Here is a 144,179-nt window from a genome sequence, read left to right as displayed (position 1 = left end):
CTTTGCGATTAGAAATAACCTAAATTGGAACGCTCACATAGATAATGTTCTGGGTAGAGCAAACCAAAGACTGCGATTCATTGACAGAAGGTCAATGGAAATGAGCGTTGAGCGTCATTGGCTGGGTGGCCCCTTGCACGGCAGATCCAGCCACCTTAGTGCAGGGCTTATTACATTCTACGCCACATTGGGCGACCTCTGCGCCGGATGGGGATGAAATGAAGATAACACAACACCCAATCCCTGAGTGGAGAAAGTCTCTGACCCAGCCGAGAATTGAACCCGGGCCCCTTGGACGGCTATCCGTCAGGCTGACCACTCAACTATCGGGGCGGACGCTTAGAAAGTGAAACAGGTCTACTAAAGAGACTGCTTGTGCCGCCCTGATCCGCCCTAATCTGGAGTATTGCTATGCGGTGTAGGATCCATAGTGGGTGGAACTGACGGATGACATCGAAAAAGTACAAAGAAGGGCAGCTCGTTTTGTATTATCGCGAACTAGGGGAGATAGTGCCACAGACATGATTCGTGAATTGGAGTGGCAATCATCAAAACAAAGGCGTTTTTCGTTGCGACAGGGTCTTCTCATGATATTTCAATCACCAGTTTTCTCCGCCTATTGAGAAAACATTTTGTTGTCACACACCTACTTAGTGAGATATAATCCTTACGATAAAATAAGAGAAATCAGAGTTGGCGCAGAAAAAAGTAAGTGCTGGTTTCTCCCACAAGCCATTCGAGAGTGGAACGGTAGAGAGACAGCTTGAAGGTGGTTCATTGAACCCTCTGCCAGGCACTTTAATGTAAATAGCAGAGTAATCACGTAGATGTAGATAGCTGTAGATGTGTGTGACTATGTAGTCTGGAATAGCAAACATGACGCCACATCGAGCAGCAGATGTAATTTCAGTGGCAGACCAAGATTAGAGTATTTAGAACAGGTTATCAAGGGCTTGAGTCGTTTATTAATTACGTAGAGAAAGGAATCAGGTAACATGAACTAGTAATTGAACGAGGGTTATCTAAATAGTCGAAAATCGGGTACTTTGAAACTATATTTGACAATTTCAGTTGCAGGACAGAGCAAAAGTGAACAGAACAACATCGAGATCTGCTATAAAATGTTAATTTAGAATGAATGATTGGGGAGGTTTCGAGGAGCAGGTAGATACAATTGTACGAAACATTATCATTTCAGATAGAACCAGCAAAAAACATTATGGTAACAGTAGTCTACCTGGTAGCTAGACTGCTGTGAAGTAATTCATACGGTTGGTTCTGTGACTACAGCTAATCTCTGTAGACTAATTAATTGTAATAGCAGAAGAGGTGAGCATCGAAAAAGAATGAAACTAAAAGAAAATTGACAGGTCACTAAAAATTTCTAGCACCTGCAAGTTACCTGTGAGAAGTATGCATCAAAAGAAAATGGAACACAGTAATGTGATACAAGAACGGGATGAGGGAAATAAGAGAGGAAGTCTATTAGGGTCACCGCCCAAGCACTATCGAGTGAGCTCGACGGTAATTCGTATCGAAATTAAAAATAGTCGCTTCCGATGGAATCTACGCACGAGCGCTTGCATACAGTTTTAGGGACGCGAGCGGTGAAGTATGGGGCGGGCAATCTCATACGGGCGGGAAACACAGAAAGCCGCGGCTTTTCAGCTGACTGATTGAACGGACGGCCGTGGTCGGCACCAATCGCTGCGCACTTCCCGTGTCGCCGTCCAATCGAACGGCGCCAGGAAACACGCCGCTGATTGGCAGTTCTGCTGCGCGGCCCGGTGCGATAAAAGGCAGTGCTGCTGCTTGCAGCAAAAACCTCCGCGAGGCAGTGTGGGTGGGGAACGGCAGAAAAGCGGATAAACACGCTCCAAATGGAGCGCGGAAACTGGCGCGACCGCACTAACAAGCGGTCGCCCGCGCGCCGTGGTCAGCGCCAGGCGGCTGACCGACCTGCCTCTCTCTCAGTACCACACTGGTTGCTCCTCCTCGTGCAAAATCCACTGTGCAGAGTGAAACATTGTTGGCTTATCCTCTATCAGCTCCAGCACTGGTTGTAGCACCACAGAAATAACATTAAACCCTTGATCTGAATTGCCTCTTAATAAATTTTTGAATTTAACTTTTAGGTCAGAAGGCTGAAATTGATATTTAGGACGAGAAGACCCTCGTCCAATGACTTATTAACTCGACATAGCGTGTTGTAGATCTTGCCCTAGTGGGAAATAACTAGATCGCGTGACAGGCTACAGCAGCAGCTCGGTTCATAATAGTGCACGTTTCTACTATTCAATAACTGATGCAATAAATTTTTTATCGATCAATTTCGGTTGAAAGAAAATCCGGAATGTGATGTAGGACATTGTGGAATATCCCCACTTCAGCTTCTATAGGTTCATGAAGTTCTGATAGTTGGCGGCACTGTACGTAGCTTTTGTAACGGTGGTGCGTTCCAAGCAGGACATCCCAGATATTCATAGGCGCCTGTAGAATGTCTATGTAGATATGGCAGTGAACGAAAGCACGGTGAGTCGTTGGGCTAGGCGTCTGTCGTTGTCGTAACAAGGTCACGTAAACGTGTCCGATTTCCTTCTTGCTTGCCGGCCGCGCACATCTGTTACTCATGGAATATTGGACCATGCAGAATATCATTCGAACTGATCAACGGATCACAATCAAACACCTCGATGCTCAATGGGACGTTCATAGTGTTAGTTCTGACACACTAGACCACCTGTTGAGGCACTTAAAGATGTGCATCCACTGGGTTCCTCACCGCCTACCAGAGTGACATAAAGAATATCGAAGGACCATTTGTGCAATATTGCTTGTCCGTTAAGAGTTGATCGTGACAATTTTTCGTTGAACACCATCACAGGCGATGAAATATGGATTCATCACTTTGAGCCCGAAACAAAACGCCAATTCATGGAGTGGCACAACACCACCTCTGCTGCATAGAAACCGTTCAAAGCCGCACGCTCAGCCAGTAAAGACATGGCGACAGTCTTCTGACACCCTGAAGGGGTTATTCTGTTTGGTGTTGTCCCACACGATATAACGATCAACTTAGAACAATATTGTGCTGCTCTCAGGAAACTGAAGAAACAACTTCAACGTATTCTTCGCCACAAAATTGCAAATGAAATTCTCCTTCTTCATGACAATACATGGCTTCACACAAGTCTGCACAACCGAGAGGAGCTGACAAAACTTCCTTGGGCTGTTCTCCCACATCTGCCTTACAGCTCGTATCTCTCACCTTCCGACTTCCATCTCTTCGGCCCCGTGGGAAGCAGTACGTGAGTGATGGGGAGGTTACTGATGCGACAGGCGTTGCCTCTGACGTCGACCTGTAGAGCGGTGCCATCTGAGGATACAGGCCCTCCCAGGAAGGTGGCGTAAGGCAGTCGCATTTAACAGAGATTATGTGGCAAAATAGGGTTTTGTAGCCGAAATACTGGGGAATAACACGGTGTATCCTGAATAAAATTACCTGCCTTCAGAAGAAAATGTGTGGCATTCCTTATTGAACAACCTCGTTGCTCACAGTGTAATCTCGGAAAGTGACCACGGTAAATGCCTTTGAGAGCAGGTGAACAGTGGTTAGTGTTAGCGTCCTTAAGTTTATTGATAAAGATATGGAGAAATGAATGAGAGTGTAGAAAGAAAAACTGGCGGAACTTGCAAGCAGTACGTTAAAAATGAGTAAGTGGATATGTTCAAATTACGGTTGCAGGGACATGATACTCAGCGGATTAGGGTTGTAGTGCCAACCCCTAAAGAGAAGAAACTTAGTGCAAACACCGAATAGAATATGGGCGATGTGCTTAATTGTACAAATAATCGGTAATTTGTGGAATATTACGAATAACACAACGAAATACTAACTTACATTGCTTACATTGGTGAGTCTACACATTAAAGAAACAACGGGGACAGCTGCAGCACTCCATGATTAGAAGAACTGAGTGCCTGGATATAGAAATCAATCCCTACACAGAGTGCCAGGCTCTCTGGACCGAGGATGGAAGGTCTGGGAGCGGGGCCGACTGCCGCGGACACCAAAGAGAACACCCAGAACTGCAGCGGGCCGAAAACGGAACGGCTACGCTCCATGAGATGGCAATGAGCTGGAGAGGACCACAGGCAGAACACCTCACAGACAGAACTCCAACTGCACCAGGCCGAGGATGGAACACCCAGGAGCGGGTATGGTGGGCGCGGGCCACAGAAGGAACGCCAAGAACCGCAGCGGATGGGAAACGGAACGTCAGCGCTCCAGCAGGGAGCAACGAGCGGGCGAGGACCACAGGGGAAACGCCTGCAAACGCCGGTGAAGGGGGAAGGCCACAGACATAAATACTGGACCAGATCTATTCGAGGAGCAGTCTCATGTCGCACCTGATGAAGGTTACAAGCTGCGTTACCGAAATATCGTGCAAGAACGACGCTGAAATCCGGCAGAACACCTGACAACCCAACATGTCGTTAGATCGCTGGGAAAACCTGAAGAGTTACATCAGAAGACTACGGGGAGGAGATGTACCAGAATATCATGAAGTTGGGCAAGCTTTGACAGAGGAAAGGGAGGATGATGAGTTCTCTTAGTTTTTTTGCTGAGATTTCACGATGGAGAAGTGGCACCAGTATTTACCAGAATAAAACATCACATAAAATCCATTTTTCCCGACGACATGCAGCTTTACTGTATGATTAAATGATGATGGCGTCCTCTTGGGTAAAATATTCCGAAGGTAAAATAGTCCCCCATTCCGATCTCCGGGCGGAGACTACTCAGGAGGACGTCGTTATCAGGAGAAAAAAAAACTGGCTTTCTACGGATCGGAGCATGGAATGTCAGATCCCTTAATCGAGCAGGTAGGTTAGAAAATTTAAAAAGGGAAATGGATAGGTTAAAGTTAGATATAGTGGGAATCAGTAAAGTTCGGTGGCAGGAGGAACAAGACTTTTGGTGAGGTGAATACAGTGTTATAAATACAAAATCAAATAGGGGTAATGCAGGAGTAGGTTTAATAATGAATAAAAAATAGGAGTGCGGGTAAGCTACTACAAACAGCATAATAAACGCATTATTGTGGCCAAGATAGACACGAAGCCCATGGCTACTATAGTACTACAAGTTTATATGCCAACTAGCTCTGCAAATGATGAAGAAATTGATGAAATGTATGATGAGATAAAAGAAATTATTCAGGTAGTGAAGGGAGATGAAAATTTAATAGTCATGGATAACTGGAATTCGTCAGTAGGAAAAGGGAGAGAAGGAAACATAGTGGGTGAATATGGATTGGGGCTAAGAAATGAAAGAGGAAGCCGTCTGGTAGAATTTTGCACAGAGCATAACTTAATCATACCTAACACTTTGTTGAAGAATCATAAAAGAAGGTTGTATACCTAGATACATAGAAGAATCCTGGAGATACTAAAAGGTATCAGATAGATTATATAATGGTAAGACAGAGATTTAGGAATCAGGTTTTAAATTGTAGGACATGTCCAGGGGCAGATGTGGACTCTGACCTCAACCTATTGGTTATGACCTGTAGATTAAAACTGAAGAAACTGCAAAAAGGTGGGAATTTAAGGACATGGGAACTGGATTAGCTGAAAGAACCAGAGGTTGTACAGCGTTTCAAGGAGAGCATAAGGGAACAATTGACAGAAATGGGGGAAAGAAACACAGTAGAAGAAGAATGGGCAGCTTTGAGGGATGAAGTAGTGAAGGCAGCAGAGGATAAAGTAGGGAAAAAGACGAGGGCTGCTAGAAATCCATGGGTAACAGAAGAAATATTGAATTTAATTGATGAAAAGAGAAAATATAAAAATGCAGTAAATTAAGCAGGCAAAAAGGAATACAAACGTCTCAAAAATGAGATCGACAGGAAGTGCAAAATAGCTAAGCAGAGATGGCTAGAGGACAAATGTAAGCATGTAGAAGCTTATCTCACTAGGGGTAAGATAGATACTGCCTACAGGAAAATTAAAGAGACCTTTGGAGAGAAGAGAACCACTTGTATGAATATCAAGAGCTCAGATAGCAACCCAGTTCTAAGCAAAGAAGGGAAGGCAGAAAGGTGGAAGGAGTATACAGAGGGTTTATACAAAGGCGATGTACTTGAGGACAATATTATGGAAATGGAAGAGGATGTAGATGAAGACGAAATGGGAGATAAGATACTGCGTGAAGAGTTTGACAGAGCACTGAAACACCTGAGTCGAAACAAGGCCCCGGGAGTAGACAACATTCCATTAGAACTACTGACCGCCTTGGGAGAGCCATTCATGACAAAACTCTACCAGCTTGTGAGCAAGATGTATGAGGCAGGCGAAATACCCTCAGACTTCAAGAAGAATATAATAATTCCAATCCCAAAGAAAGCAGATGTTGACAGATGTGAAAATTACCGAACGATGAGTTTAATAAGTCACAGCTGCAAAATACTAACGCGAATTCTTTACAGACGAATGGAAAAACTGGTAGATGCGGACCTCGGGGAGGATCAGTTTGGATTCCGTCGAAATGTTGGAACACGTGAGGCAATACTGACCTTACGACTTATCTTAGAAGAAAGATTAAGAAAAGGCAAACCTACGTTTCTAGCATTTGTAGACTTAGAGAAAGCTTTTGAAATGTTGACTGGAATAATCTCTTTCAAATGCTGAAGGTGGCAGGGGTAAAATACAGGGAGCGAAAGGCTATTTACAATTTGTACAGAAACCAGATGGCAGTTATAAGAGTCGAGGAACATGAAAGGGAAGCAGTGGTTGGGAATGGAGTGAGACAGGGTTGTAGCCTCTCCCCGATGTTATTCAATCTGTATATTGAGCAAGCAGTAAAGGAAACAAAAGAAACATTAGGAGTAGGTATTAAAATTCATGGAGAAGAAGTAAAAACTTTGAGGTTCGCCGATGACATTGTAATTCTGTCAGAGACAGCAAAGGACCAGGAAGAGCAGTTGAACGGAATGGACAGTGTCTTGAAAGGAGGATATAAGATGAACATCAACAAAAGCAAAACGAGGATAATGGAATGTTGTCAAATTATATCGGGTGATGCTGAGGGAATTAGGTTAGGAAATAAGACACTTAAAGTAGTAAAGGAGTTTTGCTATTTGGGGAGAAAAATAACTGACGATGGTCGAAGTAGAGAGGATATAAAATGTAGACTGGCAATGGCAAGGAAAGCGTTTCTGAAGAAGAGAAATTTGTTAACATCGAATATAGATTTATGTATCAGGAAGTCGTTTCTGAAAGTATTTGTATGGAGTGTAGCCATGTATGGAAGTGAAACATGGACGATAACTAGTTTGGACAAGAAGAGAATAGAAGCTTTCGAAATGTGGTGCTACAGAAGAATGCTGAAGATAAGATGGATAGATCACGTAACTAATGAGGAGTTATAGAATAGGAATGGGGGAGAATAGAAGTTTGTGGCCCAACTTGACTAGAAGAAGGGATCGGTTGGTAGGACACATCCTGAGGCATCAAGGGATCACAAATTTGGCATTGGAGGGCAGCGTGGATGGTAAAAATCGTAGAGGGAGACCAAGAGATGACTACACTAAGCAGATTCAGAAGGATGTAGGTTGCAGTAGGTACTGGGAGATGAAGAAGCTTGCACAGGACAGAGTAGCATGAAGAGCTGCATCAAACCAGTCTCAAGACTTAAGACAACAACAACAACAACAACAACAACTCCAGAGCGGCGAACAAGATAAAACGCAGAGAGATCATGGCACTGGTGAGAGAGAAGATCCGAGATATGCGTCACAGATTAGATGTTGTAGCATGGGAGCTGTTACACCTTCGTCTGTACTTGACAGCCTCCTTAACAGAGGAAGACTGGAACTGGGTAGATCGCGCCTCCTGGACTTCAGCAGAGTGTGCCAGAAGGAATGCCTCGTCTTGAAAATCTACAAAGTTTGGATGCATGAGCAAGAAAACACAGCCGATGGAGAAGACTCGCACTGTGACGAACCTAAGTGGCACACAATTTGATGATAAAACCTTAAACGTACTAAGCAATGGTCTCAACTTTGCAGTGACCCCTAGTAACGTGCCCATTTCATATCTCATCAGTGCAATAGCGCACGTTGCATCCACACTTCCACCTAATGTAGCAGTGTACGTCCGCTGAGAGACTTAACAGGGCTCTCGCCAACGCCAGGCAACCAAAATCGAACATCACAACTGGGGAGAGACATGGACTAAAGAAGCTCCGGGAAGTATTGTAGTACTGCCAGCAGACAAAGGAAGTTCTACAGTCATTGTGCAGTGGGTGGATTACGATGAGAAAGTACGCCAACTTCTGAGGGCCCTGCATATAGAACCTTGGAGTGTGACCCCACTGACAAGGCGGACAAAGAAGTTTAGGGCTCTTCGGAAGGACACGGGGATCTCCAACAAGGTCATCAGAAAACTATGGGCTGAAGAACCAGTACCACCTAGACTATATGGTTTGCCTAAAATACACAAGGAGTGCATGCTTCTAGGCCCAATAGTCAGTAATATTGGGGCACCTATGTATGCAACGGCCAAGTACTTGAAAGATCTGCAGTCTCTGTATGGGGAAAATGTGTTCACCACATCCAAAACTCAGAAGGCATTCTGCAACGCCTCAAGCACCTATGCATCACAGATTTGGACATCATGGTTAGTTTTGATGTGGTATCACTGCTCACTAGGGTCCCATTGAAAGTCTCACGAGAAGTGATTGTGGAAAAATTTGACGGTGCTGTGTTGGACCTGTTAAGGCATAATCCACATATTTCCTGTATGGGAACCAATATTACGAGCATAGTGAAGGTGTAGCTGTGGGCGGCCCACTGTCTGCTGTGGTTGACAACATGTTTATGCAGAGATTTGAGGAAAGGGCATTAGAGACAGTCAGATATAAACCCACATGCTTCTTCAGGTATGTGGATGACACCTTCATGATCTGGCCCCATGTGAAGCTCAGTGAGTTCCTTGAACATCTTAACCCATGCCACCCAAATATCAAGTCCACCATAGAAATGGAGAAGAATGCCCAGCTGCCATTTTTTGTTTTACTATTTAAAAGGGAAGCAGATGAATCAATTGGCCAGAGTGTGTATCGAAGACTCACACACACTGATTTATATCAGCAGGCCTGCAGCTGTCAGCACCGTGTGCAGAAGACAGAGTTTTTAAGACATTGGTCCATGGCGCACGGCCAGCTGCTGTGGCCGAGCGGTTCTAGGCGCATGTCTGGAACCGCGGCGCTGCTGCGGTTGCAGGCTCGAATCCTGTCTTGGGCAGGGATGTGTGTGGTGCAGACTGTCAAGAACTGGACCATACCATGAATTATGATGAAACCAAGATTCTAGCACAGATACCCAGATTTTGGGACAGTGTTATAAGGGAATCGGTAGAGATAAAAGTAACTGACAATCTCATGAACTGCGACTTGGGTTACCAGCGAAGCAGAGTCTGGGATCCTGTTCTGGAATTGTTAAAGGAGCAACAGCGGATAGCTGCAGCACTGAATGAATAGAAGAACTGAAGGCGTGGATATACAAAACGATCCCCAGACAGAGTTCCAGGATCTCTGAACCTAGGATGGAAAGTCTGGTGGCGGGACCGACGGGCGCGGAGCGCAGAGGGAACACCGAGAATAGCAGCAAACCGAAAACGGAACGTCGACGTTCCGGAAGATGGTAGTGAGTGGGAAAGGACCGCAGGGAGAACGCCTAACTACCCAGACAGAACTTGAACTTCACCAGACCGAAGATGGGACCCCCTAGAGCAGGTCTGGTGGGCGCGGACTGCAGAGGGAATGTCTGCAATCGCTGGTGGAGGGGGAATGCCACAGACATAAATACTGTACCATGTCTACACGAGGAGCAGTCTCAGGTCACACCTGATGGAGGCTACGAAATATCGTGCAAGAACGATGCTGATATCCAGCAGAACACCCTACAGTCCAAGATGTCATTACATCACCAGGAAAGTTTCAAGAGTTACATTATCGGCATTTGCTCAGCAACTAGTTGATGCACCTTTGGAACGCGATACAGCAGCGATTCTGCGAGGTATGGATCGGAAAAGTCCTTGGCTAGTTCTCAGATGTGTGACACCGGATGTCTACGCATAGGTCTACAAATTTCCGTGATTTGTGGGCGGGGAGCTGGCATCCCGAAAGAGACCTAGTCTTGTTCCATTGGGTAGAGATCAGGCCAAACTGGAGGCAGAGACTGCAATGCTATGAAAATCACTGTAGCACGACTACTCCCTTGCGATACCAACAGTTATGCTTCTGGAGGGTGCCATTGTCGGTAGGGAAGACGTCAAATATGAAGTGATGCAAATGGTCCACAGTAATGCTGTCACAGCGCCGTCGATTGCTGTCAAAGGCTCCATGGGTCCTAGATGGACGCCCACCATAGCATTATCTTGCCATCACTGACCTACATCTGTGGCTCAATAATACCTGTTGAGAACAGCTGTTGGCCTGGATGACGATCTATTTGGACACAACCATCGACCCAGTGCAGCAGGAAACGCGTTTCATCCGACTAGGCGACATGTTTCCATCGATCAATGGTCAAACCTCGATGAGCCCGTGCCCAAGGCGATCATGAATGACGGTCTCACTAGGCCAATATGGTCTGCTATGGGAGGGGGGGAGGGGCAACAATAACCAATATCCACTGAACGATGTGCTCCAATCGACTTATGCCTTTACCAGAATTGCACTCTGGCGTCAAATCTACCACAGGTAGCCCCTAATCCTACTTTACAAAGCGAGAAAGCCCACACCTCCCAATTCTGGGATGAGGCTTTGATAACAAATACCATTTCACCAGCTCATGGTTTCATCGTTTTTCAACCACTTTCCATAGTTGCTCACAACAATAGCAGGCGAACAGCCGATTACCTTCGCCTATTAGAAAGGGATCGATCTGAGATTCCGACCCCTAACAATCTGCTCTTTGTCAAAGCTACTTATGTCAGTCGGTTTCCCCATTTCCAGCCAGTGTCACTCTAATCATTCCACTTCTGTCTCTGTTTTATTTTCTCACCATGTCACGTGAACACGCACCCGGCAACATCCAATCTTGTGATGCCCAATGGTCAGGATGGTTTGGGCCATCAGAGTATTCCAAATCGGTTGTTCAAATGATTCAAAAGGCTCTGAGCACTGTGGGACTTAACACCTGTGGTCATCAGTCCCCTAGAACTAAGAACAACTTAAACCAAACTGACCTAAGGACATCACACACATCCATGAACGAGGCAGGATTCGAACCGGCGACCGCAGCAGTCACTCGGTTCCGGACTGAGCGCCTAGAACCGAGAGACCACCGCGGCTGGCAAATCGGTTGTGTTATGCCTATTGTCTAGGGGTAATATCTTTCACTATTAATCAAAACGGCGTTTGTCCCGGGTTCGAACACAGCTGTTCTTCAAATTATGAAGAAAAATTGTCATCAATGGCAGCTGAAGACTTTCGTCATAAGATGTTACCCGTGTTCTGCTAACATGACTGTCAAAGAGGTCAGAATAGAGAACAGAGGTTCAGGGCACTCTCTCGCCATTGGGGTGGAAAACTACTCCTGACAGGGAGAATAATCAGTAGTGATCAATGGCCCGAGGATGAAGAAGGCATATGCAATAAAGAAACATAATATGAGACTCAAGACACGTGACCTGTCATTGTAAAACTATCATGATAATTCCTCCATTGACAAAATATTCGGATCTTCGGGAGGGGCTACCAAGAGCGAGACCACTACGAAAAAAAGACTGAATAACCAACGATAAGGTAACGTTCTACAAATTGTGGCTGGAATGTCAAGTTTGAACGCATTAGGGAAATTACAAAATCTGAAAAGGAAACTGCAGAGGCTCAATCTATTAGGCTGGTGTTGTTGTTGTTGTAGTCTTCAGTCCTAAGACTGGTTTGATGCAGCTCTCCATGCTACTCTATCCAGTGCAAGCTTCTTCATCTCCCAGTACCTACTGCAACCTACATCCTTCTGAATCTGCTTAGTGTAGTCATCTCTTGGTCTCCCTCTACGATTTTTACCATCCACGCTGCCCTCCAATTCTAAATTGGTGATCCCTTGATGCCTCAGAACATGTCCTACCAACCGATCCCTTCTTCTAGTCAAGTTGTGCCACAAGCTCCTCTTCTCCCCAATTCTATTCGATACCTCATCATTAGTTATGTGATCTACCCATCGAACCTTCAGCATTCTTCTGTAGCACCACATTTCGAAAGCTTCTATTCTGTTCTTGTCCAAACTATTTATCGTCCATGTTTCACTTCCATACATGGCTACACTCCATAGAAATACTTTCAGAAATGACTTCTTGACACTTAAATCTATACTTGATGTTAACAAATTTCTCTTCTTCAAAAACGCTTTCCTTTCCATTGCCAGTATACATTTTATATCCTCTCTACTTCGGCCATCATCAGTTATTTTTCTCCCCAAATAGCAAAACTCCTTTACTACTTTAAGTGTCTCATTTCCTAATCTAATTCCCTCAGTATCACTCGACTTAATTCGACTAAATTCCATTATCCTCGTTTTGCTTTTGTTAAAGATTCATCTTATATCCTCATTTCCAGAAATTGTCCATTCCTTTCAACTGCTCTTCCAAGTCCTTTGCTGTCCCTGACAGAATTACAACGTCATCCGCGAACCTCAAAGTTTTTATATCTTCTCCGTGGATTTTAATACCTACTCCGAATTTTTCTTTTGTTTCCTTCACTGCTTGCTCAATATACAGATAGAATAACATTGGGGAGAGATTACAACCCTGTCTGACTCCCTTCCCAACCACTGCTTCCCTTTCATATCGCTTGACTCTTATCACTGCCATCTGGTTTCTGTACAAATTTTAAATAGCCTTTCGCTCCCTGTATTTTACCCCTGCCACCTTCAGAATTTGAAAGAGAGTATTCCAGTCAACATTGTCAAAAGCTTTCTCTAAGTCTACAAATGCTAGAAACGGTTTGCCCTTCCTTAATCTAGCTTCTAAGATAAGTCGTAGGGCCTCATGTGTTCCGATATTTCTACGGAATCCAAACTGATCTTCCCTGAGGTCGGCATCTACTAGTTTTTCAATTCGTCTGTAAATAATTCATGTTGGTATTTTGCAGCTGTGACTTATTAAACTGATAGTTCGGTAAATTTCACATCTGTCAACACCTGTTTTCTTTGGGATTGGAAGTATTATATTCTTCTTGAAGTCTGAGGGTATTTCGCCTGCCTCATACATCTTGCTCACAAGCTGGTAGAGTTTTGTCAGGACTGGCTCTCCCAAGGCCGTCAGTAGTTCCAATGGTATGTTGTCTACTTCGGGGGCTTTGTTTCGACTCAGATCCTTAAGTGCTCTGTCAAACTCTTCACGCAGTATCGCAGCTCCCATTTCGTCTGCATCTACATCCTCTTCCCTTTTTATAGCATTGCTCTCAAGTACATCGCCCTTGTATAGACCCTCTATATACTCCTTCCACCTTTCTGCTTCTCCATACTTTGCTTAGAACTGGGTTTCCATCTGAGCTCTTGATATTCATACAAGTGGTTCTCTTTTCTCCACAGATCTCTTTAATTTTCCTGTAGGCAGTATCTATCCTACCCCTAGTGAGATAAGCCTCTACATCCTTACATTTGTCCTCTAGCCATCCCTGCTTAGCCATTTTGCACTTCCTGTCAATCTCATTCTTGAGACGTTTGTATTCCTTTTTGCCTGCTTCATTTACTGCATTTTTATATTTTCTTTTTTCATCAATTAAATTCAACATTTCGTCTGTTACCCAAGGATTTCTACCAGCCCTCGTCTTTTTCCTACTTGATCCTCTGCTGCCTTTACTACTTCATCCTTCAAAGCTACCCATTCTTCTTCTACTGTATTCCTTTCCCCCATTCCTGTCAATTGCTCCCTTATGCTCTCCCTGAAACTCTGTACAACCTCTGCTTCTTTTAGTCTGTGCAGCTCCCATCTCCTTAAATATCCACCTTCTTGCAGTTTCTTCAGTTTTAATCTACAGTTCGTTACCAATAGGTTGTGGTCACAGTCCACATTGCCGCTAGAAATGTCCTACAATTTAAAACCTGGTTCCTAAAGTTCTGTCTTACCATTATATAATCTATCTGATACCTTGTATTATCTCCAAGATTCTTCCAGATATACAAACTTCTTTTATGATTCTTCAACAAAGTGTTAGCTATGATTAAGTTATGCTCTTTGCAAAATTCTACCAGGCTGCTTCCTCTTTCATTTTTTATCCACAGTCCATATTATCCTACTACGTATCCTTATCTCCCTTTTCCTACTCTTGAATTCCAGTCACTCATGACTATTGAATTTTCGTCTCCTTTCACTATCTGAATATTTTTTTTTATTTCATCATACATTTCTTCATTTTCTTCGTCATGTGCAGAGCTAGTTGGCATATAAACTTGTACTACTGTAGCAGCCGTGGGGTTCGTGTCTATCTTGGCCACAATAATGTGTTCACTATGCTTTTTGTAGTAACTTACCCGCAATCCTATTTTCCTGTTCATTATTAAACCTACCCCTGCATTACATCTATTTGATTTTGTGTTTATAACCGTGTAGTCACCTGACCAGTAGTCTTTTTCTTCATGCCACCGAACTTCCCTAATTCCCACTATATCTAACTTAAACCTATCAATTTCCCTTTTTAAATTTTCTAATCTATCTGCCCGATTATGGGATCTGACATTCCACGCTCCGATCCGTAGAACGCCAGTTTTCTTTCTTCTGATAACGACATCCTCTTGAGTAGTCCCCGCCCGGAGATCCGAATGGGGGACTATTTTACCTCCGGAATATTTTACCCAAGAGGACGCCATCATCATTATTTAATCATGCAGTAAAGCTGCATGCCCTCGGGAAAAATTACGGCCGTAGTTTCCCCTTGATTTCAGCACAGCAAGGCCGTTTTGGTTATTGTTACAAGGCCAGATCAGTCACTCATCCAGACTTTTTCGCCTGTTGGTGTACCCTCGTGTATAAGTTCGTAGCGTTTTTGTTTTACTTTTTGGTACTCCGGTTGCTATGGATTCATTTATCCTTTGCCATTTTTTATTTGTAGTTCACTGTTGCTAGTTGAGTTTGCATATCGTCATTTGGAGATAGTGGGTCGAGCCGTGGACGCTAGAAAACTGAGTGCCAAGTAGAGAAATCGGAACATTTCCGACATATTCTTGTGTTCGAGTTCAACAGAGGAGTGATAGCAGCAGAGGCAGGGAGAATGTCATTGAGGATTGAATACGGTAAATTCAGACCCACCAAAAAGAAACGCAAAATACATCTATTTCAACAGCAAATAAAAGCACCAAATAAATTAGTAAGAGAGAGTACTGATCTCCCATACTATAGAAAAAAACAAGATCAGAACACCATTGCAGAAGCAACGAAGAAAGCACGCTAAATTGAAAAGAACGCAAAATCGCCAAGATAGGCGAAGTTTTACATAACCTCGAAATGTAGCACGAACTTCTGTGCGAGATGCTTTTAACAGTTTCTGCAACGAAACTGCGTCTCGTAATCGGGCAGAAAACTCAAAGTGATTCTGGTCGTATGTAAAGTACACCAATGGTAAGACTCAGTCAGTGCCTTCACTGCACAATAACCGTAGTCTTACTGATGACAGTGCCGCCGAAGCAGAGTTGCTGAACACGGTTTTCCGAAATTCATTCACAAAAGAAGACGAAGTAAATATTTCCAGAATTCTAATCAAGAACAACTGCCAACACGAGGAACACGGAGGTAGCGGAGCCCCTTAAAAAACTTAAGAAAGGCGAGACTTCCGGTCCAGATTTGTCCCACTTAGGTTTCTTTTAGAGTGTACTGATACAATAGCTCCGTACTTAGCTACAATGTACAAGCGCTTGCTCTTCGAAAGACCCGGACCCAAAGACTCAAAAGTAGTACAGGTCACACCAATACTGAAGAAAGGAGAGGGAGTGAACCACTGAATTACAGACTCATTTCATTAAGGTCGATTTGCAGTAAGATTTTGGCACATAGACTGGGCTCGAAGATTATGGATCACCTCGAAGAAAACCATTTATTAACAAATAGCCATCTCGGATTCAGATAATATCGTTCTTGTGAAACGCAATTAGCTCTTTACTCTCACGAAGTAATGACTGCTATCGACAGGGAACTTCAAACTGATTCCATATTTTTAGATTTTCACCAGATTTTTCACACTTTTCCTCGCAAGTAACTTCTAATTAAATAGCGTGCCTACGGAGTCCCGTCTTTGTTATGAGCCTGGAGTCGTGATTTTCTGTCAGAAAGGTCACATTACGTAATAAATGACGCCAAGTCATCGACTAAAACGTAAATAATAAATGTCGTTCCTCAAGGAAGTGTTACAGGTCCTCTGTTGTTCCTGATCTACATGAAGGACTCAGTAGACTATCTGAGCAACCCTCTTAGATTATCTGCAGATGCTGCTATCATTTACCGTCCTGTAAACACACCAGGTGATCAAAAACAATTGCAAAATGTTTTATAGACGATATCTGTTTGGTGCAAAAAGTCTCAATTGACTCTATATGACAAAAAGTGTGAAGAGAACAGTTTTATTTTGGTGGGGGGGGGGGGGGGGGAGATCGTGAGTGCCTCCACTCCACTGGCTGTTGCTTTGATTTTGGAGTGACGTGGCAGTCCAAAAGTTTCATCACTAGTCACAACTTAGTTTAAAAAATATCTCCCTCATCACTGTGGCACGCAAGAAATATCAAATCACTGCCAAATGACTTCAATTTGTAGACATCCTTAAGCATATTTGAAATCCAACAGGAACACAGTTTGCGAAAATTTAAATGACTCGTGACAATCTTACACAAAACAGTTTTTGAAAGTTGTCAAAACTCATCACAGAGCATTATTATTGTGAACAGCCTGTTATGAATTTTCTCATTCACCTTGTCAACCAAACCATCTCTGATAACAGGTACCCACTCTACATTTTTCATGAGCATTGATTCATCCATCAGTGTTTCATCACGCTTAATTTTTCATCAGTCCATCAGTCACTATATTTTTACCATAAATCTGTACTAGTTTTCAGCGAATTTCAGATGCGTCAACATTCTTTGCCTTCAAACACCATTTTAGAGAATGCACTTTACGGTGGATGGACTTATAGAGCCTCTTAAACAGTTTCAACTATCACTAACAAATGTAAAAAAAAGACGCAGTTGGATTTTAATGTCGTCAGATAATGAACCAGAGAGACAAGTGAGAATGTGCATAACACCTCCACTAGTGTTGCACTGGCGGTAGAATGAAATGATACTTACTTCCTGGACATGCCTCATACATTAACATGAAGATAAATGAGAGTTATGTAGCTGTGTTGGGTATATTCTTATCTTTGATTTTTCCACTTAGGTCATTAGTGTTTTGTAAGCTTCTGTTGTTTGTATGTGTGTAGAGTTTTGAACAAAAGTTTGCATGTGTCTGATATGCTGGTGGAGTTCTTAAACTTATCACATGTCTCATTGGCGAACTGGGCTTGTGAATTTTGGGTAAATTACTGAGTGAGGCTGCTCTGGGGTTCTTCTGGATTGCTGTTTTTATTTGGGTTTGCGAAATGCTGAATCTGATGTAGTGTGCCTCCCTGGAATCTTTGGGTTGGGTCACTTTTTAGCCTTGTTATTTGGTTTCCTGTTACGAACTTCAGTGTTTTCTCAGTACAGTCCCTTTCATAAACGATGGCTGATGTTCACTTCTTGTCTGCGTTTGTGACAGCTGCATTATGTATCTTCAATTTGTTGAGTATGTCATTCGCTATTTTCTCCTCTGCTGTTTTCTTGTTATCATTTATGGTATTTCTTGTCCCTTCTGCTATCAGTTCTCTGGTTAGCCCATCACTAAAGTCTCTTATATCTTTCCTGTCCGCCTGTTTTATTACATGTTCAGTTTTTGTAATGATGTCTTCTACTGTTCTTTGTGTTACATGCAGTCAGTGTTTCATATGGTACTCGTATGGTACAACTTATATTTCATTAACTTCACTTAGTAAACTTATGATGATTCGTGATGATGAAGTGTTGGCACATTATGTTACAAAAGTTCAGAGTCTTTGTGTTTCTCATGAACCTAAAATTTATTACAGGACTGTACTCCGGTGATGCAAGCCGAAGTGTTCTGCATCCAATTTCATCATTCTGTCACACAATTTAGGTCGTAGAAGTTGTGTATGTAAATCTGAATCTGTGTGATTACTGAAATTCTCGACTTACTTTCCAGACACACCTTGTAAACCAGTTACCTCATGTCCTTTACTTTAATCTGAAGTCTACATATATGATTTAATTGCATTTGCTGTTACTCATTTGTATTTTTATAATTAATTTATTGAATGTTTAGGTGTATTTCTAGTGCAGATTTTGTCTGACACCATTTTCTGCACACATGTTGCAAGGCACCAACTTTTGTCCAATAATGATCGTAAATAGTACAGGCGATGAGGTGATTCTGATGTTACACAGTTTTTTCACATTAATAGTGATAAATACCCCCTTCTTTAGACCAACATTTTCGTGTGTGAAAGTAAGGTCAGTCGTGGATTGCTGAATCTAGAAACTGTGTAGCTGATTTTCTATGGTGTTTGTTCATGTTCTACGAAATAACTTTCACAGCGCATCGGACTGATATGTTCAGCGTTCAGTCATAGTTCTTGTATGTTTACTTCTTACAGACGACCTCATTATTTAAATAACTTGTGGAAGGATTAACAGCATTTCGTCGCTTCCAAATATAAGTGCAGTAGTTGCAAACATGGACCAAGATAGTTACTGTACATTGTTCAACTGTAAGCTGGTCACTATTACATTCTTGTAATTTTCTTTACAATTTTACAAGTGATTTCTCACAATGATTGATGTTCAATTATACAAGCCGTCTTTTTCTTTTGGCTGTGCGATTTTTTGTAAGTGTGAACTACTGAGTTAATTTATTATTAGGTCTCAAATGCTGGGTTACGAAGTTGTTTACTGGGTTATGAATATTTTTACAACAAGGCTTAGTTTCAATATCGCAGGATTTAGAGAAACTACTTGCATCGATAGTCCAGTCTGCTAAAATAGTAATTCGCTATCAATCTTTCTTCTTAACGCCAATAATGACGTTTCATCAAAAATTTGATGAACTACCCCACTTTCATAAACTCGATTCAAAAACTTATACAGTTGTTCCATAACCTGTCTTGATGTCTCACTTGCATTTCGTTGTTCCACGAAATTTTTTCCAAGATAGGGAAAAGCTTGCTGAAATTCAGAGATATGAACTGAGTCTCCCCTCTGATCTTATTGTACTGCTGCCGCACTTTGAATCGCCTTAATTTTTTTTTGTTTTACTACAATTCTGGTGGCTATTACCAGTTTTCACTATTTTCATGGCCGGATGAGTTTACTATTTCTTAGGTGAAGGAACCAGCATTTAGAGCATTCGAGGTGTGAAGCACTGTGATACTGCTTCAGATCGCCAAAAGGCGTCGTCGAATCTGACGCAGGCCACCAGACCATACACACTCATATTTTATTAACTAGTTATCAACACCAATAAAAATTACAGTTTTGATTCTTTCTCTGTTTCTATGAAGGGAGTTAGTTGAAAATCTTTATCGGAAGCACTTTTTTATTTTTTCTACGTCAGGATATGTGATATGTTATTCTACTTTAGTTTTAGAATTGGGTAGTGTAGTTCGTGGATGTTTTCGCTCTGTGTTAAGTTTTTTCACTCTTTATTTACGAGCTGCAGGGTATTATAGCCCCATTATAGATTCTCTTCTCTGTCAGTACTGAACTGAAATTTTACTGAACAAGGTATGTGTGCACATCCAAACCGAACAGCAAGTAGCCTAGAATTGAGAGTAATGAGATAAGGGCAGGAAAGTCGTCTTCTGTTCCTAGACTATAGCGTCCAATAAATACCACAGCTGTTGACTCCCCCTAAGGGTCGTTTTGGAAAAGGAAAACATTTATTCTTTTTGCGACACTGTAATAGACAGTGAATTTATTTACTGCTTATCTAATGGAAAATTTTCGTGTCGTGTAAAGGCACCAGTGCGTGATCGAAATTTTACTGTGGACGAAAGGTACAGAGCAAAAAAACTGAGTGTTGTTGACTTTGTACTTCACGAAAAGTAATACCTGGAGTCACGTAGATACTGCTATTTCAATATTAAAGGACAAATATTTCATTATTTCCTTTTTATAAATCTCTCCGTTTTAATCTAAAAGCAAGAAACTCAGATCCATTTACTGATTTTAGCTCAAGTAAACAAGATTTCTGGGCATTAAACACTTAGATGAGTCCTAAGTTCCTGTTGCCAGATTTACTCAGCTAGCAAATACATTTAAATACAGTGTCAGTCTCAGGTAATGCAGATGTAATAGAACTGTGTGCTCTTGCGACGTAAAGCGTCAGACGTAGCTGAAGGGTTTCTTTGTGACAGGAGATTAGTTCTTGGTGGATGCGGAATACGAGATCAGAGCGTTTCCCGTTTCTAATAACTTGCAGAGTACTTGAACCCTCCTTAGTTAATAGGAGTCGTGTTCTCCTCTGACGTTAATCAGACTCGAGACGGACATGTTCCTCAGGGGAAAGACACATTGATTTCATTAGCTCTGGAGCCCAGGAACTGCGTTACATCGTCATCTGGGTCTGATCAAAGGCATTCCATTAGGCGTTAAGATCTTATATAAGAAGTTAAACTAAGACGCGTTTCCATGTACAACCATTTGAAATAAAAATTCTGAGACTAAAAATCTTAAGAATTAAAACAGAGTAAAAACAAAAATTACCCATTGTTCACTATTATCATCCTCCTCTTCATCATCATCATCATCATCATCTTCACTTCAAGCATTAGGCCTGTTTTTTAGTTTGCCTGTTGCAGCATCAATCGCTTCCTCCGACTTCCTTAACTTCTTTTCACAACAAGTTTAAAACATCCTGATCTGGAAATGTAATCTTACTACACTCATTCTTTCGAGTTGTTAATTCCAATTTCGTATTTTACTGAGGATATTATATATATCCAGTTCTTCCCAGTTCGAAATCCGTCGACTCTTGAGCGTCTCTTTACTGCTCATGAAACCTCATCTCTATTGCCTGTAAGCGACTTTCTCCACGTTTACTTAAAGTTCTCGGTTCGCCTTCGTAAACAAGTACTGGAATTGGCATTATCTTACAAAATTTCAGCTTTGTTTCTTTCCTCGTTTTACTGTTCCAAAACTTTGCTTATTTCTTTTCTCTCTCTTTGTCATAGTCATATGTGGCCTGACAACCTAAATACTTAAGATGTTTGGCCTGTTCTATTGTGCTAGTGTTGATCAAAATTTTCATCCGTTCAGGATATTTTCCTTTAATAGCCATTGACTTTGTCTTCTTTTCTGGAGTCCTCAAATGGTACTCTTCACAATCCTTATCTAATAAATGTTTTCCCTTCTGTGGGTCATCTTAATTCTCCGCCAACAATGTAGCGTCGTCTGCATATGAAAGACAATTCACGTGGGGATTATTGTTAATTCCCCTGTTGAAAATCTCCTTTCGTTTACGAATTCGTCTTCTAAATAAATGTTAAAAAGTGTGGGTGAAATGCTGCACCCTTGTCTTACTCATTTGCTTGTGGCCATAGAGTGGGTTATAGTGCCATTTATGTCTAAAATTACCATCATGTGTTTGTACAGACTTTTTAAAACGGTAATTAGGTTTTGTGGATATCCTCTTTTCCTCATAATTATTCACAGTTTCTTTCTATTAACATTGCCGAATGCTGAATGGGCTTGCCTCTAACACTTTTTTAGATTATTTGTTTAATTATAAATAATGCATCAACAGCCACTGCCAATAATGTTATTCAGGGTGTCCCATTTATCTTGACCACCCTAAATAACTGTTTGTCCAGACGAAAATTACAAAATGTTCAAGCAAATGTTCTTTTGGCGTCAGAGGGACATCAATCAGCATGATTGCTTCGTTGTAGCTTTGTTATTTAAGAAGATATAAAACAGCGGTACGACTTTTTTAAATGGCACCCTGTATTTTTTAACTCGGTAATTCGTTTTCTCTCCTAAAGACCTATTCAAAAATGTATCACAGTGTATCATTCAATGAGGCACAACGTTATTAATTAGATAACACAACATTGACTTTGAGCCCGGGATCACAAACTCGCCCACTTGCTGGAGTTGTCAGAAAACAAATGAAAACCAAATAAAAACATAACAAAAAACTGACTTTGACTTTCGTATACCATTGCCCACAAGTAGAACATTCAAAGGTGCTCAGAATAGTGACCCAGGGAACCGATACACTGGTGCACTCGTTGAATGAAAATTATTTACTGATTCCAGTGATGCCTGCCGAAGAGAATTACAAGCAAGCAAGATACGTTCCTGCATGTCCTCTGGGGTTGTTGGAATATCGCAAGAGACAACGTCTTTAATGAATCCCCAAAGAAAAATGTCCAGAGGATTTTAATCAGGAGACCTAGCAGGAAAAGTAGCTGTTCATCCTAGACCAATCAATCTGGCAGGATATCTTCGGTTCAGAACACGATGTGCACGCAAGGCATTATGTGCTAGAATTCCATCGTTTTGATACCACAAAAACATTCTGGTTCTTAGCAGGACTTTATCCAGAAGAGGAGGAAGAATTCGTCTGAAGAAGTTGGCATACGCTGTGTCGTTTAGTCTACCATTCATGAAATAAGGGCCAATAATTGTACCAAGCATACCACACCAGACGTTAACCCTCCGTTGATGTTTATGTTCCACTTCTCTAAGCCATCGTGGGTTGTCGCTGTACCAATAATGCATGTTCCTTGTATTTTCCTGTCCTTTGTTTGAGAAGGAACATTCATCGATAGATAGAACATTGGAGAAGACGTTAGGGTTGGCGAGGATTTGCCGCTGTGCCCAGTGACGGAACTGTACTTTATTCTGGGAATCATTCCAATGCAATTCTTGATGAAGGTGTACATGGTAAGGATGGAACCGTTGACGCGTAAAAATACGATGTACACTGGTTTTAGGAATGCCAATCACGTATTCAAGCTGTTATGTGCTCACATGTGGATTCATAGCAACGGAAGCGAGAAGCGAGAACAGTAATTTCGGCAGCTTCGTCTGTGCGAGTGCTAGGACGATTGCGTTGTTCTCGTTTCCTGATGTGTCGCAACAAGACGATAAAACATCCGTCGGGAAGGTGGGTTCTTGTCAGGATATCGCTCTATGTACAGTTCCGCTGCTTGCGTAACATTTCGCCTACCTTCAACAACAACAACAACAATAAAAGAAACGTTATGTCTATGCAGTTTGTAGGAAGGACAGCCTTTAGTGTATGCCTACTCTACACAACAGTATTTAAAACGACTAAACTATTGAACTAAGTGTAGCCATACATAAGAAAACAGTATTGAAATTACTGTTCTGCTAATTTACATTCCCTATAGATGAGTAGCATTTCGAAGGTTGGTGTACGTCCTACTCGCACAACTCTTCTACTGAAGATGGTTGACGGAGTGATGGTTTAGCATTGTACTGATGTTTACATTTATGCTCTGTCAATGTCAGAACGTGGATGTGTTCCATTACCCCGAGTACATGCACTAAGCGCTGGGAACGTCAACGTCAGTGTTGTGTTATGTAATTAATAACGTAGTGTTTGAGTGAATGATACACTGTGATACATTTTTGAATAGGTCTTTAGGAGAGGAAATGAATTACTGAATAAAAAATACAGGGTGTCATTTAAAAATGTCGTACCGCTGTTCATATCTTTGTAAGAAACAAAGCTGCCACGAAGGCAATCATGCTGATTGATGTCCCCCTGACGGCAAAAGAACATTCACTTGAAACATTTTGTAATTTGCATCTGGACTAACAGTTATTTAGGGTGGTCAGTATAAATGGGGCAGCTTCTTTAAAAATATGTGTGAAATCGTATGGCATTTAACTGCTAAGGTCATCAGTCCCTATGTTTACACACTACTTAACCTAAATTATCCTAAGAACAAACACACACACCCATGCCCGAGGGAGAACTCGAACCTCCGCCGGGACCAGCCGCACAGTCCATGACTGCAGCGCCTCAGACCGCTCGGCTAGGGCACCTTCTTTACTAGGACCAAACTGCGCCATTACTGGTTTCGAAGTAATGAATCAGCATTTTTATGTGAAAACTCTTAAGACTATTTAAATAGGAAAAAGCTATTAACTTACTGCGTCGTCATTCTTCATGTCTATGTATCTGTTGCTCAACATAGTCACCCTGGCGACGATCCTACTTCTACAAACGTTAGATCAGTTTGTTGATAGTGCCACTGTATAATGTTTGGCTCTAGTGATGAAGCCGCAACTTGACATCTGCTTGCAGCGCTTCATCACTATGAAAGTGAAGTCGTTGGAGGTTTTCTTTAAGTTTTGGAAACATGAAAATCGGATGGGGTGAAGTGGGGAATGGATGGAGGACGATCGACGACAGTGAGCGCAAGGCGATGGATTACTGAAGGTGTCGCAGCGCTCGTGTGTGTCCTGGCATTGTCACTGCAAAGCAGAGGTGCTCCACGTGTTGACGAATTCAACACGCACCAACATAGTTACATTACACACCACCATATTACACAATACAACTCGGAGTCCTCTAGCGTCAGAGGGCTGGAAAAATGTAGACATGAAGAATAAAGATATAAAATGTTAATGACGTTTGTTTTATTTAAGAAGCTTTAAGTATTTTCACATAAAAATGTGGAGGTGTTACTTTTTTTCAGCTGACTTCGTTGTGTATTGGTCTTCAAGTTACTCAACTCTCATGGAGATTAATTTTAATTCTGACATTTTAACGACGCTTTGTTCTATTTTTGAGAAAAGGGAAATACTGTTGATGAAGCACAGTTATTGGCAGATAGGCATCAAATGAGGAAGCGTTTTAAAAGGATCCATATAATGACATACGTCCAAAACAAGAGCCAATCATTGTAACATATTTAGTCTATAAGTCTAATTTCTCTCAGTCCAGTTTCATCAAAGAAAAAATCTACAGTACTATATACATTGAGTTTTTGGATTATGTTTGTATCAAGCCGTTTATCTTAAGCGTTACCTTAATATTTTTAAATATTTCATCACCCTTCCCTTTTTAAAAGAAGGCTGTTAAAACTTCAAAGCATATACTTGTATTATTTGTAGAAGGGACGAAATCCACGTCTCATAACGCGGAAGTGGAAGATTAATCACGAATTTTACAGAAAAAAAGGACTAAAAATACAACTTTATGAGACGAAATACATTGATGTAAATAGCCAGAATATATTTTCGTCAAATTTAGAAGACCTATTGCCAAATTATTGAGACAGAACTCATTTATTCTGTTTTCTGTTGTAGAAAAAAAGTAAGATGTATGGTCACCGATTTTTCCGAATACTGCTAAGCGGATTTTCAACTGCATGGAAAGCATACCCTCACATAACTACCCCTTCACTTTGTCATAGAGGAGGGATCACAATCAAATTTTTGTTGGGAATCTTTTTGTTCCGTAACAACCGAATCATTCCAAAGTTTCTCAAGAGAAAAGCATTAGGAAATTGAGTTATTTGGTCAAGCGTATTAATAGATATCTACTGATATGTCAATATTTGTGCAGAAAACGAAAGGGAAAACCGTAGAAACTTGTTGGATTGTCCTTAAAATTCTTCTATCATTGACTTTCACTTACCAGTTTAGCATTTTACTGTTAATAACACTGTGCTACAGAGAGTGCTAACATTGCCTAGAAGTGTCCATTCATTAGTTTCATAATAAAGACAATATACACTCCTGGAAATGGAAAAAAGAACACATTGACACCGGTGTGTCAGACCCACCATACTTGCTCCGGACACTGCGAGAGGGCTGTACAAGCAATGATCACACGCACGGCACAGCAGACACACCAGGAACCGCGGTGTTGGCCGTCGAATGGCGCTAGCTGCGCAGCATTTGTGCACCGCCGCCGTCAGTGTCAGCCAGTTTGCCGTGGCATACGGAGCTCCATCGCAGTCTTTAACACTGGTAGCATGCCGCGACAGCGTGGACGTGAACCGTATGCGCAGTTGACGGACTTTGAGCGAGGGCGTATAGTGGGCATGCGGGAGGCCGGGTGGACGTACCGCCGAATTACTCAACACGTGGGGCGTGAGTTCTCCACAGTACTTCGATGTTGTCGCCAGTGGTCGGCGGAAGGTGCACGTGCCCGTCGACCTGGGACCGGACCGCAGCGACGCACGGATGCACGCCTAGACCGTAGGATCATACGCAGTGCCATAGGGGACCGCACCGCCACTTCCCAGCAAATTAGGGACACTGTTGCTCCTGGGGTATCGGCGAGGACCATTCGCAACCGTCTCCATGAAGCTGGGCTACGGTCCCGCACACCGTTAGGCCGTCTTCCGCTCACGCCCCAACATCGTGCAGCCCGCCTCCAGTGGTGTCGCGACAGGCGTGAATGGAGGGACGAATGGAGACGTGTCGTCTTCAGCGATGAGAGTCGCTTCTGCCTTGGTGCCAATGATGGTCGTATGCGTGTTGGGCGCCGTGCAGGTGAGCGCCACAATCAGGACTGCATACGACCAAGGCACACAGGGCCAACATCCGGCATCATGGTGTGGGGAGCGATCTCCTACACTGGCCGTACACCTCTGGTGATCGTCAAGGGGACACTGAATAGTGCACGGTACATCCAAACCGTCATCGAACCCATCGTTCTACCATTCCTAGACCGGCAAGGGAACTTTCTGTTCCTACAGGACAATGCACGTCCGCATGTATCCCGTGCCAACCAACGTGCTCTAGAAGGTGTAAGTCAACTACCCTGGCCAGCAAGATCTCCGGATCTGTCCCCCATTGAGCATGTTTGGGACTGGATGAAGCGTCGTCTCACGCGATCTGCACGTCCAGCACGAACGCTGGTCCAACTGAGGCGCCAGGTGGAAATGGCATGGCAAGCCGTTCCACAGGACTACATCCAGCATCTCTACGATCGTCTCCACGGGAGAATAGCAACCTGCGTTGCTGCGAAAGGTGGATACACACTGTACTAGTGCCGACATTGTGCATGCTCTGTTGCCTGTGTCTATGTGCTTGTGGTTCTGTCAGTGTGATCATGTGATGTATCTGACCCCAGGAATGTGTCAATAAAGTTTCCCCTTCCTGGGACACTGAATTCACGGTGTTCTTATTTCAATTTCCAGGAGTGTAGAATAAAAAGATTATTAGAAACCTGTGTTTAATCCATAGGGGGTGTAGGGGGGGAGCGGAGAATGTTTGCATGGTGTATACGGCAGAACGGTTGCATACCTGCCAGGAGGAGACAAATAACGATGAATGTCGATGACACACAATGAGGTGACCAAAGTCATGGGGTACCTCCTAATATCATGTCTGATCTCCTTTTGCACGGCAAAGTGCAGCAGTTCGACGTGGCATGGACTCAACAAGTCTTTGGAAATTACCTGTAGAAGTAATGAACCATGCCGATTCTGTAGCCGTCCATAACTGCGAAACTGTTTCAGCATAGAATTTTTTGCACTAACTGACCTCTCTATTGCGTGCCATAAATAGTGTATGGGATTCATATGGGGCGACCTCGGTGAGCGAACCATTCGCTCGAATGTCCAGAATGTTCTGTAAACCGTTCACGAACAATGGTAACTCAGTGACATGGCACATTGTTATCCGTAAAAATCCCATCTCTTTTTTTGGGAACATGAGGTCCATGAATGGGTGCAAATGGTCTCCAAGCAGCCCAACATCCAGAAGACCCAGTCCACATAGTTCTGAATCCATCATCAGCTTGGACAGTGCCTTGTTGACAACGTGGGTCCGTGGCTTCGTGAGGTCTGCACCACACTCGAACCCTACCATCAGCTCTTACCAACTGAAACCAGGACTCATCCGACAAGGCCACGGTTTTCCAGTCGTCCAGACGTTATGGCCACGAGCCCAGGAGAACCCTTCAGTTGATGTCGTGCTGCTCGCGTCGGTCGTCTGCTGGCATAGTCCAATAACGGCAGATTTCGCCGCACTGTGGTAACGGATACGTTCGTTATACGTCCTATATTCATTTCTGTGGTTGTTTCACGCCAAGTTGCTTGTCTGTTAGCACTGACAACCCTACGCAAACACCGCTGCTCTCGGTCATTAAATGAAGGCCGTCCGCCACTACGTTGTCCTTGGTGAGAGGTAAAGCTTGAAATTTGGTTTCCTCGGCTCACTCTTGACACTGTGGATCTCGGAATATTGAACTGCCTAACCATTTCCGAAATTGAACGTCTAGCTCCAACTACCAATCCACTTTATATGTCTGTTAATTCCTGTCGTGCAGCCACAATCATGTCGGCAACCTTTTCATATGAATCACCTGTGCACATATGACAGCTCCGCCAATGCACTGTCGTTTTATATTTCGTGTACGCGATACTGCCGCCATCTGTATATGTGCGTATCACTACCCCGTGACTTCTATCACCTCAGTGTGAAATCAAAACAAATACTTACAAACCGTTAAAATTAGGTTTCTGAAACATATTGTGAACTTATTAGTTTTTCATCCCTCTTTGCAACATCATGTATAGCTTATTTTCGAACGACTTGCTGCATATTTATGAGAGTGGCACTGCTTGTAATGAGAGTGAATATTTAGCGATTGTTTTTTTCTTTTCTGTAATCAAGTCCAGCTTCTTTTAGTATAGGCTAGCCATTGGTCAGGATGGTTAGGTTTTGAATTGGTTGATCTGTGTAGCGAAGAATAAATGACAATACAGAGACAGTTAACCAAACTACGAGTTTACTGCGTCCTACATTTACAGAGAAGCAAAGCTGACAGTTTGTCATGAAAATGTCAAACGAATTATGGATGGTGATGCTGCTATCATAGGTCAACACCATACTGACAGTTTACATTATAACGCTTAACTGCTTGCTGCTGGTGATACAGACACTGATGAGGATTAAAGGGAATCATCTCCTTCTGATGAAATGTTACCCATATTTCTATGTGTGGTAAATCAACACATTTTGAAATTCGTAGGTCATAGAGCATTCCAGAGCGATTGAGACTCATGTCGTCGAGGCCAACATCACGCCCGTACAAAGAAAGAGCATGTTGTCTATCAATTTACTTACATTCCGATCACAGGTTCTAACAGCTGATGAAATTATTAAGCGAATGACCACACGCACTTTAAGTAAGAACATAATACGTAAATTTCTCACAGTAAATTAATTACACTCAAAATTTGAAACCACTAAGATATTGTGGAAGGATGGGAAAATGAGACAGTGATCTCAGAATAATAATAAAAATCCCAATGAGCAGTGTGTGGCTCGAGTTCGTGCCATATCTCATTTGACATCCTGTTTTTATTGTACTACCACCTCGTTATGTTAATTTCAATTACTGGTGTCACTGAGTTGCCGCCTTGCCTGCCCGTGAGAGGCAGCAGCGGCGCTTATCGATATAAGCCCTGGCGTATTACCTTTGCTGACTGCTATTACTTCGCAGTTGTCGCGTGTTTGGAGTTAGTTCAAATCTGTCAGTGAGTTGGGAGGCGCAAGCAGTGCAGTTCTGACCTGGCAATGTTTGACTTAGGACGCGGCATAAGCTCAGTCGAGGCGCGGCTGCAGTGAGGTCCGGACAGCCAAGACTCACCTGACGGATGCTGATACATATAACTTGAGTGTGGACCACCTTGGTTGATCGTCGGTCGGTCGTCTTGTCGGACGACGTGTATGTTGGCCGACGATCGCTTATGGGTTGCCTGCGTGTGCCGACTCGTGATTCGTCCGTGTCGCTGCACAGTCGCTGCGTGCTGTCTCCGTGCTTATGTGTGGCAGTCGGTCGGTTGGCGTCGAGCAGCGAGGAAATCTCCGCGAGGCTTAATTTGGCCGGGCCCGCTGGTGGTTTCTACACAGTGTCCGAGCGTGTGGGGCTGTTCCCATTGCTACGAGGTCTGTGGCTCACTGACCCTGGACACTAAAGTTGAGTTTGGATTTAATGTACCAGCAAGTCAAGACTGTTCACACTGAGCCGTTTGGTTCTCGTTGTTGGCTGTTGGGACATTTCCGCGAGCAACAACGTGTGTGGTCGAGTTGGCGAAGGTTTAGCCACCATCCGGTGGAATCTAACTGTATTTGGTCATTTGCAGTTGAAGTGTACCAGCGGAATTTTTTGCCTTGTGACCGTTAACGTTCTGGTTACCTGCCCTGGCTGTTAACGTAAATTTACGCAGTGTCCTTTCCTCACCGTGTTGTCGCTGTCCAGCACGGTGTGTAGTGTGACAGCTTAATGTATGTTTGGTTGTGGGCGTCCATGCCTTTTACGTTTGCATTGAACTCCCGGTTTTGTGGTGGTTGAGTGGAGCGCAAATTACCTTGTTGGTAGGTCCGTTGACTGTCAATTGATTTGGGTGTCGTCGGATCGAGAATGGTTGAGCCGACTGCCTGCCTCACCTAAGCGAATGTTAGTATTTCAAGTGCTGGCCGACCCCCGAAACTACTGAGCGCCGTTAGCTGCATTGCCTTTTCTTATTTTCTGTTGCGTGTATTTGTATGGGTCATAGCCGATGGTTTTGAATTAAAGTTGAATTGTTTTTAGTAGTGTTTTATGTCATGGGCCTTAAGCCGCTTTTAAATTGAAGTTCCTTGCTTTTCAAGTGTTAGATTGTTTGGGCCTTCAGCCTGATTAAAATATTGTTTAAAGAAAAAGCCTTGGGCCTTCTGCCTACAAAAAATTATTTTAGTTATGTTTTGAGTCATGGGCGTCGGCTGTTTTAAAAGTAAAAATTTCTTGCTTGTCAGGTGCTAGATTGTTTGAGCGTTTTGCCTGATTAATGTATTGTTCAAAAATAAAGCCTTGGGACTTCTGCCTACTCAAAAATTATTTTAGTTGTGTTTTTACTCATAGACCTTCAGCAGTTTTAATATTAAAATTCTTTGCTTGTCAAGTGTTAGATTTTTTGGGTCCTTCAGCCTAATTTGGCGTCTGAATTTTGAGTTAATGGCTTTTAGCGGGTTTTGTTAAAAAAAAAGATTCAAGTGGTTGTGCCCTTAAGGCATAAGATAGTGTGGCGTATTCAGCTGATAACTAAATTCAAGAATTTGTACCGGTACTGTAATATTTGGTCAAATAAAGTTTCATGTGTACGAGTGTAACTGACAGCCGTTCACTTTTGGTCTCTTTCCACAGTTCCAACTACCTGCCCTGTGCTGTTGCTTTGGCAGGGCGTGTCACTGAATATTGTATCGATCGTTAGGGAAAAAAAAACATTTCCTTTGCAATTTTATTCGTGCCACACACAGTCGCGAAAGTTCACGTTTGTCTGCGTGTACTAACGTTGTCGCTGTTTGGAGAGGGGCAGCCTAATATTCGGAAAGTCCTCGCTCCGTCACAGTGTAGTCACTCTGTTGTAGAGACGTAACGGGCGCTATGTTTTTACCCAAGGACGCTCACCGCCCAGATCACATCGCAGCCAGGGACGCTGAGGCGCGTATCATTCGTGGCTAATTCGCTTGTCGTTCATTTGCAGCTGGTTAGTCGCTCTTTGTTGGCGTGAACATTGGCGCAGCAATCTGCTGTCATGGTAAACAACAGGATGCACTGACCTCCATTACCTTGTGCGTTGTCGGCCGGTATCTGTTCGGCCGCACTTTCAAATACGCGCCCGGCCAGTTAACGCTGCCACGTTTCCTACAGCCATGACCGCGGCACGAGGGCGCTGCCACCAGCGATTACGCCGCTGCCAGTGATATCCAAGCACCCCTAACCCTGAACTCCAGCGGCGGATATGATTAAGTTCAAACATTCTTGCGCCGGAACCCATTTCGTGTGTTTGCCAGTCCAGTTAAATAACATTCACAGACTTTCATAACGGGTACGGCTCTGAACAGATATTTTATTGAAAAATGACAAATTTATAAATCTTACGTATCTGCATACGAGGCGTGTTTTTTTAAGTAAGTACCGTTTTGAAATTAAAAAAGACGTGCTAAGATATCTCGATAATTTGATTTTTATGTGAAAACCTGTACCTTAATCTACGCACTGACGCCATTACAGTCTGATTCTTCCTTGTTTACGTTGTGTGCTGAGCGTTTAAGATGCCTCCGATAATCGTGAGTCCCGCCGACTATGAAGCACGGGCTGTTATAAGATTTCTTAGTGCTAAAGGCCTAAAGGCGATCGATATTCATCGTGAGATCTGTGGAGTTTACGGAGAAAACATTGAGTGATGGAATGGTAAGAAAGTGGGTGAGAGCGTTTAAAGATGGCCGCACAAATGTATATGATGCACAACGGAGTGGGCCTCCTTCGGTATTTAATGAGTTTGGTGCAGGAAGTGGACAATAAGGTGAGAGGATACAGACGCTTTACGATTTCCTCCTTGCAGGATGACTTTCTTAATGTTTCTCGTAGTGTTCTGCATCTACATCTATATCCGTACTCCGCAAGCCACCTGACAGTGTGTGCTGGAGGGTACCTTGAGTACTTCTATCGCTTCTCCCTTCTATTCCAGTCTCGTATTGTTCGTGGAAAGGATTGTCGGTATGCCTGTGTGGGCTCTAATCTCTCTGATTTTATCCTCATGGTCTCTTCGCGAGATATACGTAGGAGGGAGCAATATACTGCTTGACTCTTCGGTGAAGGTATGTTCTCGAAACTTCAACAAAAGCCCGTATCGAGCTATTGCGCCTCTCTCCTGCATTGTCTTCCACTGGAGTTTGTGTCATCTCCGTAACGCTTTCGCCATCACTAAATGATCCTGTAACGAAGCGCGCTTCTCTCCGTTGGATCTTCTCTCTCTCTTCTATCAACCCTATCTGATACGGATTCTTGCCGGTCGTGGTGGCCAAGCGGTTCTAGACGCTTCAGTCTGGAACCGCGTGACCGCTACGGTCGCAGGTTCGAATCCTGCCTCGGGCATGAATGTGTGTGATGTCCTAATGGTAGTTAGGTTTAGGGAATTCTAAGTTCTAGGGGACTGATGACATCAGCAGTTAAGTCCCATAGTGTTCAGAGTCATTTGCACCACACTGCTGAGCGGTATTCAAGCAGTGGGCGAACAAGCGTACTGCAACCTACTTCCTTTGTTCTTGGATTGAATTTCCTTAAGATTTTTCCAATGAATCTCAGTATGGCATCTGCTTTACCGTCAATCAACTTTATATCATTCCATTTTAAATCACTCCTACTGCGTACTCCCAGATAATTTATGGAATTAACTGCTTCCAGTTGCTGACCTGCTATATTGTAGCTAAATGAGAAGTGACTTTTCTTTCTATGTATTCGCAGCACATTACACTTGTCTACAGTGAGATTCAATTGCCATGTCCTGCACCATGTGCAATTCGCTGCAGATCTTCCTGCATTTCAGTACAATTTTCCATTGTTAAAACATCTCGAAATACCACAGCATCATCCGCAAAAAGCCTTAGTGAACTTCCGATGTAATCCACAAGGTCATTTATGTATATTGTGAGTAGCAACGGTCCTACGACACTCCCCTGCGTCACACCTGAAATCACTCCTACCTCGGAAGACTTCTCTCCATTGTATGGCATTGTAACAGAGCACTTGAATTACTGAAAATTGTGCGCACCTTGGGTACCGAAAATGTTGACGGATGTGCACAAAACCAAACGCTTAGACTGTGCATTGTTACGGGCGATGAAACATGGGTCGCCTACGTCACACCAGAATCAAAGCAACAGTCCATGGAAGTTGAGCAAGGACATCGTTTTGCTGTAAGACAATGCCCGTCCGCATGTGGCGAATCAGACCAAAGATTTCATCACATCTTTTCAATGGGAAACTAGATCATCCTCCGTACATTCCCGATGCGACCAGTGACTACCGTCTGTTCCTGCACTTGAAGAAACACTTGGGCGGTCAGCGTCTTCAGGACGATGACGAAGTCAAAACAGTGGTATGCAGTGGTTAACAAGTCAGGCGGCAAACGTCTATGAGAAGGATATTCAAAAACAAGTACAACGTTATGTCAAGTGCCTCAATATTGACGGAAATTATGTAGAGAAGTAGGTTAAGGTACAGGCTTTCATGTAAAAATAAAATTGAGGTACCTTAGCACTTCTCTTTTTAACCTGAACCATGGACCTTGCCGTTGGTGGAGTGGCCTGCGTGCCTCAGCGATACAGATAGCCGTACCGTGGGTACAACCACAACGGAGGGGTATCTGTTGAGAGGCCAGACAAACATGTGGCTCCTCAAGAGGGGCAGCAGCCTTTTCAGTAGTTGCAAGGGCAACAGTCTGGATGATTGAATGATCTGGCCTTGTAACAATAACCAAAACGGCCTTGCTGTGTTGGTACTGCGAACGGCTGAAAGCAAGGGGAAACTACGGCCGTAATTTTTCCCGAAGGCATCCAGCTTTGCTGTATGATTAAATGATGGTGGCATCCTCTTGGGTAAAATATTCCGGAGGTAAAATAGTCCCCCATTCGGATCTCCGGGCGGAGACTACTCAAGAGGATGTCTTTATCAGCAGAAAGAATCGGAGCGTGGAATGTCAGATCCCTTAATCGGGCAGGTAGGTTAGAAAATTTAAAAAGGGAAATGGATAGGTTAAAGTTAGATATAGTGGGAATTAGTGAAGTTCGGTGGCAGGAGGAACAAGACTTTTGGTCAGGTGAATACAGGGTTATAAACACAAAATCAAATAGGGGTAATGCAGGAGTAGGTTTAATAATGAATAGGAAAATAGGAATGCGGGTAAGCTACTACAAACAGCATAGTGAACGCATTATTGTGGCCAAGATAGATACGAAGCCCACACCTACTACAGTAGTACAAGTTTATATGCCAACTAGATCTGCAGATGACGAAGAAATCGAGTAAATGTATGAGGACATAAAAGAAATTATTCAGGTAGTGAAGGGAGATGAAAATTAAATAGTCATGGGCGACTGGAATTCGAGTGTAGGAAAAGTGAGAGAAGGAAACGTAATAGGTGAATATGGATTGGGGCTAAGAAATGAAAGAGGAAACCGCCTCGTATAATTTTGCACAGAGCACAACTTAGTCATAGCTAACACTTGGTTTAAGAACCATGAAAGAAGGTTGTATACATGGAAGAACCCTGGAGATACTAAAAGGTATCAGATAGATTATGTAATGGTAAGACAGAGATTTAGGAACCAGGTTTTAAATTGTAAGATATTTCCAGGGGCAGATGTGGACTCTGACCACAGTCTATTGGTTATGACCTGTAGATTAAAACTGAAGAAACTGCAAAGAGGTGGGAATGGGATCTGGACAAACTGAAAGAACCAGTGGTTGTACAGAGTTTCAGGGAGAGCATAAGGGAACAATTGACAGGAATGGGGGAAAGAAATATAGTAGAAGAAGAATGGGCAGCTCTGAGGGATAAAGTAGTGAAGGCAGCAGAGGATCAAGTAGGTAAAAAGACGAGGACTAGTAGAAATCCTTGGGTAACAGAAGAAATATTGAACTTAATTGATGAAAGGAGAAAATATAAAAATGCAGTAAATGAAGCAGGCAAAAAGGAATACAAACGACTCAAAAATTAGATCGACAGGAAGTGCAAAATGGCTAAGCAGGGATGGCTAGAGGACAAATGTAAGGATGTAGAGGCTTATCTCAATAGGGGTAAGATAGATACTGCCTTAGGAAAATTAAAGAGACCTTTGGAGATAAGAGAACCACTTGTATGAACATCAAGAGCTCAGATGGAAACCCAGTTCTAAGCAAAGAAGGGAAAGCAGAAAGGTGGAAGCAGTATAGAGAGGATCTATACAAGGGTGATGTACTTGAGGACAATATTATGGAAATGGAAGAGGATGTAGATGAAGATGAAATGGGAGATACGATATTGCGTGAAGAGTTTGACAGAGCACTGAAAGATCTAAGTCGAAACAAGGCCCCAGGAGTAGACAACATTCCATTAGAAATACTGACAGCCTTGGGAGAGCCAGTCCTGACAAAACTCTACCATCTGGTGAGCAAGATGTATGAGACAGGCGAAATACCCTCAGACTTCAAGAAGAATATAATAATTCCAATCCCAAAGAAAGCAGGTGTTTACAGATGTGAAAATTACCGAACTATCAGTTTAATAAGTTACAGCTGCAAAATACTAACACGAATTCTTTACAGACGAATGGAAAAACTAGTAGAAGTCGACCTCGGGGAAGATCAGTTTGGATTTCGTAGAAATATGGGAACACATGAGGCAATACTGACCCTACGACTTATCTTAGAGGGAAGATTAAGGAAAGGCAAACCTACGTTCCTAGCATTTGTAGACTCTGAGAAAGCTCTTGGCAATGTTGACTGGAATACTCTCTTTCAAATTCTGAAGGTGGCAGGGGTAAAATACAGGGAGCGAAAGGCTATTTACAATTTGTACAGAAACCAGATGGCATTTATTAGAGTCGAGGGACATGAAAGAGTAGCAGTGGTTGGGAAGGGAATGAGACAGGGTTGTAGCCTCTCCCCGATGTTATTCAATCTGTATATTGAGCAAGCGGTAAAGGAAACAAAAGAAAACTTCGGAGTAGGTATTAAAATCCATGGAGAAGCAATAAAAACTTTGAGGTTCGCCGACGACATTGTAATTCTGTCAGAGACAGCAAAGGACTTGGAAGAGCAGTTGAATGGAATTGACAGTGTCTTGAAACGAAGATATAAGATGAACATCAACAGAAGCAAAACGAGGATAATGGAATGTAGTCGAATTAAGTCGGGTGATGCTGAGGGAATTACATTAGGAAATGAGACACTTAAAGTAGTAAAGGAGTTTTGCTATTGGGGGAGCAAAATAACTGATGATGGTCGAAGTAGAGAGGATATAAAATGTAGAGTGGCAATGGCAAGGAAAACGTTTCTGAAGAAGAGAAACCTGCTACGGTCGCAGGTTCGAATCCTGCCTCGGGCATGGGTGTGTGTGATGTCCTTAGGTTAGTTAGGTTTAAGTAGTTCTAAGTTCTAGGGGACTTATGACCTAAGATGTTGAGTCCTATAGTGCTCACAGCTACTTGAACCATTTTTTTTGTACTAACCAATTGAAAAACATACTGCTGATAATGGCTGTAATGTATATTTTACAAATAAGTAAATACTGATGTAATGTTTCTCAGTACACCGTCCTCAATCATCGATAGAAATTTCTGCACTGATATCCCTAACACCTTGTATATTAATCAGGTTTTTAACACACTGAGATCTTTACAGACATCAGCCTGGATGGTGCCAGATGCTTGGAAAATAATTACTACTTTACCTTTTTCAAGCCGATTTCAAAATGTTCTTTTCACATACAGCTCTTATGTAATTGTATGAATTAGTTTTATTTTTAGTCATGTCATTATATTAGGACAGCAAACTCGGTACCCAAAAATACCACACTCACATGGGCGAAGCAAAAAATCTACATTGTAATGTTCATCGGATACATTTTATGCCAGTGATTAAAAACATCTTGCATGAACCATTTGTAGAAAATATATCACATACATTGGCTGGATGAAGGAGTTTGTAAGGGGCTTCCCACGATTTGCTTGCTGCTTTAAGTACCTTTCTAAGAATTTTGCTTTTATTCAGTGAAAAAAATTAAAAATACAATAAATAAATAAATAAAACTGGAATTTTGTTGGACTTGAAGTTGATGAGGAAACATTAATCTGAGAATAGAATGAATGTTGTAAAGTAAGCTGCATGGACTGCTTTGAAGTCTGTTACGAAACACTTTCTGAGGAATACAAAACATCTAAATTACCAGGATACTTTCAAACTCACGTTGGAAAATTTTGAGAAGTTGGATTTTAATATGATTATGAAAGCCTACTTTAATCATCTTGTGGTGTTGCGGTTCTTCTTCTTACGTCCGTGCTTGCTATGAAAATAGGACGAGGAATTCCGCCTTATGCAAGACCCCTTTTCAGTTTTGTTTTACCCAGATGTTTCAGCACTTTTTGTGTTATCTTCAGTGGGTTATTTTGTCTTTTCTTACTCAAATATTGTTGTTACATAATGACATTTAGCGAAACGGTTGGCACATAATGTTTACAATTGTGAATGAATAATTGTTTAAAATATTATACATCATTTGTTCATAGTTCACAGTTGAGATATGTATTAACGACCTGATTCACAGTGTGTTGTTTATAACATTATGTCTAAAGTTCTAGTTATAGCTTGAGTGGCAAAAGAGTTGATGTATGCATAAGTTTAGACGCCTTACATGATGCTATTGTATATCCAATTATTATGCCAAAAGTTCTAGTTATAGCTTAATTGGCAAAAGAGTGAATGTATGCATTACTTTACATACTTTAAATGGTGCTATTGGATATCCAATAGCATCATGTAAGGTATGTAAACTAATACATACATCCACTCTTTTGCCAATTTAGCTGTAACTAGAACTTTAGACATAATTTTATAAACAACACACTGTGCATCAGGTTGTTAACAGAAACCTGAACTGAGAACTATGAACAAATGATGTGTAATATTTTTACAACAATTATACATTCGCAGTTGGAAATATTGTGCATCAAATGTAATGCTAAATATCAATATGTAATAACAGTTTTACAGTAAGAAGATAGAAAATAACACACTGAATATAACACAAAAAGTGGTGAAACATGTCTGGGTAAAACAAAACTGAAAAGGTGGCTTGCATAAGGCGGAATTCCTCGTCCTAAAGCCAACGTTGTTCACTGACGTGTTGATATCCTCTCTGAAATTGTGGGACATTAAAGTCAAGACAAATAATTGCTCTTTCACCTGAACATTAAGAGGGTGGAAAAGAGACATCACAGTACACGAAAATAAAATATAATGGCTTGCTATTTTTGGGTACTGAAGATGAAGAGTAGCGATAAGGGCGCTGTGAGGAAGTGAGGAAATCAGGAAAGTGAAAATATGAAAACTGAATGTAACTGAGTACTAAAAAAGGTTATTGTAGCTGGTATTCAGTCATAATTTTTTTAAGAACACCATATTTACGCCAGTGACTGTTAATAGTTTTTATTACACTATTGCTATTTCGGCCTTAGGTAATTTTCAAGTGCTGATATTATGGCTTTTCTTTCTTCTTTCCTCTTCTTCTTCTTCTTCTTCTTGCGCCTTTGTCCTGCAATTGTCGCAAGGTCTGCTTAGTTACAACAGATCTGGCAAGGTTAATTTAAAGGGGTGGCCAGATGCCCTCCCTGCCAACATCCCATAACCCCCAAGACGGAATCAGTGTACCCCAGCTGTCTTCATCTAGTGTAAACCATGACAGAGTGCGGAAGTGTTACAAATGTGTGTTTATCGTGGAACTGAGGCGTAATGTGGAGACTAGCCCGTATTCGCCTAGGGGGATGTGGTAAACCGTCTAAAAACCACATCCAGGCTGACCGACACACTGGCCCACGTCGTTAATTCGCCGGGCGGATTCGATCCGAGGCCGGCGTGCCTACCTGAGTGCAGGAAGTAGCGCATTAGCGCTCTCGACTAACGTTGCTGATATTATGGCTTTAAGCCATGTCAATGTAACGTAAGTTGACACATTTGTATGTCGTTGTCAATAATTTTAAATACATTCATGACGTTGTTAACAGTGCAAGCACACGTATTCAAACATCGTAAAACAATATAATAACGTTACTAAGACAAGTGTCTGTAGTATTTTTAGTATATGAAGCAATAATTATAAAAGTATAGATCTCGACTTAAATTTTATTTAGTTATTTCATCCAAAACTAGAAAAAATGGCATCTTCTTTCGTGAAAAATGCTGATTAGCTGAATCAAACTAAAAGTAATGTTTGAAATGAACATTACAAATTGATTTTGGAACGTCTACTTTTCGAAAATTCGACAACAATTTTAAAATGTGAACTTGTGTTGTCAGGAAATGAAGTTGTACTCGTACGGCTCTTTGAGGAACACCCCTCGCCGTATTACGTGTTGCTTGCGTTTAAGTTTCCGTGAGACCTTTTTTCTTCCTCTCCCGAACGGGTCGAGGTTGTCCGAAGTGCGGCGATGCGAGCAACGGTTTCGCACGCCACAAGAAGTACCGCTCGGCAGGGCGCAGGGCCATCCGTCATGCCGGAGGGCAACAGGCAGCCCAGCCGTCGTCTGATTTATGTCGCCAGGGGACGCCGGCGCGGCGGGCGAACATTCGCGAAGGAGCGCAAGACTGCGAACAAGTTTAGGGCGCGGAGGAGGCGCGTCGAGAGTGCCCCCCGCCACTGTCCTTGTTTGCGGCGCTGCCCGTGCTAAGTGCTTCATTACGGCTCGCGGAAAAGACGTGCCCGCGCGGAGTGAGCAAAAGAGAGCCCGAGGACACGGTGACAAATGGCTGGCCGTGCTGCTAGCTGGCGCCGGCCGTGCCTCAAGATTATCTCCCCTTTAGTGCTGCGGCCCCTCTTTCGCTTTTACGAGAGCCGTAAGAGGGCGGCGCAATGTATTAAGCTTAATGGCCGCCTTGATTCTGTGACCCGGGCCTCGCAAACTCTTTTAACAGTAGCCTCCAGCGTTGTTGACCTCCTCTAAACATCTTTCGCTTCCAGGCGTACGTGGTATTGCGCTCGCAATTTAGTCCCGTGGAAAGAGATGGAACTACACAGAACAACCATTTGGAAATGTTTACGAACGGGAACTATTTACAGGAATTCCTTGTAACACACCTGTTTTTTCTCGGATATTTGTACCTAAGATAGCAGTCTCACCACCCACAGTAAACGTGGAAACAAGAAGGCTACCGTTTCGGTCTCATTCCTCACATTTTATGCTATTGTAGTTTCACCAGTCTCATTTTAACTTCTAAACCACAAAAGTGGAGGACTTTCCTTTTTGAGTTATCAGTATTCTCATTGGTTTGATGCGGTCCACCGTGAGTTACTCTTCTGTGCCAACCACCTCGTACATCTTACTACAACGAAGATCTCATAAATATTTTTTTATTTACAACAACATATCTACGGCGTGAACGCGAACTGCGCACACAATTTTATTTATATATTGATAGTCCTTGTAAGTAGTAGTATTAAATAGTAATTGGGTTGGGTTGTTTGGGGGAGGAGACAAAACAGCGAGGTCACCGGTCTCATCGAATTAGGAAAGAACAGGGAAGGAAGTCGGCCGTGCTCTTGCAAAGAAACCATCCCAGTATTTGTCTGGAGCGATTTAGGGAAATCACGGAAAACCTCACTCAGGATGGCCGGACGCAGGATTAAACCGTCGTCCTCCCGAATGCGAGTCCAGTGTGCTACCCATTGCGCCACGTTGCTCGGTTAATAAATAGTAGTATCGCAAGTAATGAGAAGTTGCAGAAACACAACGTGAAGCTTAACATCGTAATTGATAAGCACCAAGCAGATGAAGTCGTGAATTCTGCTACATAGGTGGCAAAATTATTCAGGATAGGCGGAGCACGGAGGGCACAAAAAGTAGACTAGCGCTGGCGGAAGTCTACTGGCATTAAACATAGACATTAATTTGAGGAAGAAATTTCTGAGAAAGTACTTTTGGAACATAGCATTCTGTGAAAGTGAAACATGGACTGTGGGAAATCCAGAATAGAAGAGAACAGAAGCATTTGAGATGCAATACTACAGAATAATGTTAAAAATTAGGTGGACTGATAAGGTGACGAGAGAAGAGGTTCTCCGCACAATCAACTAAGGAAAGAAAATATGGAAAACACTGACAAGAAGAATGGACAGGATGAAAGGACATCTATTAAGACATCAAAGAATTACCTCCATAGTATTAGAGGGAGCTGCAGAGGGTAAAACTGTAGTGGAAAACAAAGACTGGATACATCCAGCTAATAATTGAGGACATGCCGTGGAATAGCTACTGTGATATGGAGATGTTAGCTTGAATTTTCTCATGTTGAGAAATCAGAAGGAGCGATCCGGTTTACTTGGTAAAAATTTTCTAAGGCGAAGATGTCATAAATGTTTATTTATTTACGATGACCGGTTCCGACAGACTTCGCTGTCATACGGATGTCTTCAAAAATATTTACAAAGAAACGTGTTCATTTTAAGTTGGAACCTCACACCAAGTTGTCATATTCGTGGATAAAATGTAGCAAATTATACAAAGGCTTGTCATACATAAAACCATTAAAATCAACAAACATATTGTGAACCTTGGCATGTCTATGAATGTGGGGCTCGCAGATTATTGTTACATCATAAAAATAGCAGTACACAATGAAATGCACTGTAGCATATCTGTTTACGTTAGCTGCACATGTTCTAATCTCTGAAGACTTCTATTATTCCCAGAGCGTTGTTACGTACCTTTTCTTAGTTGTACCTTATACGCCGTCCAAGGTCGGTATTCAGTGATTAGAGTAAGTTCAGCAAACATAAACAAATATGCTACTGTGCATTTTATTGTCCACTGTGATTTTTATGACGTAACGATCACTAGGGAGTGCTACATTTATGGACAAGGCTGTGTGCACAAGGTGCTTTCCGATTTCAAATGGTTCAAATGGCTCTGAGCACTATTGGACTTAACTGCTGAGGTCATCAGTCCCCTAGAACTTCGAACTACTTAAACCTAACTAACCTAAAGACATTACACGCATCAATGCCCGAGGCAGGATTCGAACCTGCGACCGTAGCGATCGCTCGGTTCCAGACTGTAGCGCATAGAACCGCTCGGCCACTCCGGCCGGCTTTTCGATTTCAAATTTTTTGTTTATAACAAATCTTTGTATAACGAGCTGCGTTTTATCCACCAATATGAAAACTTGGAGTGAGGTTCCAGCTCAAAATGAATACGTTTTATAACAGATATTTTTGAACACGTGAATATGACAGTAAAGTTTGTCGAAATCGGTTGTTGTAAATAAAGAGATATTTATACGATCTTCACTTTAGAAAGTTTTTGCCAAGAAAAACAGATCGCTTCTTCTGATCTCTCAACATGAGAAAACTCGAGGTAACCTCATCATCTCATAGTAGCTCTTCCACCCTATGTCCTCAATTATTTGGCGGATGTACTCAATCTCTGTCTTACTGAACAGTTTTTACCCCCTGCAGTTTCCTCCAGTACCATGGGAGTAATTCCGTGATGTCTTAACAGATGTACTATCATCCTGTCTCATCTTCTTGCCAGTGTTTTCCATAAATTCTTTTCCTCGTTGATTCTACGGAGAAGCTCTTCACTCCTTACCATATCAGTCCACCTAATTTTCTACGTTTTTTCTGTAGTACTGCATCTCAAATGCTTCTACACTCTTTTCTCCGGATTTCTCACAGCCCATGTTTCACTTCTATGCAATTCTGTGGTCTAAACGTACTTTCTCAGATATTTCTTCCTCAAATTAAGTGCTAGGTTTGATACTAGTAGACTTAAGTTGGTCAGGAATGCCCTTTCTGCCAGCGGTGTCTACTTATTGTGTCCTTCTTGCTCAGTCTGGCATGGGTGATTTTGCCACCGAGGTAGCAAAATTCCTTAACTTCATCTTCTTTCTGGTCATCAGTTCTGATAAGTTTCTTGCTGTTCACATTTCCGCTACTTCTCAGTGCTTGTATTACCACTATTTATTAGTACAAGGTCTATCAGCTTATAAAAAAACTTCTGTGTACGCAGTTCGGGACCGTACCGTATATTTTTTCGTGAAAACGTCGGGCTAATTTGGGGGGAGGGGTGGTCAAAGAAAATGTACGAAATAAGACTTGGTTATAATTGAAGGCTTTATTCAATATTAATCACTAGAGGTCTGACAACTACTGCCCTACTGTTTCACTAGCTGAAGGATTCCCTGTTCCCGGAATTCCTCTTGGTGTTACAGGAGCCAGTCTTCCACTGTGTCCTCCACTTCGTCGTCCGAGTTGAAACGCTTCCCTTTCAGATGTTTTTCTAGTGGACCAACCACACGGAAGTCGCGGGGCGACATGTCCGGGCTGTGGACGCTGAAGCTGCTCCCACTTTAACTTCACCATTAGGCTTCATGTGACGTCGGAGTTGTGTAGACGCGCGCTTGCGTGGAGCAGAATTACTCCCTCCATGAGCACCTCAGGCCTTTTTGTCTTGATGGACCTGCATAGGCTGCGGAGTGTCTTACAGTACAAGTAATTCATAATGGTTTTTCGTACTCTAGGAATTCGATGAGTATCGACCCTAGGGCTTCGAAACAGACGATGGCATCACCTTGTCTGCTGGCGACACTGCTTTGAACCTTTTTGTGGGGAGAGGATGACGCACGTTTCAACTGCACGCTGAGCTGCTTTGTCTCTGGTTACGTATCCCACAGCGGCATACCCAGTTTTCAACCGGTTTTGTTGTTACGACGTTTCGTACTACTTCATTTGATCACTCCTTACATCATAGAAAGTCTATAAAATGATAGTAGCTGGAGAAATGAATTAAAATTTGTGCCACAGCCGGGATTTGAACGCGGGCTTCCTTGCTTACTAGGTAGGAATGCCTTCATCCCAGCTTACTAACGCGAAAGTTGCTGCAATGACTACGTAAGGGGTGTAGGGTCAGCATTAATGCCCAGTAAACAAAGGGACCCGGCTTCAAGTCCCGGCCGAGGTACAAATTTTATTTCATTTCTCCAGCTCGCATCATTATTAGATAAATGTGAGACTCAAATTTCTCGAGGAAAATTTAATATAAGAGCATAGCAAGAGATCCGTATTAACGTTTAACTGAAGTATCAATCTCTTTTATACAACGGTTACACGTAGTGGTATAATGATTACAGTAAGGTAAGTCACTACTCTGATCTGTCGCTGTAACCGCTGTATGGCCGACTGGTCACCTACGTCATCACTTTTATTTCCTTTCCGCCGCTGACGTAGCTCTCGCATTTACTCGTTATTCGGCCATTTTTAAGCCTTTTGTATTCCTTTCAAGGCGAGTTTTCCTCAGACTCACTATTCCTATAGCTCCAACCACATCTACCAGCCACATGAGAACACAACATTCATTGTTTTGTAATTTTCAAACTATACCGATTTTCACTTATATTCCGGAGAATATTTTTATTGTCTTACTTTCGATCCTCGCACTGCTCCACAGGCTCTTCTCAGTTACATCCGAAGTAATCTCCTAGCAAAACCCCCCGTCGGTTTATAACATTACACGCAACTAATTCGTAATGACGTATACTCGTATGATGACGTCAAGGGATAAACAAACCTTGGACGAAACACCGGTAAGCAGGTTATCTCTGCGGGCATGGGGTGACTTTGGCCTTGAGTATCAAGTTATACTGATACGGACATCCCAGTTACACTCCTTGGTGCTTCCAGTCCATCTCTCCTCCGGAATCATTGGTAATCGATCAAGGTCACCCACGGGAATTATGTCACATGAAATAAAAGCGTCGGCAACTCACTCTCTCTCCCCCTTTCCTCCCCTCTGGGCTAATGAGAATCGGGCATCACTCTTTCCCCGCTCTGTCCCCTTCCACAACTTCATTGTAACCCGGACACTTAAGAGGCAGAGATTCACCCAGCATCTGCACAGCATACTGAGAGGATCGGATTGAGTATGTTGGCAACGAAGTCACCTCACTTGACTTCTGTTTATTAATAAGAATTTAATATTACGTCATTCGAGGCACCACGAAAGGACACACTATAACGTCCCCCTACATCTGCGTGTGGTATACTAATTAAAGAATTACCGTGTTGCTAATCGTTTGATATTAATTTTGGATAAGGCATCGAATCCGAAGTGAAAGTACCAGGAAGAAGTCGTAACTTGATCGTTATTATGCGATTTACGTCGAGCAGTAACGATCACCAGAAATTAAAAAAATGTAAAAATAATACGGAAACTAGCTAATGAGATTTCGGTCCGAAACGATAAATTGATATTGACCCTTGAAATTATTGTAAATGAATGGTCGCCAGATCCCTTAGCGTGAGCGAAATCAATTAAAACTCTTGACTTTGAATTTAAATCACGTTACTATTGTAGCATGTTGGCAAGTGTGGGCAGTCGTAAAGGCGCTGACTCGCGCTCGTCATCAAAACACAATTATCACCCATAAAAACTTCAGTCACGGACAAATGCAAACTTGCACTACCGGTTACGTAACAACTGAATTGCGTTTGTCACTGTAATGCTACTACAATGTTTTGCGAAAGGTGAGCTTTACGAAAACAATAATTTTAGTATTTAAATTGACTGTTCTCGAATAATAACTGGTTTTTAAAATGATAGTGGAGTTAGATATTTTTATTGTTACGTTAATTACTTCTCATACAAAATTGTCTGAACGTGAACTATTGTTAACTACACTGCTTTGTCAAATTATTTGTCAATAATCAGCACTTAATTAGCATGTCCAAAGAAACTAACACTTTTGTTCACTTACATTTGAAATATTAAAGAATTCGATAAACTTAACTCTTTTTATCATTTATCTTCATTTAATGAGACACTCGATTGGATATGAATACGGAGAGGATTCTGTGAGGTAGCTGTTGTTGAGGATTACATACCAGTTAATTGGACTATTTGCAAGTAACACTGGCAAGACTTTTACAACCCTAAGTGATAAACTGGTCCGGTCTTACTTCATAGCGGTGCGGTCGGTACAGCGAAGCGATACCAAGGCAATTTACGACCGCAGGCCCTTAACCACAGTTGACTTTGGGCCCCCAGCACTCTTCTTAAACATTGGTTAACCTCGATGCTTTGTGCTGTGTCCAATTACTTCTCCACATTATGCCTGGCCATACAGAAGGTGGGATATTGTAGTGAAACATGTCATGCGTTCTCTCGCAGCAGAATTCTTACTTTGCAACCGATCCGCTCGCTCGCTACTAACCGGCTCTCCTTCCCACCTGACACACACTTCTCGACTGCGCGGCGCTCCTGCGCCCAGCCACAGTACGGCAATAACAATAACCGCTTTGGTTTACATAACGATATTCTGACTTGGCCAGTGCGTCTAATATAATTCTTAATATTCTCCTTCATTTGTTATTTTGCCACCGGACATTATTAAACGGTTTATACCTCACAATAACATACACAACATATTTTTGCGCTTCTTTTAAATGTACGGATTATAAAAGCAGGAAAAATTTATATTGGGCTCTGTGTTGTGTTACAGCACTCTGATAGGTATATAAGTACTCTATTATTCCAAATCTTATGTATTTATCCATATTCTTGTATTTTCCCCAATATTACATGTTTTAACCCATTTTCGTATTTTCAGTGGGTTTGTGTATTTAGTCTGTTTATACAAGATCCACCCAACTATTCTAGATGTTGCGTCGACGTCATAGTGCTCTCAGGTAGACACAATGCAGTCTGCGCCCAAATAAATTACCACTGATGTTGAAGCAGTCCTCCTGAACTTATAACGATATGTTTACTTAATGTGTATACGTAAACATAGTTATAAATGCCCCCGTTCGTTATAACAATATGTTTACTTTTGTGCTGTAACATATAGCTATAATCAGCAGTGGAAATATATTTGCGAACGCCGACCGTGTGCGGCTGTTTTTTGTTGGATCTTCTGATCAGTCGGAAGTTGCATTGCAGAGGAGAGTAAATGCCTATTCAAAATATAATTATTTTTGGATAGCTCAACATGAATTTCCTAAGGGATCGTAGTTTATCATGCATTTACCAGTAGAATGTGGCGCGGAGAAAATATTTCGCCGCATACAACTTCCGTCCGATTTCGATGAAAGAATTCGTGACTGTGAAGTCTCTATTTGGCAGAAACATAAAGAAAATTAAATAACTTCATGAAGAAGTGAGACATAGATTCCATATTAAATAAATAGTCCATACACCAATTCCATATACATGTGAATTTATGGCAGTTAATAAAAGAACTTACACTGCAATGAAGAATTTTAACATGGATGCCGTTTTGACTGGCACTTCTCTTCTCGTAATGACAATAATTCCTTAGACGTTTTCACATACACGTCGCACAATAAATTTACTGCTATGCAGTATTTCACTTTTAGTATTGCACTTTTACTTTACACTAAAATAATATTATTTTTAACGATAATAATACGGCGGAAAGACATGCGCATCCGACACAAGTTACAAGAGACAAGAGAAGAATGAGTAACTGAGTAATTGTTCCTCTAGAATATCTCGTACATCAAAAGAATGTGTAAAAGTGTTCTTCTTCTGTCCGTTTTTCGAGCCGCGGTTTTCAAAGTCAATAACTCACTGCATCTCTGACGGCGCTTCGACAATAAACAAGTTACGTCACAGGTCGTTCACCTTTTACATTTTCGCAACATTATTTGCTAACTGTAGCTGTTGCAGAGCGACTGCTCGATTAGTGAACGATTTAAAATGATAAGGCAATCACATAATGTTACATTGCCTTCCATGGGAATCTTGGAAATCAAGGTGATTACCAAGATTCACTTGTCGCCGTTAACATTATAGGATTGAGTACTTTACAGATTTACATTGATCAAACACAGTATTCCTGTCACTTGATTATTAGGATTACACAAATATGGTGATCTCTCATTCATAGACAAAGACAGTTCTTAAGGTACAGATACTCAAAAAAATTTAAAAACTAAGATAGTAAATCTAGGGAGTTTACAATGGAAATTATACATTATACTCATTACAGTCTTTTTTTACAGAGTTCATAACGACTATCTTTGTGGCCTCAAATTATTGTCCAGAACTCATAGGCTCTTTGCTCCTGAAAGGAAACGCATAGGATTCATCATTTTATACACACATAATTCTCACACATGGAATTTCTCACACGTGTCCATTTCCCATTGTTCACTAGTTGTCATGATTTTTACGCTTTCATTGTTTGTGTATTTGACAGGTAAGTTAAAATTTGATTCTTCTCCAGGTGAACCTTATCCCTTGAAAAGTTGGTTCGCTACTTTGCGTTCTCCGAGTAGAAAACTTTTCATCAGCTCTGGCGGGCGAATCTCATTCGCACGTTACGTACACACGTTACATGTAACAAAAAATATAAATACCCGTTAGTCTAAGAACTAAGCTAAAATCTAATTTTAGGAATTGGGATTCATAGGAATGTGACTTTGTCACTATTCGCGTGTGGTTTGGCTGTTCGCATTTCATTCACGGGATGTAACATTAGCATAGTATGTGACATGTTGTGAACTCGTATAAGAGTCTTTTATTTTGGCAGCGGCTTTCATGGAAAATCCGTTTCGTCGAACTGCAGCGGTAGGGCTGTGCTAGTACATCACTAACGCGTTTGTTGTGTCAATGGACGTTGGCACAGGCTGATTGTTAGAGCTAAATCGCAACTCGAGGCGCTCACTAGCCTCCACGCGGTATTTCAGGTTTTCCGCGCACGGTTCAGTGAACACGTTGCGTCGATGGTGTTGTGGTATTTTGTGGTTTGCTGAGCTGGTGCGGAGGGACGAGGATTACCAGGGACAGAGACTCCACTGAAACCATCCCTGCCTCCACATTTTCCAGCCGATTTTGAAGATTTTAAGGTAGGCTAGCGCTCGCTCTTTGCAAAGCAGCTAACACACTTGGTTTCCGATGCACTGCACGTAATCACATCACCGCCTTCGGTTACACAACCGGACTATCTGCACGTTTAACACTTTTTATCTTCATCGTGAATGAAATTACCACTTACTTATAACAACGAAGCACTGCTTCGTGTCTGTGGCAGACTTCCACAGCATTTTAAGCCTTCACTTATACATTACTATGTACACAAAATTTTATTTACAGTTTTTAATCAAATAGTTAGTCTCACTTCGAAGCTTGCTAATTGAGAGCTCTGATTGTCATTTCCATTTCAATTTCTGTTGCTTAACATTTCGCTTTACATTGTTCATCATCTTTCTCTAAGACTAATTAGGCTTTTAGTTCAGTCACAATACATTAGTTTCTCCGATTTGTTAGCAATTATTATTATTTTAATTCATTTGAATCATTCTTTCTATTCATTACATTCATTTAAGTAGTCACTGTCATTTCAACAAAAATTTCCTTTTTACTAGATGTGAGGATCAATCAGTCACATTTGATCGCCCTCTCGCATGAGAACAGAACACCATTCAATAAAATATTCAAATTCCTTATCGCGATCTCGGTTTGCGTCTCGGATTGACTTTAAAAGGAAAAATAAAGACATTTCAAAACTAGCTTTTCCCGATTTCATTTACGCGTTTCCTTTTGAAAATCGTATGCCAAACCATCCTTCCACGTCAACCTCATTTCTCAATCTGTGACGTCAAGTCTACGGGACGGGCTTAGGCGGGTTAGGATATTTACAGAAATTCAGAAGGAAGACATACATATAATAGTACATAGAAGAAATCTAGCAAACAACTCCTTGTTCCTTATGACCTAGAAATTAATTTTCCTTTGCGCCGTACGTCTGCGTACGCGCTCCAATTAAGAAATAGTTGCATTGTTTTGCCTGCTGTTTCATTGTCATTTTATTCTCGCCTTGACGCGTGCTTGCTCTACACTGCATCGGTCTCTTTATATGACCTTAAGTCATCATTGCTTTGTCCTTGCCAATTACGCTCTTATACTTGGTATTTATCTCACTTATGGCTTTGAATGTATCTGACCTGCATATTGCAATTAAAATTAATGCTACTTTGTTTATCTAGCTGAATGATAGCGCTTTCGTGGTCATGTTGGTACTTACAAGTAACTCACATGCTTCGTAAACATTACGTTGTTTTAATGCAGAGATGAACCTATTCCAGATTTCCATGTACATTAGAACTTAATCTAGACATAGCTGACTTAGAAACTAGTTACTTGTTTTCCTTTTTAGTGGGATCAGGAACCAATAATTGTCAAGCGACCCTTGTCCTTGACGAAAATAAATTTCATTTCTCGATCATTGCCCCTTGAACTTTAAAAAAAATTTCTTACATACTATGTTTTATTTTCACTTCTTTAGCATTTCATATCGCAGAAGCCGGCTTGTTAGGCACATCCTTCGCTTTATATTTCATTTTTCTCTCTTAAATATTGTCTCCTTAAAACTAAATCTTAAAACTAGAGTTGTTGGAGTTGGTCACTTTCTTTGTCAGACAAGAATTTTTTTTTATTTATCAGCTTGTCTGTACTTAAATTATGGCTCAAGATAACATATTTTTAATTCTCTGCTGTATAGCAAGATAGACTCACTGTCGTGTAATTTATTCTAAGTCAGATCAGTTGTCACTTAGCCACTAGCGGCTAACCTTCTCTTGCCATTATAAAGCTTTCCGTTTGACTTATTCTGTAGCATGATGTTTCTTAAGATCAGAGTGATGGTATAACCCTTTTACTTTTCCATTTGCGGGATCAGAAATCAGATAACAACCTGTGTGCGGTATACAAAGGATCTCGTGAGGACCATCAAAAAGACTTTGCCATTTTCGATTTTTGCGTAAGAGCAACGATGGTTTAAAGTGTGTTTTTAGCAAGACCTTTTCGCCTACTTTATAAGTTAACACCTTATTAATATGTTTGTCATACGCCTTCTTGCGTAAATTGGCTTGCGTGGTCAAGGTTGTTAGAGCTTGCGTTATTCTGGCGTCTAAACTAGCGCTTGTGTTGTTACACTTAGGAATTGAATTGACCTTGAACATCCTTGGACGGGTAATGTTGGAATTTTAATTTTTTTTATTCGTGTCAGAAGCACCATGGATACAGGAATATAAAAAAATTAATAGCACACAGAAAAAAAATTAATTACAGGCATATGAAAATATGTGTGCACAGAAAAAAAATGTTATAGGCATTTGGCTCATAAGCGGGCTACGTCGACAGCATTTGGGGTTGCCAACATCAGATCCTCTAAAGTGCAGTGTGAAAGACATTCAGGGCAGTTATTCACTCCTGGAAATGGAAAAAAGAACACATTGACACCGGTGTGTCAGACCCACCATACTTGCTCCGGACACTGCGAGAGGGCTGTACAAGCAATGATCACACGCACGGCACAGCGGACACTCCAGGAACCGCGGTGTTGGCCGTCGAATGGCGCTAGCTGCACAGCATTTGTGCACCGCCGCCGTCAGTGTCAGCCAGTTTGCCGTGGCATATGGAGCTCCATCGCAGTCTTTAACACTGGCAGCATGCCGCGACAGCGTGGACGTGAACCGTATGTGCAGTTGACGGACTTTGAGCGAGGGTGTCTAGTGGGCATGCGGGAGGCCGGGTGGACGTACCGCCGAATTGCTCAACACGTGGGGCGTGAGGTCTCCACAGTACATCGATGTTGTCGCCAGTGGTCGGCGGAAGGTGCACGTGCCCGTCGACCTGGGACCGGACCGCAGCGACGCACGGATGCACGCCAAGACCGTACGATCCTACGCAGTGCCGTAGGGGACCGCACCGCCACTTCCCAGCATATTAGGGACACTGTTGCTGCTGGGGTATCGGCGAGGACCATTCGCAACCGTCTCCATGAAGCTGGGCTACGGTCCCGCACACCGTTAGGCCGTCTTCCGCTCACGCCCCAACATCGGGCAGCCCGCCTCCAGTGGTGTCGCGACAGGCGTGAATGGAGGGACGAATGGAGACGTGTCGTCTTCAGCGATGAGAGTCGCTTCTGCCTTGGTGCCAATGATTTCCGTATGCGTGTTTGGCGCCGTGCAGGTGAGCGCCACAGTCAGGACTGCATACGACCGAGGCACACACGGCCAACACCCGGCATCATGGTGTGGGGAGCGATCTCCTACACTGGCCGTACACCTCTGGTGATCGTCGAGGGGACACTGAATAGTGCACGGTACACCCAAACCGTCATCGAACCCATCGTTCTACCATTCCTAGACCGGCAAGGGAACTTGCTGTTCCAACAGGACAATGCACGTCCGCATGTATCCCGTGCCACCCAACGTGCTCTAGAAGGTGTAAGTCAACTACCCTGGCCAGCAAGATCTCCGGATCTGTCCCCCATTGGGCATGTTTGGGACTAGATGAAACGTCATCTCACGCGGTCTGCACGTCCAGCAGGAACGCTGGTCCAACTGGTGGAAATGGCATGGCAAGCCGTTCCACAGGACTACATCCAGCATCTCTACAATCGTCCCCATGGGAGAATAGCAGCCTGCATTGCTGCGAAAGGTGGATATACACTGTACTAGTGCCGACATTGTGCATGCTCTGTTGCCTGTGTCTATGTGCCTGTGGTTCTGTCAGTGTGATCATGTGATGTATCTGACCCCAGGAATGTGTCAATAAAGTTTCCCCTTCCTGGGACAATGAATTCACGGTATTCTTATTTCAATTTCCAGGAGTGTACATGTGCTGGGTCGTCTGCACCTCTCCACAGTCGCAGAGATTAGATGTAGTAGAATATCCCCACTTCAGAAGGTTATCTCTTTACCGTGCAGAGTTGGTGCGTAGCCTTTTTGGTGGTCTCCAGACCACCCAGTCCTCATGGTAACCTGGTGCCATTTCTTCCTTTGGAGCCATCCTTTGGAGCCATCTCTCCACCCTAGATCCAGGTTGGTCGCTAAAATCTTCGGTTGCTCTGAGAAAACTGCGTCTATATTTCAAGCGTTTGGTGGCTGGCTGAGTTTTGTGGAGGAGGTGGCTCTCTGCCATCTCAGCCCTCGCTCTTTCATTTGAGGCTGCCGCTTCTCTTCGCACTGCAGGAGGTGCAATCCCAGCAAGATGGTAGAGCTTGTCCGTTGGCGTCGGTTTCAGACATCCAGTGACGAGCCTGCAGGTCTCGTTCAGAGCAATGTCGACCTGTTTAGCGTGGGTAGAGTTGTACCAGACACTGCTTGCATATTCGCCTGCTGGGAAGCAAACTGCTAATGCTCTGGTCCTCACTACCTCTGGCTTTGCGCTCCAGGAAAAGTTCGTTATTTTCCGAAGAATATTATTTCTGCCGCTCACCTTCATTTTGGTGTTAATACAGTGCTGTTTATACGTCAGAGCCCTATCTAGAGTTACTCCTAGGTATTTGGGGTAACGCAGTGTTCGAGGAGTGTGTCCTTCCAGAAGACACGCGGCTTACGGGATGCCTGCTTGTAACACGGAGATGGAAGGCGCAAACTTGTGTTTTGCTAGGGTTTGGCTTGAGTTGATTGTCGGCGTAGTACTGACAGAGCATGTCTAGCGCATCCGTGAGCTTTGTCTCAACATCCTCAAAGGAGTCACCCTGTACGGCCGTTGCACGGTCATCGGCGTAGATATAGTTTTCCGTACCAGCTGGCAGTGGTTGATCATTGGTGTATATGTTAAAAAGTAAGGGTGCCAGTACGCTGCCCTGAGGGAGACCATTCTTCTGGGCCCTCCACCTGCTATGCATCCCTTGGAATTCCACAGAGAACCTACGGTTCTCTAACAGACGTCTAACTGTGGATGTGAATTTGAAGTCCCTGGTAATGGCATACAGCTTCTTCATTAGCAGACCTAAGTTGACGGTGTCATATGTGGCTGTCAAGTCTATAAAGGCGACACCTGTTATTTTCCGGTTCTCGTAGCCGTCTTCAAACAGTTGCGTGATGTAGTGCTTTTCCCTGGGCGGAAACCTGCTTGTTGGGGGATTAGGTAGGGTTCTATGGCACTGGAGAGGCGATCCTGGAGTATTCTTTCAAAGATTTTTATAGATATGGCAGAGAAGTGATACGGGTCGAAAATTTCTGGGGTCATCAGCATTTTTGCCTGGTTTTAAAATGGCAATAACTTTAGCCTTCCTCCAGATTGTGGGAATCTGCCATGTTTCCATGCAATTGTTAAACAGTTTCAGTAGCCATTGTTTAACGTTGGGACCAAAGTGTTTAATCTGTTCAACAAAAATTCCGTCCAGGTCCGGGGCCTTCCTTAGCTTGCATTTCGCTATGGCTTTGTCCAGATCTGCCATTGTGAGAGGGGTGGTCAGAGCTGAATTTTCTGGTGTTCAATCCTGTCTATTTTGGTCTCCGGCTTCCTGATTTTGGTGTCGGGTTTCCCATTCTTGAGAAGCTGGTGGGCTATTTGGTCGTCTGTGATGGGAGCATGTCCTGGAGAGAAAGTCGGGTCATTGTTGAGACGTTTAAGGAGTGTCCAGGCTTTCTGACTGCTCCTTTTCATGTCCAGTTCCTCTATTGTCCTCAGCCTTTTCTCTCTCCTGGGTTTAGCTTGTGACTCGGTTAGCTGCTCGCCCGCAGTGATAGTTTCTGCGGATAGAGGGTTTGCGTCGAACAGTGTCAAATGTTGCTGCAACTGGTCCTCTGATTCTGGCGTAAGGCCTTCAACATAATTGCTTCTGCATCCTCTAGGGATCGATTGCTTGGAACACCACTGCACAGCCTTCACGAAATTGTCATAGAATCTTGGTTCAGGTTGTAGGTTGTTTACAGAATCTTCCATGAGGTTTTGAAAGGTTGACCGTTCTGCTTTCTTAAAATTGTACCTACGGCGAAAAGGTACGCTATAGGGTTTAACAACAGATGTGATCTGGCACATTATTGGACGGTGCTGGGTGTTTGGTATTGGTGAGCAAACTCCTTTAGAGCATTGGGACGTTACTTGATGGCTAACGAAGATGAGGTCCGGGTTGTAACGTCTCCCCCATCTGCCACTGTTGTAGGAAGCAAGCAGTTTATTGTCATGTATCAGTTTTAGGTTGTTTAGCTCGCCCCAGCAAATCACAGCCGTGCCATTGTCGTTGTCTTCTTGGTAGCCCCACTGCGTACTGTGGCTGTTGAAATCACCGATTACAAAATTAATTCTGTCTTTATTAAAATTGTTTACGTTGGAGCTGGAAAAGTCCACGGTTGGTGGTTTATACACTGATGTAACAGTGCAGTCACTAAGTTCAATGGTTAGCACTTCAGTGTCATTGATGTCGTTTATACTGCTTGAAAGGATCTGTTTGTTTGGCCTATTGAAGGTTGCGCTGCCGTACTGTCGGTGTGGCCTTTCAGCTACTAGTCGCATGCCGTTTATCTTGGGTCTTTTGAGTGTGCTATCTCTGTGAGTTTCTTGTAGACATAGGACGTCACATTTCTCTTTCTGACAGAGGTCTTGTAGTAGACGTTCTTTGCACGCAGACAGGCCTTCAATATTTACAGAGATAATCGTCAGTGCTGGGCCTGATAAGGTCCTTTTCTGTAGGATTGTCATGTTGCCTCTGGAGTGAAAGTATCAGCTGGTACAGAACCGTCGAGGGGACGCCCGAGTATGTGTATTGCATTCACATACTCTTCGTGGAGGTTCCTTTCTTGTACCCCGGAATTTTAATTAATGTACTAATTTGCTTATAGAAACATAAAGACGTAGCATTAATATTTGCACCTGTATCTTGGATTACAGTCGTCAAAATTCCGGCTATAGGAAGTTTTGTCATAGCTTGCACTTGGTCGTCTATCGGTTCATCACCGTCAGTCGTCTCTACCTCTTGTAATAATTCTTTTCTCGTGTCAATCCCGTCATTGTATCTCAGGACAAGTACGTCATGGTTAGTCTCTCCGTCGAAGTGATCGCCCCCATTCTGTCTCACAGCATCGGTTAGGGATCATTCGGATGCTGAACTTAGTTTTCCTGCTTGTGTGGTTTTGATTGGCCTTCATCATTAGAAAGTTCGGGCAATCTAACATTATGAGAACACTGAGGAACAAAATTACTGTTATGCACAAACCTTGTGTCAAAATGTTGCTGCGTTTGTTCTGGTGTGCAACACGTGTTACTGTCTTCCGCGTTTGCGAAAAATACAGGAGGGTTGTAATGCCTTCGCGGGGTCGGGATGAGTTTTATTACTATTATGATTTCCGGAATTGCTACTGTGAAATCCACGTTCACACTGTGGTTTGCCGTTAAACTGTGTGTTTCTGTACATTTCCTGTGATTTTTACTAGGCGCGGAGTTGTGTTGGTATGAGTGGGCGTTATCAGCTGTTTGTTGCTGCCCGTAATTTGAGTGTTGGCTGCGCGAGTACGGTGCATTCCATTGCGATCCGCTCTGCTGTTGCCAACCTTTTTGACTGAAACCATTTCCAAACTACTGCTTCTACGGTTGATTGCCGTACTGGTTACCAGTCGTGTTATACACGGGATTGAATCGGCTGTGTTGATTATGTCTATTCCTTTTGTGCGGATACCCATTGCCTTTATTTCCGTGGTGCCAATCGTTACTATTTTTGTAACCGTTCCCTGGCTTTTCATAGCCGTTACTCTACAATGTTGTGGCCAAGAATTGTGCGGAGTATTTCGCGGTTTGTTAGCTCTCATGTCCTCATAGATCAGGTCTAGGGAATCTAATATCTACAGAAAGGTATCTGGATCATCATCTGGTATGGCTATCAGCTTTTCACGAATCGAAATGGGTAATTTAGCCTTGAGAATCATAATTACATAGGGTTATCCCAATACCTGATTTTGCCAAGATATTTTTCGAAGTACTTTCTCAGGCTACTATTCCTGGGGTCAAATTGTTCTGCATTATAGATTTCTTTACGAAGGCGTTTCTGAACATCTTCGCTCCAAAATTTGCTGAGGAAACAGTGCTCAAATTCCTCATACGTTCGACACTTATTAACTATTTCGGTTCCCCATATTGCCGATTCACCGCCTATATATCCGGTAACAAATTGGATACGCTGTCTCAGTCCACGAATTTGGAAAAATGCCAGAGAATCCACGAAGAAAAAAAATTGGGTGGATATTCCGTTTTTCCGGGTTAAAGGTTTGAAAAACTCGATGCTTTATCATGCTTTCTTCCTTCATCATTTTTACTACTGAGTCAGATTCTTGGTTTCGATGACTAACTGGAATATGTGGTGGTGAAGTGTGTTCATTAGATACAACAGGTATTCGGAATTGCCGAAATAATTCGTCTTCTTCCTCTGAGGCTAAAGAGTTAGGATAATTCGGTCTCTGTATTCGGGAACTACTACTCACTTGTGCCTTCAGGTTACTTAGCTGTTCCGTTACCTCTTGCTTCCAATTTGGTAATTCTTGCTGAAGGGTACGCCTAATGCTACCGAGTTCATACATTACAGCATCTCCGAAGCTTCCAGGAGCTAACAAGATACCAAGAGTGGTTGCTTTCACAGTCTCTACTAGGTCTTTGTTAATTTTATCTCCGACAAATTTGTCCTTTCGAGCAATCCAGTTCTCATACTTTTCTCTAAGTTCTCTCTCATGACTATCTAGCCTCTCCTTTACTTTCGTTTCAGTTTCCAGAGTCAAGTTTGACATTCCCTCGGTTAGTTTTTCTACCTGCGTAGTTACTCTGTCTTATCTGTGATTAACCGTGGTTACGGTGGAGTCAAGATTCTTGGTTGCGTTTCGGATGTCAGCTGTCTCGCTTTGCATGGTAGCTAAAGTGTCATTTAGTTCGAAAATTATTCCACTTCGCATTTGAGAAACAGCATCCTTAACTTGCTTTGCTACTTCTTTGGCTACTTTTTCTCTAACAGTTTTCATTTCTTCGCTTACTGTAGAAAGTTTATCTTCAAGCGAGGCTAACATTTGTCTATTTTCGTCTTTCAAATCATTTTTAATGGAATTCACCATTTGACGATTTTCCTCTTTCAATTGGCGATTTCCGTCCTGCATCATTTGACTTATTTGACTCAGTAGCTGTTTGAATACATCGTCTGTCACTACCCCTGAATTGCTTTCACCTGCCTCCCTTGTAACCGGTATATGGCTACGACTACAAGTGGCAGAAACTATGCTGGCATTGTCTAGTTCAGTACCGGTAACATTATGGTGTGAGGCATCAAAATCCATAAGATTTCCCAATTCACTTTCTACAATTGTTTCGATTGGTGTCTCAGCCCTACTAATTATCTTGCGGGACCGTAAGCGACGTGATACTTCACTCTTTTCATTCTGTTCATTTGAATCTAGTGATGACATTTTATCGTCTGCCATAGCTCACTTGTTTACAAACAGTAAGTCAATGAAGTTCGTTTGACCTAAGGACGTCAGCTGTCGACAGAGATGTAATTTATCGGTTGCGAGTCGGTTGTCACTGCTACGTCACAAGATCGGAAAGTCGGTAGATGCACGTCACGAGAACAAGAGACTATTCTGCACCGTAAAGAAAGTATGGTTCCACACTGTTCAAAATAAATGAAAACTAAGGCTGTTCAGCTCCGTGAACAGACAGCGGATATTGAAAAACAAATTATATGCAATACACAACAATGGAATTTAAACAATACTTAAAGAAATTACCTATCTACTGAATGCAATCAAATTTTTTCTGCAACTACGAAAGATCGTCACAAATTGATTAATGTCGGATGAAATTAAGGAAGCTTGGCTACGGCTAACGAAATTTTAACTTACGTTACTGATGACTGCCTTGGGCGTTGCGACCAGATTTTCGCACAAATTCGGTTCCAAAAAAAATCTCTCTTCCGTAATTTACTCTGAATATCTCGTTTCTTCCGCTCAATGGAAATTTTATTGGATGGTGTTTGATGCCATGTAACAAACAAAAAGCATAAAATTAGCTACAATTCTTCATTAATATTCCCACAATGCATATCTTATGTAAATTTTTATTCCTATCAGTTTTTTTTATTCGCGTCCCTGTTCGGGCGCCAATTATAACGATATGTTTACGTAATGTGTATACGTAAACATAGTTATAAATGCCCCCGTTCGTAGTCGCTAATTATAACAATATGTTTACTTTTGTGCTGTAACATATAGCTATAATCAGCGGTGGAAATATATTTGCGAACGCCAACCGTGTGCGGCTGTTTCTTGTTGGATCGTCTGATCAGTCGGAAGTTACATTGCAGAGGAGAGTTAATGCCTATTCAAAATATAATTATTTTTGGATAGCTCAACATGAATTTCCTAAGGGACCGTAGTTTATCATGCATTTACCAGTAGAATGTGGCGCGGAGAAAATATTTCGCCGCATACAGCTTCCGTCCGATTTCGACGAAAGAATTCGTGACTGTGAACTCTCTATTTGGCAGAAACATAAAGAAAATTAAACAACTTCATGAAAGAGTGAGACATAGATTCCATATTAAATAAATAGCCCATACACCAATTCCATATATATCTGAATTTATGGCAGTTAATAAAAGAACTTACACTGCAATGAAGAATTTTAACATGGATGCCGTTTTGAGTGGCACTTCTCTTCTCGTAATGACAATAATTCCTTAGACGTTTTCACATACACGTCGCACAATAAATTTACTGCTATGCAGTATTGCACTTTTAGTATTGCACTTTTACTTTACACTAAAATAATATTATTTTTAACGATACTAATACGGCGGAAAGACATGCGCATCCGACACAAGTTACAAGAGACAAGAGAAGAATGAGTAACTGAGTAACTGTTCCTCTAGAATATCTCGTACATCAAAAGAATGTGTAAAAGTGTTCTTCTTCTGTCCGTTTTTCGCGCCGCGGTTTTCAAAGTCAATAACTCACTGCATCTCTGACGGCGCTTCGACAATAAACAAGTTACGTCACAGGTCGTTCACCTCTTACATTCTCGGAACATTATTTGCTAACTGTAGCTGTTGCCGAGCGACTGCTCGATTAGTGAACGATTTAAAATGATAAGGCAATCGCATAATGGTACGAACTCCATCTTCTTACAACTAGGACACACTGGAGCCGGGCATCACAGGAATAGGTTTCCGACTGTGTTTATTTTTCGATAACACATTACACCACTCAGTGCCTATTTGTTAATAACAAATTAATACATCGTCATTTGAGGCAGCAGCAGACACCATACCAAGACAGATATTTAATTACTCTCATTTTTCCGTATTTTCCATATTTTTACTCATTTTACCCAATTATGCGAGTTATGTGTCAAAGTTAACATCATATCGCGTCGTGCCACAATGTCATGCCAACGTCACATCGCGTCGTGTCGACTTCATAGTGTCCTCAGCCAATCACAGTGCAGCATGATCCCCAATCTATGTAATACTAATAAGCCACCACACCACAACTAGTGTGTGTCATGTCATAACTTACGTGTCAGAAACACCACATTTATCAAAATTATGACGTTATAGTGAATTCTATAAACACTACTGATTTCTAACCGCAGATATTGTATCTATAAGAAGAACCGCAGCATGATAGATAAATTCCTGCCAAAACACCTTTACACTACTAGACTGTGTGACGTCATAGTAAAATTCTGATGCCTCTAACAAAAGATACCGTATGCATCTAGCATAGAACCACCAAATACGCGCCTAAAGACAAATTCGACTAGTAGCTGAAACCACCCCAACGAAAACCATATCACCTGACGGTAGACCACCCTTCAGACTCCAGTGTGTGGCTGTACAGCCGTGAACACCTTTGCTTAGGGGCATGATTGCAGACATACTACTAGCCAGCCCAGCAATTTCCGAGAAAGCTGCAGTGCAGTCATCTGCAGCCAGATGGCTGACACTATTGCTACATCAGTTCTGTCTGAGGGATCTCCGGCCCGCGGTGATAAAGGCGATCAGATCCCAACATGCAGTTGGAAATATTAAAGACTGGTACAAATACACTTCTGGATGATGAGGAACTTACGCCGTGTTTACGGTGAACAATGCCGGTAGAGTGTGAAACTCCTCGAGCAGCTGTGGCCACCACAACATCCATGACCACGATATCGCCACATCAGTGCCCATCGCTGCGCCAGGCCTTCTACCCACCCATGTTAGGGAAAGTTGCATGATTATAAGTGTAATAATCTCCAACCTGGTGGATAGCTCAAAAGTCACTCAATCATTCAGAGAGAGGGCATGCCATCCAGGAAAGTCACTCGTAACTGACAGGCACCTACACATTTACCAGCGGAAATCTGTAGACGTCTTTGAGGGTAAGCGTTGGCAATAGTTTAAGTATCAAGCACTAATCCCCCCCCTCCGACGTCGGTAAAATGTTCCTCGTCCTGTCCCAACTATCATGCATTTAAAACTAACATAGTTGACTCCATTTTCAGCCAGACTATACTTCCAAGTGGAATGAAGACACCAAACACTGCAGTGTTATTAGTAGATGCGACGTCATAATAGTCCTGTTTATTATCTACAGGGAAATTTGTGTATGGACATCGCTGTCAACGTAATTTCGACTAATTCACAGAATTACAGGACACAGGCTGGACAGATAGCATACCCCAATATGTGGCGATGCTCTATGAATCGTAAATACAATCATGCAAGAACACTGGCTGTGGACGAGATCCGCGAGGACTCCCAGGCGGAAACTGAGGGCCATTAACTCTCACAATATTAGTAATATTAGTTACATTCTCACAATATATTCTCACAATATTAGTCACTAGAAGTCTAGTAAATAGATGCCGAAATAATACAAAGTATATACGCTCTCACCACACAAACGAGACTGGACAATGGCCACAGTGCAGCAAAAATAAACTCTTCCTGCTTGCAAAGTGTCAGGGCCGGCCAGTGTGGCCGAGCGGCTCTAGGCGCTTCAGTCTGGACCCGCGCGACCGCTACGGTCACAGGTGCGAATCCTGCCTCGGTCATGGACGTGTTTGATTTCCTTAGGTTAGTTAGGTTTAAGTAGTTCTAAGTTCTAGAGGACCGATTACCTCAGATGTTAAGTCCCATAGTGCTCAGAGCCATTTGAACCATTTTTTATGAACAAAGTGTCAGGCCCGTATAGGTCATGATACCCATCACACTATACCATAAAAAATGCAGCCTTAGAGATCAAGCACCATCCGTCGACAAGCATATTCTCCAAACACCAATTAACCTATCAGCAACGTGATTTAAATTGCAAATAACACAGGAACAATTACCACTGGAGAAATATGATGCTCATACGGTACCCGATAATAGTACAGTCACCAACATATTAGTGACGAGACGCTGTGTGTGTGTTTGTGTGTGTCAACAGTACCGACTCAAAGTCACGGAGGGTGACTCCCGCAGAATCCGGACTTGGAATACATGGTGGTAGCCACCATCTCTCCTGCTAATCCTGGGAGAAAAGCCCTCTTGTTGGCTGCTAGTAACAGCAAGGAAAATCATCCTACTGAAACTGATAAATGGTGGTGGTGGTGGGGGGGGGGGGGGGGAAAATTACAGACCTGTCTATCTAAAGGGGGTGGGTACCGGGGTAGGGAATCACTGACCTATTTATCTGTCCAGTTAACGGCCAGGAAAACAGTCAGAGCAAGTTGTATGAATATAAATGTTCTAATATGAATTTCTTTTAGCGCCTGTGAGCTTGTGGATTTATCCACACTTTTTTTAAAAAAAATCGTGCTGGTATTACGTGAACTCAAGTCGGACTATACTTTTTTCGTGAGAAACACTATTGAGAAGTGATATTTGAAGACAGCGTAGGTTTTGCTCAAGACATTTTTTGTGCGATGCACGAGATACCATACTCTGTGTGTCTTGGGAAGAGAGAAGACATGTTCGAGTGATCCTATTATTAGCGACCTAGAGTTAGGACAAGTATTTAAAAAACTGCAATGAATCTGGGTCTGATATTTGTTCGAAATTATAAGTATGTAAGCACTGGACTGGCAGTAAAACATTATCTATATTTTGGCCAGCAAGACTGTCAGACGCCTTAGAGATGTGTTGTTGTTCTGTGGATTCTCATGTTTACGGTCTCTACATTTTTCCATATTCTTAACACTATTACAACAAGAAAAAAGCACCACGAATAAACAGTCATATAACCTACCTACAGCCGACAACAGAGCTGTCAGCATTGCTATTTGGTGGCTCATGTTATTGGTTTCCATGTTAAATTACTAAAACTTTATAAATACAGATTGTAGCATTACAACCAGTTATCGACAGCCGTAACGAATTATCTGAAAGCCACAAAAATCAACAGAATGTACTTTAATTTCTGGAAGACATCAGACATCGGTTTATACGTCACGTCAGACAGCCTTAGCCCTGGTAAAACACATGGAAAGAGACCGGGTAGCAACACAGCATGGCAGTACAACCATCAACAGTAAATGCTTTTTTTCTTACTAATGATGGATATTCACTGAAGCAGCAAAAAACCATCTGTTAAAGGCGAGGATGGCAACACTTCCAGCTACACGAGCTTCCAAGTGTGACCGAGTTAAATTAAGTGCTTCGTGATGTGGATAACCCAGGACCATGAGGTGGAAGGGGGCATGAAGTCAAACACCAGCAAGCAAAACTCATAGTGCTGCTCTGCATACTAAAAGCGTAGTGCTGTTTACTTATTAAAGCAGCTCATCTCATTAGAAAGAATGCAGCTATGTGAAAGATTGATAATGCAACCCTAGCTTGGAGAGTCTTCATAGCATCTGAATAACTTTTATACAGTTTTAAGTAAAACTAAGACGTCTATACCGATAAAACAGTAGGCGTTTTCTAGACTTAGGACCTCTAGACTTGTATTTAACTTTATTACTTTCCGTCAAGTTCTGCGAACTGTGATCTCTCTGACAGGAAATGACGAATACAGTCGCATAACTGAGACGATATTCCATAAGCACGCAATTTCACTACAAGCCGTTTGTGTGATACAGTGTCAAAAGCCTTACGGAAATCTGGAAATTCTAAATCAAATTCAAATCCCTTGTTAGTAGCAGTCAACACTTCGTTGTTAAATGATTAAAATCGTAAACTGGTGGATAACATTCTAAGTCGAACAAAGTTATCGATTATCAGTACTGGTAACGAAAACATATGACTCTAGATGACAGCACATTACCGGCCAGAGTGGCTGAGCAGTTCGAGGCACTACAGTTTGTATCCCGCGGCCGCTACGGTCGCAGGTTTATTCTCCAGAATTGACTCTGTCCAATTATCATCTTTTTGCAACACTGGGAAACGCTCTCGCTGAACAACGCTACAGTTCGTGTAAAAATGTACGAAAGTTACGCTCTAACTGGTTCACTTGAAAAGAAGAGCTCATTTTTTTTCGCGCCGTATTCAAAGCCTGCTGGAGAGATGGATGAAATGTATAAATAGGAATTGTTCTGAATACAATACTGTTTATCAGTTTCAAACAACAAACGTCTAATTAGTGCAACCAAATTCCGGTTTCATACTTATACACCTAGTGTGTGTCTGAAGAAGCAAATTTCTCAAAAGCTGACACCACAAAATGTTAAAATGAACTAAGTGTACACAATTAAACAAATATTATCCACACTACATCTATATCTACATCCATACTAAGCAAGCCACCTGGCGGTGTGTGGCGGAGTGTATCTTAAGTACCTCTGTCGGTTCTCCCTTCTATTCCAGTTTCGTATTGTTCGTGGAAAGGATTGTCGGTATGCCTCTGTGTGGGCTCTAATCTCTCTGATTTTATCCTCACTGTCGCTTCGCGAGATGTACGTAGGAGGGAGCAATATACTGCTTGACTCCTCGGTGAAGGTATGTTCTCGAAACTTCAACAAAAGCCCTTACCGAGCTACTGAGTTTATCTATCATCTCCGTAACGCTTTCGCGATTAATAAATGATCCTGTAACGAAGCGCGCTGCTCTCCGTTGGATCTTATCTATCTCTTCTGTCAAGACTATCTGGCACGGATCCCACACTGGTGAGCAGTATTCAAGCAGTGGACGAACAAGTCCCTTAGGATTCTTCCAATGAATCTCAGTCTGGCATCCGCCTTACCGACGATCAACTTTATATGATCATTCCACTTTAAATCACTCCTAATGCGAACTCCCAGATAATTTATGGAATCAGCTGCTTCCAGTTCCTGACCTGCTATATTGTAGCTAAATGATAAGGGATCTACGTATAAAAAAGACTGCATCATGTAAAAATGACGATAATTATTTCATTATTTCTGTAATAAATTAATTTCTGTGTGAACTACATTCATAGACAATGACAATTATAATATTTTTTGTTATCTGTGATAACTGTGGTTCAGTTGTTCTTACTGTGCTAACCGATGAACTCTTCGGACGTGAGACGTGTGAGGTCTGTAAAGAGAAAGACTGTAACTACATTGTTAATTATTATTTGAAAAATAGATTCGCTGTTGTATAGATGTGGGTTTGTATTTATTTTAACTGTAATCCAATCTAAGTAATGTTTTTAAGTGTTAATTTTCAGTTCCGCAATTAGGAGGGCAGCCGTTATCGCTAGTAACTTACAGCGGAGTTTACTAGTAGCTGATATAAAAAATATGACGGTATTTTTCATCGAAAATAATTTTAAATGCTAAAGAATAGAGAGCAAAAAGCTTAAAGACTTTTATTCAAATATATAAACTTGACATAAAAAGAATGGAGAATAACTATAGACAAACTGGCTATCGTCTGTCTGCCAGCATATCAGCAAAAATATCTCCGCGGCAGTTTTGAATCGAGAATTTTAACAAACATAAATGTTGTTAGATATAAGTGAATGGAAATGTGCACCGGTGGTCCCGAATCTTTTAAAAGATAGAATTCAACTCAAATTGAATCTTTAAGAATAGTGCTCACAACACGTTACATAATATCAGTTTGTTATTTGCTGATGTTTGAAGCCTAATTATTTCGGACGATTTACATAAAATAATTTAATAGGAGACATACGTCAGTGTTGTGCGCGGTTAGTATTATGTGACTAAATGTTCCTTTTACTAGAGAAAAGTGCTTTCATTTTGAGTAACTGTTTGGGTAAAATCTGATAAATGATATGCAATTTAGTGCCACTCACATGACTTTACAGACAATATTTCTACACAACGTCAAGTGAAGATTTCTTTAGCAGAGAGACAAATATTAGCCGGGATAATCATTTTTGAGATCAAACGAATTGTTATGCTGAAAATAGGCAATTAGTTTTATATTTTTTTGATCTACCTAAATTTCATTTGTAAGTGATTGAAGTCACGAAATACTATAAACCGGTTCCGCCACACTGATAACAAGAATTTCCAAGCCTACATCTCACTTGTGTTTTTACTCTATTTTCTATCATTCGCTACACCTTGTTTAAGATTAGTTGCGAACACTGCGTGGCTATTACTGCTAGACGAAAACTAAATGTCTGATGAGTAGCCTAGGAGTAAGTCAGCTCTGACAGTCTTGTTTCACGTTCGCCGTAGACGGATTACACCGAGGCGGAGGTGGCGACCTCGTGAGTGGGCGTAGCGATCGTGGGATGTTGCAACAGCAGCTGCGTAATCTGCATCTGAGGGCGGGTGGCGCCAGGACAAAGCAACCCTCACCGTGTTCCCACGTAACGAAAGACGCAGTGGTGTAGTGCTGGAAAAGCTGATGAGTCAGTACGAATTTCTTTTAGGTATCGTCAGAACCGTATAACGTGACTGCCTTTTGTGTTGCGTTTATGCATCTGTACCGTCTTTTCCAGGGATTCAAATTTACATGATATTTTGGTGTATTCGCTATCTTTGTCTTTGTGATGGAAAAAAACTGATTAATATTATAATTATGTCGTATTGATATGATTTATTTGGACATGGATTTTAATCTGTTCATTTCTTTGTGTGTTCTAGCCGTCATAGTATGACTATATGGTCATTATCTATTCGTGGTGCGAGGACATTCCACCTACCATTCCCGCCCCCCCACCCTTCCCCCAACACTTCCCCCTTCCCCCTAAAATCTCCACTACCGGAGCGAGCTTCTTTCTCGTTTTCCGCAATTCTTTTCCAGTATTCGAAAACATTTCTCTACGGGAATGTTAGCATATTGGAGTCTTACTGCCCATCCCACATGCCTATATCGATGGTCGCTTCTCTGGCAAGTGCAGACCGCGAATGTAGGGGAGTCGCGGCTTAGCTTCTGTGGAGTGTGTATTATGTAGCGTCGATGCCGTTGCTGCAAAGGCGTTTTACAGTAATTTTGTGATAGAAATTAAAATTTTTATCACGGAAGATTTGTATTTTACTTCATATTTGACTGCTCAGTATTGGCGATTTATTTGAGAAATGATAATGTGGTTCATGGTGTGGGTTCCTATTGCCATGTTCTACTTCATGAACCACGGGAAACGTATGAGTGGCCAAGTAACTGGTCCCGACAGTCGGGATACCATTTACTTTGGAATAAGGCTGGGCATCTCGGACATATTGTGTGTTGTGGTCACCTTTGTGCTCAGACGGCAAAGACTACCAGATCCACCGATTAGTCCCTCAACCGTTAGGGGTAAAACTCAATGGGACCCAGGGCAAGTAAGGCTAGCAACCTGCTTCCCCGGTACTTTAAATATGATGCTGGCAACAATCAGAGCAAAATGCCTCGGACATTTGGAGGTGACGGAATCCCACCTCTAATTGACAAACCAGGGTTTCCTAAGATACGACTCGGCGAACAAATGGTAACGAGATGAAGAGCTATTAATGGGGGCTACTCAGGGAAGAAGGCAGAGCTGGCAGAGGCTGCAAGTAGGATGGGGTTGGACGTTTTAGCTGTTAGTGACATTCGGGTAAGGGGTGAGAAAGAAGAGGAAGTGGGAGAATACAAGGTCTACCTGTCAGGAGTCAAAGCAGCAATAGCACAATGGGGTGTAGGGCTTTACATCAGGAAAGAAATGGAACCCAGCGTAGTTGCAATGAGGTATGTAAACGAACGACTAATGTGGATAGGTTTGACAGTGTCCAGCAAGAAAATTAGGATTGTGTCAGTATATTCGCATTGTGAAGGGACAGATCCAGATCAAGATAAGATGGATAGTTTTTATGAGGCACTCAGTGATGTAGTTGTTAGAGTAAAGGACAAGGACAGAGTTCGACTCATGGATGATTTTAACGCCAGGATTGGAAATCGAACAGAAGGGTATGAAAAGGTTATGGGTAAATTTGGAGAGGATATGGAGGCCAACAGGAACGGGAAACAACTCTTGGATTTCTGTGCCAGTATGGGCTTAGTAATCACAAACTCCTTTTTTAAACATAAGATCATTCACCGGTATACTTGGGAAAGCAGGGGAACCGGATCTGTCATTGACTATATAATAACAGATCAGGAATTCAGGAAGGCTGTGAGGGACACACGTGTATTCAGGGGATTCTTTGATGACACTGATCATTATTTAATCTGCTGTGAAATTGGGATTGTGAGGCCGAAAGTGCAGGGGGTCAGGTCCATATGTAGGAGGATACGAGTGGAGAAACTTCAGTATAAGGAAATCAGGCACAAGTACATAACAGCGATCTCAGAAAGGTACCAGTTAGTTGAATGTAGTCAATTACAGTCATTGGAAAAGGAATGGACAAGGTACAGGGACACAGTACTAGAAGTGGCTAAGGAATGTCTGCGAACAGTAGTGTGTAAAAGTAGGATGAAGCAAACAGATAATCTTGGGAAGACTTTGGGAACAGGATGGAGACTATGGGTCAAGCCGCTGGAAAACCATTCAGGAGTGCAATTAGCAGTCTTCGAAAGGAAGGTAAGAAAGAAATGACAAATATTTTGGACAGGTCAGGAAAACTGCTGGTGAATCCTGTGGATGCCTTGGGCAGATGGAGGGAATATTTTGAAGAGTTGCTCAATGTAGGTGAAAATACGATCAGTAATGTTTCAGATTTCAATGTAAAATGGGGTAGGAATGATGATGGAAATAGGATCACATTTGAGGAAGTGGAAAAAATGGTCAATAGATTGCAGTGCAATAAAGCGGTCGGGGTGGATGAAATGAAGTCGGAAATCATGAAATACAGTGGGATGTCAGGTCTTAAATGGCTACACAGGATAATTGAAATGGCGTGGGAGTCGGGACAGGTTCCATCAGACTGGACGAAAGCAGTAACCACACAAATCTTTAAACATGGAAACAGAAAAGATTGTAACAACTACAGAAGTATCTCTCCAATCAGCGTTGTGGGTAAAATCTTCTCAAATATTCTTGAAAGGAAAGTGCGAGTATTAGTTGAGGACCAATTGGATGAAAATCAGTGTGGGTTTAGGCCTCTTAGAGGTTGTCAGAACCAGATTACGGCAAATAATGGAGAAATGTTACGAGTGGAACTGGGAATTGTATCTATGCTTTATAGATCTAGAAAAGGCATATGACGTCTTCCTAGGAGGAAGTTATTGTCTGTTCTACGAGATTATGAAATAGGAGGCAAACTGTTGCCAGCAATTAAAGGTCTTTGCATAGATAGTCAGGCAGCAGTTAGAGTTGACGGTAAATTGAGTTCATGGTTCAGAGTAGTTTCAGGGGTAAGACAAGGCTGCAACCTGTCTCCACTGTTGTTCATATTATTTATGGATCATATGTTGAAAACAATAGCCTGTCTGAGTGAGATTAAGATATGTGAACACAAAATAAGCAGTCTTGCATATGCGGATGACTTAGTTGTGATGGCAGATTCGATTGAAAGCTTGCAAAGTAATATTTCAGAGCTAGACTAGAAATTTAAGGACTATGGTATGAAGATTAGCATCTCCAAACAAAAGTAATGCCAGTGGGAAAGAGATATAAACGGATTGAGTGCCAAATAGGAGGAAAAAAGTTAGAACAGGTGGATGTTTTCAAGTACTTAGGATGCATATTCTCACAGGATGGCAACATAGTGAAAGAACTGGAAGCGAGGTGTAGCAAAGGTGAGTCCTCAGCTACGATCTACTCTCTTCTGCAAGAAATAAGTCAGTACCAAGACTAAGTTATCTGTGCACCGTTCAATCTTTCGACCAACTTTGTTGTATGGTAGCGAAAGCTGGGTGGATTCGGGTTACCTTATCAATAAGATTGAGGTTACGGATATGAAAGTAGCTAGGATGATTCCAGGTACTAGTAGATGGGAACAATGGCAAGAGGGTGTCCATAATGAGGAAATCAAAGAAAAACTGGGAATGAACTCTATAGATGTAGCAATCAGGGCGAATAGGCTTAGATGGTGGGGTCATGTTACACGCATGGGAGAAGCAAGGTTATCCAAGAGACTCATGGGTTCAGCAGTAGAGGGTAGGAGGAGTTGGGGTAGACCAAGGCGAAGGTACCTGGATTCGGTTAAGAATGATTTTGAAGTAATAGGCTTACCATCAGAAGAGGCACCAATGTTAGAACTGAATAGGAGATCATGGAGGAATTTTATAAGTGGGACTATGCTACAGACTGAAAGCTGAAAGGCATAATCAGTCTTAAATCATGATGATGGTGATGATTGATAATGCCGAAATAGTGTGCTATGTATCAAGAACGATAATCTAATGGGTCGAGACGGTTACGGGGCATGTAACTTGTACTCTACAGAGGAACGTTGAAAATTAGGTGAACTGATAAGGTAAAGTTTGATGAGGTTATTCAAAGAATCGGCAGGAAAAGGAATGTGTGGAGATCAATGATAAGAAGCAGGGACAGGATGGTAGGACATTTGTTAAGACATCACGGAATAACCTCCACGGTACTAGACGTAGCTGCAGAGGGTGAAAACTGTAGAGGGAATCAGAGAATGGAATACATCCACCAAATAAATGAGGACGTAGGTTGTAAGTGCTACTCTGAGGTGCAGAGGAATTCATGGTGAGCCGTATCAAACGAGTCAGAACAGTAAGCTGAGTGGGCGTACAAAGTGAGAAGGGGACATATAATCGGATCGATATTTGACCAAATTGCACGAGCGTAGATGCTTTTCGTTCGGAAATGGTGCCGGGAAATCTTCCAACTGCCGCTCCGCCATCATTCGTATATATATATATATATATATATATATATATATATATATATATATATATATATATATATTTCAGAAAATAGCTCCTAACGCCACTACAACTGATTAATACCAATTCTAAGAACTGCGCCACTCATCTGAACTGAAAACAGCCTCTTCGAACTATGGATTTCACGTGTTTGTGTTCCACGTATCTGATATCAGTGCATAACGTGACAATAGACTTTAGTACATTCTAATGGTCGGCGTGAATGAAGTACCAGTAAATGAGGTCGTCAATTGTTTTGATACTATTAACTGTGAAAAATGCTGCCAAAATTTACCTTGCTTGATTACTAGAATACATTTGGATCATATCAAGTAAAGTTGTAGCTTGTTGTGTGAGTGTGTCTCCAACTTAGTGCGTGATAAACATTACAGGTTTCCGCCGATACCCGGCAGTGGGAGATGTAGGAGGACAGCCACCGTGGTGAAACCAGATTAAGTAGGCCTTAAACACGCGGTCGTAAAATATCTCAAGCATATACCTGCGTTTATTTGACTTGTGCGGTGTTTGAAGTGAAAGAGACAAAATAATTAGCTACTCATTTTACTAAGGTTTGAAGCTCCTCTTGATGTTCTTCCGTGTATGCGATTTAAAATTAGGTTGTTTTGAAAATCAGCCTTATGCAAACACAGTTTGTTTATTTAGATGTATACGAAAACAAAAATAAAAATCATGTTTGCCTATGGCTGATTTTTAAAACAACCCGATACTAATTCGCTGTTTTAACACCCAGGATTGTTACAGGGTAATTACACATCTTGATTCGACACTGACAATATTTTGTCAAGTAATAATGTCTTGATTATCTGTAGTATTATTTCTTTTCTGAGAAATCGAATAATATTATCGAGTTTTAAACCTTGTAATGAATCTGCACTGAATAGAGATCCATGAAATTGGACTGTCGTCTAGCTATGTGTATGTACGAAATACCTTCTTTTTCTTGAGAAAACAATGCTTCTGTGCAATCTGATAACATATAGAAACTAGCCGTATGTTTGCTATCGTGAGAACTTCAACTGATATGCAAGTTAGGGGGCAGTATCACGATGTCATGCAAATCACACCGAAGTGGGTTTATACTGAATCAGCACAAGGCGTGTAATGCAATCTCATAATTGCCTTGATATAAATCCTCCGTGGGGTGGCTAGCGTCCCATATAATTTACTCATTAAATTAAAAAATCAAAAGTCCCCTCCAAATATGCTGACGGGAAAGGATTCTGATGAGTGTGACTGTTAAACAGATAAATGCCACCGTAAAAATTTGCTATTAAATTTACTTACATTAAATAAAACACAAAATTATTCAAGAATTTGTACAACGAACAGTCATGTATATTAACGTAAACCAGAAACATACACTGATGCGCCAGACAAATTGGTAAAGCCATGCGTATTCAAATACAGAGACATGCAAACAGACAGAATACGGTGCTACGGTCGGCAAAGTCTGTATAAGACAACAGTGTCTGGCTTAGTTTTCAGATCAGTTACTGCTCCTACAATGGCAGCTTATCAACATTTAAAAATGGCTCATATGGCTGTGAACACTATGCTACTTAACTTCTGAGGTCATCAGTCGCCTAGAACTTAGAGTCCCATAGTGCTCAGAGCCATTTGAACCATTTGATGACCTCAGCAGTTGGGTTCCATAGTGCTCAGAGCGATTTGAACCATTTTTTTAGTCCCCTCGAACTTAGAACTACTTACACCTAACTAACCTAGGGACATCACACACATCCTTGCCCGACGCAGTATTCGAACCTGTGACCGTAGCGGTCGCTCGGTTCCAGACTGCAGCGCCTAGAACCGCACGGCCACTCCTGCCGGCATCAACATTTGAGTATGAACGTGGTATTATATAGTCGGCGCACTAGCGATGCGACACAGAATCTCCGAGGTAGCGATGAAGTGGGTAATCTCCAGTACGACCATTTCTGAGTGTACCGTGAATATCAGGCATCCGGCAAAACATTAAACCTCCGACATCGCCCTGCGGCCACAAAAAGATCCTGCTGCAACTGGACCAACGACGACTGAATAGATTCGTTCAACGTGGCACAAGTGCAGCCTGTCCGCAAATTTCTGCAGATTTCAATGCTGGGCCATCAACAAGTGTCAACATACGAACCGCTCAACAAGACGTCATCGATATGGGCTTTCGGAGGCGAAGACCCTATAGTGTACCCTTGATGACTGCACAACACAATACTTTACTCCTCACCTCGGTCCGTCAACACCGATATTACATCGTTGATGACTGGAAACATTTTACCTGATAGGAAGAATCTCGTTTCAAATCGTATCGAGCGGATGGTCGTGTACAGGTGTGGAGACAACCTGATGGGTCCATGGACCTTGCATGTCAGCAGGGGACTGTTCAAGCTGGTGGAGGCTCTGTAATGGTGTGGGGCGTGTGCAGTTAGAGTGATATGGGATCCATAATACTTCTGGATATGACTCTGACAAGTGAAACGTACGTAAGCATCGCATCTGATCACCTGCCCCCATTCATGTCTCTGATCACCGGCATCATTTCATGTCCACCATGCATTCCGACGGACTTAGAAAATTTTAGCAGGACAGTGCGACACACCACACGTCCAGAATTTCTACAGAGTGGCTCCAGGAACACTGTTGTAAGTTTAAACACCTGCTCTGACCACCAAACTCCCCAGACATGTGCATTATTGAGCATATATGGGATGCCTTACAACGTGCTGTTCAGAAGAGGTCTCCACCCCTCGTACTCTTACGAATTTATGGACAGACCTGTAGGATTCATGGTGTCAGTTTCGTCCAGCATTGCTTCAGAGACTAACCCAATCCATGCCAGGTCGCATTGCGACACTTGGGCGTGCTCGCTGGGGCTTACACAATTTTAGGTAGGTGTACCAGTTTCTTTGGCTCTTCAGTGTAAACAGCTCACACTTGATAGAGCTCTTGGCAAGAATCTAGTACAACCGACACTGCATGAAAAAAAAAGTTCAAATGTGTGCGAAATCTTATAGGACTTACAGGGTGTTTCAAAAATGACCGGTATATTTGAAACGGCAATACAAACTAAACGAGCAGCGATAGAAATACACCGTTTAGTTTTTATTGCCGTTTCAAATATACCGGTCATTTTTGAAACACCCTGTAACTGCTAAGGTCATCAGTCCCTAAGCTTACATACCACTTTACCTAAATTATCCTAAGGACAAACTAACACCCACCCATACCCGAGGGAGAACTCGAACCTCCGCCGGAACCAGCCGCACAGTCCACGACTGCAGTGCCCGAGACCGCTCGCCTTATCTCGCGCGGCTTACTGCATGAAATCTGGTGTGTTTCTCCACTACGAGAAGAGGACGCAAACAGAACAGGTAAAAATATAATATCGATAAGCAAGGTGATAATCGGATGCGATGCCACGATATAACCTAAGGGGCAAAGTGGTTACATGCATGCCACCGCTGAGAAAACTTAGAATTTTGGGCGGCTGAAACATCAACTGAAATCCTAGAGGCCGCAGCTGCGTATATTACCTACAGTACGGCCCAAGGCGTCCTAATGAAGTCGGCTGCCACTTATGGTCAGCTCCACAGCATGCAGTGTTTGTCCGGGTGGCCGGTCAATTGAATCTACGATTGAAATTACTCTGCAGCAAGGGCGGCAAAATACGCGAGCAATTCCTGCTGCGGCCAGGAACCAACTCTTGAAATTCTCTTCTGCCCCGTGCCCAGAGCAACTGCTTCGTTTGTGGCAAACTCGGCCTATTGTCGAGAAAAACAAAGCATTCGCAAATTGTGGCATTACAACAAATTTGCCTAGACTCCTGCCACCGTACTCCGTCAACCTAGGCTCCAATGTCATTCTTTCCCGCCAGTTCCCAACAGTGACAACAAACATGTACTGACGTAACAGTCAAGCAGCGTAACATTGACTCCGCCAGGACTTTTCTCGGGAAGGTTTCTGCCGGTGGGCGCCAACACTATAAGGTAACTGGGTTGCTACGTGTGGCGGCTATGCCGTGGAGCTCGGCAACCATTTCTCCGAAACGTTCCAAACAATAGCACAGCCGTGGTGCTGAACTGGTGCCTTCCTACCCAAACTATGAGTCCTCCGCGAGAAAACAGGCCCCAGCCATTGTGAAAATAGCGAGCGTCCGTCGCTCCGGCCCCTGAGACCCGTCATCGAATGAGAAAGCCGACAGCCACGGCTCAGGAGTCCGTCTGCAATTCCTAGTGACTGGATTTTCATCTCTTTCCCCTCTTCTGAGCGTTCACTGTTATCGTGAGTCCGAATGTTCCCTTCGATTCGTATTTGAAATGAGCAGAATTACGATACGCATGCGTCCTACACCCGATCATTAACTTGCCGGTATATAGCATCCTATTTTGTATGACAATGTAATGCGACAGCTAATCGACATTAATTCGCATGTGCCCAAATTCAGATTTTAGAAATGCAAGAGAGGCTGGTTGAAAATGGTTCAAATTGCTCCGAGCTCTATGGACTTAACATCTATGGTCATCAGTCCCCTAGAACTTAGAACTACTTAAACCTAACTAACCTAAGGACATCACACAACACCCGGCCATCACGAGGTAGAGAAAATCCCTAACCCCACCGGGAATCGAACCCAGGAACCCGGGCGTGGGAAGCGAGAACGCTACCGCACGACCACGAGATGCGGGCTAGGCTGGTCTGATGGCCCTTGGGTGAGAAGACAGAGGTCCTACCGTCTTGCACGTATTATCCTGATGACAATAAAAAGACAGAAATGAAATGAAATGTTTGTGAATTCATAAGGGACAAAACTGCTGACGTAATAGATCCCTAGACTTACACATTACTTACACTAACTTAGGCTAAAAACAACACAGACACCCATGCCCGAGGAAGGACTCGAACCTCTGGCGGGTGGGACCGCGCAATCCGTGAGATGGCGCCTCAGACCCCGCTGCCACTCCGCAGGGCAAAGAAGAAAAAAAAGAAAATAGAGACAGAACTTGTCGGCAGAATATTGGGTCAGGAATGTCCAAATACGTAGAACGTATGTTTTACGTTAAGAAAAGTTAAAAAAGTTGATCATGCTGAATGCCATAGCTGATTGATATTAATTTTAGCGGTTAATGGAGATCACCACAGCTGTAAAATACACTTGCTCTGCCACGACTGGTTTTGATTTGAAGAATGTTATCATGACATAAATGGTCTGGCTGTCATACGCAACGTTAGATGCAAAATCTGGAAACGGTGTTCACAAACACTCTGCCGATCACGCGGCGGAGGCACGACAAGGAAACAAGTGGTGCTGTTTGCACTGTTCTGGTGTACGCTGCATGCCTTATGTGCTTACCATGCTTCCACCAGATATTCGGCAGAATGTTTGTGATCACTGTATCCAGATGTTGCATCTAACCTTATGTATGACAACCAAATCATTTATATCACGATATTGGCAAGACTCGCCAACAAGATGATTTTCTAAAGAACGAAAACGGTTGTCACACAACAAAAGTGTATTAATACAGCTGAGAAGATCTCTAGTAATCATAAATATTTATGAGGTTTCTAGATTTTAATGAACAGCGTCCAGAACTGGTAGAGTGAAAGCCGCCTAATAAGAATACTCGTTTTGAAACGTTCTCAAATCAACGTAGGGGCGTTACCCAAATCGTGCCATATTTATACAAGCTGGGCTGTTACAATCTCCGGGTGATAATGATGCCTGAAATTGCTGGGCGCCGTCATATTACACCCTCTGCTCCCGCTGTCCATCACAGGTTGACGGACGTGTTTCTTGTCTTCCGCAAGGCGTTCGATACAGTTCCACACAGTCGTTTAATGAACAAAGTAAGAGCATATGGACTATCAGACCAACTGTGTGATTGGATTGAAGAGTCCCTAGATAATAGAACGCAGCATGTCATTCTCAATGAAGAGAAGTCTTCTGAAGTAAGAGTGATTTCAAGTGTGCCGCAGGGGAGTGTCGTAGGACCGTTGCTATTCACAATATACATAAATGGTCTTGTGGATAACATCGGAAGTTCACTGAGGCTTTTTGCGGATGAAGCTGTAGTATATTGAGAGGTTGTAACAATGGAAAATTGTACTGAAATGCAGGAGGATCTGCAGCGAATTGACGCAAGGTGCAGGGAATGGCAATTGAATCTCAATATAGACCAGTGTAATGTGCTGCGAATACACAGAAAGAAAGATCCCTTGTCATTTAGCTACAATATAGCAGGTCAGCAACTGGAAGGAGTTAATTCCACAAATTATCTGGGAGTAGGCATTAGGAGTGATTTAAAGTGGAATGACCATTTAAAATTAATAGTCGGTAAAGCAGATGCCAGACAGATTCATTGGAAGAATCCTAAGGAAATGCAGTCCGAAAACAAAGGAAGTAGGTTACAGTACACCTGTTCGCCAATGTTTGAATACTGCTCACCGGTATGGGATCCGTACCAGATGGGGTTGATAGAAGAGAGAGAGAGAAGATCGAACGGAGAGCAGCGCGCTTCGTTACAGGATCATTTATTAATCGCGAAAGCGTTACTTAGATGACAGATAAACAACAGTGGAAAACCCTGTAGAGAGACGCTCAGTAGCTCGGTACGGGCTTTTGTTGAAGTTTCGAGAACATACCTTCACCGAGGAGTCAGGCAGTAAATTGCTCCCTCCTACTTATATCTCGCAAAGAGACCATGAGGATAAAATCAGAGAGATTAGAGCCCACACAGAGGCATACCGACAATCCTTCTTTCCACGATCAATACGAGACTGGAATAGAAGGGAGAACCGATATAGGTACTCAAGGTACCCTCCGCCACACAGCGTCAGGTGGCTTGCGGGGTATGGTTGTAGATGCAGATGTAGAGGGAACCCGGGTATGGCTTCTCTGATGAGGTGGAGAGGGAAGTGCTCTGCCGGGATACGAACCGCTGTCCTCAGTCTACGTGCAACCACCGATTGGATTGGGACTCCACTGACGCGGAGGCGATGCGCCTGTGTGGTGTCATCTCGGCTCTCCAGTCCGCGTTGCGTCAGTGAATCTCTCCACAGATTGTCGTACTTTCAGCACACTCAAGACTTGGCCACAAACGTCAGCTAGCTGGACACCGCTGTAATTATCAGCTCGTCATGTAGTCAGGTCTATATAGATTCTCTGTAAATGCAATTGCGTAGTGTATTGGCCTCTTTTAACATGTTGCCGTCATAACTCATATCCGTCGGAGAGGCAGTGTTCTGCCATAGCTGACAGTGCTGACGGTTCGTTATCTGCGTGACATTTGTGTTCCGTTAGACTTTCCTCTACGGACCGAATGGTCTGATCTACGTAGGTTTCCTCGTATTAGTACGGGATACGGTAGATTCCTGCTTTTCGGAGTCTTGGTCGACCCTAACAGACCCCGACATGGCTTCCCCTTCGGCCTGAGGTTGAAATACGCATTTGATGGTATATTTCCATAGTATCTGCCAATTTTCGGGCCTATGCTAGGGACAAACACAGTGCCAAATGATTTACATTATTTCTCTGGAAGCTGTGGAACTCTTGATCTGACGGTAGTTCGAACAATTGTTCCGAAAACTTCAAGTGTTGAAACTTGGCTGGTGAGCTCTGAGGTCGGAGATTTCGCGAGCTTTGTGCACAAGTGCGGTGAGAACGCCTTCTCATTGTGAAGCTAGAAGCATGAAGAATGTACCTTTTCTTTTTATTCGGTCTCCTGAGTTTCTCCTCTATTCAGCCATCTAAAACACATGTTTACATTTGACAAAAGTCACGTGATACCACCTATTATCAACAAGTCGTTGGAAGTGCTTTGCAAAAACACTGAGCCATGCTGCTTCTGTATCCGTCCATAATTGCGAAACTGTTACCGATGCTAGATTTTGTGCACGAACTGACCTCTCAATTATGTCCCATAAATGTTCGCTAGGATTTATGTCGGGCGATCTGGGTTGCCAAATCATTCGCCCGGATTGTGCAGAATGTTCTTCAACCCAACAGCGAACAACTCTGGCCAGGTGACAAGGCGCATTGTCATCCATAAAAATGTGGGAGCTTGAAGTACATGAATGGGTGGAAATGATCTCCAGGCAGCCGAACAGAACCATTTCCATCAATGATCGGTTCAGTTGCATGAGAGGACCCAATCCTTTCCACGTAAACACAGCCCACACCAATACGGAGCCACCAATAGCTTGTACAGTGCCTCGTTGACAACCTGGACCCATGGCTTTGTGGGGTCTGCTCCAAACTCTAAAGCTACCATCAGCTCTTACAAATTGAAATCAGGATTGATCCGGCCATGCCACTGTTTTACAGTTGTCTAGAATCCAACCTACATGGTAACGAGCCCAGGAGAGGCGCTGCAGGCGAAGTCGTGCTGTTAGCAAAGGCACTCGCGTCGGTCGTCTGCAGCCACAGTCCATTAACGCCAAATTTCGCAGCACTGTCCTAACGGATACGTCCGTCGTACGCCCGTTATTGATTTCTGCGGTTATTTCACGCAGTGTTGCTTGCATATTAGCACTGATAACTCTGTGCAAACGCCGCTGCCCTCGGTCGTTAAATGTAGGTCGTCGGCCACTGCGTTGTCCATGGTGAGAGCTAATGCCTGAAATTTGGTATTCTCCGAATACTCTTGACACTGCGGTTTCTGGAACACTGAATTCCCTAATGATTTCCGACATGCAACGCCGCATGCTTTTAGGACTAACTATCATTCCATTTTCGAAGTGTGTTAATTGCCGTCGTGCGGCCGTAACCACGTGGGAAATATTTCGCATGAATCACCTAAGTACAAATGATAGCTCCACCAGTACACTGCCCTTTTTCGCCTTGTGTACGCGATACTTACGCCCTCTGTATACTGGCATATCGCTATCTCATAACTATGTCACCTCAGTGTGTAATGCGAAAGAAAAAAAATGCAAAAATCCATATTTACAGATTTAAAATCTCAATCTGACATAATTTCTTCCACCGTAGATTTTTAACAAGTTTTGTTATACAAAAACTAGACATTTTTGTTCTATCAATTCATGCTACTTCATAAATTTAGTCACCAGCTGTACACGAAAATATGTACGACAGGACAACATACAGAATTTTACCTGTACTCTTACGGAAGTAACAATCACTTTTTAAAGATGTATGTCTGTAGTAAACGTAATATTGGAAGTTGACTATGGAACGCGGTAGCCCATAGTCACCAACGTTAACAAAAATTAGTATCTTTCACAGACAAATTTCGAATACGAAAAGAGGAATTGGTTCACATTACCTTATGCCTCAGAATGACACTCAAACGATGGAGAACCGTAAATGATGATTCTATGTAGAAGTAGACGAAATGGGGGTCGGCTGAAGCGGAGTCGATTTATGATGGACATCTTTGATTCCCCCAAATGTGTCCTCGTAGACTACGTCCCTACAGGGACGTAAGGTTGTAATGATGCAAAAAAAAAAAAAAAAAAAAAAAAATCACTTTTCATCTTTTGGGATAGGTTCCACGGCTCTTGCCAGTGATGTTTTCAACGGCTTTTGAACTCTTGTAAGTAGTCTGTATACGACATTTTCAGTTCTAAGGCAGTTCCTATACATGCACCAACTTCCTGACTATTGCGAGTGTCTGCATGGAATGCATCCACAGCAGACAGATTGCCTGCCCCCTCTGTTTCTACATCTACATCTGCTTCTACATGGATATTCTGCAAATCATATTTAAGTGCCTGGCAGAGGATTCATCGAACCACCTTCACAATTCTCTATTATTCCAATTTCGTATAAAGCGCGGAAAGAACGAACACCTATATCTTTCCGTACGAGCTCTGATTTCTCTTACTTTATCGTGGTGATCGTTCCACCCTATTTAGGTCGATGTCAACAAAATATTTTCGCGTTCGGAGGAGAAAGTTGGTGATTGGAGAAGATTCCGTCGCAGCGAAAAACGCTTTGTTTTCAGTGAGCTAAAGCCCAAATCCGGCATCATTTCTGTGACACTCTCTCCCATATTTCGCGATAATACAAAACGTGCTGCCCTTCTTTGAACTTTTTCAATGTACTCCGTCAGTCCTATCTGGTAAGGATCCCACACCGCGCAGCAGTATTCTAAAAGAGGACAGACAAGCGTAGTGTAGGCAGTCTTCATAGTAGATCTGTTAAATTTTCTAAGTGTCCTGTCAATAAAACGCAGTCTTTGATTAGCCTTTCCCACAACTTTTTCTACGTGCTCCTTCCAATTTCTGTTGTTCGTAGTTGTAATCCCTAGGTATTTAGTTGAATTTACGGCCTTTATGTTTGACTGTTTTATCGTGTAACCGAAGTTTAAAGGATTTCTTTTAGCACTCATGCAGATGACCTCACACTTTTCGTTACTTAGGGTCACCTGCCAATTTTCGCACCATTCAGATTTCTTTGTCGTTTTACAGTTTCTTTTGATCTTCTGATGACTTTATTAGTCAATGAACGACAGCGTCAAGTGCAAAAAAACTAAGACGGCTGCTGAGATTGTCTCTCAAATCGTTTATATAGATAAGGAACAGCAAAGGGCCTATAACACTATCTTGGGGAACGCAGAAATCGCTTCTGTTTTACTCGACGACTTGCCGTCAATTACTACGAACCGTGACCTCTCTCATAGGAAGTCACAAATCTAGTCACATAACTGAGACGGTTGTCCTTGAACACGCAATATCACTATAAGCCGATTGTGTGGTACAGTGTCAAAAACCTTATGGAAATCCAGAAATACGGAATCGATCTGATATCCTTTGTCAGTAGCACTCACCACTTACGCGAATAAAGACCTAGTTGGGTTTCACAAGAACGGTGTTTTCTAATTCCATGTTGAGAGTGTGTCAATAGGCTCTTTTCTTCGAGGTAATTCATAATGTTCGAAGACAATATATGCTCCAAAATTCTGCTGCATATTGACGTTAATGATATGGGGCTGTAATGTAGTGCATTACTCCCACTACCTTTCTTGATGTTGGTGTGGCCTGTTTAACTTTCCAGTCTTTGGGTACTGATCTTGCGCCGAGCGAACGGTTGTTTGTGATTGTCAAGTATGGAGCTAGTGCATCAGCATACTACGGAAGGGACCTAATGGATATACAGTCTGGACCACAAGACTTGCTTTTGTTAAGTGATTTAAGTTGCTTCAAAACTCCGAAGATATTTACTTCTACGTTACTTGTGTTGGCAGCTGTTCTTGATTCGAATTCTGGAAAATTTACTTCGTCTTCTTTTGTGAAGGCATTTCGGAAGGCTGTGTTTAGTAACTCTGCTTTGGCAACACTGTCATCGATAGTATCTCCACTGCTATCATGCAGAGAATGCACTGATTGTTTCTTGTCGCTAATATATTTCACGTACTACCAGAATATATTTGGATTTTCTGCCAGGTTTCGAGGAAACGTTCCGTTGTGGAAACTGTTATACGAATTTCGCATTGAAGTCCGCGCTAAATTTCGAGCTTCTGTAAAAGATTGCCAGTCTTGGGGAATTTGCGTCTGTTTAAATTTGACATGTTTGTTTCGTTGTTTATGCAACAGTGTTCTAGCCCGTTTTGTGTACCAAGGAGGATCAGTTCCGTCGTTTGTTAATTTATTTGGTATAAATCTCTCAATTGCTGCCGATACTATTTCTTTGAATTTAAGCCACATATGGTCTACATTTATGTTATTAATTTGGAATGAATAGAGATTGTCTCTCAGAAACACGTCAAGTGAATTTTTATCTGCTTTTTTGAACAGGTATATTTTTGGCTTATTTTCGAGGATTTGGGGATTACAGTATTCAATCTTGCTACGAAAGCCCTGTGTTCACTAATCCATGAATCGGATTTGATGCTCCTTTCGTTATTAACTCATGATTACTTGTTGCTAAGAGGTCAAGTGTGTTTTCACAACCGTATACTATTCGTGTGGGCTCATGAACTAATTGCTCGAGATAATTTTCAGAGAATGCGTTTAGCACAATTTCGGATGATATTTTATGCCTACCTCCACAATTAACCATGTATTTTCGCCAACATATCGAGGGTAAATTAAAGTCACCACGAACTATTATCGTATGGTTCGGGTACGTGTTTGAAATCAAACTCAAGTTTTCTTTGAACGTTTCGGCAACTGTATCGTCTGAACTGGGAGGTCCGTAAAAGGATCTAACTATTATTTTATTCCGGTTGCCAACAATGACCTCTACCTATACTAACTCACAGGAACTATCTACTTCAATTTCACGACAAGATAAACTACTTCTAACAATAACAAAAACGCCACCGCCAAACCGTGTTTAGCCTATTCTTTCGGAACACCGTTAGGTTCTTCGCAAAAATTTCGTCTGTGGTTTAGCCATCTTCCAGTGCGTATAACGAATTGAGCATCAGTGCTTCCTGTTAGCGCTTGCAGCTCTGATTCTTTCCCAGCACAGGTACGACAAATTACAACTGTTATACAGAGGGTTCCTGTATCTACGTATCTACGTTCTTCCTGTGTTCGGCCTGCACCCTTTGTGACTGGAGCCCTTCATGTGCTTTCCCGAGACCCTCTAACCAAAAAAACCGCCCAGTCCACGCCACGCAGCCCCTGATACGCGTGTAGCCGCCTCTTGCGTATAATGGACACCTAATCTATTAAGCGGAATCCGAAACCCAACCACCCCATGGCTCAAGTCGAGGAATCTGCAGCCTACATGGTCGCGGAACCGTCTGAGCCTCTGATGCAGACCCTCCACTCGTCCCTGTATGCTGCAGATGGTCAGCTCTGCTTTCATCTTGCAAGCAAGACTGACAGCCTTTACGACTTCTGTTAGCCGCTCGAAACCAGAGAGAATCTCTTCTGGGCCAAAGTGACACACATCATTTGTACCGACGTGAGGAAGCACCTGCAGTTGGCTGCACCCTGTGCTCTTCATGGCATCCGGGAGGACCCGTTCCACATCTGGAATGGCTTCACCCGGTATGCACACGGAGTGCACTTTACTGCGAACATATTCCACTACCATTTCCAGTACATAACAGTTGGTTGTTTTATTCTACACCCGGTGCTGCAACACTGTGGGAGTTGGACACGATCAATATCTGTAAGAATGGAGTTTACTATACGAATTTGAGTGCTTCCAAAATGGCCTCTGTTGAAGCTCTTTTATGTAAGTTTAAAGGCTTTAGTATATGTGATCTAAAGTCAAGTATAAATCTATACGTGTTAGTACACGGTAAACTTTGTGTCCTGTTGTGACATCCAATTTCCACTTGAGTAAATTGGGTGTTCTCTTGGATCTACATCGCGACTTTAACGTTTTGGTGTTAAGATGTTGCAGAAAGTCTTGTAAATATTCCATGAAGTTTCTGGATTGTAGCCGGAGTACATCGAGTCCTTGCCACCATATTTCGGCTGACAACTACCCAGTCATCTTCAGGTGAGTGTTTTTGACTTGATATTGCTAGCTCACATCTCTAACTTTGTACCAAACATTCACGCGGAGACGGATGTGCTATCATTGGCCCTAAATGAGAGACCTCTATCGAATGTAACCGTAGGCTTCCGCGGCCGTTGTCAATGTCAATAAAATTCTTCTGGGTTAGAGACCGCATTGTCATTTATAAAATTCCAACGCAGTTAGCAACACACCCAGAGGAAGGCGTCTTGCAACAGACGCCGAAACGTTGGAATTTTATAAATGACAATGCGGTCTCTAACCCAGAAGATTTTATTGACATAGACAGACCTCTATCGAGTTGAGAACCGTCTTCGAATTTTGCTCCACATACGGTGCATCGGAGAGTGAATAATGGTGATACTATACGCGTGCTCTTTGTGGGAAAGCGCATTCGCGGAATTAAATCTCAGTGTCAAAATCAATAAAATTAATCGTCGGTAGACTTGTCATTAGTCACAAAAGTTTTATTTCTGAAGAAATTTAAAAAACTGACAGGGTTTCATGGTTAATAAGAGGTTACGCTAAATGTATTTACACCGATTTCTTAATAACTAGATCCCACAAGGATTTCGTCGAGGCCAAGATATCCTCGGCAGAATAATCCATGGAATGTCCTGCAGGGATACAGTGCTCGGCTATGGCTAACGTATTGGGCTGCAAAAGGCTAGCGTGTCGATCGTGTTCAACATATCTTTAATGCACTGTGAACGTTGTCCGACAAATGTATGCTTTGCCACACTGTAGATTCCGGCCTTCCGCAATCCCAGATTGTAATCGAAACGAGTACAAGTTCTTGTAAGTGAACGGAAAATTGTTTTGTCCTAATATTTCCTGAAGAATCTGCCTAATTGCGACTAAATATTGCCAGCATATAGGAGGAACGCCCTGGACTTGAACAGTTCCTTCTCCCATTGATCTTGTAAGCGGTCACGTTTCTTGTTTCTTAACGCTGTGCTTGTCTCATGTTGAGAATATCCATTATCTTTGAACACAAATTGTAGGTGTTCCAGCTCCTTTGGAAGGCCGTCTCCATCAGACACAATATGTGCCCTGCGTACCAGCGTTGAAAAAATCTCTTAATTTGAGATTAGTGATGGCAGCTGGAAGCCTGACAATACATGTCTACATGCGTGTGCTTAAGGTAAACGGAATGCCCCAATGATCCATCCAATTTCCGACTGACGACGTCTAGAAATGACAGACAGCCGTTCTTCTGCAGTTCCATCGTAAACGTGGTATTCTCATGCATGGAATACATGTGCTGCAGAAAGAGAGTCAGTTATTCTTCACCGTCGACGCTACGGTATAAGATTATCATCAATATAGCGCCAGAAGACTTTTCATTTAAGCTCTGCCGAATCAAGTGCTTCCCATCAAAGTCTTACACAAAATTTCAAGAGGCATAGTGTTGTAGATGCTGTTATTCGTGTGACCAGATCACAAACGTGTCATCCACCTTTTTCAAGAAGAATCTGAAGAAAAAAATTCCTTGAACCAGCAGTCCTCGAAACCTAATGGTTTTTCCGAAATTTGGCTAATATTTAATCAAGCAGAAAAGGAAGACAATTAATTGTTTACATTTACGTTCGTTGGTAAAAATAAAAAATGAGGAGCAAGCATGCTGAGGTCTACGTACGCAGTATTTATATGTGTGTAATCCCAGGTGTTTGTGTCGTTAACATAAAAAACATAAAAAACGAGATCCTACCATTCCTGGAGCCAGAAAAAGCACTCCCGGAAACTTGTGGCCGATGCACGGATATTGATGTGAGTAAGCGCGTCGTAATTTGTGTTCGGCCGCGGCTGTGTTCGTTCGCCGGATACACGAGTTAGTCGGCAGTACTCGGTTCTCAATTATTGAACAAGTGCGCGCGCACGTGTGAGTGGGGGGGGGGGGGGGGGGGAGGCGGAGAGAGGCGGGGCCCAGTGGGGGCCGTGGTCCGGCATCCACGTGCGTTCCACCATGAATAGCTCAGCCCCGGCCCGCTACGTACGAATGGACAGAATTCTGAGCACGTCAAAGGCAGGCCGCACTGCCGCGGATGCAAAGAAGAGACCGCCGCAGCGGTAGGGGGGTGCGGCGAAGAGTTGTGCCTTAGTCCAGGCAAACTCTGGCGACCTGCGCACTGCCGGAATTTAAAGGAAAACCGGGCGCTTCTGGGAGGTGAGGTAGCTTTGATGTCGGGGCGACCAGCACACTGTGTGTGTGTGTGTGTGTGTGTGTGTGTGTGTGTGTGTGAGGAGACCAAAACGCCTCTTCTACTGAGAAGCGATGGAACAAATCGGCTACTGATCTTAGCAACGTAGTAGATAAACTGGATCGCAAACGTTGATCTGCTGTCCACATACAATACAGTTTCCACTTCTTTGCGGCTGTCTGCTCACTATGCAGCTGTAGAAACTTAATTGCCTGATACTTCAGAACTGTGAAACATAATTTGTAAATAACTACATCTTCTTCAAACTTTCACCAGTTTCAGAGGAGTGGAGTCATTCGAATGGTACGACATTTCTGTAACTGTTGCCATCTTCCTTATGAAAACAGCACACAGCGGAAGACAGTCACCAGGACCGCTTGAAAGATGCAGCAAACTAGCTTCCTACAATACCGTCCCATTTTGGCGATGACACCCGGCAGAAAACTCGAATACATTTAAATATCGCCATAAGATCTGAAAGTCTAGTATTATGCACTGTGTCACGTCACTATTTGGCCATATTATTATTTAGAGCAAATACCTAACACAAAGAGTATGTGCTGACTTGCAGAAAACAGGCTACCAACAACACTACTGGCATATTAAAATTGCTACAACACGAAGATGATGTGCAACAGACGCGAAATTTAACCGGCAGGAAGAAGATGCAGTGATATGCAAATGATTAGCTTTTCAAAGCATTCACACAAGGTTGGCGCTGGTGGCGACACCTACAACGTGCTGACATGAGGATAGTTTCCAACCAATTTCTCATACACAAACAGCAGTTGACCGACGTTGCCTGGTGAGACGTTGTTGTGTTGCCTCGTGTAAGGAGGAGAAATGCGTACCATCACGTTTCCGACTTTCATAAAGGTCGGATTGTAGCCTACCGCGATTGCGGTATATCGTTTCGCGACACTGCTGCTCGCGTTGGTCGAGATCCAATGACTGTTAGCAGAATATGGAATCGGTGGGTTCAGGAGGGTAATACGGAACGCCGTGCTGCATCCCAACGGCCCTGTATCACTATCAGTCGAGATGACAGGCATCTAATGCGCATGGCTGTAACGGATAGTGCAATCACGTCTCGATCCCTGAGTCAACACATAAGGACGTTTGCAAGACAACAACAATGTGTACGAACAGTTCGACGATGTTTGCAGGAGAGTTGACTATCAGCTCGGAGACCATGGCTGCGGTTACCCTTGACGCTGCATCACAGACAGGAGCGATTGCGATAGTTTACTCAACGGCGAATCTGGTTACACGAATGGAAAAACGTCATTTTTTCGATGAATCCAGGTTCTGTTTACAGCATCATGATGGTCGCATCCGTGTTTGGCGACATCGTGGTCAATGCACATTGGAAGCGTGTATTCGTCATCGCCATACTGGCGTATCACTGGGCGTGATGATATGGGGTGCCATTGGTTACACGTCTCGGTCACCTCTTGTTCGCATTGACGGCACTTTGAACAGTGGACGCTACATTTCAGATGTGTTACCACCCGTAGCTCTACCCTTCATTTGGACCCTGTGAAACCCTGCATTTCAACAAGATAATGCACGAGCGCATGCTGCACGTCCTGTACGGGCCTTTCTGGATACAGAAAACGTTCGACTGCTGCCCTGGCCAGCAAATTCTCCAGATCTCTCACCAATTGAAAACGTCTGGTCAATGGTGGCCGAGCAACTGGCTCGTCACAATACGCTAGTCACCACTCTTGATGAACTGTGGTATCGTGTTGAAGCTGCATGGGCACCTGTGCCTGTACACGCCATCCAAGCTCTGTTTGACTCAATGCCCAGGCGTATCAAGGCCATTATTACGGCCTGAAGTGGTTGTTCTGGGTACTGATTTCTCAGGATCTATTCACCCAAACTGCGTGAAAATGTAATCACATATCAGTTTTAGTATAATATATTTCTCCAATGAATACCCGTTTATCATCTACATTTCTTCGTGGTGTAGCAATTGTAATGGCCAGTAATGTACATAATGTCGTTGTTTTAAAATTGATGACCAATTTCTATCCGCATCGCACTGAGACGACATAATACAAGGGATATCTCCTAATATCGTGTCAAACATCCTTTACCCCAACGTAGTCCAGCAGATCGACGTGGAATGGAATCAACAAGACGTTGGAAGTCCCCTATAAATATATTTACTCATGCTGCCTTCATTGCCGTCCACAGTTTCGAAAGAGTTGCCGCTGCAGGATTTTGTGGACGAAATGACCTCTCGACTATGTCCCATAAATATCTGATGATCTGGGTGGCCAAAGCGTTCGCTCAAATTGTCCACAATGTTCTTCAAACCAAAATCGATCAATTGTGCCCCGATGACATGGCGCATTATCATCCATAAAAATTCCATCGTCATTTGAGAACATCAAGTCCATGAATGGCTGCAAAAGGTCTGCAAGTAGCCGAACATAATCACGTCCAAACAATAACCGATTAAGTTGGATCACATGACCCAGTCCACTCCATGTAAACACAACCTACACCATCATAGTGCCACCACCAGTTATCACAGTGACTTGTTGGCAACTTGGTTCCACGGCTTCGTGGGTCTGCGCCATACCCGAACACCACTATCAGCTCTTACCACCTGAAATCGAGACTCATCTGACCACGACAGTTTTCCAGTCGTGTAGGGTCCAACTGGTGCGTCCACGAGCTCAGGAGAGCCACTACAGGCGATGTCGTGCTGTTATCAAAGGCACTCGCGTAGGTCGTCTGGTGCCGTAACTCATTAAAGCCGAATTTCTCCGCACTGTCTTAACGGATACGTCCTTCGTACTTCCCACATCGATTTCTGCTGCTTGTCTTTTAGCACCGACAACTCTCCGCAAACGCCGTTGCTCTCAGTAGAGTTAAGGTTGTTGGTTGGTTGGTTTGGGGGAGGGGAGAAAACTGCGAGGTAATCAGTCCCATTGCATTAGGGAAGGATGGGGAAGGAAGTCGGTCGCGCCCTTCCAGAGGAGCCATCACGGCATTCGCCTGAATCGATTTAGGGAAATCATGAGAAACCTAAATGAGGATGTCTGGATGCGGGTTCCAACCTTCGTCCTCCCGAATGCGAGTCCAGTGGGCTAACCACTGCGGCACCTCGCTCGGTTCAGCGAAGTCCGTCGGCTACCGCGTTTCACGTGGTGAAAAGGTAATGCCTGAAATTTGGTATTCTCGGCAGGGTCTTGAAACTGTGGATCTCACAGTATTCGATTCTCAAACGATTTCCGAAATGGAATGACGCATACGTCTACCTCCTACTACCATTCCGTGTTCAAAGTCTGTTATTTCCCATCGTGTGGCCAGAATGAAGTCGGACACCTCTTCACATAAGTCACTTGGGTACAAATGATAGCTCCGCCAGTGCTCTGACGTTTTATACCTATTGTACGCGATACTATCGCCACCTGTGTGTGTACATATCACTATCCCATGACTTTCGTCACCTGAGTGTAAGCAGTTCCCTTCGCAGTATTCGGAAGACCTGAATTCACAAATTCACAGACAGCTGCATTTTCTGTCTGTTTTGAAACCGCTCGTTGTCTTGTGTACCTTTCAGTTAGGATATTTTTACGACCAGTGTTCTTAGGCCGTGTTACATGGCAGCGTGTGGTACATCATTCCTTGTAGACGCCTTGGAATGTCCACATTGACAAACCTGCTTCATCGACAGTGTGATAAAGGACACGACCAAGCAGGGTAGATTCTTTCTTCCATTGTGACGTATCCACGGCGACATTCCTCATTTCGATGTATCCATAGTGCCAAGTAGCACACACACGCATACGTCACTATCGTGAGTGACGTCAGCTCTGTAGGATCTACGCCATCAACAGTTCTCAGAATAGATCATTGTGGTCTTCTTTGGCGCTGGCTAACATTGCTTTCCGGTGAGCTTTGATTGCAAACAGCGATGCCGTGAACTGCAACAGGTACACTGTCACGTCTTATACTATGGAATATGACAATGTCTCCAGCGTCCTGTGAGTCGACTCACAACTGCGAAGTGACTCTGAAACATGCATCGCAATTCTGATGGATTGTATCTATGTCTCAATTCGAAAACTGCTTGCACCAAGAAAGTGTACAGTAATGGCAATAACTAAAGAGCTGTCCGCTGTCAGACTGTGTTAAAAAAATTTTGTCACTCAAACATACTCAACATTTTCCTTTCATTTTGTTCAGTTTTGAATTCCTTCACATAAATAGCAAGCGAAGGCAAGTCTATAACAGCGCTTGACGAAAAATGAGACAGAAGGAGTCGAAGATCGTCCTGTATAGCCCATACGTGGTGACGAGACATGAACAGGGTGAGCCTAACAAGGGAACTGCGCGTTCGTTTCAGTCGTATATCACACTCTATAACTGGCGACCTCATTCGACAATGCCACAAAGCGACCAGTCTCGTTTGGTTGATTGTCGCGATCGTGAGTAAGATAAGGAAAATAATGCCCAGTGCGCACCTACTGTAACAGCGGAAATGTCTGCCTAGACTGTGAAGAAGTCGACTCTGGGGTTGGGAAAATTCTGCCAAATTAAACGACCGAGAAGCCAGAAAAATTTGCTCTGTTAGTAATGCCAGCTGAGCCCATCCGGTTAGCCGTGCTGTCTAACGCGCTGCTTTCCGGGCAGGAAGGCATGCCGGTCCCCGGCACGAATCCGCCAGGTGGATTAGACGGATTAGTGTCGAGGTCTGGTGTGCTGGCCAGTCTGGGGATGGTTTTTAAGGCGGTTTTCCGTCTGCCTCTCCGAATGAGGGCTGGTTCGCCTTATTCCGCCACAGTTACACTACGTCAGCAATTGCTGCGCAAACACTATCTCCACGTACGCGTACACCATAATTCCTCTATCACGCAGACATTGGGGTTACACTCCTCTGGTGTGAGGCGTTCCTAGGGGGCCACTGGGGGCCGATCCGCACATTAACCCTGGATTCTGTGTGGGGCGGCGGTGGGGTGAGTGGACTGCTGTAGCCCGTCGTTTCTAGGTCCCCAGTTCCATACAATATAATACAATACAATACAATACCAGCTGAAGGTAAACACTGCGTTAGTGACGTACATTAGTGATGGGAAGTTATACTGAAACGGTACTGCTAGTTCCATCTAACGCGTCTGTCGTTTGGCATGTCTAAGAGATATAAAATTGTTATGGCTTTCGTAGCGACTTGTTGACAAACTGCCTATTCGTTTCTGTCTCGTGTTCTTCGGCCGACGTCCTTCTGATGATTTTACTGACGTTGTGGTAAGATACGTCGATGATCCTTTCGTTCTGTGGAATCATGGTGAAGAACAGCTCGTTGACTTTATAAGACACTTGAACAGCCTCCATGCCAACATAAAATTTACCACGGAAGCAGAAAAGGACAAAACGCTACCATTTCTAGATGTGCTGGCCACAAGGGATGGCGAAAACCTGGGACACAGCGTGTATCGAAAACCGACAAACACGGACCGATACCTGCACAAACTATCAGACCACCACCAGGGCCAGTAAAGGGGCATGATTCATACGCTCGTAACGCGAGCAGGACGAATATGTTAGCCGCAGCACCACAGACGCGAAATGCAACACCTGGAAGTGTTTTGAGGAGCTATGGTTACTCCACAAGTTATATTAGAAGTGTAACAGAGCCAAACACTTGGGGAAGTGAAAAATCAGAAAAAGAAATGTTGGGTACGTCCTTTCTGCCATACATTCCCAGAGTGACGGACAGAATCGGTCGTATATTTCGCAAGACGATTTTAAACTAGCAAAGAAGATCAAAGAGTGTCTTAGATCGGCAAAGGAGAAAATGGACGTACTCGCACTTTCGGAAATATACTGCATACTATGCATACGCGGAAAAGTTTATGTCGGAATGACTGGACGATCAATCAACACTAGGATCAAAGAACATAAGCGACATTGCAGGTTAGGGCAGGAGGAGAAATTGGCCGTGGCAGAGCACGCACTGTCTGACACCGACCACGTAGTAAAATTCGCCGACACCGAAGTTCTGGCTGTAGAGTTGCACAATCACACCCGCTTGTTCAGAGAAGCTACAGAAATACAAAAACACGGGAATAGCTTCAACAAGAAAGAAGGAAGCGTTAAGATAAACGGATCCTGCCTTCCAGTGCTGCAGCGAACGACTGCCGCAGGTAGCAGGAAGAGAACCGTACTGGAAATGACCGCGGAGAAGCTTTCGGACGCTGGGGCGCCAGGTACACATAGTGTGCGGCCACGAGCTCGGCTCCAGTTCACCACCAGCAATGGAGGGTAAAGCTTTGACAATACCAGCCACTCGTGCTGGCGAAACGTCAGAAAAAGCATCACAAGAACGTCGGCTGAACAACCCGACAGAAGCGAATAGGCAGTTTATCTCTAAGTGAGCTGTAAATACGAGAGGAACATGGAATCTCACTCCCTTATTGTTACGAATTTCATGTGGAGGAAAGACGAGTGGAATAATACTGTAGTTCACCACCCATTGAAACCTCTTCATCCACTTGCCATCCTGAAAATCTTTGTGTTGAGATTGTGAGACTGCTGTTAAAGTCTCGGGTTAGGTTACAAGCTGTGATTCCACCATGTAGGATTTTCTTTCGATTTTCACTTTAGTGCTACAAATCAGCAATTACTTCCATTGTTGCATTTTCGCTTACATTACATCGATTTCTGCGTGCAGAAGGCGTCTTAGACATATATCGCATTTGTCCGTAAGAGAATAATCCCACATGCACCTAGAGATCAGTGAACTTCGTGTTTCGTGTGTTTAGCTTTTTTCGAGAAACCGTTAAATCTTTTCCATCAGAAAGTGCCGTCATGACACGTCACACGTCCACTGTGGTTTAAATTTATGCGAAATTCCATGAGAGCAACTTAAGCCACATCTGGCTTCTGGCGCTGAGGCTGATGCAGTCTGCTACCGGAGCTCGCATGCACTGCCGGCGCTATCCGGAGGAGGAGAAGAGGAAAGCCCGCTGTGAGTGGAAGATAGAATGTGCTGGAACAGCCGAAATTGGACGTACTTGAAGAGACTACACGTCTAGTGCCTGCCTTATAGGAAATAGCAGACAGCAGTGCTGAGTGGCACGTATGAGCAATTGCTCTGTGTAAAGTTGGCTGCTGGCCGCGGTGGTCTCGCGGTTAAGGCGCTCAGTCCGGAACCGCGTGACTGCTACGGTCGCAGGTTCGAATCCTGCCTCGGGCATGGATCTTTGTGATGTCCTTAGGTTAGTTAGGTATAATAGTTCTAAGTTCTAGGGGACTGATGACCACAGATGTTAAGTCCCATAGTGCTCAGAGCCATTAGAACCATTTTTTTAAAAGTTGGCTACGTTATTATTGCATTGCTGTTAACTGATTTTGTGGGTCATTGATCACGCCTGATTATGAGTGCATCGGTTAACTTTATTTAGGGCAGTTTATACAGCAGTATTAAACGAACCAATTTGTATTTGTGATTAGTGGCGCTTCTGCATCAGCGTAATAAAATTGGCTTGCACAGTGTCATATTATTTACCACCCTGGTTCCATTTGCATTGAGCTTGCACTGTAGTGTCATACGTCACGTGCTAGCGATATGTGCATAGACAGATGGTAGTAGTATCCAATACGTAAGATGGAACAGGGCAGTGCATTGGCGGAGGTGATCCAAGTGGAAAGGTTTTCGAAGTGATTATGGCCTCACGACGAGAATTAACAGATTTTAAACGGGGAATGGTGGCTGGAGCCACACCCATGGGACATTGCATTTGAGAACTTATCTTTTTCAAAGAAAATTCCGCAAGTGATGCGAAACCGGTGTCAGATTTAATAAAAATTATTCATACAGCCAGCGCGGAATTTTCTTTGAAAAAATGTCGAAGTTTTACTGTGGTTGCCCACCCTATATAACAACATTTCAAGAACTGTTAGTGAATTAAACATTGTGAGATCTATAGTGACAAGAGCGCGACGAGAATACCAACTCTCAGGCATCACCTCTCACTACCGACAACGCAGTGGCCGACGGCCTTCATGTAAAGGCTAGAGAGCAGCGGAGTTTGCGTAGAGCTGTTGTCAATGTTAACTTCTAATACTGCCTAAAATATGCGCAGAAAGCAATGTGGAACGTACAACGAACAACACAAAGCGTCGAAATTTGGCGTTATGGGGGTATGGCAACAGACAACAGACGCGAGGGCCTTTGCTAACTGAACGCTATCGCCTGCAGCATGTCCCCTGCCTCGTGACAATATCGGTTGTACCCAAGACTTCTGGAAAACGGTGACCTGTTCAGACGAGTCCCGAATTTCAGTTGATAAGAGCTGATGGTAGGATTAGAGTTTGGCGCAGACTACGCGAAGCCTTGGACCCAAGTTGACAACAAGTCTCTGTTAAAGCTCGTAGTGGCTCCATTACGGTGCGAAATATCTTCACGGTAAATGATGACAACCAAAACAGTTGCAGCATAAAGATTTATTAAAATTCTTGACCAAGGTTTCGGTATATATAAATATACCTTCATCAGAAGTAAAAAACCTAAAATTACATCCTGCAATGTAGATTAATAAAACAATTGTGCTAAAGGCGTCGTCAATAGTTAAGACTTCATCTACATTTGTAAAACATGATTATGGACAACAGGGTCAATGCCAACACAGTTTATCACCAGTACTTTGCCTATGAACTATCGTGACGAGAGTGTGAAAGCATTAGGGCAGATGGTTTCTCGGCGAAATAATATTGTTATTTTCCCTATTAATTTTTGGAGCTAGTTCTTTAACCTTCTCGTAATGGCTCTTACGTTCTGCTCGACTGAAAAAACCATATTCTGCTCCATTTTTTTTATTGTGCTACTCTCGTGGTCGATTTACGTTTTTTGCGAAAGTTCTCGATTTATTGAGAAAGTGAGAATAAATAATGAAACAATGAAAAGTGTGAAACCAGCCACATGAGTATCAAGAGGAATCCGCCAAATTTCGGTTACAGGATAAATCACGCAAATGTAACGGCTCTCAAGTCAACAAAATACCTAACTTATGCTGGAACAATCACATAGATAATGAAATGGCTAAAGCAAACCAAAGTTACGATTTATTGACAGAACACTGAGAAAATGCAACAAGTCTACTAAGAGACTGCTTACTATACACTTGTATGTCCCCCTCTGGAGTGTTGCTGTGCGGGATCGACGGAGGACATCGAAGTAGTTCAAAGAACGGTAGCTTGGTTTTACTGTCGTGAAATAGGGTAGAAAGCTTCACGGATATGATACACGAACTGGGTGGCAGTCATCAAAACAAAGGCTTTTGTCATTGTGGCTGGATGTTTTCATTAAATTCCATTCAACAACTTTCGCCTCATAATGTGAAAATACTTTGTTGGAGACCACGTACATAGGGAGGGGTGATCATCATAAGAAAATAAGGGAAACCAGAGCTCGTACAGAAAAGTTTGAGTGTTACTTTTCACCGCAAGTAATTTGAGAGTGGAACAGAAGAGAAATAGCTTGCAAATGATTCGATAAACCCTCTGCCAGGTAATTAATTGTGAATTGCAGAGAAATCACGTAGATGTAGATGTATGCATTTTGTGCAATAAAATGTTTACAGTTACATTCACTAACGGCTGAATCCAGTTCTACAACTTCTCTCACCAACTACTCAAAATACATCTGATTTCAATAGGAAGTTGATGTCTTGGTATCCATCCTTTGCTGATGGTCACATCAAGCGGTATAACAGTCGTAGTTTTAAAGTCTTAAGTAATTACATTTAGTCTTTTCGCGGTCACCTTTGTGGAGATAATTTTCCCCGAGGTAAGTGATTTTTATTCAGTTTATCACAGAGGAGCCATAGGTGGTATCTGCCCTTTGTCCTTTAGTGGGCATCAAACATTCAATGCTGTGCTTCGTATTGTCGTACATAAAACTGCAAACCAAACGAGAACCAGCACGCGTAATGAATTTCTACGGATTTCTAATTCATAGAATTTAACAGGTTTTTTGGCAGTTGAGCAGTGAAATTCCTGTGGGTGCCCTGTTTTCGCTCCATTCAATTCCACGATATTAAGTGAACATATGTGTTTCGTTACTAGTTCCTATTTCCCTGAATTTGAATGACTCGTTGATGCTGTCATTGGTCCACACTATTCTCCCTACCCAATGTACTTGTAAAACAAGCTACACCTGCCGTAACGTCGACATGATATCGAACATGTGTTCCTTGTTGTCCACGTTTCATGGGCTGATTCCACTTGTAGTTGCATTTTTTATAAAAATAAATGACCATAATTTGTGAAACTTCCTGGCAGATTAAAACTGTGTGCCCCACCGAGACTCGAACTCGTGACTTTTGCCTTTCGCGGGCAAGTGCTCTACCAACTGAGCTACCGAAGCACGACTCACGCCCGGTACTCACAGCTTTACTTCTGCCAGTATCCGTCTCCTACCTTCCAAACTTAAGCTCTTCTGCGAAAGTTTCATATCAGCGCACACTCCGCTGCAGAGTGAAAATCTCATTCTGGAAACATCCCCCAGGCTGTGGCTAAGCCATGTCTCCACAGTATCCTTTCTTTCAGGAGTGCTGGTTCTGCATGTTTCGCAGAAGAGATTCTGTTAAGTTTGGAAGGAAGGAGACGGATACTGGCAGAAGTAAAGCTGTGAGTACCGGGCGTGAGTCGTGCTTCGGTAGCTCAGTTGGTAGAGCACTTGCCCGCGAAAAGCAAAGGTCCCGAGTTCGAGTCTCGGTCGACCACACAGTTTTAATCTGCCAGGAAGTTTCATATCAGCGCACATCCCCCAGGCTGTGGCTAAGCCATGTCTCCACAGTATCCTTTCTTTCAGGAGTGCTAGTTCTGCATGTTTCGCAGAAGAGCTTCTGTTAAGTTTGGAAGGTAGGAGACGGATACTGGCAGAGTACCGGCCGTGAGTCGTGCTTCGGTAGCTCAGTTGGTAGAGCACTTGCCCGCGAAAGGCAAAGGTCCCGAGTTCGATCTCGGTCGGGCACACAGTTTTAATCTGCCAGGAAGTTTCATATCAGCGCACACTCCGCTGCAGAGTGAAAATCTCATTCTGGAAACATCCCCCAGGCTGTGGCTAAGCCATGTCTCCACAGTATCCTTTCTTTCAGGAGTGCCTGTTCTGCATGTTTCGCAGAAGAGCTTCTGTTAAGTTTGGAAGGTAGGAGACGGATACTGGCAGAAGTAAAGCTGTGAGTACCGGGCGTGAGCCGTGCTTCGGTAGCTCAGTTGGTAGAGCACTTGCCCGCGAAAGGCAAAGGTCCCGAGTTCGAGTCTCGGTCCGCCACACAGTTTTAATCTGCCAGGAAGTTTCATATCAGCGCACACTCCGCTGCAGTGTGAAAATCTCATTCTGGAACCATAATTTGTGTTTAAAGATAAAAACACGTCAAAGTGATTATTGAACAACTGCCTTTGCCAAAGTACAGGAAAACCTTCTGTGCCGCCATCTGAGAAATCGTAAGTAGTAGACATGAGACCACTGCAGTACGGATTAAGGAACGAGAAATGCACTGAGTATGTGGTAAATCATACACAGACTATTTGTGTACACTTCAGACTACAAGTACATTATAAGGCATAAAGACTGTTGTAAAAGGTATATAGTGCATCCTTATGGTGGCCCGCTCTCTTCAAAAGACTGAAGTAGATGGACTGTACTAGGTGTCTCTACAACAGATTAGGAGACTAGTGCACAGACAGATAGGTGAAACTCGAGTGCTGCTCAGAGGGCTCTGTTTGTGTTCAAGAGTTCGGGGATGTTGGCATAGCACTTTCACCGAAACACTACAGATTATGGCATTCACTAGAGCCTACGCAGAGGATCTGATAATTATAGTATTTGCTACCAAAAGGCCTAAATTGAATGAAAATAGTAGCGAAGTTGGTAAAACGCTGAGTAATTGGTGCGCAGAAATAAATTACCTGTATCACCACACAAAACAGTTTTGTATGTACTGAAAGTGACATTATCGAGATCGATAAACTCCCCAATCATAATAAATCACCAACCTGTGACGAGAAAATAAGTGTACAGGTAGCTAGGTGTAATTATTAGCGAAAATGAAAACTCTCATGCACGCCTAGAAATTGTTTGCCAGAGAAGAATTGAAATCTTTAACATAGTAGCAAGAATTCTTCAAAATAGCTTTGAGCTGCAGTAGGAACGTACCACAATGGAATGTTATTAGCTATAATGGGCTACAGGTCTACTGTGTGGCCTCAAAGAGACGGAAAAGGCCCTACGGTGAGCACAGAGAAGTGTAATCCTGAGCGAGGCACATGGTTACAGAACAGCATCGACTGTGGCACTGTTAATGATACTAGCCTTGCTACCAGCAGATGTAGCCATGACAAAGAGAGGTGAGAAATGTTGGCTCAGAAAGAGCGACTATGATAAAGTAAAGGAGAGACTGGGAGCAAGATCCACATCAAATAAGGAAATAAGGGCATCCATTCATCGAGAATGACAAGATATTTCGGACAGGGCAGAAACAAGCAGAAAACGTTCCACTATCTCCCTGCGTACAAAAATATCCAGAACGTCACGCACTTTTCCTGTCAAAGGAGCTACACAATACCTTTCGGGACATGGTCCATATTAAAGATAATTACTGAAAATGCCACACATCATAGATATTTGTGAATATGGAGCACATCGTCTGCGAATGTGTAATTGGGCAAGATGTTTCAGACTAGAACGGGTACGTCTTTTGAACACACTTGTCTACAGCATAATAAAGAGGACGCATGCCACAATCTGAGTTTGCTAACAACCAACATATCAGGTTACGAGCTGTAACCCCACAACGGCCAATAGAAACCAAGAAGTGGTCATACATCCCAACAACGAGCATTCACCTACGACGACCTGCCAGCGGAAGCCACAAGACGAGCCCCGGGGAGGACCAGGAAGGATTTGCTCAGTCCCTGACAGCCATCTCCCAATCTCTGCACCTTGGGTGGCACAGCAGCGCAGGCCCTGGAATCCCGAGTTGAGCCTCAGCATGCCTAAGGTTAACTATCCAGACAAATGAAAGATAGAGGTCGATTCTGATACCAAGTATGGAAATGTAGTTTAGTGCCATGTAGTGAGGTACAGTTTAGTCTAGAATTATAAACTACAAAATTTGTGATGTAACATTGCGACATACCTATGCGAGATAACCAAATGTTAGTATGTAGATTTTTAAAATTACATATAATATTTATGAACTAATTAATGTAAAGTATGTGTAGTACTTTCGTGTGGTCTTCCATAACCTATGACGACGCATATAAAAGGATTTGTCAAAGGTAAATGTAAGTAACAGGAAATGTAGATGAGATGTATCTTCGCACAACGAAATGACATTCAGGTATAAAGTGATGTATTAACTCGTCAGTCAAATTCACATTAACATCCTTTAGTGGCGGATGACAAGATACCGAGGCTTGATAAAGTACAGAGGCAAATTTTTTTTATTTGTATGAGATACGGAACTTCTCTGCAACATGCTCGTGGTAAATAAATCGGGCACAGCATACTTTTTTTTTTACGGACCAAAGTCTTGCACTACAGAAGTCACTATATACTTAGGCCACTAAACCGTTGTAGTAGATAACGACTTCTATCGCACAAGACTTCGACCAATATAAGTATTATACAAGTGTGCGGATTTGTTTAGCACGTACACAACGTACACAGGGTTCTGCATAAACGTATGACGCAAAACTAAGGAAACGAAAACAACATAGAAAAACTATTTTTGGGCCCTATTTTCGTAGATCAGTTATCACGTAAAGTATGCTGACATTTCACAGACTTGAGTACATAAAACCCACTGACGACCCAATGCGTAGAAAAATGTTTGAGTCTACCTGAAAAAACAATGTTTCCCATAACAGACAGACATGATGTCCAGATATTTTTAACTATTTCCTTATCTCAAACACGATAAAGCATTTTATCAAATATATTAACTCTTCTTAAATTATGTTGAAATTATATGTTTATCCATATATATTAACTCATTTACAACATATGGTCTGTTGTTGTGTCTAGATAACAGACGAAAGAAAACAGAAAAAAATAAATGATCTTCTATCTTTTACTAGTGAACGAGATGAATCGGAATTACATCCCTCCCCGCAAACCAATATGTTATCTTGACAGTACTAGAAAGGTAGATGAAATCCATTACTAAGTTTTCCGAAAAAATTTCCCCCACACATCTCGTATTGTTGATCTTATGAGATACTGAAAGTTTCTGATGCATATAAAATCGATGCAAATGGCATCAGTGACCAAATAAAACTAAGCTAGATTTAAATTATTTTTCTTAAGAACCTGTCTTATGCAGACTTACTGATATGCAGATAGCCTCGTGCGAAGGTACACTAACTATCAATCTCCATTTTTATGGTTCTAGGAAGCAAAATAATGGTGGAAGTTCAGATACAGCCCCCTTTCAACTGACCTCATTAATAACAATGTAAAAACTGTTAAATACTCCCGCTTCAAAATTTGTGAAATAATGTATGAGCGGTAAGTAGAAAGATCTCGAGTTCCAGCAGCGTGAAGTGGTTAAAATTACACAAACTTTCGGCCAAGAACTCCTTGGCCACTGTCAAGTGATGTGACTGGCAAGGGTCTGCTGGCACCCCCCTTATACACACATCAAAAAAACATTTTCGTCACCTCAGTTCCGAGAATTCCAGAACCTGTACAGTAAATTTGAATAGAGATCAACATAAACATCATTTCTACACTTTATACTGCTCATGAAAGCCACACATTGCATGTTGTATCACCATACAGCGATACCTTCAGGTTGTTGTACACACCAGTATCTCTAATACCCATTAGCACCTACTCTTACATTGATGCATGCCTGTATTCTTCATGGCATACGAGGTGCATTCAAGTTCTAAGGCCTCCGATTTTTTTCTAATTAACTACTCACCCCCAATCGATGAAACTGTCGTTACTTCTCGACGTAATCGCCCTACAGACGTACACATTTTTCACAATGCTGATGACATGATTCCATGGCAGCGGCGAAGGCTTCTTTAGGAGTCTGTTTTGACCAGTGGAAAATCGCTGAGGCAATAGCAGCACGGCTGGTGAATGTGCGGCCACGGAGAGTGTCTTTCATTGTTGGAGAAAGCCAAAAGTCACTAGGAGCCAGGTCAGGTGAGTTGGGAGCATGAGGAATCACTTCAAAGTTGTCATCACGAAGAAACTGTTGCGTAACGTTAGCTCGATGTGCGGGTGCGCTCTCTTGGTGAAACAGCACACGCGCAGCCCTTCCCGGACGTTTTTGTTGCAGTGCAGGAAGGAATTTGTTCTTCAAAACATTTTCGTAGGATGCACCTGTTACCGTAGTGACCTTTGAAACGCAATGGGTAAGGATTACGCCCTCGCTGTCCCAGGACACGGTCACCATTATTTTTTTCAGCACTGGCGGTGAATCTGTGTGCTTCCATTGAGCTGACTGGCGCTTTTTTCTGGATTGAAAAGTGGCATCCACGTCTCATCCATTGTCACAACCGACGAAAAGAAAGTCACATTCATGCTGTCGTTGCGCGTCAACATTGCTTGGCAACATGCCACACGGGCAGCCATGTGGTCGTCCGTCAGCATTCGTGGCACCAACCTGGATGACACTTTTCGCATTTTCAGGTCGTCATGCAGGATTGTGTGCACAGAACCCACAGAAATGCCAACTCTGGAGGCGATCTGTTCAACAGTCATTCGGCGATCCCCCAAAACAATTCTCTCCACTTTCTCGATCATGTCGTCAGACCGGCTTGTGCCAGACCGAGGTTGTTTCGGTTTGTTGTAACACGATGTGCTGCCTTCATTAAGCTGTCGCACCCACGTTCGCATTTTCGACACATCCATAACTCCATCACCACATGTCTCCTTCAACTGTCGATGAATTTCAATTGGTTCCACACCACGCAAATTCAGAAAACGAATGATTGCACGCTGTTCAAGTAAGGAAAACGACGCCATTTTAACTATTTAAAACAGTTCTCATTCTCGCAGTTGTCGGTAAAATTCCATCTACCGTACGGTGCTGCCATCTCTGGGACGTGTTGGCAATGAAGGCGGCCTCATTTTAAAACAATGCGCATGTTTCTATCTCTTTCCAGTCCGGAGAAAAAAAATCGGAGGCCTTAGAACTTGAATGCACCTCGTACTAACCACAAGCTCCAGATTGACCCACTCCTCAACGGCGGTTCGGCGTAGATCCCGCACAATGGTTGGTGGGCCACATCGTCCATAAGCAGCCCTTTTCCATGTATACCAGACGTGTTTGATAGGGTTCATGTCTGGCGAACATGCTGACCACTCTAGTCGAGCGATGTCGTTACCCTGAAGGAAGTCGTTCACAAGATGTGCACGATGGGGGCGCGAATTGTCGCCCATGAAGACCAATGCCTCGCCAATATGCTGCCACTATAGTTGCACTATTGGTCGGAGGATACCATTGACGTATCGTACAGCCGTTACGGCGCCTTCCATGATCACCAGCGGCTTACGTCGGCCCCACATAATGCCACCGCAAAACAGCAGGGAACCTCCACCTTGGTGCACTCGCTGAACAGTGCGTCTAAGGCGTTCAGCCTAACCAGGTGGCCTCAAAACACGTCTCCGACGAGTGTCTGGTTGAAGGCATATACAACACTCATCTGTGAAGAGGACGTGATTCCAATCCTGTCATCTGTACAGCGCTGCATGGTGTCCTGGTTGGAAAGATGGTGCTCGCCATGGACGTCGGGAGTGAAGTTCAGCATAATGGAGCCTATTGCGCATAGTTTGAGTCATAACACGACGTCCTATGGCTGCATGAAAAGTATTATTCAACAGGCGTTGTTGTCAAGGTTCCACAGATCCATAATCCGTAGGCAGCGGTAATCCACTGCAATAGTAGCCCTTTGGCGGCCTCAGCGAGGCATCTCATCGACAGTTTCTGTCCCTCTATATCTCCTCCATGTCCGAACAACATCGTTTTGGTTCACTCCGAGACTCCTGGACACTTTGCTTGTTGAGAGCCCTTCCTAGCACAAAGTAACAATGCGGACGACGGCCTGGGTGGCCGAGCGGTTCTAGGCGCTACAGTGTGGAACCGCGCGACCGCTACGGTCGCAGGTTCGAATCCTGCCTCGGGCATGGATGTGCGTGATGTCCTTAGGTTTAAGTAGTTCTAAGATGCAGGGGACTGAAGACCTCAGAAGTTAAGTCCCATAGGGCTCAGAGCCATTTGAACCATTTTGAACAATGCAGACGCGATCGAACCGCGGTATTGACCGTCTAGGCATGGTTGAACTGCACACAACACGAGCCGTGTACCTCCTTCCTGGTGGAATGACTGCCAATGATTGGCTGTGAGACCCCCCTCTGTCTAATAGGCGCTGCTCATGCATGGTTGTTTACATCTTTGGGCGGGTTTAGAGAAATCTCTTAACAGGGACTCTGTCTGTAATACAATATCCACAGTCAACGTCTTCAGGAGTTCTGTGAACCAGGGCTATGCAAAACTTTCTTTTATGTGTGTACATACAATCTGCCTCGTGTGACGTCACTGGCGCCCGCAGCATTGCCATACACGGGCATACGTTGATTAGGCGTTCGATGTGACCGGTTCAACCGTGCAATCGCTGGATCCCACGCCACTTTGAGATGCCGGTGTTGCGTGTAATTTTTATTTCGATGGCTTCTTTAGTTGCGCAACCTCAGAAGCCGAACTACGATGGATTTTGTAAAATTTTATCCGGTGTCCGTTTCCTTAAGCGTGCTTCGCGAGAGCAGATTTCTCGGGATAGCGTAGACGATAATACCTCTATTGCTACTTCCTTCGTTCTTTCACAGTGCGTTCACCAGAATAGCTGAACGGTCAGCGCGTTGGAATGCCACGCATGGAGGCCCGGGTTCGACTCTCGGCTGGGGTGGGAGGTTTCCTGCCCTCAGGGACTGGATGTTGTACTTTCCTCATCATCATTTCATCCCCATTGTTGACGCGCAAGTGGCCCGATGTGGCGTCGCAGTCAGTTAGACTTACACTTGGCGGCCGAACTTCCCGCCTGGGAATTCCCGGCCGCTGACGCCATACGATCATTTCCACTGTTTGTCCATCGTAAGGCTGGCCACACTCGCAAGGTACCTTGTAGACCCCCAGGTATTCTGAGACCTACTGCACCTTTAAATACCTCAGTAAGTGAGGCCTGAAAATGGATTTGATCTTGTATCGTTTCAGCAGGCACCTTTTTTTTCCCTACAGGAAGCCACAGACCGTCAAAACAGCAAGTTTCTTTTCCTGCTCCTCTGTGGTCTTGCTTGAAATTGCTGCATTTATTTGATGGACGTCATAGCCGTTGTTCTTGAAGACGCTGCATAGGTGGTTCAGCTCAGCCTGACGCCGAAATACAAATTGATCCATATAAATGACCTGGCACAATATTTTGTTGTTACGATCTTCAGTCCAGAAACTACATTGCTGCAGGTCTCTACGCCAGTATATTCTGTAGACGTCTCTTTATTTCTCTAATGCTGTCTACATATTCTCTAACCTGCCTAATTTAGTCACACCTTGGTCACCCTCAAGCACTTTTATGCCCCACAGATCCTTCTGTTACCTAATTAACCGCGTCCTGTTTTCGCAGAATGTTTCTCCCTTCCCTCGTCTTCTTTTAGTTAAGGTGTACAGTAAATCTTTTTTTCCCACCAATTGAATTTAGTACCTTTTCGTTCGTTACACAATCTATCTACTTAATCTTCGGCTTTGTTCTGTAGAAAACAATTCAAAAGCTAATGTTCTCTTCTTTTCTTTGCTGCTTATTATCTGAAATGAATACTTTCAGAAAACGTTTCCTAAAACTTAAATTTGTATTACACAGCGTAATTCTCTTTTTCAGGAAAATTTTTCTTGCTGTTGCCGTCCGCATTTTACGTCTTCTTTACTTCTACTATTGTGTTATTTTTCTAACAGATTACTACTTTTACACTCCAAGTTATTAAAATAATTTCTGAATCATCAGCTAATTTAATTCGACTGCACTCCAACACATTTGATTTACTTCTGTTGATATTCATTTTATACCCTATTTTCCAGACACAGTGTACTTTATTCAACGGATATTTCAAATCATTTTCCATCTTTGACAGAATCACAATGTATCAGAAAATCGCAAAGATTCTATTTCTTCTCGCTGAACTTTTTCCCTGACGGAAATACCTCTTTGGTACAGTTTACTGTTTGCGCTATGTAAAGACAGAATAGCATGCTGATAAGATACAACCCTGTCTGTCCCATCTAAACTACTGAGCATGTCCTTTGATTCTTGTAACTACTATATGACTTCTGTTTAAAGTATATATAACTTTTGTCGTCTTGTGTTTTATACCTGGTAACTTCATAAGAGTTATAAAACACATTTTTGTATTAACAAAAACTGGAAATAAACTTATAAACTTTACATTTCCTCACTCTGTCGTCTAAGAATAGCGTATGTCCGTTATTGTCTCAGGTATTGGAGAACCCAGATTGATCTTCTACCAAGTCTACTTCTACCAATCGTTCACTCACCTACAGATAATTCATGATTGTCTTTTTCAACCTCACGTATTGAATTGATGGTTCGGTATTACATCTGTCCCGCACTTCCTTTCCTCGCACTTGCTATTATTACACTGTTCTTTAAGTCTGCGGTGGTTTTACTGTCTCCAAAAATGGCACATTCTAGGTAAAACAGTTTTGTCATACGCCGTTCTTCTAAAAATTTTCACAGTTATGAGGTAAAGTAGTTTTCTCCAGGTACTTTTTCCGAGTTCTGAGTGCTCAGTCAAAGTCTTCTCGGAGTATCGCATCACGCTTCTCTTTCTCGACCACTTCCTCATCCCTTGTCAAAATATTACCTTTAAGTTATTATCTGTTATATAAGTCTCTTACAATCCCCTCTCTTCGATACATGGTAACTCCTTGCCACATCAACTACTGATACGAAACTTTTAAGGAAATTCTGAAAACTTTGTAATAGATCTGCAAGTATCTAAACGCATGAAAATCTTTGTAAGAACTGTGGAAGCAAGTTTAACCAGGAGAGGAGCTATATAGGAGTTTAAAGAAAGAATGGTGCTATTCATTCCGACTATACCATAAAAATAGAGGGTATGAGGAGGAACGATTAAAAACGACAATAATAAAATATGAACAAGCAAGGTACTGAGAAGTCTGGTTATTTCTTTCAGCTATGCTGTTACTTGTGTATATTGATGTAATCCCATATTAAATGGATCTTTTTTCCTATGCAATATGTTGTTACTCTGTGTTGTTTTACCAGTTTTGTTATTCTGTAAGTAACGATGACTTTTGTGACTGTGCACTATTATTTAATTTTCTTCGTAAGTATGCTAGGAATACTGCACAGATGTAGGCGAATACTAAAGGACAACTGTCTGGAACCGTGCTGCTGCTACGGTTGCAGTTTCGAATCCTGCCTCGGGCATGGATGTGTGTGATTAGTTAGGTTAAATTAGTTCTAAGTCTAGGGGACTGATGACAGACGTAAAGTCGCACAGTGGTTAGAGCCACTTGAACATTTAAAGGACAACAGTGGAATTGTATCCTCACTACCTACTGGTTGTAATCATTCAGTTTTATTTGCAAATGGTCTTTCCCTTTGCAGATGTATTTACGGAACTTCAAAAGGGACACGCAAGTTCAAAAAGGCTCATGGTAATCTTTCGTTCCGCCTACGCTGTGTGTGAGTAGGATCTAAACTTCATTTCGTTACCAACAGTTCTAAATTCATGCTTGTAAACTATAATTTAGCAATAAAAGATCTTCAATGTTCCTTTTGTCGTGCCTATTGAAGTAAGCATCCATTTTACATGTATTTAACACAGTTTTTATGCACTTTTATTCTGATTTACCCTGCTTTGTATCATGTACATTAACATTTCCTGAAATGAAAATCGTTTGCAGTGACGATGATATAGAATAGCTAGATTCAATCAGCCTGTATCGATCTATATATCAGTAATCGGTTTGTTGTCTGTACAAAAACAGCTGATTTCACGTTACTACAAATACGACAAGGTTAACATGCCACAAATCTGCATTAAAACTACCACTTTTTGCTGTTGGAGGGTGCGTATTACTGAGTGCTGCAGAGTATTTCAGAACACAGTAGTAAGTATATATTTTCTTTGATATCACCGCACCGTTTCTTTAATGACCCGGGATCGTCGTTCCTAGCTTTTAGACGAAGCATAGATGCAACAGGTTCTGCTTCACGTTGGACAAATTTTATTAACTTGCTGTGGGAGTCGCTCGTTCACTGCCAGCGAAACCTTTGAATTTATTCCTTGTGATAGCTAAAGCAGCAATTTAGTATGCATCTTGAAACATCTGAGGGATGGAGCCGTTTCGGCAACCTACTCGTAACAGGAAAAAGGAAAACTGGATGATAAAAAGGTGGCTGTGACTCTCTCACCGAGTAAAAGATCTCTAGAGAGTATTCAGTAAACTTGTAAGACTTTCACCTCAAAATAAAATCTTTGCTTGTTATATTGTGTTCGCACGTATAATCTCTCTTTTGCTGAGACATAAAGTTTTCTTAACGTGCGAGAAGGTGATTATCCTCTTGGTTTTGAAGCTTAATCCAAAATAAAGTACACGTTGGAATTCTAAATCACAGCTCTGCTGTTGTTTATTTAGCATAAATAGTACTATTTATTGGAATCACGAAGTAACGTAACATTTCGAGCAGTGTTAATAATTTTATTTCTAATACTATGATTTAAAACTATTGTCCATCTTTTGTATACTGATCTCTAGCATAAACAGTGGTTCAACGTTCTGTTGATTGCGATGTCATCAGACAAGCAGTACAAACCAGGATGAAATTAATATAAGTAGAAAGACCAGGTCCGCCACGGTTTCCTGTCCTGTGTCAGCCTCTTCATCTTAGAGTAGCTCTTGCTACCTGCTGTATGTATGCCAATTAGTCGTCCTCCACAGTTTTCACCCTCTAAGGCTTCCTCTAATACCTTGAAAGTTACCTGCTGTTATTTTAACAGATTTCCTCTCATCCTGTCCCTTCTTCTTTTCAGTGTTTTTAGTATATTGTTTGACTCGCCGATTGTGCGGAGAACCTCCTCATTCCTTACCTTTTCAGTCCACCTAGTTCTCAGCATTCTTCTGTAACACCACATCTCAAATGCTTCTATTGTCTTCTGTTCCCGTTCTCGCACAGTCCATGTTTCACTGCCGTACAATGCTGTGCTCCAAATGTAATTATTCAGAAAGTAATTTCTCAGTTTAAGACCTATGTTCGTTACTAGTAGACTTCTCCTAGTCAGGAACGCCCTTTTTATCCTCTTTCTTCCTTCCATCATTGTTATTTCGCTACCTAAGTAGCAGAATTGCTAAATTTCATCTACTTCCTGACCACCAGTCTTAATGTTTGTTAAGTTTCTAACTATTCTACTACTCCCATTTTTTTCGTCTTACTTAGATTTACTCTCAACCCATATTCTGTACTTCACTGAATGGTTCATTCCTTTCTACTGTCACTGTAATTCTTCTTCACTGTCATTGAGGATAGGAATATCTTCAGCGGATCTTTGCAATGATCTTTTCACTTTGAATTTTAATTCCACTTTTGAAACTTTCTTTAATTTCCACCATTACTTCTTCGACGTACATGAAAATCAGGGCCTAAATAGTACATCTCTGTCTTACACTCAGTTTACTCCAAGCACTTCATTCTTGATCTTCCAGTTTATTGTTCTCTCTAGCTTCGAGTAAATATCGTATCGTATCATGTCGACGTTATCGTATATTACTTGTCTTTGCCTAGGTTTCCCCCATTTTCCTCAGAATTTCGTACATCTTGTATCATTTCTCCAGGTCGACAAATTCTCTGAACGTTTCTTGAGTTTTCTTCAGGCTTACTTCCTTTATCAACTGTAATGAACTGCCTCTCGGGTGCTTTTATCTTACATAAAGCCAAACTGATTATCATAAAACGATCCTCAATTTTTTTTCTCCATACGTCTGCATGTTAATCTCGTCAGGAGCTTGGATGCATGAGCTGTTAAGCTGACTGTGCGATAATCCTATCACTGGTCGGCTAGTTCTGTCTTCGGAATTGTGTGGATGCTATTTTTGCAAAAGTTTCATACATTCTGTACACCAACGTGAATAATCGTTTTGTTCCTACTTCCGATAATGATTTTAGAAATTCTGATGGTATGTTATCCATCGCTTCTGCCTTATTTGATCTGTAGTCTTCCAAAGCTCTCTTAAATTCTTATTCTAAGACCGGATCCTCTCCATTTAACAGTGCAATTCCCAGTGCCCTCTTAATGTTACCGCCGTTGGCTGTTTTGATTTTTCTACATGCTGAGACAGACCCTCCGATAATAATTTATTCTTCACATTCTTCATATAGTAATTTCGCCTTTTCTTCTCTGTACTTTTTCACTTATTTCATTCCTAAGTGACTTGCATTTCAGCATTCACGAATTTCCCTGAACTTTGAGGCACGTGCTTGGTTCGTCAGTCAGTTGAAGTATTTCTTCTGATACTCATAATCTCTTCGCATTTACCTTCCTTATACCTACATTTTCCTCTCTAACATCCACGATACCCTTTTTAGAGATATACATTTCTCTTCAACTGAACTGCTTACTGCGCCATTCATTATCGCAGTATCTATAGCCTCAGAGAACTTGAAGCTTATCCCTTTATTTCTTAGTACTTCTGTATCTCTGTCCTTTGGGCACTGATTCTTCATGACTTGCCTCTTAAACTGCAGCCTGCTCTTTATCATTAACAAATTGTGATCTGAGACTATATATGCCCCTGGGTACAGCTTACTATCGAACACTTAATATCGGTATCTCTGCCTGACCACGATGGAATCTAATTGAAATATTCCTGCATCTCCTGGCCTTTTCCAAGTATACCTCCTCCTCTTAGGATGCTCGAACCAAGTATTTGCTACTACCATCTGAAATTTATTGCAGAATTCAGTTTTCATTCTCCTGTCTCATTTCTTGTTCCAGGCCCACATCCTTGAGTATACCTTACTTATTCTCCTTCCCCTACAACCACATTTGAACCCCCCAAGTTTGTTAGATTTTCATCTCGATTAGCATACTGTATTACCCGTTCTGTATTGTCATATATTTTCTCTATCTCTTCATCTTCTGCTTGTGACGTCGGGATGTATAACTGAACTATTGTTGTCAATTCTGTTAATAACAACCCTATGACTGAAATATTCACAGTAACACGCTTCATACATTCCTATTCATAATGAATGCTACTTCCGTTATACTATGCTGCTGTTGATATTACCGTACACTCACCTGACCAGAAATCCTCGTCTTCTTATCATTCCACTTCACTGAGGCCCTCTATGTCTACATTGTGTCTCAGCATTTTCCTTTTCAGATCTTTTAGCTTTCCTTTCTCTTTTTCCTTCATCAATCTTGCGGCTGGTATGGTGCGGCTCGCCACGAATTCGTCTCCTGTGACACTCTCTTCCTTTCAGAATAGCGCTTGTAATCTACGTCCTCAATTATTTGCCGAATTCAATACAATCTCTGTCTTGCTCTACTGTTTTTACCCTCTAAGCTCCCTCTAGTACCATGCAAGGTATTCCCTGATGTCTTAAATGATCTCCTATCATCCTGTGAAAGTTTTTCCTCTTCAGTTCTGCTCATAACAGTGATTTACAAACACTGTATACAGGGTGAAGCGAAATTCGCGCACTCGGTCTTCGCAGCACGACTCTTCAGATGCCAGTGATAAATAAATGTCTGTCACAAAATTTGGTCCGGTGAGTACATGCGGCAGAAAAAGTACGTTAAAGAATGGCAATCTGGCAACGCTGTAACTAAATGTATGATAACTACCTCTGTCAGCACATCTTAATTGTGCTGTACAGTTGGCGCAGTTGATAGAGTTCTGGGTTAGCATGCAGGTGGTCGATAATTGGATCCTGGGTTGAGGCATATGTTTTTATTTGGTAAATGTAGTATCTGGCATCTTAATCGTCAACGGAGATAGCAGCTGATCCTCCAGAAAACATTGGCGCTTTAGTATCGTAGAAGTGGAAGATTGGTTGACTTTGAAAGAAGTCCTTTACGCGTTGAGTGCGTGAATTTATTCGCACTACTTCATATACCAGATGCGAAACCTGTTTTCTTTGTACCCTCCTCCAATGGTCCCATACATTAGTACCAGTAGGACTAGGAACTTGCTTTGCGAATAATGTCCAAACTCGGTTACTATTTGTATGTGTTATCACCTTGGTCCCACTAATTATACCTCTCAACATTGAGTCTGGTACTTGAATGTTGTTTAGTAGGTATTTCAATGCTTTATTATTATTATTACTCTATCGATGGGTTTGTGGAAATATCTCGTCTACTACCGTTAGGGAAACAGTGTAATTCGAAACCGAACATTTGACAATTAGCGGTGTCGGGATGAATCATACAGAACAATATCTGTCAGATGGATAGTGCACAGTAGGTGGAACCGAGCGCAGGACTGACGGCGTGTTTACACTCTATGTGCTGTCCACCAGACAGGGACTAGTTGCGTGCAGAGTAACGCGCCCGTGACAGACACCAAGGTACATGTGGACAAGTATCGAATTTTATCATCGTAAACCTCTAAATTAGCGTTGCAGACGTATTTCATACGCAAACGATGAATATGAAGATATGCTTCTAGTCCTTGGTGCAGCTGATAACCGTGCTGGTGTTGCCGCTCGTGAATATGCTGCTAGATGTCCTCGTCGACGCCATCCAGATAAAAATGTGTTTCGTCGTCTGGAGCTGCGCCTTCCGGAGTCAGGCTCTCTCTTCCCACTATCACATGACAGAGATCGTCCGCAGCCTCGTCCTACTCCAGCTAGTGACGAAGCTATTGTGGAGATCATACAGCAACAACATCAGCTAAATTCATGGTAGCGTAGCAAGGCAGCTGCGTGTCTCGCAACGCACGGCTGTTAACGTGCTGCACAAGAATGGGCTGCATCTCTCTGATTATGCTTTCAAGCAACATATGCATCAAACAGATTTCCATCAGCGGATGCATGTGTGAATGGTTCCTACAATAACAGAAAGTTGTGGATATTGTACGACAGGTACAGTCCATTTGAATGTTCAGAGATGTCACTAAACCCACCCAAAGATGTAAACAACCATGTATAAGCGTCGTCTATTAGACGGAGGGGGTCCGACAGCTGATCAGTTCTAGTCATTCCACCAGGAAGGCGGTACACGGCTCGTGTTGTCTGTAGATCAACCATGCCTAGACGGTCAGTACCGCGGTTAGATCACGTTCCCATTGTTACTTTGTGCCAGGAAGGGCTCTCAAAATGGGGAGTGTCCAGGCGACTCGGAGTGAACCAAAGCGATGTTATTCAGACATGGAGGAGACAGAGAGAGAGAGGAACTGTCGTTGACATGCTTCGCTCAGGCCGCCCAAGGTCTGCTACTGCAGTGGATGACCGCTACCTACGGATTATGGCTCGGAGGAACACTGACAGCGACGCCACTATGTTGAATAAATGCTTTTCGTGCAGCCATAGGACGTCGTGTTACGACTCAAACCGTGCGCAATAGGCCGCATGATGCGCAACTTCACTCTCGTTGTCCACGTCCAGGTCCATATTTGCAACCACGACACGATGCAGCGCGGTACAGATGGGCCCAACAACATGCCGAATGGACCGCTCAGGATTGGCATCACGTTCTCTTCACCAATGAGTGTCACTTATGCCTTCAACCAGACAATCGTCAGATACATGTTTGGAGGTAACACACTGTCCAGCGAGTGCAGCAAGGTGGAGCTTCCCAGCTGTTTTGGGGTGGCATTGTGTGGGGCCCACGTACGACGGTGGTGGTTATGGAAGGCGCCGTAACAGCTCTACGATACGTTAATGTCATCCTCCGGCCTATAGTGCTATCATATCGACAGCATATTGGCGTGGCATTCGTCTTCGTGGACTACAATACGCGCCCCCATCGTACACATCTTGTGAATGACTTCCTTCAGGATAACGACATCGCTCGACTTGAGTGGCCAGCATGTTCTTCAGACATGAACCCTATCCAACATGCCTAAGATACATGAAAAACGACTGCTTATGGACGACGTGACCCACCAACCACTCTGAGGGATCTACGCCGAATCGCCGTTGAGGAGTGGGACAATCTGGATGAACAGTGCCTTGATGAACTTGTGGATAGTATGTCACGACGAATACAGGCATGCATCAAAGCAAGGGTACGTGCTACTGGGTATTAGAGGTACCGGTTTGCACAGCAATCTCGATCACCAACTCTGTGATTCTCTTTGTATGGTGGTAAAAGATGCAATGCCGCAACGAATACAGGAATGCATCAAAGCAAGTGTACGTACTACTGGGTATTAGAGATACCGGTGTGTACAGCAGTCTGGACCACCAACTCTGAGGGTCTCTTTGTATGGTGGTACAACATGCAAAGTGTGGTTTTCATGAGCAACAGAAAGGGGGGAAATTTTGTCTATGTTGATCCCTATTCCAGTTTTCTGTACAGGATCCTGAACTCTAAGACCTGAGGTGATACAAAACTTTTTTGTAGGTATAGTGTTTGGAAATCCCTGTTACAAGCTTCTAGGACTTGTAGAGGGGAGCTAGTATATAATATTTTCAATGGGAATCCATGTCTGGAAATGTATCGTTTCCGTCATACGACAGTTTTAATTCAAACATGAAGCTCAGCCACTTCTGCTTGAGGAATTGATTTAGGCGTGACACGTTACAATTATTTGATTACAATTCAGAATGAAACACAGCGAAACATCCATTTATCACTTAAGCACATTTACTTGTTTTAACACATATGGTCTTTCAAAGCCCTTGTTGGAGTTAAAATGTGCGCCTGCACTTATCGACGATGTTAGTCGTCTTTAATAATTACTTACGAAATATGTGTTGCCTATAAGCCTGTTACCGCCCCCCTCCCCCCTTGAAGGGCAGCGGGCGGAGGTCCTAAAGTATCTTTCTCCTGATGGAGACATTCATTCTCATGGTTTTCCTTTTAAGAATCCGTCTTATGAGTGTACTGGGATAGGTACACAGACATTGCATTCATGGTAATTAGACGACGGTTGTTCGGCGAAAACTTGTCGGCTCAGGGCCGGCGAACGAAAGGAAAGAGAACATGATGTCATTGGGGAATGTCACCGAAAACTTGTCTCTAACAAAATCTGTTCCCCACAACACGATTTACCACCCCGAGACGTTTGTTGCAAGGACTTTGAAACATTCTGTTTGAATCAAAGGTGAATCTGAAGCAAACATTCGATTTTGAAAAGCTGGATTAATGAAGGTCTTGCATTTCAATGTGCTCATGTAACATGGAAGTATAACTTGGTGAAATCCGTAGGCTGTCGGTTCATGTGGTTGCCGGCAGAGATGTTCTTAGCTCTGCCAACTCATTCACTGTCTCCCGCAGTGCGTTGTGCCTAGCTGGCGGTAACACTGCGCTGAAAAGGCATTTTGCGTTCTCCGTTCGATGCAGCTCTAAAAAATTCATGAGAAAATCGATTTCGAATTTTTCCGACCGTCTTTAATACGCTAAAACATGGTCGATTTTTCTCGACCGTGCGTCTGGCTATGTGGTAGTATGAAATGAAATGAAATTAAATGATCGTGTGGGATGGCCGAGAGGCCCCATGCGGGGAGGTTCGGCCGACGGGTTGCAAGTCTTATTCCAGGTGACGCCACATTGGCCGAACTGCGCGTCCCTGATGATGCGGACAACACATCACCCATACCACGAGCGGAGAAAATCTTCAACCCAGCCGGGAATCGAACCCGGGCCCGCTGTATGGTAGGAAAACACGTTACCACGCAGCTAATCAAGTGGACGGTGTGGTAAAATGCAGGGGCTTTAGAATGGGTTCTCTGCTGCATCGGATTTTTAAACAGAGGTGCGTGTACTGCTATCAGTTCCATGAAGTTTAAAATACGTAAAGAAGGAAAAAAATCAGTAGCGCTGATTCGAGTGTAGTTTCGATAGGTTTTTCCGTTTTTTCCGTTCATTGTCAATACCTACGTCATTTAAATATAAAATTCATCTAATATATGCTAATTAACTGATCTGTAATTGCTATTTCTATGAAAAAATACATGTCTCTTAATTTATAGTCAAATGTCGCAAATGTCTATAAAAGAACGTGTGAATTAAAAAATGGTAAATTAAATTCTTTTTCTACTTTATGTATTTTACGATTCATGGAACATGAACGTTTGTTTAAAAATTTCGTAGGACTGGGAATAGAACCCGTGGCACACACGTGGCAGGCGAAAATCGGCCTTGCTTCAACGTCGATTTTCTCGAGAATTTTTGTGAGTTGCATCGAGTTGGTTTGAGGGATTAATATCTGTGTTCAGAACTTCACGTACGATAAATATAAAAAAAAATCCAAATTTCTATTGCCGTGTGGTCATGTTGTGAGTGAGACAGCGAACAGCCACAACGTAAGAATATGGGGAACATGCAGCCACGTACCGTAGTCGAGCACGAGAAGGACCCTCTAAAGCTTCACTGGTTTTGTACAGTTTTCCGACAGTATGCTTACGGCCCACTCTTTTATGCGGTGAAGATAGTTATAATAATCATGTACCTCGATATACTGATTATCTGACATTTTCTGCAGTTGCAACAACATGCCGAAAATTTCAATTTCCAGCTGGACGTAGCACCACCGCACTGCCGCCTGCACGTAAAACACGTCTCAGCAGTGAGCTGCCTCGAACATCGATCGGTCGTGAGGGACGCACGGATATCGCTCTTTAGTGTCGCCTTATCTCACGGCATGTGATTTCCCTTTGTTGGGGATTGTAGAAACCTCTCCTCTTTGGGTGAACTGCAACGCCACGTAGTAAGAGCGGTTAATGCAGTACCTCCACACAAGCCAAAGAAAGTACTGGACGAGTGTCGCTGTCATTTAGATGTTTGTCTTGTATTTGGTGGAGGGAAGATTGGACATTTGCGAAAGCTAAAACAAAACTTTGATCCCACCCTAACTGTAAAAGCTACGACACGATTGCATGTAAGAAATATAGAAATATAGGTAAACTTCCACGTCCTGATCTTTTCATAGCTAATCGAGCCCGACCGAGCGCCATGTCATCCTCTGTAAACGGCATCATTGATGCACGATGGAGGGGCATATGGTCAGCACATCGCTCTCACGGTCGTTGCCGACTGTTTCGACATTGGAGCCGCTATCTATGGGCCAAGTAGCTCCTCAGTTGGTCGCACGAGGGTGAGCATACGTCGCAACAGACCTACCACCAGAGAAAATTCCCTGGCAGTACCGGGAAACGAATCCTGACCTTTCGCATGGCAGCCAGCAGCGCTGACCACTCGACTATATAGTGGACCAGATTGTATGCACAGCCATGTAAGAAAAGTCCTGAAATCGATTGTTTATTTTGAAAACAAAATCTTTGTAGTGCTCTCCGTAAGTCAAAATTTACTCTGAGTTTCGATCTATATTCTTGCGGAAGGTATAGTCTTGTAATGATCCGCACACAACAGCTTTCAAATGCCTTCACAAATAAAAGTTAGTGGGTTTAGGTCCGGAGGGCTTGGAGACCAAGAAATTGTTCCCAAGTTCACCATTCTGTCACGGAAACTATTACTCACAGGTTACTCTGAGATTTTGTGGTAAGGCTTCCCAGTGGACGGCAGATCAAGAACTGAACACAGATCAAGCATGGAAAGAGGAATAAGGTCCACTGAAGTGCGAAAAACGCAAAATGGAAACAGTGAACTGTCCAAGGACAACAAATGCAATATAGGGACTGAAATAGCAATGGCATCGTGGTTAAGTCAGCCCTGTGTTGGACTACCAAGTGAGCAAATTCTGTTCGATTCTCCTCCGTCCCATTTTTAAATTTTTTTCACTTTTCGCTGTATTCAAATTTGTGTCTGTGTCGTTTACAACAGCGAGGTATTAGGTAGGGGCCTATAATGGCAGTTGATTCTGCATAACTAATCTATTAGCAGCAGAAAGAAAATGACTTTCGAAACGGAACCGCAAACATTTGACGAGAAGGTGACAAGTAAACCGAAACCTCAATCGGAAAAAGCGTCTGGTGTGTCATACATGGAGGTAGTAACAGTATATGTGTCATATGATTGGACTCACCGACACATCTAATTTTTACGCCACCTCGCCTGATTCAGGAGTTCATATGAATGTGAGTGTGATCACTTCGAAGGACATGATGGAAACAAAATAGTTTGTCACATAAGCTGCAACAAATGAACGTAACAGTTTCACTATCACACAGTTTCTCCGTTCTCATCCAAAACATATTATTGTTTATTTATTTAGCGTGTGGCATTACATATGAACCGCGACTAGCAATCAGGATTACATAGTTTTAGAAAAATTTACAAAAATATATTAACTTCATAATTTATTATTATAAAAATGAGTCTATAAATTAATATCTAATTTGTCGAGCCATTCAAGGGCTGCCTCTGCCACTTCAAAGAAATCGTCCAAGTTCCCATCTTCTGGTACAACTTGTCACAATTTGTCTGGTGTTCATATCCACAGTCACTCTGAGAAGATGAAGCCCTTCCCCATCGGTTGAGGTTTTCAGGACAGATGCCATGGCCTGTGCGGATCCGATTAATTGTTTTCCTGGCATGTATCGTTACTTCCATACTGGTGAATCTTGTGTCAGGTCTTTGGAGGGTCTGATGTCCCTCATGGGCAATAGTGTCCCGCATTTGTGTCCACTTTTTGTTGATACTGAAAGTAGCTGCCTGTAGCGATTCTGCCAGTAGGGCAGATGGCTGCCTAGATTTTAATCGGTTCATTCGGAGTGCAGGAACGTCAGAGTGCATTGGAAGCTCGCGGATTTTAAGTAATTTTTGGTATTCCTAGGGGAGGTCGGTCGTTCTGTCTTCCTTGGTCTGGTTCAAAATGCTGCTTAGAGGTGGTAACCATTATGGAGGAGTAGATTTGATGCAGCCTGTTATTGTCCTCATTGCTAAATTTAGCTCCACGTCAATTTTTCTCACATGTGTGCTATTGAGCCACATTGGGGCACAGTATTCAGCAACAGAATAGACCAACCCTAAGGCAGAGCATCGCAGAGTCGTAGCTCTTACGCTCCATGACGGACCATTCAGCTTCTGTATGATGTTATTGCGTGAATTTAGCTTTGATGCGGTGTTTTCTATGTGATTCCTGTAAGAGAGGGTTCTATCAAGAGTGACAGATTTGTGGAGAGTCTTGGTGGTGAAGGACCTGACCATTAGAGGTGGCACTCAACTTCGCATTGACCATTCTGCTGTTAAGGTGAAAGCAGCTGACTTGAGTCTCCATTTTTTGAAGTATTCATCTATTATGCTTAGAGCTGAGGATAGGATCTCCTCACCAGCCTCAAGAGTTCTCTGCTCGGTGGCCAAGGCCAGATCGTCTGCATAGATGAACTTCCTTGACTCTGTTTCAGTGAGTTCAGATGTATACAAGTTGAGTAGGATTGCCGCCAAAACTGAGCCTTCAGGAGGACCATTATTAAGTTTCTTCTGTCTGCTTAGTTGGTTGCCAAGGACTACTTGGTAGTATCTCTAACGTTTTTGTAGTTATGCTAGGTTTTGAAAGTTTTGACTCCTGAATTCCATTGTTGTAACATAGTTCATATCCGTTTATTTGCTATTTATTGTTCTGTGAGACGTCAATGTGGTATCTCGTCTGCTCTCACCACTCATCACACTGAGCCATCGTACCACTAAATCTGACTGGTGTGCGTTGGGTGTTTCACTTGTTAGAAATGAGCAGAGGCTCCATTGTGCATGAAGTCCCGTTTTTTCTTTTCTTTTACTTTCGCCTTTTGCACTTGTCAAGGCAGGTGTCATACCACTAGAGGCAGAGTATTCTCTAAGAAACCATGATAAATTTCTCCGTTGAGAGTGGGTGGAAGAACATGAGACCCTAACAGTCAGCAACAATGTAGGCCCGAACAATGATAGAAAATCTTTGTTGATGACATGATTGCGAAAATTGTGACGCTTCTGGACAGCCCATATGTACTGACTGACAAAATTTATGATCTGTTCACGGTGAAACAAAACGCCACCTGTGTACAGCAAATCTGCACTAAAGTGAGGGTTGCAACATAGTTGAATTAAGCATTCAGTGGTGTGTACCCATGCAGTCAAACACTCTGCACATAGTTCCTGAACACTCTGTACATGACACTTGTCCAGGAGGTTCTAATATAGCACTCTCCAGGCAGACATGTGGTCAATATTAGTTGTTGCAGCTAGTTGTCTGGCGCTAACACTAGGACTGTCGTAAACTAGAAGACGTCCCTCCTCCAGATGAGATGCTCTCTTCTTTCTAGGCCTTCCACAGCCGTGAGTATTAGGCTTAAACGTCCCATGGTCTTTAACAAGACGATCAGTTGCTTCAAATATCCTCGATTTTGGGGACCATCCTTTAGAAAACCTCTTCAGATAAAGATGCTGAGCGCCACGGGCATTACCGTACGCTAATTCGTACAGCGAGTGGGCGCCTGCTAACTCCGCATTCGAGTACACTTACATTCCACTGTACAGAACAGGAAATGAGATTCGTGATGAACACTAATAAGTTAGTGCTACTTGACTGATGCTAGTGGAGCAATGTGGTTGGTCGCATATCAACACAATCAATGCATCTGCTCACATAACAAAGTTACCTTCACTCCACTGGAACAACAAACACCAGCTGTGAACCTACATTTTAACCAAACTAAACCAGAGGGTATTTTGAACCGTTTTGCGTAAGAAAACGTTCCATGTAATGCTGGTACGTCCAGTCTTTGTTGTGCTTTCCACGATTAATGTATTATTGAAGACAAGCAGAAATTGAGGTCTAACGTGGAAATAAAGCGTTTTCGGAACCATGTCCATACAACACGTTTTATTTCTCTGCGTGCGAGGAATGTTTCCTGAAAGTATGACCACACCATTTTGCTACACGCCGTGTTCGGGAAAGCCTTTTCAAAGGCCTAACCAATTCCGAAAGGGCTTTCGCGCCGGTCTGAAGCAAGCGCTCGTTTCTGGGTGCCCGTGCACGCGCCCCTCGACCTTTCGAGGGGAGGAAGAAAGTTTACCGGCAGTCTGAAGTTCACAGACTGCAGCACGCAGTCCGTAATCTGGGCCAACCTGCAGGGACCTCTCGCTGGACAAAGTTCGCCTCAGGTTGCAGAATTCCCTACAGCACGGGGCGTAGGGAGTAGGCTGTACCGTAGAATTCTGGAGGTGTAAACTCTCCACGATAAAAATCATTACGGGATCCACCGACATCTATTTCACGAAATTCAGCTAGGTCTCTTCGATAGATTGCATTAATCGTATTTCACGTGTTTGTGATGAAGGGTACGTGCAATGTGGAAATAATTCAATAATATACTTTTACGTCGGATTTACGAGGTGCAGAAAGCTTGTAGACAAAGAAGGCTGTAGCGGAAGAGACCACCGAAAGCTGAACTTCATAAGTTGCACGTCGTATAACAGCGAATCACAAATTTGTGAGTTACGGAGAATTTGGATAATAATTAAAATTTAACTAACGATATAGATTTTAATGTATCTCAATAAGTCAAAATATCGACACATAGGAGTTTTGTCGGATTTTGTGTAGAGCACTTGGAGTGAAAATGCGATACACGCTACCTTTAAAGGTATGGGTGAGCTGATTTCGAACAATAGCACCACTGGACATTGCCTGTGGTAATATCTAGAGCTGACTGGAGGAAGAACATTTCACTAGTGCACAGCTGCAACCTCCTTACGCGAAAACAATGTGTGTCAATTCGATTAGATTGCGCTAAGGAAAACGATGTATCGGGAATTTAGAAACTACTAAGTTTTTAGAGTATATAAAATTTATTTTGTGCAGCAATATTTCGAAGTAGCCGAGTAGCGTGTCTCTCTCTGCCACGCGTCTTGGACTATTTCTAAAAGTAATATCTGCCGTTCTGTTTACTGTGTAAAGGCATTAGACTGTAGACAGAATTGTTTGCAACCGTTTGATGTGAAAGTTAAATTTAGATATTATTTTGAGCAGCTTCAGTTTTGGAATATACCGACAGAATCTACAGTCATATTAAGGTGATACAAAGTAACTGAAATTATATTTCTGTATTATTTATTTATAGGCTTGAAGTTATCAGTTCAAAATGGTTCAAATGGCTCTAAGCACTGGGGGACTTAGCAGCTGAGGTCATCAGTCTCCTAAACGTATAACTACTTAAACCTAAAGATATCACACACATCTATGGCCGAGGCAGGATTCGAACCTGCTACCGTATAGCAGCGGGAAGTGATCAGTGTTCACCATCATCCTGAGAAAAAATTGTGGTCTTTGAAAAGATATATGACGGTTTCCAAGCCAGCACATCGTCCTGAGGGATGTTGATCACATTAATTTTGAGGACATTCCATGATAAGATAGTCGGGAAATTATACAGTATGTTTTCAGGGCGTGGTTAATTTGCAACATATTTATGAATTTCATGTGAATATTTGATTTTCAGAGAACCGTAGGGAACTGTTATTTACTTTACTACCTCATGGATAATTTTATTGTTTAATTTTGTGATGTGCATAATTTTGTTCACCATTGCACTTGGGTGACAGAACAGTTATTTTCGTACAGAGTTTGTTCAGGATGGAGCTTTCAGTTTGTTGAAAGTGATCACTCTGAGCGTAGGCAATAACACAGAAGAAAAGATATATCATACTCTTTATAACTATCCCTGAAAGAATGGAATTCCGCCGGCTTATCATAGTTGTCAAATAAGTAAGTTGCAGACTTTATTGAAGCTATGCTGTATCCCTTCAAAATTCTACGCATAACCGCTACATGACTTACATCCCTCGAATAAAAACTATGGCCATTGGCTGGAAGCAAGCGCTGGAGATACGCGTCTAATACCCGTACAGGACGATTGAAATCCATTTTTAGCAGTATCTTAGAACGCTTACTGAGCTCACACATGATAAGGTATCTCGAACACAAGGTCTCCCCTTCTCACAGGGTACCCTGAAGCTCAAGATTAAAGGCCATCAGGTTGACGAGAATGCAGTGACTTCCGAAATGCATTACACTCACTACCACAACAAGACCTTCTAACAATACCACCACTTGCAAAGTAGGTCAGAAATCAGATTAATAATGTTGCTCACGCAGCATATGTTCGCTTTATCGGGCAACAACTAAGTTATTGACTGTGGATGGTATCGTAAGAATGGAAATAATGAAGTCACTGTAAAAAAATCATTAATTTTGGCACTTATCTTGAATGGATTCACACGTATAATTCGTCCAAGTTGTTATGGCTCATCATGTTGATTCTAGGGTGATTCCACTTTGACTGTTAAGAAGGTCCAGATCTGTATTTTAGCAATATTTGAAGTCCTAACAAATACGTTTTTCAGGAAATTCTTAATGATCAAGCAATCCCAGATCAGAACAATGGTATGGTAGAAATAATTTTTGACTTGGTGTTCACGATCCACATTTTTATTAAACTTCTAGTGAATTCACATATACTTCTTCTTAATTGTCACATCATCAAGAAAACAGTTTTGTATCAATCTTCATATATTTAATTTCCACTTTAACCAAACACAAGACTTGACTTTTCTCTTACAAAGCGAAATAATAACTTAACTTTTGCAAAGTGAAACAAAGACTGCTCTGTGCGCATTCGCGCCAAAACGATTACAAGTTTGTCAAAGATTATGACAGTCTCACAGAAATGAATACACACAAGAACCATATCACTGTAATATATCCATACATCGGAGTACCTATACATTAATAAAACCAAATGTGAGTATTGTCACACAAATATGTCTGTTACTTCGCAGAAACGTAATACGATATTACTGGTATCGAGAACTGGGGTTGGAGTGCCGTAATGGTCACGTAAATAAAGAACCATTGCAACATGTTAACAAAAATTCGATCATGTGGGCTATCAAACAAAATTGATGGTTTATTGGAAGATGGAGTATGTCATCTCGGATGAGACTTATCCACAGAAGCAGAACTATAGATGTGTACCAGGGAAGTGTGGCGGGATCCTTAGAGACTATATTGCCTATGAAGTACCAGAAAAAACTGCAAAAAATTCCAATCATTTCTTCATAAGATTTCAAAGTGGTGGAAACACCGGTAAGTACTCTAAAAGTGCTTCAATGTAAAAGTGTGTATTTCAGAAATGCAGAAGAGGTGTTCAGGTAGAACCGGAATCAGCCAGTTCATACTGTTTGGATGTTGAACTGATGTTAGCATCATTTCGGCTCTGATCCAGGGAAGCAGAAAGCGTATATCAACTATAGTTCTAATTAAAGTGGCATTATGAATGCTAGTAACATCAAATTATACACTTGTTTGACAGGACAGCACTAGAAAAGGAATGTGGAAACATAATAGGATATAAAACATTTTAATAGTGATAATGATCGACTATACTTAACTTTGGTAACAGTTTGGTGCATAGCACTTGATGTATTACACCTAACACAATGAAATTATAAGCAAACTTTGCTGGCTCATGTCAGTCTACAATTTCATCACTATGAAAGTATTGTGGAGACACTCATACTTAAGTATGGTACTGCAAGAACTGTGCAAATTCCAGGAAAAGAGTGAAGATCGGCGCTGCATCGTGTTTTGTGTCTGTTGGTTGAAGGATCTCCATCCGAGGCAGTGCTAGGCATTAACAAAGTGGTCTGCGGTTCACAGCATTCTCTCTTGCGGATAGCAACATTATCTGCGGGTGAATATGACGAGCTGATGGGCGTGGGGTCGAAGCAGAAGATAGTTGCGAATAGCGAGCGTCATGTGCCAACGGCTGCTCGGGGCTAAGAAGGCGCCGTGTGAGTGGTCGTGCGTATGTGGTTGTGGCCTCTCGTTGTACCGCTGCGTACCTAATGAGCTACTGAGCTATCCACACAGCATCTACAAATACCATGGTGAAGCATTGTGGGATAAAAAGTGGGATGACAAAATTGGCTTCGTTGTAGGTTAAATCAGACTTCTGTTCGTTAGCAAGATACTGAAAAATGAGCTCAGTTTACAAAGATCATTGCTTACGAAACACTTGTAGATCCTATCTCAGAATTTTTCCCAAGTATATTGTAGGACCTACGACCAACAGAAGAGCAACAAGAATGCTCACAGGTTTCTGTCACTAGCCAGCGAACGTCACAGGAACGGCGAAATATCCGGATTGGAAAAATGCTACAAGGTAGACGTGAATTATAGTTTTCCGTCAAATCCTGCTTACAAGGAATCAGTACGCAGTATTAAATGGGTAGCGATATGCTTCAGCCTCCTACATAACGCTTCTGAAGCGACTGGAAAGACGGGATTATACCAATTACAACGTCCATAGAGGCTTTTAAACAGTCACTCTTTCCGCTTTCCACACGTGAATGGAACTGAAAAAACCCGTAAAATATACACTGCAGCATCAAAGAAGCTGGTATATAGTCACTAGCCAACGAACGTCACAGGAACGGCGAAATATCCGGATAGGAAAATCGCTACAAGGCAGACGTGAATTATAGTTTTCCGTCAAACCCTGCTTACAAGGAATCAGTACTCAGTATTAAATGAGTAGCGAAATGCTTCAGCCTCCTACATAACGCTTGTGAAGCGACTGGAAAGACGGGATTATACCAATTACAACGTCCATAGAGGCTTTTAAACACTCTTTCCGCTTTCCACACGTGAATGGAACTGAAAAAAACCATAACATATACACTGCAGCATCAAAGAAGCTGGTATAAAGATGCGTATTCAAATACAGACATATGTCAATAGGCAAAATACGGCCCTGCGGTCAGCAACGCCTATATAAGACAATAAGTGTCTGGCGCAACAACAGATCGGTTACTGCTGTTACAATGGCATGTTATCAAAATTTAAGTGAGTTTGAATGTGGTGTTATAATTGGTTCACGAGCGATGGGACCCAGCATCTCCGATGTAGAGATGAAGTGGGGATTTTCGCGTACGACCATTTCATGAATTTACCTTGAATATCAGATATCTGGTAAAACATCAAATCTCCGATATTACGGCGGCCGCTAAAGGCTCGTGCAAGAGCGGGACCAATGACGACTGAAGGGAAACCTTTAACGTGACAGAAATGCAACCCTTCCGCAAATTGCTGCAGATTTCAATGCTGGGCCATCAACAAGTGTTACCCTGCAAACCATTCAGCGAAACATCATCGAAATGGGCTCTCGGAGCCGAACGCCCACTCGTGTACCCTTGATGACTGCCTGGCACAAAGCTTTCCGCCTCTCATCGTCCCGTCAACACCGACATTGGACTGTTGATGACTGGAAACATGTTGTCAGGTCGGAAGAATCTCGTTTCAAATTGTATCAAGCGGATGGACGTGTACGGGTATGGGGACAGCCTCATGAATCCATGGACCCTACATGTCAGCAAGGGACTGTACAAGCTGGTGAAGGGTCTGTAATGGTGTGAGGCGTGTGCAATTGGAGTGATAGTGGTCTCCTGATACATGTAGATACGACTGCGACAGGTGACACATACATAAGCGCTCTGTCTAATCATCTGCATCCATTCATGTTCATTGTGCATTCTGACGGACTTGTGTAATTTCAGCAGGACAATGAGACACGCAACACGTCCAAAATTTGCTACAGAGTGGCTCCAGGAACACTTCCAGTGGTCACCAACTCCCCCGACATGAACATTAAAATGGTTCAAATGGCTCTGAGAACTATGCGACGTAACTTCGGAGGTCATCAGTCGCCTAGAACTTATAACTAATTAAACCTAACTGACCTAAGGACATCACACACATCCATGCCCGAGGCGGATTCGAACCTGCGACCGTAGCGGTCGGTCGGCTGCAGACTGTAGCGCCTAGAACTGCACGGCCACTCTGGCCGGCCCATTAACATTATTGAGCCTATTTTGGATGCCTTGTAAAGCACTGTTCAGAAGGGATTGCACCCCCTCGTACTCTTACGGGTTTATGGACAGCTCTGCAGGATTCATGGTGTCAGTTCCCTCCAGCACTACTTCAGAAATCAGTCGAGTCCATACCACGTCGTGTTGCAACACTTCTGCGTGCTCGCGGGGACCCTACAAGATATTAGGCAGGTGTACCAGTTTCTTTGGCTCCTCAGTGTAGTATAAGGGGCAATCAAAAGGTTTCGCTTAGAGATGTTTGTGTAGTATATTAGAATCCCAGCGCTACTCCGATGCGCGTGTAGAAGCATCAACGTGTAGGCAAGGGGTTAGTGTGGCCTTCGAAGGAAACGTCTTTTATCACCCCTTGCACGAGAGTACTCCAGAAGGTAAGTTCCGATCAGTCGCTAATTGGAAACCAAAGAAATGTTTTAGTTCTAACATTAGCCACACCTTCCACCTACTTTTCTACATAGTCGCCGCTCCGACTTAGACAATTGTCGTAGCGTTGTCCCAACTTACCAACACCCTCGCCAATGCAGTCAGTCACCTGTGCTGTCCGAAAATACTCTACGCTGGTCTGCAGCATGTTGTCACTGCCAAAAGGTTGTCTTCATAACTAGCGATTCAGGTAAGCAGAGACGAAAATCAGAGGGAGCCACATCGAGGGTGTATGGTGGCAGATCAAACACTTCCCATCAAAAACGCTGTTGAAGCCTCTTTCATTGCCCCTGCTGTGTGCGGCCGAGAACTGTCATGAAGATCAAGTGCATCACAGTTGCGTTGTGTGGCGATGCATGAAATCAGGCGAAATCACTCCGCAGACATCCATACTTGGCGGAAGGAACCGTATTCTAGGAATTTTTCTGCTCAGAACTGCAAAGCATAACGTAATGTGATCGACGGACATAGTTTAGATACTGCCTAACACATCTGTGCAAAGTTTCATAGGATTTTCACTGTGATTTCCATTTCGCGACCGATCGGACCTTACTTTCTGGACACTTCTTGAATAATTCTAATAACCGTCTGCCATGCACTTCACTGTGGCCTGCTCAGTATGAGATTTTGGAGATTTATGCTAATCAGTTACTCTTACTTGTTAATTCTAATGAAAGAAAATAATAATAATTGCTATCATAATAACATATTAAATGTTCACTACCGAGAGACAAATGAAGCAGGTACATGTAATATGCCTGCGCAAACCAATAATTTGTGTCTTTCTTTTCGTTAATTTCATCAATTACGTTTCGTGACTGTACTTTAGGTTCATGCAATACGGCGGATAGTATAGGCGGAGACATCTACGTAGTGAATAGAAAGTAAATTTGCAGCTCCGAATTTATTCTCTTGATTACGCTACATTCGAACAATAAAATCAAATAGGCAACAGGCACAGTTTGTAGCTTTCTAGTTACAGTTTTATTTATTCTCCTGCCTCACGATTAGTGTAGAGGTTTAATTACGACCGCATCCACAATTAGCGCATTAGTTTACATTAATGCCCCTGTTAATGGATGGGCGAAATTGCCGCTACCACAGAGCACAAATTACATTGGCCGCTTGCCTATAGCGGAGTACAATACCGTACGTTTGGCTTTCATCCTCCATTATCTTTATTCGTATTCGTTCTGATCACTTTCTACCGATGTGGACCTACGAATGAGAACGGCTTTCGTCTCTACGGTTTTCGTCATACAGTATTTCCATGTAGCTATATTCTCTATAATGGAATATTGTTTTCGATATTCTAAGCCGGCCGAAGTGGCAGTGCGGTTCTAGGCGCTGCAGTCTGGAACCGCGAGACCGCTACGGTCTCAGGTTCGAATCCTGCCTCGGGCATGGATGTGTGTAATGTCCTTAGGTTAGCTAGGTTTAACTAGTTCTAAGTTCTAGGGGACTGATGACCTCAGAAGCTGAGTCCCATAGTGCTCAGAGCCATTTGAACCATTTGATATTCTAAGGTTATGTTCGTCGAAACGTTTGATACATAAGTGGTACGGTTCATCTACAATATAATTCTAACTATGATTCTTCCGTTGCTGCCAGGTACAACAATCAACAAAAGTTATACACTAAAACGACAAACATGTGTGTGCGTACAGTATTAATGTATTTCTATATGAAACAGCTTTTGGGGTTACTTCTCAAATACTCTTTTCTAGTATCAATTTATTCTTCCAATACATAATACCATTTCAAGCTATCCTCCAAATGGTCTTGTCTTGCATTTATTTTATGTTGTTAGGACTCTCAGTTCAAGTGACACTGATGTAGATTCCGTTATTTTAGCTCATGGGCATCTTCTGCTGAGTGTAAATCTTTGCACTTACATATATAAACTCATCATTACGTATAACAGTGATACAGATTTATATTCAGTTCGAGAATGATTTCTTTTGCTCATCCCAGTGAGTACTCTTACTATTGTCGAGCACGTATTTATTCTGGAGGACAACGGTCCAAATCCGCATGCAACCATTCACTTTTCGGCTTTCCGAGGTTTTCCTAAATCACTCCAGCAATTACAGGAACGGCTCGTTTGAAAGGGTACAGGCGATTTCCTTCGCTATCCTAGCAACAATCCGAGCTTGTGCTCCGTCTCTAATGACCTTAATGTTGATGGAACGTTACCCCCTCATCTTTTTTACCTTCCTTTTCCATATTTACTTACTGTTAGACATAAATAATTTCGGCAATTATTTTACAGCGCTTTCAAATTTTACATTTGTTCAATTGTGTATCTAGTTTTCCATGTGTAGCATTTTTACAAAGATGTTTAACAGTAATGCCTCCTTTGATGGCGAGTCAGTTGTTGTTTGACCATGGCATTGTAAACCGAAAACCTGAAATCAAATAAGTCAGCTGCGTAGTATATCCACACTTTTAAGCTTTTATTAAGACAACGAGTAAAACGGCATTTGTAAGAAAACGATCACACTTAATCTAATTTATTCTGTTAACATTATTTTTATGTAGTGTACGACAAAAAATGGCAACGATTTTGGTCATCCTTTTTATAGCAGCAGAGAAAATTTACGGCGGCTTGTATACTAATAGCAACACAGAAAGTGAACGGGTTTCGGTGGTATGGTTTTGTAAGGAACAGCTGAACGGCGGTTCATCACGTCGCTGCGTCCAACCACAGAGTAGGAATATCTTTGGAGTGAGTATAGCGTATTGCACTCGAGGACAATATTAAACGGAAGTAGTAAGATGTCGGTCGGTGGTGTGTCACAGTTGTTTCCATTTTGCACTAAGTCATAAAGTTTATTAGTCCACAAATTTCTTACATTTTCGTACATTTGTGTATTTCTAGCAGCAACTGTGTATAACTATTTCTACTACGGATGGAATTCGAAATTCGTCGAATGTGGAAACATTGCTTTCCATCGGTAAGCAGCCTGAAAGTGTACTTATACAGTGAACGAAAAAAAGTCTGTTCAAACGTCGGGCCAGTGGCATAAGGGTTGCACTACTAGCACCACTGTTGTTGTTGTTGTGGTCTTCAGTCCTGAGACTTGTTTGATGAAGCTCTCCATGCTACTTTTTGTAAGGTGTCAGGCAAATCCAACAACTTCCATGAAAACCCTGGCATGATAAGCAAATCCAGTAGTATGTCATATAGCTCCGAAAAAATCGTGACATTAAATTAACCAGAGTAATACGAGTAACGAGTGAGCAAATGGAATACCACAGACTAACACAAGACTGTCTAAATGCATGTCGTACCTTCCCATCATGAGACCGACGCAGTTCCGAGGGGAGAAACGAGAACAGAAGCAGAGAGCAGAACTGTGTTAGGCTGGAAGGCCCTACGATAAGGGACGGACACCCACGTCGCCAGCTAACCGCTAGGACCACCCCTCATCCATATTAAAAGCTAGAGCCCACCAGAAGAACAGTATAGATCTTACGATAACACAAAAAGGGCTACCCCAGCCGTAAGTTTTAGCGCTAGACTTTTTCGCGTCTCTGTTACGTCAGGACCACCCACCAGCCTATGTTAAAAGATAGAGCCCTCCAGATCTTACGATAACACTAGAAGGACCACACCAGCTGCAAGTTTTAGCGTGACACTTTTTCGCGTCTCTGTTACCTTGCAAAGTTTAAAAACATTGCCCCATCACGAAAAGTATAACGTTTCTCATTGGATTGACAGAATTTTTGTAGGTGGAGCTTAAGGTTAACATTGAGACCCTGATTGGTCAGATGAAAACACAGCCAGATAATTTTTTTAAACCAACTAGGGTAAATTGTAGTAAGGAGAAGTTAGGAGAGAGTTGCTTCCGAGACGGCGAAGTGAGCGGAGCTGTGCTGCCCGCCGCCCCCTGACGAACACCGACAAGATAATGAACGCACGCGATGCCGCGTAACAGCGCAAAAAGCTTCACTCAGAACTGCAGAAGTATCATCTGTTACACCCCCTTTTTGCGTAATACTACTGTCGATCGTCAATTAAAGCTCATGGTGTTCACATTTGCCACTTGATGTAAAAATCTAAAACGCGATAATTTTCCTGTAAAATAGTTATTGACAGCATAGTGAACGTATTATTGTGACCAAGATAGATACGAAGCCCACACCTACCACAGTAGTACAAGTTTATACGCCAACTAGCTCTGCAGATGACGAAGATATTGAAACATGTATGATGAAATAAAAAAAAAAAAATATTCAGATAGTGAAGGGTGACGAAAATTTAATAGTCAAGGGTGACTGGAATTCGGTAGTAGGAAAGGGGAAAGAAGGAAACGTAGTAGGTGAATATGGATTGGGGCTAAGAAATGAAAGAGGAAGCCGCCTGGTAGAATTTTGCACAGAGCACAACTTAATCATAGCTAACACTTGGTTTAAGAATCGTGAAAGAAGGTTGTACACATGGAAGAACCCTGGAGATACTAAAAGGTATCAGATAGATTATATAATGGTAAGACAGAGATTTAGGAACCAGGTTTTAAATTCCAGGGGCAGATGTGGACTCTGACCACAATCTATTGGTTATGACCTGTAGATTAAAGCTGAAGAAACTGCAAAGAGGTGGGAATTTAAGGAGATGGGACCTGGATAAACTGAAAGAACCAGAGGTTGTACAGAGTTTCAGTTACAGCATAAGGGAACAATTGACAGGAATGGGGGAAAGAAATACAGTAGAAGAGGAATGGGTACCTCTGAGGGATGAAGTAGTGAAGGCGTTAGAGGATCAAGTAGGTAAAAAGCTAGGGCTAGTAGAAATCCTTGGGTAACAGAAGAAATATTGAATTTAATTGATGAAAGGAGAACATATAAAAATGCAGTCAATGAAGCAGGCAAAAAGGAATACAAACGTCTCAAAAATGAGATCGACAGGAAGTGCAAAATGGCTAAGCAGGGATGGCTAGAGGATAAATGTAAAGATGTAGAGGCTTATCTCACTCCTGCTTACAGGAAAATTAAAGAGATCTTTGGAGAAAAGAGAGTTACTTGTATGAATATCAAGAGTTCAGATAGAAACCAAGTTCTAAGCAAAGAAGTAAAACCAGAGAGGTGTAAGGAATATATAGAGGGTCTATACAAGCGCGATGTACTTGAGGACAATATTATGGAAATGAAAGAGAATGTAGATGAATATGAAATGGGAGATACGATACTGCGTGAAGAGTTTGACAGAGCACTGAAAGACCTTCGTCGAAACATGGCCCCAGAAGTAGACACCATTCCATTAGAACTACTGACGGCCTTGGAAGAGCCAGTCCTGACAAAACTCTACCATCTGGTGAGGAAGCTGTATGAGACAGTCGAAATACCCTCAGACTTCAAGGAGAATATTACAATTCCAATCATAAAGAAAGCAGGTGTTGACAGATGTGAAAATTACAGAACTATCAGTTTAATAAGTCACAGCTGCAAAAAACTAACTCGAATTCTTTATAGACGAATGGAAGAAATGGTAGAAGCTGACCTCGGCGTAGATCAGTTTGGATTCCGCAGAAATGTTGGAACACATGAGGCAACACTGACCCCCCACGACTTATCTTAGTAATAGATTAAGGAAAGGCAAACCTACATTTCTGGCATTTCTAGACTTAGAGAGAGTTGTTGACAATGTTGACTGGAATACTCTCTTTCAAATTCTAAAGGTGGCAGGGGTAAAATACAGGGAGCGAAAGGCTATTTACAATTTGTAGAGAAACAAGATGGCATTTATAAGAGTCGAGAGGCATGAAAGGGAAGCAGCCGTTGGGAAGGGAGTGAGACAGGGTTGTAGCCTGTTCCCGATGTTATTCAATCTGTATATTGAGCAAGCAGTAAAGGAAACAAAAGAAAAATTCGGAGTAGGTATTAAAGTCCATGGAGAAGAAATAAAAACGTCTAGGTTCGCCGATGACATTGTAATTCTGTCAGAGACAGCAAAGGACTTGCAAGAGCTGTAGAACGGAATGGACAGTGTCTTGAAAGGAGGGTATAAGATGAACATCAACAAAAGCAAAAACGAGGATAATGGAATGTAGGCGAATTAAGTCGGGAGATGCTGAGGGAATTAGTGTAGGAAATGAGACACTTAAAGTAGTAAAGGAGTTTTGCTATTTGGGGAGCAAAATAACTGATGATGGTCGAAGCAGAGAGGATATAAAATGTAGACTGGCAATGGCAAGGAAAGCGTTTCTGAAGAAGAGTAATTTGTTAACATCGAGTATAGATTTAAGCGTCAGGAAGTCATTTCTGAAAGTATTTGTATGGAGTGTAGCCATGTATGGAAGTGAAACATGGACGATAAATAGTTTGGACAAGAAGAGAATAGAAGCTTTCGAAATGTGGTGCTACAGAAGAATGCTGAATTAGATGGGTAGATCACATAACTAATGAGGAAGTATTCAATAGGATTGGGGAGAAGAGAAGTTTGTGGCACAACCTGTACAAATTGTAAATAGCCTTTCGGTCCCTGTATTTTACCCCTGCCATCTTCAGAATTTGAAAGAGAGTATTCCAATCAACATTGTCAAACGCTTTCTCTAAGTCTGCAAATGCTAGCACCACTATGGGGCTTTTTAAATCAGGTTTGCTTCTAATACACGATGTAATGCTTGTGAGCGCTTGTCACCTATGTGACTGGGCGTGGTGAGTTGATGCTAGGTTAAGGAAGCCTTTCAGGCGTCAAAGTGGCCATTATCGACAGCTCACAGAGGCCGTGTAACAGTCCTACGAGGATCTTGACGTTCATTCTGCGATATTGCAGGACGCCTTGGCGAGAATGTAGCCACTGTACATGATTGCTGGCAGCGGCGGTCACGATAATGTACGGTCGCAAGATGACTGGGCTCCAGACGGCAACGCGGTGCTACCGAGAGCTAAGATCATCGTACACTCCTGGAAATTGAAATAAGAACACCGTGAATTCATTGTCCCAGGAAGGGGAAACTTTATTGACTCATTCTTGGGGTCAGATACATCACATGATCACACTGACACAACCACAGGCACATAGACACAGGCAACAGAGCATGCACAATGTCGGCACTAGTACAGTGTATATCCACCTTTCGCAGCAATGCAGGCTGCTATTCTCCCATGGAGACGATCGTAGAGATGCTGGATGTAGTCCTGTGGAACGGCTTGCCATTCCCTTTCCACCTTTCGCCTCAGTTGGACCAGCGTTCGTGCTGGACGTGCAGACCGCGTGAGACGATGCTTCATCCAGTCCCAAACATGCTCAGTGGGGGACAGATCCGGAGATCTTGCTGGCCAGGGTAGTTGACTTACACCTTCTAGAGCACGTTGCGTGGCACGGGATACATGCAACGAGCATTGTCCTGTTGGAACAGCAAGTTCCCTTTCCGGTCTAGGAATGGTAGAACGATGGGTTCGATGACGGTTTGGATGTACCGTGCACTATTCAGTGTCCCCTCGACGATCACCAGAGGTGTATGGCCAGTGTAGAAGATCGCTCCCCACACCATGACGCCAGGTGTTGGCCCTGTGTGCCTCGGTCGTATGTAGTCCTGATTGTGGCGCTCACCTGCACGGCGCCAAACACGCATACGACCATCATTGGCACCAAGGCAGAAGCGACTCTCATCGCTGAAGACGACACGTCTCCATTCGTCCCTCCATTCACGCCTGTCGCGACACCACTGGAGGCGGGCTGCACGATGTTGGGGCGTGAGCGGAAGACGGCCTAATGGTATGCGGGACCGTAGCCCAGCTTCATGGAGACGGTTGCGAATGGTCCTCGCCGATACCCCAGGAGCAACAGTGTCCCTAATTTGCTGGGAACTGTCGGTGCGGTCCCCTACGGCACTGTGTAGGATCCTACGGTCTTGGCGTGCATCCGTGCGTCGCTGCGGTCCCGTCCCAGGTCGACCGGCACGTGCACCTTCCGCCGACCACTGGCGACAACATCGATGTACTGTGGAGACCTCACGCCCCACGTGTTGAGCAATTCGGCGGTACGTCCACCCGGCCTCCCGAATGCCCACTATACGCCCTCGCTCAAAGTCCCGTCAACTGCACATACGGTTCACGTGCACGCTGTCGCAGCATGCTACCAGTGTTAAAGACTGCGATGGAGCTCCGTATGCCACGGCAAACTGGCTGACACTGACGGTGGCGGTGCACAAATGCTGCGCAGCTAGCGCCATTCGACGGCCAACACCACGGTTCCTGGTGTGTCCGCTGTGCCGTGCGTGTGATCATTGCTTGTACAGCCCTCTCGCAGTGTCCGGAGCAAGTATGGTGGGTCTGACACACCGGTGTCAATGTGTTCTTTTTTCCATTTCCACGAGTGTATATAGTATGTGGTTGTGGCGCACCAAACTGCATCGGCAGCGACAAGTTGAGCAGCAGCTGCACGAGTGACACAACAGACTGTTGCAATTTGGTTACTTCATGGACAGCTCCGATCTAGACCCCCTATAGCGTCCACTCCGTTGACACGAAAGCAGCATCATTTGCGACTTCACCTGTGTGAATCTTATGGGAGGGCATGGTGGAGCTCTGTTGTGTTTGCTGATGAAAACAGGTTATGCAAAGATGGTCAGAAGGAGGCCAATCGAACAAATGTGGTACATCACTGGACGACATTTCCAGAGTCATCCCCAACCAGCATTAACAGTGCCTGTTTTGACAGACCAAGTGCAACAGCCCTGGTACTCCACCCCACAAACTGACATCCAGCACCTGTAAAATACAATACAAGCACGTCTGCATGCTTGCATTCAACATTTGACGGTTACCGCCATTTCACATTGGCTTACGTTAATCTGTGACCTTGCAATGTCAATCACTTAAATTTGTTACCCAGACAAATGTATCCCAGAAATTTCTTTACCCTACATTAGTTGTTTTTTGGTGTGGCGACATTTTATCTGTCAATGTGGTTGTCACACTGATAAGATGCACTTTACTTCTTGAGTAATATCAAGCCACAGTATAATGAGGACATAAAATCTACTTCATATGACTGTGATGGTACATGTTTATGAGATATGTGCTGGATTCATTCGGGAGTATGGAAGTGTAGTGGAAGTCCGTTCGTTGATTGTGTATACATTTCAAGCACTTTTCCGTCATTTACATCGTATTAATTAATTTTCCATTCGATTGTGTTTATTTTATGACAGTGATAAAGGTGCTATGACGTAGAAATGATTGTGCGACGAATCTTTCAAGTGACAAAATGGTTTATCTATCATAACAATGAAATACAGATCAGTATGTGACCTTTGGGAATAGTAATCAGTAAAATAGCTCACTTTGTTATGCGTTTCTAAGTCCATCATGACTTATGGGGCGGTAAATATTCATACCAATGTATCAGCAGCACAAAATCTGTGCTGAAATGGCAGGAAACGAGCACTGTTAGCTTCGATTAATAAACATATGATCTGAGGGGAGTGACATTACTAAAAGCCTAGGGTTGACAACCAACGTTAGACAATGCGTATGAATCCTAATTTGAAGGCACTTAAGTATTGAAGTCAGTCGCACGGCTTTCATATAACGCTCTTCCAAGTGCAGGGAACAGTCTGCCCTCCCCCCCCCCCCCCCTGCTGTATCGTAGTGTACATTTAACCCATTGGTCCATTTGACACTGTGTTATCCAGACTACCATCAGTTACTGCAGCAGCGTTTGAAACTGTAGAAATAGTAGCTAAGTCACCTTCATTAGAGTCTCCTCCAAAATTAGAATTCTGTAGCCTTTCCCAGCAGTTCATTACACGATCACTTAGAACTTCTATGTCACCACCACGAAGTTATTCCTTTTTTTTGGAGGGGCGGAGGGGGGAGGTTCAAATGGCTCTGAGCACTATGGGACTTAACTGTTGTGGTCATCAGCCCCTAGAACTTAGAACTACTTAAACCTAACTAACCTAAGGACATCACACATATCCACGCCCAAGACAGTTTTCGAGCCTGCGCCCGTAGCGATCACGCGGTTCCAGACTGTAGCGCCTAGAACCTAACGGCCACTCCGGCCGGCCGGGGAGGGGGAGGGGAGAAGGGGAGGGTGTTAAGTCTTCTGACTACTTTGATGTGGCTCCGCAACGGATTCTTCTCCTGTGCCCACCTCTTTGTCTCAGATTAGCATTTGTAACTTTCGTCCTCAATTATTTTCTGGATTTATTCCAATATCTGTCTTCCTGTATAGTTTTTACCCTCTACAGCTCCATCTAGTACCATGGAAGTCATTTCCTGGTGTCTTAACAGATTTCCTACCACCCTGTTCCTTCTCCTTCTCAGTTTTCTCCACATGTTCCTTTCCTCTCCGATTCTGCGCCGCACCTCCTCATTCCTTACCTTATCAGGCCACCTAATTTTCAACATTCGGCTGTATCACTATGTCTCAAATACTTCGATTTTCCTCTGTTTCGTTTTTCCCACAGTCCATGTTTTATTACCATAAAATGCTGTGCTCCAGACATATATTTTCAGAAATTTCTTCCTCAAATGAAGGCCTATGTTTAATTCTAGTAGACTTCTGTTGGCCAGAAAAGTCCTTTTTGTCAGTGCTAGTCTGTTTTGATCTCCTCCTTGCACCATCCGTCATTGGTTATTTTACTGCCTAGGTAGCAGAATTCCTTAATAACTTCATCTTCTTTGTGACCATCAATCCTGAAGTTAAGTTTCACGCTGTTCTCATTTCTGATACTTCTCACTACTTTCGTCTTTCCCGATTTACTCTTAATCCATATTCTGTACTCATTAGATTGTATATGCATTCAGTATATCATGTAATTCTTCTCCACTATCAGTCAGGATAGCAATGTTATCAGCGAATCGTATCATTGATATCCTTTCACCTTGTATTTTAACTACAATCCTGAACCTTTCTTTTATTTCCATCGCTGCTTCTTCGATGTAAAGATTGAACAGTAAGGAGAAAAGAATACATACCTGTCTTATAACCTTTTTAACCCGAGCACTTCGCTCATGGTCGTCCACACTTATTATTCCTACTTGGCTCTTGTAGAAATTGTATATTGCCCGTCTCTCCCCACAGCTTATCTCTATTTCTCTCAGAATTTCGAACACCTTGCACCATTTTAATTGTCAAATGCTTTTTCCAGGTCGACAGATCCTATGAAAGAGTCTTGATATTTGTTTAGTCTTGCTTTCATTATCAACCGCAACATCAGGATTGCCTCTCGGGTACCTGTTCATTTTATAAAGTCAAACTAATCGTCATTTAGTACATCCTCAATTTTCCATTCTTTTGTATATTATTCTTGTGGCAAGTTGGATGCATGAGCTGTTAAGGTGATTGTGCGATAATTTTCTCACTTGTCAGATCTTGCAGGCTTCGCAGTTGTGTGGATGATATTTTTCCGAAAGTCGCCAGACTCATACATTCTAAACACCTACGTGAAGAGTCGTTTTCTTGCCGCTTCTTCGAATGATTTTAGAAATTCTGATGGAATGTAATCCATTCCTTCTGCTTTATTTGATCTTACGTTCTCCAAAGCTCTCTTAAATTATGATTCTAGTACTGGACCCCCTATCTCCCCTAAGTTGACTCCTGTTTCTTCTTCTATCACATAAGACAAATCTTCCCCTTCATAAAGGCTTTCAATGTATTTTTTTAACCTATGCGATCTCTCCTCTGCATTTAACAGTGGAATTCCTGTAACGCTCTTAATGTTATCACCCTTGCTTTTAATGCCACCGAAGGTTGTTTTCACTTTCCTTTATACCGGGTCTGTGCTTACGGCAATCATTTTTTTTCTATGTCTTCACATTTTTCAAGCAGCCATTTCGTCTTAGCTTCTCTGCACTTTCTATTTATTTTATTCCTCAGCGACTTGTGTTTCTGTATTCCTGAGTTTCCCGGAACATTTTTGTACTTCCTCCTTCCATCGATCAGATGTAATATTTCTTGTATTACCCATGGTTTCTAAGCAGTTACCTTCTTTGTACCTATATTTTCCTTCGCAACTTCTGTGGTGGCCCTGTTTAGAGACATCCATTCCTCTTCAACTGTACTGCCCACCGAGCTATTCCTTATTGCTGTATCTATAGCCTTAGAGAACTTGAAGCGTATCTCGTCATTCATTAGTACTTCCGCATCCGACTTCTTTGCGTATTGATTCTTCCTCACCAACGTCTTAAACATTAGCCTACTCTTCATAACTACTATATTGAGATCTGAGTCTATATCTGCTCCTGAGTACGCCTTACAATCCACTATCCGATCTCGGAATCTCTGTCTCACCGTGATGTAATCTAGAGGAAATCCTCCCGTGTAACCTGGTTTTTTCCTAGTATACCGCCTCCTCTTGTGATTCTTGAACAGGGTATTCGCTATTAATACCTTAAATTTGTTATAAAACCCATCCCCTCCTCTCATCCCTTGTCCTAAGCCAACATTCTCCAGTAACCTTTACTTCTACTCCTTCCCCTATAACTGCATTCCAAGTCGCCATGACTATTAGATTTTCATCTCCCTTTATATAGTGTATTATCCTTTCAATATCCTCCTATAATTTCTCTGACTCTTCATCTTCAGCTTACGATGTCGCCGTGTGTACCTTAACTATCGTTGTCGGTGTTGGTTTGCCGTCGATACTGATTAGAACCATCCTGTCTGTGAACTGTTCACTGCAACACGCTCTTTCCCCTAACTTTGTATTCCTGAGGTATCCCGCTTCCGTTATGCCAGTTTATGTTGCTGTTGATATGCTCATCTGACCAGAAATCCTTTCCTTCTTTCCAGTACCACTTCACTGACCACTACTATATCTAGATTGCGCCTTTGCATTTCGCTTTTCAGATTCTCTAGCTTCTGTACCCCATTCAAGTTTCTGACATTTCACGCCCGGCTCGTAGAATGTTATCCTTTCTTTGATTATTCAGTCCTTCTTTCATGGCCACCTCACGCTTGGCAGTCCCCTCACAGAGATCCGAATGGGGGACTATTCCGAAATGTTTTGCCAAATCTTGGAGTCATTCTTATAAATCTAAAAGAAGAATTCGCGAACATTAGTATGATTCCTCTAAATATAAAATTAGACCAAAAACGAGTAAGTAATACGAGTATTGGACCTTATGAATGTGAGATACTCAGCACACAGAACATACAAACGACACCTGAACTTTGATAGTAATTTCACCAACAAGCATCTACGCAACACAATTAGTCACTCTGTGAGGAATGCAAAGATGAGGTGTGCCCACCCGCTAATTGAGGACTTTCACAGATCCGCCGCCATCTAGGTCTAGAAATAGGCGAAGCAAAATCTGAGCTGAATTTCTAGTTCCTATTGAAGATATTAATGATTGTTACGGGACGCTGGTTTCTTTATTTGATTAGCGCTCAAGGATGCAATCGTTCGATTTCCTTAAAATGTTGGTGGTTGGCACGAACGCAAAACTATTTCTGGTAAAACGTAACGCGGTCAGGAAGTGAAATGCACGAATTCGTCCGGCGTCTGTAGCGTACGGTAATATCATAGAGCCAATGATTAATTTTCTCGACTATCCACTACTGCCCAAAATAACGAACATTTCTAACCATTCTTTCACCTCAAGTGTCTTCCTAACAGCCTGGGAGAAGGGACTCGTAAAACCAATGCCTAAGAACGAATCGGCCGAATACCCTTCCGACTACAGATCAATTTGCAGTCTTACAGGATTATCCGATGCTTGAGAATACATACACTCCTGGAAATTGAAATAAGAACACCGTGAATTCATTGTCCCAGCAAGGGGAAACTTTATTGGCACATTCCTGGGGTCAGATACATCACATGATCACACTGACAGAACCACAGGCACATAGACACAGGCAACAGAGCATGCACAATCTCGGCACTAGTACAGTGTATATCCACCTTTCGCAGCAATGCAGGCTGCTATTCTCCCATGGAGACGATCGTAGAGATGCTGGATGTAGTCCTGTGGAACAGCTTGCCATGCCATTTCCACATGGCGCCTCAGTTGGACCAGCGTTCGTGCTGGACGTGCAGACCGCGTGAGACGACGCTTCATCCAGTCCCAAACATGCTCAATGGGGGACACATCCGGAGATCTTGCTGGCCAGAGTAGTTGACTTACACCTTCTAGAGCACGTTGGGTGGCACGGGATACATGCGGACGTGCATTGTCCTGTTGGAACAGCAAGTTCCCCTGCCGGTCTAGGAATGGTAGAACGATGGGTTCGATGACGGTTTGGATGTACCGTGCACTATTCAGTGTCCCCTCGACGATCACCAGAGGTGTACGGCCAGTGTAGAAGATCGCTCCGCACGCCATGATGCCGGGTGTTGGCCCTGTGTGCCTCGGTCTTATGCAGTCCTGATTGTGGCGCTCACCTGCACGGCGCCAAACACGCATACGAGCATCATTGGCACCAAGGCAGAAGCGACTCTCATCGCTGAAGACAACACGTCTCCATTCGTCCCTCCATTCACGCCTGTCGCGACACCACTGGAGGCGGGCTGCACGATGTTGGGGCGTGAGCGGAAGACGGCCCAATGGTGTGCGGGACCGTAGCCCAGCTTCATGGAGACGGTTGCGAATGGTCCTCGCCGATACCCCAGGAGCAACAGTGTCCCTAATTTGCTGGGAAGTGGCGGTGCGGTCCCCTACGGCACTGCATAGGATCCTACGGTCTTGGCGTACATCCGTGCGTCGCTGCGGTCCGGCCCAGGTCGACGGGCACGTGCACCTTCCGCCGACCACTGGCGACAACATCGATGTATTGTGGAGACCTCACGCCCCACGTGTTGAGCAATTCGGCGGTACGTACACCCGGCCTCCCGCATGCCCACTATACGCCCTCGCTCAAACTCCGTCAACTGCACATACGGTTCACGTCCACGCTGTCGCGGCATGCTACCAGTGTTAAAGACTGCGATGGAGCTCCGTATGCCACGGCAAACTGGCTGACACTGACGGCGGCGGTGCACTAATGCTGCGCAGCTAGCGCCATTCGACGGCCAACACCGCGGTTCCTGGTGTGTCCGCTGTGCCGTGCGTGTGATCATTGCTTGTACAGCCCTCTCGCAGTGTCCAGAGCAAGTATGGTGGGTCTGACACACCGGTGTCAATGTGTTCTTTTTTCCATTTCCAGGAGTGTAGTTCACGAACAGCTTACTAACTGTTTAATATCAAATAATCTGTCAGACGAATATCACTCCGATTTCCCGCAAACTCGCAACATGACGAATGATCCTACAAAAGTGAGTGACGAACAGAAACAAGTTATGGACAAACAACAGGTGACTATTACGTGGTTTCTAGATTTCAGCAAAGCTTTTGACTCTGTCGACTTCGACGTCTGCTTGTTGAATTAACAAGTCAAAATTTTTCATGTAGTGCTATATAGTGGTTCCACTCATACCTTATAACTCGCAAACACTGTATAATGACCGGAACAAAACGGTCACGATGGAGGGATGGAGTCTCAGGGATGTCACAAGGATCAGTATTAGCCCATTGATCTTCTCTTTATATGTTAATGAATTGACAACTATACTCTCCAGCTGAAAATATCCCCTATTTTCAGTTATATCTAAATGCAAGACCCATAAACCTGTGTACAACCATCCAGAATGCAAATGACGATTTAAGTGCCACATCAGAGTGAGTGTGAAACTTAGGTGTGGAACTTAAGCCACATGAAATCCAAACAGTCGTTTACGAAAATCTTACTACCCATTAATTTAGAGAATCTCTTCCACCATTAATCTTAAACCATTCCCCAAGAACAATGGTAAGAAAGCCCACACAGCCCTGACGTGGGGATGAATGTTTGTGTACGATACATCTGTGACATATAACTTTCAGACCCTATCCAACCAGGCTACAGACAATTATCGTGTTTACATGTTTATAAGTGTAAGGACCATCATACTGTATATTTGCTCTATCATCTCAATCGCATAACACCTTCTTATTTCTCTTCACTTCTTACACTACTATCTGAACTGCAAAGCAGAATTACACGTTTTAAATAAAACCAAATCTCTAAATCATTTTCTATATCAGGAACCTGACTTTGGAATAATGTTCTGCACATCAGGGGATTACTATGGAGCATACAGGGAGACGGGTCACAGTCCACTGACAGCTTCGCCACTCACTTGCCTTCCTGGGGCGGACTGCAAGGCCCCAGGCCATTACCAGCTGACGTGTGGCCTATGATGCCATATCAGAAGTTTGGATATGTAATTAATACCTGTTGTAACTTTGGCGACAACGAACACTAAATTCTCTCACACATTATGGACCTTGACTATCAGTGATTGGTATTTAACTCCAGAAACAGTAATCAACCTACTTCTTATTATGTGGAATTACGTTGACCACAGCCAGCCTCATTTTCGATGGTTTATGTAGTTTTCAATACCACCCTCCTGATAGAACGAATTAGTTGATGTGTTAA

This window comes from Schistocerca gregaria, chromosome 5, assembly GCF_023897955.1.
Source record: "Schistocerca gregaria isolate iqSchGreg1 chromosome 5, iqSchGreg1.2, whole genome shotgun sequence".
NCBI lineage: Eukaryota > Metazoa > Arthropoda > Insecta > Orthoptera > Acrididae > Schistocerca > Schistocerca gregaria.
This window is presented reverse-complemented; position numbering follows the sequence as displayed.